At 41.2% G+C, this 144,179-nt stretch overlaps 4 protein-coding genes, 2 long non-coding RNA genes and 2 pseudogenes across 6 annotated transcripts; 2 read left to right on the forward strand and 6 right to left on the reverse strand.

The window, feature by feature from the left end:
* Positions 1–24,956: 24,956 nt before the first annotated feature.
* LOC143414639 (XK-related protein 8-like) lies at positions 24,957–31,164 on the forward strand. Its single transcript, XM_076879427.1, has 2 exons — positions 24,957–25,107; positions 29,769–31,164. The coding sequence occupies exons 1-2, from the start codon at positions 24,972–24,974 to the stop codon at positions 30,434–30,436; spliced, it is 804 nt and encodes a 267-aa protein (XP_076735542.1). The 5' UTR covers positions 24,957–24,971; the 3' UTR covers positions 30,437–31,164.
* A 1,862-nt stretch (positions 31,165–33,026) lies between these two features.
* On the reverse strand, positions 33,027–37,794 carry LOC143414689 (interferon-induced very large GTPase 1-like). Its single transcript, XM_076879519.1, has one exon. It carries the CDS (start codon positions 37,792–37,794, stop codon positions 33,091–33,093), a length of 4,704 nt encoding a protein of 1,567 aa, XP_076735634.1. The 3' UTR covers positions 33,027–33,090.
* A 3,482-nt stretch (positions 37,795–41,276) lies between these two features.
* On the forward strand, positions 41,277–44,704 carry LOC143414781 (phytanoyl-CoA dioxygenase, peroxisomal pseudogene; annotated as a pseudogene).
* Positions 44,705–51,746: 7,042 nt separating this feature from the next.
* On the reverse strand, positions 51,747–70,250 carry LOC143414782 (protein phosphatase EYA3-like). Its single transcript, XM_076879614.1, has 11 exons — positions 70,227–70,250; positions 69,780–69,891; positions 69,381–69,518; positions 69,116–69,201; positions 68,374–68,551; positions 56,897–57,042; positions 53,814–53,897; positions 53,618–53,712; positions 52,862–52,974; positions 52,653–52,753; positions 51,747–52,058 (listed from the first exon to the last, which is right to left on the reverse strand). The coding sequence occupies exons 1-11, from the start codon at positions 70,248–70,250 to the stop codon at positions 51,978–51,980; spliced, it is 1,158 nt and encodes a 385-aa protein (XP_076735729.1). The 3' UTR covers positions 51,747–51,977.
* Positions 70,251–74,113: 3,863 nt separating this feature from the next.
* LOC106675838 (interferon-induced very large GTPase 1-like) lies at positions 74,114–78,576 on the reverse strand (annotated as a pseudogene).
* A 1,296-nt stretch (positions 78,577–79,872) lies between these two features.
* On the reverse strand, positions 79,873–97,361 carry LOC143414553 (interferon-induced very large GTPase 1-like). Its single transcript, XM_076879203.1, has 5 exons — positions 97,331–97,361; positions 96,785–96,878; positions 94,356–94,496; positions 94,149–94,183; positions 79,873–84,690 (listed from the first exon to the last, which is right to left on the reverse strand). Exons 3-5 carry the CDS (start codon positions 94,429–94,431, stop codon positions 79,954–79,956), a joined length of 4,848 nt encoding a protein of 1,615 aa, XP_076735318.1. The 5' UTR covers positions 94,432–94,496; positions 96,785–96,878; positions 97,331–97,361; the 3' UTR covers positions 79,873–79,953.
* Positions 97,362–97,542: 181 nt separating this feature from the next.
* On the reverse strand, positions 97,543–100,595 carry LOC143414580 (uncharacterized). Its single transcript, XR_013095216.1, has 3 exons — positions 100,559–100,595; positions 100,013–100,106; positions 97,543–97,678 (listed from the first exon to the last, which is right to left on the reverse strand). It is a non-coding gene; the product is annotated as an uncharacterized LOC143414580 (long non-coding RNA).
* A 175-nt stretch (positions 100,596–100,770) lies between these two features.
* LOC143414579 (uncharacterized) lies at positions 100,771–107,997 on the reverse strand. Its single transcript, XR_013095215.1, has 3 exons — positions 107,961–107,997; positions 107,415–107,508; positions 100,771–100,906 (listed from the first exon to the last, which is right to left on the reverse strand). It is a non-coding gene; the product is annotated as an uncharacterized LOC143414579 (long non-coding RNA).
* Positions 107,998–144,179: the final 36,182 nt, after the last annotated feature.

Raw genomic sequence — 144,179 nt, forward strand, 5'->3', positions numbered from 1 at the left:
GCAGAAAGATGCTGAAAACACACCAAACCTCAGTCAGAGAAACACCTGAGATGATCCATCCAAAATATGAGGTTATTCATTAATATACCGCTGCATGGTTTGGATAACTCGTGATGAAAAACTCCTGATCCTCAGCTTTATGTACCCGTTCAAATCTTTGTTAATCTCAGAGTGATTCTTTTCTGACCCGATTAGATGTTTCATGTCTGGCAAACTGTGAGCCGATCGGCTATTTGGCACAGTATTGCCAAAATCAGGCCCTCCACACTATTTGCACGCTCTCTCTGTCTCCAAGGCAGGGTCGTATCTCCTTGTCAGTAGTTCTGGCAACACACATGAGAGGAACACAGCTTGTGCTTTTGGCAAAGTCTCCCACAGAAGTTGTTGATCTCGTAGGACACGCTGCACAACGAACTTTCGTCCACACCACAAGTTCACAGCAACTAATGTAAAATACAAACATGTGGAGCTGAATCTGGTGGTAATATGAGTGTGAGTTTTTCAACACTAATGAGCTGTCCAGACAGAAGTGCTTGTCTTCTGTTTTTTATTTTATTTCTAGTATACCTTTACCACTGCAGGTACATGTTAATCCCATCTGGGGATTGATCCAAGGTGTGGCTCAGATGGCCACACCACTAATCCACAAGAGCCAAGGTCTTGATGGCTCTGGGTCATAAGTTCACTATAGTGCTGTTATGCTGTTTCCTCCATGTTTTCACCCCAGAGAACAGTTGAGACATTTAACTTGGTTTTGTTGTTCTGCATTATGCAAATAAGGTAATTTTTGTTCATTTTGTTGTTACGTTACCTTCACGTTACTCTGCAAAATGATCTGAAACACCCGGTCTCATAATTACCATTTAACTTTAGAAACCCACAGGCTAGCTCCACACACCAACACATCCCTATCCTAACGAGGACATACGTGAGCTTTTTCTTAGTATTTAGGTATGCACAGAAAGCCAACAGCACTAATCAAAGATGAAAACCAGCACAAAGAGACTTTAAAGCGATCGTCACAATGATTCTACTGTAGAAACTTGAACAGGTAGAAAACAAGGCTGCAGCCTGACTTCACTGCAAATGACAGCTAGCCTTATCATCACTCTGGGTTCTTGGCTAGCTTGGTTTTAGCGTGCTGTCTGTGCAGGTGCTTGCGAAGAGCCAACCTTGTGTTAAGAGTGTGATGCAGTGCTTTCTATCCTGGAGCAGTCTCCACTGTGCCATCACACTCTGATCCTTTTGTGCAATAAAAATGAAAGTAATGTCCATATCCCACTGTTCCCTCCTTCGACACACAAACCGAAATCAGCGAGAGTGCAAGAACCGATGAGCGGGACTGATAGGCAGGCAGAGTAACAATTCCAAAGAACTGGACTACTGGGAAGCGGTTCTTGATTCCCATAGTTGCTGTACTGTGATGGATTCAAAGTAAAGAACAGTGTGTATGACTGCTGCACAGTGGCTGTGTCAGGGGTTGCTGTGTAAAAGTGGAGAAGAGGGGACCCAAACGCAGGACTCACGGTGGAGATTAAGGGTGTTTTATTGTAGTGGACGAATAAGGTGAGTAGGAGATGGCTGGCTGGCTGGCTGGCTGGCTGGCTGGCTAAACTGAACACACGGCAATAACAACATCAATGACCAGACGCTGAATAGAGAGAAACAGAGGGTTTAAATACAGGCTGGATGATGAGTAATTAGAGACTGGTGAGTGAACAGCTGAACTTAATCTGAGCAAAGACACATGGATGTAACTGGAACACAGGCAATGAGAATGAGTGGGAAATAAACTGAACATGGAAAAACCGAAAACACTGGGTCAGCGACCCAGGAACCCTGACAGGCTGTGGTTTCATGATCAGAAGTGGGTTACACAAAGGGTAGCAGAGATCACATGGAATATGAATTTTAGCTGATGATACATTTTGAACGAAAATAGCTGGCGCCTTGAGGCAACTGTTCTTGTGATTTGGCACTATATAAATAATTGAATTGAATAGAAACATCTGTCAAAGATATACGTTTTACTTTTGTACTTTGAGTACATTTCAGAGCCTTTTGTATGTATGCAACTTTTGTATGTCTATCTGAGTTATCTAGGGCTTTAGGAAATTGACTTTTGTTTTTTTTCCCTGTTCCTTGTTATGCTGAAATAAAACCGTTTATGCAAAATACAAACCTGATTATCAAGTGTCTCAGTTTCCTTCTTACTGTAGAGTTTCTCTTGCACAGGAGATCATATCTGACAGGTTAGACTTCTTGTTAGGAATGTCTAGGATTCCTGACAAGACAGACTGGAACAGAGGATTCATCAACTCTACACCACACTGCATTTTAATGTATGTTTACCCATTCTTTGTGCTTTGTTTTTGCAATTTTCCTAACAAAATATAAAGAAGCCAAGGCAGACTTGAGACTTTTCCACAGTATACAGCATGTCTGCATGTCTAGTAATTTAAAAGCTTTAAGGCCTTCAGGGAATTGACTGTTGTTTTGTTCCTTGTTCCTGCAGAAATGAAAAAAAAAAAGATGCCAATGAACCTGATCATGAGGTGTCACAGTTTCCTTCTCTCTGAAGAGTTTCTGTTACATAGGCGTAAAGTTGCTGCATGATCACAACCTACACATGGACCAGTAGACAGAATGTTAGCAGAATGTGCATGTGGCTTTGGTTAATTTTGTCATAGTAGCTATCATGGTCTCTTGGTCATCCAACTCATCTTTTCGTGTCTCTCTTCTCTGTCAGTGAGTGTATATATGTTTATGTGTTATGTTGTGCTTGTGTGTTTCAGAAGATGCACACATAATCATGACCTATAGCGCCCTGCATGGTGTAGCTCCAACTTACATCAGTGATCTTCCTCTTCCTTATCGCCCCAGCAGGTCCCTGAGGTCTTGTAACCAGGGCTTGCTGGTTATCCAGCATACAAGATTAAAAACAAAAGGTGACAGAGCGTTTGTATCAGTAGCTCCCAGACTCTGGAACTTGCTCCCTTTGAGTTTGAGATTTGTGGACTCAGTCATTTCTTTTAAAAAGCAGTTAAAAACGTATCTGTTTAAACTTGCTTTTGGTTGATTTAGTTTGTTTGAAGTTGTATGTCCGTTTCTGCTTCTGCGAAGCACTTTGTGAATTTTTATCTTGAAAGGCGCTATATAAATAAAATTTTACTTTACTTTTACATCTGAAGCACAGGAGTAAATATGCAGCTGCATGCAATTGTGCTGATTTTGCCCAGGGTACACAACGCTGCAGTTTTCCTACAGTCAATGCCACATCCTGGCATCACCTGTGGTATTCAAGCTTGGCACTCTTGTTTATTGGTATTTTGCTGCTTAAATTCACTTTGATGTCCTTTGTCCAAAAACCAGATGCCATGAGGAGGGTCGTGGTGATAAGATTTATGTGGAGACACTCCTTCGTACAGCTCTGCTATCACTCGGACATAAATGAAGACAGAAAACTAAACAGCAGTGACGTTTGTAGGGTTACAGAAGTTGGTCTTGTCGGCATATAATGGTGTGCCAGCTACAGAGCTATGGTTAGGATAATATAAACACATTAGCACAGTGAAGTTGGGAAATTGACTTTTGTTTTTCTTCTCTGTTTATGCAAAATACGAACCTGATCATCAGGTGTCTCAGTTTCCTTCTTGCTGTAGAGTTTCTCTTGCACAGGAGATCATATCTGACAGGTTAGACTTCTTGTTAGGAATGTCTAGGACTCCTGACAAGACAGACTGGAACAGAGGATTCATCAACTCTACACCACACTGGTAACTCTGTCAAGCAAATGCAGGTAATATGTCACTTAAACATACTTGTATGTGAATTTCTGGTGGTGTTATTACTGCACTTTCTTTTTATTAATGTCTCTATTATTGTGCTTGTATTTCTCTGACAGTTGCCAGAAAATGATTCCAGGAAATAAAAAATGTTAAATGAATGAATGAGTTGAGTGTCTTATTCAATTAATCTCATAATTTCCTCACCAAGGAGGTTGAATTTTTGGTACTGTTAACATGTGTGTCATTCTGTCTGAAAACATGACAGCTAGAAAGGTTTTGAATAAATTCTGATAACAAAAAAAGCTCTGTGGGGATGTGGAGTGGGGTCATGTTAACAATCCATTCAAATCTGTTTTACTTCCACCACAGTCTTCAAGATCAAGTTAATTTGTCAAAATATTGATCAAAAAAGCCTTCCATCTTAAAAACTATGATTCTTACTAGTGTGGTGTGTATTGTCGACATATAAAAAGTATTCATTTCAATTTTTGATTCAGTTTCATTTATATAGGACCAAATCACACAAGGACCGCAAGGTGCTTAAAGTACAATACAAAGATTTAAAATATCTTGTCACATTTGACCTCTGACTTCTCCTTCAAGTTCAGTATTCCCTTTAAGTCTGGCGTCATCAGCCATTTCCAGGTCCAAACTCCTCTTCAGTTTCCAAAGTCAAACAAACACTGCGGCATCATTGAGAATTAAAAACTGTATAAATTCTTTCTCAATAAAATGATCAGTGTGGCTGCTCTGCCACGTGTAGCAATTACGTTTAACATCCAGGCAACCATGAAAACTGGATTTATGGAGATTCACAGAGTTAGAAATTAGCAAGGAGTTAGTTGGCTAGTTTCCATCTAAAGATGATATACCATGTTCTGACTGAGGGGTTTCTGAAAAATTAAGACATACAACTCTGCTATCACTGGGACATAAATGAAGGCAGAAAACTAAACAGCAATGACGTTTGTAGGGTTACTGAATTTGGTCTTGTCGGCATATAATGGTGTGCCAGCTACAGAGCTATAATTAGGATAATATAAACACATTAGCACAGTGAAGTTGGAGGATGAACGCTAAGTGTTTTCCCCTTGATAAAAGTGAAATGGACTAATTCTTATTTGGCGCTTTTCTGCTCTCCCGGAGTACTCAAAGCGCTGTATACATCATGCCTCATTCACCCATTCACACAGGCACTTCTAAACTCAAGTGCAACTAATAAGCATTCACACGCCGATGAACACATCTGAGGGCAACTTGGGGTTAGTATCTTGCCCAAAGATATTTTGCATGAAGACTGGGGAAGCCAGGAATTGAACCACCAACCTTCCAAACTTGATCTGCTCTACCACCTGAGCCACATCCACCCCACTGGGAACACGAGGGCTCCCAGTGGTTAGGAACAAATGCAATCTCATGGCAGCAGAAAGATGCTGAAAACACACCAAACCTCAGTCAGAGAAACACCTGAGATGATCCATCCAAAATATGAGGTTATTCATTAATATACCGCTGCATGGTTTGGATAACTCGTGATGAAAAACTCCTGATCCTCAGCTTTATGTACCCGTTCAAATCTTTGTTAATCTCAGAGTGATTCTTTTCTGACCCGATTAGATATTTCATGTCTGGCAAACTGTGAGCCGATCGGCTATTTGGCACAGTATTGCCAAAATCAGGCCCTCCACACTATTTGCACGCTCTCTCTGTCTCCAAGGCAGGGTCGTATCTCTTCAGGGCTCGCAAAATCGCTAGCCCGACGTCCCGGGGCTAGCGATTTTTCCAGTCGGGCTACTAAAATCTTACTCAGCCCTGCCCGTCGGGCTATCATAGGAAGGAAAATATATGTCTATGCTTTTGCATTCTTTCGCCAATGTAGCTGAGTAATTATGTCATTGGCATCGATGAGCCACTGTCAATATGTGACATATTGAAATCGCGTTTGAATTTGCGCTTGTTTTTTGCTTTCACTTTCATTTTGTGATTGCGCGAAAGGTGTGTAGAGAGCAGCAGCACTGATTGGTGAGTGACGATTAATTGCGCACCAATTCCTCTGACATCGTCTTATCACTCATTAGCTTACTAGTCAAACATGACAAGTGAAATCTCTCGCAGCAAGCTTAAACATGTGAGAGGTTGAGTGCGCAAAGAATCGCTGACCGTTATGTAAGTGCGTGTGTAAAAGCAGCAGGATTTACGCTGGTATTTTAGTTCTGCTCAGCCAAATAAGACACGTCAGGGTGAAAAAGGGGCAGCCAAAGAAAAGCTTACCACAAAACGGAAAAGTTATGACAAATCAGACTGAGGCAAAAAGAAAGCGCAGCTTTTTTGGTTTCATGGACAAAAGAATTTCTGTGGCTGGAATATGCAAGCTAAATAACATGATGTTCTGCCAGGTGTGTTGTGAGTTTCATTTGATTTCTGAGTCGACAAGCGCCTTTGTTACTGGGACTAGTAATTTTATGAAAGACCCCATTAGAACCCATGAGAAATGCAAGAAATGCATTATTGCCCAGTCTGCAGTATCTTTCCCAGAACAAACAGCAATTGCAAAAAACATACTAAAAATAGACCAAGCACAACAAGAACTCCTGAAAAAGGTGTTTAGAACAGCGTGCTATATTGCAAAGAGTGAACTACCATTGGCAAAATTTAGCAGTCTTTGCAAACTTCAAAAAGCAAATGGCCTTGGTTCCACTTACTTCTTACCCGTGACTTCAGTGGAAATTTCAGATTCAGGATCTGACACAGACTGATTCATGTTCTACACAGTTCTTACAAGTTAATAGAAATTTCTGTTCCATTTGAACCAAGTATTTGAGTTGATGATTGTAATTTTTATACAGTTGTTGTGATTTTTATTTTAACAATTTTTTTGATTAATTTTTGTTTCCATTACAATATTATATTGTAATGGAAACAAAACATTAAAAAACATTGCTTTTTTTTTTAATTCGGGCTACTTAAATTTATTTTGGGCTACCAAAAACTGAAGAATGCCTTCCAGAAGGGCTACCAGAGATTTTGAAATTTTGCGAGCCTTGCTCTTTGTCAGTAGTTCTGGCAACACACATGAGAGGAACACAGCTTGTGCTTTTGGCAAAGTCTCCCACAGAAATTGTTGATCTCGTAGGACACGCTGCACAATGAACTTTCGTCCACACCACAAGGTCACAGCAACTAATGTAAAATACAAACATGTGGAGCTGAATCTGGTAGTAATATGAGTGTGAGTTTTTCAACACTAATGAGCTGTCCAGACAGAAGTGCTTGTCTTCTGTTTTTTATTTTATTTCTAGTATACCTTTACCACTGCAGGTACATGTTAATCCCATCTGGGGATTGATCCAAGGTGTGGCTCAGATGGCCACACCACTAATCCACAAGAGCCGAGGTCTTGATGGCTCTGGGTCATAAGTTCACTATAGTGCTGTTATGCTGTTTCCTCCATGTTTTCACCCCAGAGAACAGTTGAGACATTTAACTTGGTTTTGTTGTTCTGCATTATGCAAATAAGGTAATTTTTGTTCATTTTGTTGTTACGTTACCTTCACGTTACTCTGCAAAATGATCTGAAACACCCGGTCTCATAATTACCATTTAACTTTAGAAACCCACAGGCTACAGCTCCACACACCAACACATCCCTATCCTAACGAGGACATACGTGAGCTTTTTCTTAGTATTTAGGTATGCACAGAAAGCCAACAGCACTAATCAAAGATGAAAACCAGCACAAAGAGACTTTAAAGCGATCGTCACAATGATTCTACTGTAGAAACTTGAACAGGTAGAAAACAAGGCTGCAGCCTGACTTCACTGCAAATGACAGCTAGCCTTATCATCACTCTGGGTTCTTGGCTAGCTTGGTTTTAGCGTGCTGTCTGTGCAGGTGCTTGCGAAGAGCCAACCTTGTGTTAAGAGTGTGATGCAGTGCTTTCTATCCTGGAGCAGTCTCCACTGTGCCATCACACTCTGATCCTTTTGTGCAATAAAAATGAAAGTAATGTCCATATCCCACTGTTCCCTCCTTCGACACACAAACCGAAATCAGCGAGAGTGCAAGAACCGATGAGCGGGACTGATAGGCAGGCAGAGTAACAATTCCAAAGAACTGGACTACTGGCGGTTCTTGATTCCCATAGTTGCTGTACTGTGATGGATTCAAAGTAAAGAACAGTGTGTATGACTGCTGCACAGTGGCTGTGTCAGGGGTTGCTGTGTAAAAGTGGAGAAGAGGGGACCCAAACGCAGGACTCACGGTGGAGATTAAGGGTGTTTTATTGTAGTGGACGAATAAGGTGAGTAGGAGATGGCTGGCTGGCTGGCTGGCTGGCTGGCTGGCTAAACTGGACACACGGCAATAACAACATCAATGACCAGACGCTGAATAGAGAGAAACGGAGGGTTTAAATACAGGCTGGATGATGAGTAATTAGAGACTGGTGAGTGAACAGCTGAACTTAATCTGAGCAAAGACACATGGATGTAACTGGAACACAGGCAATGAGAATGAGTGGGAAATAAACTGAACATGGAAAAACCGAAAACACTGGGTCAGCGACCCAGAAACCCTGACAGGCTGTGGTTTCATGATCAGAAGTGGGTTACACAAAGGGTAGCAGAGATCACATGGAATATGAATTTTAGCTGATGATACATTTTGAACGAAAATAGCTGGCGCCTTGAGGCAACTGTTCTTGTGATTTGGCACTATATAAATAATTGAATTGAATAGAAACATCTGTCAAAGATATACGTTTTACTTTTGTACTTTGAGTACATTTCAGAGCCTTTTGTATGTATGCAACTTTTGTATGTCTATCTGAGTTATCTAGGGCTTTAGGAAATTGACTTTTGTTTTTCTTCCCTGTTCCTTGTTCCTTGTTATGCTGAAATAAAACCGTTTATGCAAAATACAAACCTGATTATCAAGTGTCTCAGTTTCCTTCTTACTGTAGAGTTTCTCTTGCACAGGAGATCATATCTGACAGGTTAGACTTCTTGTTAGGAATGTCTAGGATTCCTGACAAGACAGACTGGAACAGAGGATTCATCAACTCTACACCACACTGCATTTTAATGTATGTTTACCCATTCTTTGTGCTTTGTTTTTGCAATTTTCCTAACAAAATATAAAGAAGCCAAGGCAGACTTGAGACTTTTCCACAGTATACAGCATGTCTGCATGTCTAGTAATTTAAAAGCTTTAAGGCCTTCAGGGAATTGACTGTTGTTTTGTTCCTTGTTCCTGCAGAAATGAAAAAAAAAAAGATGCCAATGAACCTGATCATGAGGTGTCACAGTTTCCTTCTCTCTGAAGAGTTTCTGTTACATAGGCGTAAAGTTGCTGCATGATCACAACCTACACATGGACCAGTAGACAGAATGTTAGCAGAATGTGCATGTGGCTTTGGTTAATTTTGTCATAGTAGCTATCATGGTGTCTTGGTCATCCAACTCATCTTTTCGTGTCTCTCTTCTCTGTCAGTGAGTGTATATATGTTTATGTGTTATGTTGTGCTTGTGTGTTTCAGAAGATGCACACATAATCATGACCTATAGCGCCCTGCATGGTGTAGCTCCAACTTACATCAGTGATCTTCCTCTTCCTTATCGCCCCAGCAGGTCCCTGAGGTCTTGTAACCAGGGCTTGCTGGTTATCCAGCATACAAGATTAAAAACAAAAGGTGACAGAGCGTTTGTATCAGTGGCTCCCAGACTCTGGAACTTGCTCCCTTTGAGTTTGAGATTTGTGGACTCAGTCATTTCTTTTAAAAAGCAGTTAAAAACGTATCTGTTTAAACTTGCTTTTGGTTGATTTAGTTTGTTTGAAGTTGTATGTCCGTTTCTGCTTCTGCGAAGCACTTTGTGAATTTTTATCTTGAAAGGCGCTATATAAATAAAATTTTACTTTACTTTTACGTCTGAAGCACAGGAGTAAATATGCAGCTGCATGCAATTGTGCTGATTTTGCCCAGGGTACACAGCGCTGCAGTTTTCCTACAGTCAATGCCACATCCTGGCATCACCTGTGGTATTCAAGCTTGGCACTCTTGTTTATTGGTATTTTGCTGCTTAAATTCACTTTGATGTCCTTTGTCCAAAAACCAGATCCCATGAGGAGGGTCGTGGTGATAAGATTTATGTGGAGACACTCCTTCGTACAGCTCTGCAGTCACTCGGACATAAATGAAGACAGAAAACTAAACAGCAGTGACGTTTGTAGGGTTACAGAAGTTGGTCTTGTCGGCATATAATGGTGTGCCAGCTACAGAGCTATGGTTAGGATAATATAAACACATTAGCACAGTGAAGTTGGGAAATTGACTTTTGTTTTTCTTCTCTGTTTATGCAAAATACGAACCTGATCATCAGGTGTCTCAGTTTCCTTCTTGCTGTAGAGTTTCTCTTGCACAGGAGATCATATCTGACAGGTTAGACTTCTTGTTAGGAATGTCTAGGACTCCTGACAAGACAGACTGGAACAGAGGATTCATCAACTCTACACCACACTGGTAACTCTGTCAAGCAAATGCAGGTAATATGTCACTTAAACATACTTGTATGTGAATTTCTGGTGGTGTTATTACTGCACTTTCTTTTTATTAATGTCTCTATTATTGTGCTTGTATTTCTCTGACAGTTGCCAGAAAATGATTCCAGGAAATAAAAAATGTTAAATGAATGAATGAGTTGAGTGTCTTATTCAATTAATCTCATAATTTCCTCACCAAGGAGGTTGAATTTTTGGTACTGTTAACATGTGTGTCATTCTGTCTGAAAACATGACAGCTAGAAAGGTTTTGAATAAATTCTGATAACAAAAAAAGCTCTGTAGGGATGTGGAGTGGGGTCATGTTAACAATCCATTCAAATCTGTTTTACTTCCACCACAGTCTTCAAGATCAAGTTAATTTGTCAAAATATTGATCAAAAAAGCCTTCCATCTTAAAAACTATGATTCTTACTAGTGTGGTGTGTATTGTCGACATATAAAAAGTATTCATTTCAATTTTTGATTCAGTTTCATTTATATAGGACCAAATCACACAAGGACCGCAAGGTGCTTAAAGTACAATACAAAGATTTAAAATATCTTGTCACATTTGACCTCTGACTTCTCCTTCAAGTTCAGTATTCCCTTTAAGTCTGGCGTCATCAGCCATTTCCAGGTCCAAACTCCTCTTCAGTTTCCAAAGTCAAACAAACACTGTGGCATCATTGAGAATTAAAAACTGTATAAATTCTTTCTCAATAAAATGATCAGTGTGGCTGCTCTGCCACATGTAGCAATTACGTTTAACATCCAGGCAACCATGAAAACTGGATTTATGGAGATTCACAGAGTTAGAAATTAGCAAGGAGTTAGTTGGCTAGTTTCCATCTAAAGATGATATACCATGTTCTGACTGAGGGGTTTCTGAAAAATTAAGACATACAACTCTGCTATCACTGGGACATAAATGAAGGCAGAAAACTAAACAGCAATGACGTTTGTAGGGTTACTGAATTTGGTCTTGTCGGCATATAATGGTGTGCCAGCTACAGAGCTATAATTAGGATAATATAAACACATTAGCACAGTGAAGTTGGAGGATGAACGCTAAGTGTTTTCCCCTTGATAAAAGTGAAATGGACTAATTCTTATTTGGCGCTTTTCTGCTCTCCCGGAGTACTCAAAGCGCTGTATACATCATGCCTCATTCACCCATTCACACAGGCACTTCTAAACTCAAGTGCAACTAATAAGCATTCACACGCCGATGAACACATCTGAGGGCAACTTGGGGTTAGTATCTTGCCCAAAGATATTTTGCATGAAGACTGGGGCAGCCAGGAATTGAACCACCAACCCTCCAATCTTGATCTGCTCTACCACCTGAGCCACATCCACCCCACTGGGAACATGAGGGCTCCCAGCGGTTAGGAACAAATGCAATCTCATGGCAGCAGAAAGATGCTGAAAACACACCAAACCTCAGTCAGAGAAACACCTGAGATGATCCATCCAAAATATGAGGTTATTCATTAATATACCGCTGCATGGTTTGGATAACTCGTGATGAAAAACTCCTGATCCTCAGCTTTATGTACCCGTTCAAATCTTTGTTAATCTCAGAGTGATTCTTTTCTGACCCGATTAGATATTTCATGTCTGGCAAACTGTGAGCCGATCGGCTATTTGGCACAGTATTGCCAAAATCAGGCCCTCCACACTATTTGCACGCTCTCTCTGTCTCCAAGGCAGGGTCGTATCTCTTTGTCAGTAGTTCTGGCAACACACATGAGAGGAACACAGCTTGTGCTTTTGGCAAAGTCTCCCACAGAAGTTGTTGATCTCGTAGGACACGCTGCACAATGAACTTTCGTCCACACCACAAGGTCACAGCAACTAATGTAAAATACAAACATGTGGAGCTGAATCTGGTAGTAATATGAGTGTGAGTTTTTCAACACTAATGAGCTGTCCAGACAGAAGTGCTTGTCTTCTGTTTTTTTTTTAAATTTCTAGTATACCTTTACCACTGCAGGTACATGTTAATCCCATCTGGGGATTGATCCAAGGTGTGGCTCAGATGGCCACACCACTAATCCACAAGAGCCGAGGTCTTGATGGCTCTGGGTCATAAGTTCACTATAGTGCTGTTATGCTGTTTCCTCCATGTTTTCACCCCAGAGAACAGTTGAGACATTTAACTTGGTTTTGTTGTTCTGCATTATGCAAATAAGGTAATTTTTGTTCATTTTGTTGTTACGTTACCTTCACGTTACTCTGCAAAATGATCTGAAACACCCGGTCTCATAATTACCATTTAACTTTAGAAACCCACAGGCTACAGCTCCACACACCAACACATCCCTATCCTAACGAGGACATACGTGAGCTTTTTCTTAGTATTTAGGTATGCACAGAAAGCCAACAGCACTAATCAAAGATGAAAACCAGCACAAAGAGACTTTAAAGAGATCGTCACAATGATTCTACTGTAGAAACTTGAACAGGTAGAAAACAAGGCTGCAGCCTGACTTCACTGCAAATGACAGCTAGCCTTATCATCACTCTGGGTTCTTGGCTAGCTTGGTTTTAGCGTGCTGTCTGTGCAGGTGCTTGTGAAGAGCCAACCTTGTGTTAAGAGTGTGATGCAGTGCTTTCTATCCTGGAGCAGTCTCCACTGTGCCATCACACTCTGATCCTTTTGTGCAATAAAAATGAAAGTAATGTCCATATCCCACTGTTCCCTCCTTCGACACACAAACCGAAATCAGCGAGAGTGCAAGAACCGATGAGCGGGACTGATAGGCAGGCAGAGTAACAATTCCAAAGAACTGGACTACTGGCGGTTCTTGATTCCCATAGTTGCTGTACTGTGATGGATTCAAAGTAAAGAACAGTGTGTATGACTGCTGCACAGTGGCTGTGTCAGGGGTTGCTGTGTAAAAGTGGAGAAGAGGGGACCCAAACGCAGGACTCACGGTGGAGATTAAGGGTGTTTTATTGTAGTGGACGAATAAGGTGAGTAGGAGATGGCTGGCTGGCTGGCTGGCTGGCTAAACTGGACACACGGCAATAACAACATCAATGACCAGACGCTGAATAGAGAGAAACGGAGGGTTTAAATACAGGCTGGATGATGAGTAATTAGAGACTGGTGAGTGAACAGCTGAACTTAATCTGAGCAAAGACACATGGATGTAACTGGAACACAGGCAATGAGAATGAGTGGGAAATAAACTGAACATGGAAAAACCGAAAACACTGGGTCAGCGACCCAGGAACCCTGACAGGCTGTGGTTTCATGATCAGAAGTGGGTTACACAAAGGGTAGCAGAGATCACATGGAATATGAATTTTAGCTGATGATACATTTTGAACGAAAATAGCTGGCGCCTTGAGGCAACTGTTCTTGTGATTTGGCACTATATAAATAATTGAATTGAATAGAAACATCTGTCAAAGATATACGTTTTACTTTTGTACTTTGAGTACATTTCAGAGCCTTTTGTATGTATGCAACTTTTGTATGTCTATCTGAGTTATCTAGGGCTTTAGGAAATTGACTTTTGTTTTTCTTCCCTGTTCCTTGTTCCTTGTTATGCTGAAATAAAACCGTTTATGCAAAATACAAACCTGATTATCAAGAGTCTCAGTTTCCTTCTTACTGTAGAGTTTCTCTTGCACAGGAGATCATATCTGACAGGTTAGACTTCTTGTTAGGAATGTCTAGGATTCCTGACAAGACAGACTGGAACAGAGGATTCATCAACTCTACACCACACTGCATTTTAATGTATGTTTACCCATTCTTTGTGCTTTGTTTTTGCAATTTTCCTAACAAAATATAAAGAAGCCAAGGCAGACTTGAGACTTTTCCACAGTATACAGCATGTCTGCATGTCTAGTAATTTAAAAGCTTTAAGGCCTTCAGGGAATTGACTGTTGTTTTGTTCCTTGTTCCTGCAGAAATGAAAAAAAAAAAGATGCCAATGAACCTGATCATGAGGTGTCACAGTTTCCTTCTCTCTGAAGAGTTTCTGTTACATAGGCGTAAAGTTGCTGCATGATCACAACCTACACATGGACCAGTAGACAGAATGTTAGCAGAATGTGCATGTGGCTTTGGTTAATTTTGTCATAGTAGCTATCATGGTGTCTTGGTCATCCAACTCATCTTTTCGTGTCTCTCTTCTCTGTCAGTGAGTGTATATATGTTTATGTGTTATGTTGTGCTTGTGTGTTTCAGAAGAAGCACACATAATCATGACCTATAGCGCCCTGCATGGTGTAGCTCCAACTTACATCAGTGATCTTCCTCTTCCTTATCGCCCCAGCAGGTCCCTGAGGTCTTGTAACCAGGGCTTGCTGGTTATCCAGCATACAAGATTAAAAACAAAAGGTGACAGAGCGTTTGTATCAGTAGCTCCCAGACTCTGGAACTTGCTCCCTTTGAGTTTGAGATTTGTGGACTCAGTCATTTCTTTTAAAAAGCAGTTAAAAACGTATCTGTTTAAACTTGCTTTTGGTTGATTTAGTTTGTTTGAAGTTGTATGTCCGTTTCTGCTTCTGCGAAGCACTTTGTGAATTTTTATCTTGAAAGGCGCTATATAAATAAAATTTTACTTTACTTTTACGTCTGAAGCACAGGAGTAAATATGCAGCTGCATGCAATTGTGCTGATTTTGCCCAGGGTACACAACGCTGCAGTTTTCCTACAGTCAATGCCACATCCTGGCATCACCTGTGGTATTCAAGCTTGGCACTCTTGTTTATTGGTATTTTGCTGCTTAAATTCACTTTGATGTCCTTTGTCCAAAAACCAGATCCCATGAGGAGGGTCGTGGTGATAAGATTTATGTGGAGACACTCCTTCGTACAGCTCTGCAGTCACTCGGACATAAATGAAGACAGAAAACTAAACAGCAGTGACGTTTGTAGGGTTACAGAAGTTGGTCTTGTCGGCATATAATGGTGTGCCAGCTACAGAGCTATGGTTAGGATAATATAAACACATTAGCACAGTGAAGTTGGGAAATTGACTTTTGTTTTTCTTCTCTGTTTATGCAAAATACGAACCTGATCATCAGGTGTCTCAGTTTCCTTCTTGCTGTAGAGTTTCTCTTGCACAGGAGATCATATCTGACAGGTTAGACTTCTTGTTAGGAATGTCTAGGACTCCTGACAAGACAGACTGGAACAGAGGATTCATCAACTCTACACCACACTGGTAACTCTGTCAAGCAAATGCAGGTAATATGTCACTTAAACATACTTGTATGTGAATTTCTGGTGGTGTTATTACTGCACTTTCTTTTTATTAATGTCTCTATTATTGTGCTTGTATTTCTCTGACAGTTGCCAGAAAATGATTCCAGGAAATAAAAAATGTTAAATGAATGAATGAGTTGAGTGTCTTATTCAATTAATCTCATAATTTCCTCACCAAGGAGGTTGAATTTTTGGTACTGTTAACATGTGTGTCATTCTGTCTGAAAACATGACAGCTAGAAAGGTTTTGAATAAATTCTGATAACAAAAAAAGCTCTGTAGGGATGTGGAGTGGGGTCATGTTAACAATCCATTCAAATCTGTTTTACTTCCACCACAGTCTTCAAGATCAAGTTAATTTGTCAAAATATTGATCAAAAAAGCCTTCCATCTTAAAAACTATGATTCTTACTAGTGTGGTGTGTATTGTCGACATATAAAAAGTATTCATTTCAATTTTTGATTCAATTTCATTTATATAGGACCAAATCACACAAGGACCGCAAGGTGCTTAAAGTACAATACAAAGATTTAAAATATCTTGTCACATTTGACCTCTGACTTCTCCTTCAAGTTCAGTATTCCCTTTAAGTCTGGCGTCATCAGCCATTTCCAGGTCCAAACTCCTCTTCAGTTTCCAAAGTCAAACAAACACTGTGGCATCATTGAGAATTAAAAACTGTATAAATTCTTTCTCAATAAAATGATCAGTGTGGCTGCTCTGCCACGTGTAGCAATTACGTTTAACATCCAGGCAACCATGAAAACTGGATTTATGGAGATTCACAGAGTTAGAAATTAGCAAGGAGTTAGTTGGCTAGTTTCCATCTAAAGATGATATACCATGTTCTGACTGAGGGGTTTCTGAAAAATTAAGACATACAACTCTGCTATCACTGGGACATAAATGAAGGCAGAAAACTAAACAGCAATGACGTTTGTAGGGTTACTGAATTTGGTCTTGTCGGCATATAATGGTGTGCCAGCTACAGAGCTATAATTAGGATAATATAAACACATTAGCACAGTGAAGTTGGAGGATGAACGCTAAGTGTTTTCCCCTTGATAAAAGTGAAATGGACTAATTCTTATTTGGCGCTTTTCTGCTCTCCCGGAGTACTCAAAGCGCTGTATACATCATGCCTCATTCACCCATTCACACAGGCACTTCTAAACTCAAGTGCAACTAATAAGCATTCACACGCCGATGAACACATCTGAGGGCAACTTGGGGTTAGTATCTTGCCCAAAGATATTTTGCATGAAGACTGGGGAAGCCAGGAATTGAACCACCAACCTTCCAAACTTGATCTGCTCTATAGAAGTCCAGACGCTTTTCTTTCCAAGCTCCTTAGACTACAATGACCTGGATGACTGAGAACCTTCACAGACATGATTTCTTAATGACATCAAAAGAAAATTGGGGAGTACTGGCAACACCTCAGGATTTTCCAGAAACCATCTGACTTGGAGGAAAGAGATGTCCCATATGGAAAAGATATATGTAAATCTTATAAAGTTTGTATCTGTCTTGTGTGAAACTTGTATGAAAAGCATACAAGAGTGAAAACAGATATAAGATCCCTTGAAAAATTATATAAATGAAACTTGTATGTTTTGGATACTTCCAAAAACAATATATGAAAGTAATGAGAAAGTGGCCACTTTCATGAGTAAATCAAAGCCTTATATGATTCACTATATGAAGTAGGCCACATCTTATGCAAGTATTTTATAAGTTTTTTCTATTTCTTTTCCATATGGGGTGGTTGGGCCACTGACCAGCACCACAATAGTTTCCTACAAATCTGCAGGAAACCAGTGCATTTCTGCTGCTGCTGTCAATTGGTCTTGTTGTTGAAAAATGCACTTTTATTCTTGCAAACTGAAAGAGGTTAGTATGGAAAAGATGAAAACTGATCAAGCTGTTTGCAGCTGGCTCCAAAACACCATGGTGCACTGCAGCAGAGAGAAAGTTGGAACAGAAAATTATCTAAAACTGTGTGTTGGATAAATTGATTGTCATTAATTAAATGACTTATGTGTAAAGAATAAAAATTAAAAGCAAGTGCCAATAAACTGTTAACACATGACCTATTGAACCCTATGAGACCAGACTGTCTCATGTTGTAACCTTTTAAACTCACAGAGTCCTGCAAGATAGAGGAACTGAAACCGCGACCGCACCTGCCAGTTCCTGTCATCTCACCAGAAAGACATGTTCATAGTTAGAGGAAGTCACGTACTGCTTGAAAAAGATACTGTATAACCAATCAAGCGTTTGCCTTATATGGGATTTTGAAGCTCTGGAAACTTATGTGACCCACTTTGCTTACAATTAAAGAGTGAGGCGGACGCAGACGAGTTGGAGTTTTTTGAGTGGACGTGTGAGAGCAACACTCAGCCAATGCGCTCCCCTTGCAAGTGAAACTATTCTGGTGTCTGTGTGGTTGCTTTCAGTAACAGTTTCTGCATTAAGCAGCAGGGTTGACTTAAACCCAACACTGTGTACATCACAGCAACACTACCCCAAACAGGAAATTATAGAAATATTTTTTCCTTCTCCTCACCTGCCACTGCAGTCTTATCACAGTCCTCCATCTCAGCGACTTCTTATCTTTACAGAAAATCTGTGAATCATACATGCAGGTAGTCTGTTATATAAAATAAATAAAAAAAGGTTTGTATTTCTGTCTGCACCAGACAGAGAAATAAGTGCACATCTTGTCACTGATGTTGAAATTTGCTGAGATTTGAGGGCCGTAAAAACCTTATGATTCACATAATTTTCATCCTCTTCAGCCTAAAGTGCTTCATCTCAAAGATTCTGACTCTGAAAAATGTTACACTGATTTACACTGACCCTTCTCCCATCCAATGCATCTACATACTTTTACATGCACAGATTTTACAAGTTATTCTCTCTCTTTTGTGATGATGAAAAGTTTGCAACAATAATGTTCTATTTAATATATGGGTTACTTACTTCTGGTTTGTGCATTCTTCTTTATGGAATTATCTGCACTCACTGCAGATGAAGAACTTTCCTCTGATGCAGAATCAAATGTCAGTGACACAGGAGTATCCTCACCCAGTGTACAGGCGCCTTTCGAAAATACAATCATACAACCTATTAAAAAGTTATGTACATGGTTACAGCTGATGTAGTTCAGCCTTCATTTAGAATTACGCTATTGCTGTCATATAGAATGTTTTCAATTTTTGTTCAGTAATTTATTCAGTTCTGTTATGTGTTTAGACATGTGTTATACAGTACGTTTAATGTCCTTCCATTTTGCCTCAAACTTAGAGTTACACCAGCACACTAGAGGTCTGATCTGGGCTGCCAGATAGTAATCCTCAAAGCACGGTAGAGCCATGCCCCCCCCACTCACCAGGCAGCTGCATTGTTGCATATTTCACTCTCAGCCTTTTATTTCCGGATATGAATCTTGAGCAATGCATCCCACTCCCTAAATTGTTTTGCTGGAACCTCAACTGGAAGTGCTGCAAACAAATATAGCAGCTTTGGGAGGATATTTATCTTTATCGCTCTAACTCTGCTGCCCAGATCGAGGAGGAGCAGACCCCACCTCTCCAGATCTTCATATATCTTCCTGTTCACCCGATTATAATTAACTTCATATAACAATGCAGGGTCTTTTGTCAGCAAGTTTTGAGATCCCAATGTTAATCTCTTCTGCTGATATTTCTCTGATGAGTTTTTTATTCTGCTGCTTACCTATAAATGGTAGATCTAGGCTGGATAAGAAATTCTGAATCTTATGCTCATCTGCTTTATCCGGTTGTGTGTATAGCTCAGCGTAATATTCTTCAAATGCTCTCTGAATTTCTTTGAGTTTATTAGTTATCTTATTTGTTTTTAAATTTCGAACTTTATGAATAGTGTTCTCCTGTTGTTGCCTCCTGAGTCTCCATGATAATAGCCTAGCCGCTATGGGTCCTGCCTCATACCACCGTTGTCTATTATATTTTTTAAAAATTTCAATTTCCTCACTTAAAATTTTGTGGATCTCCTGTTTACTGGCCTCATCTGCTCCAATACCTGGGGGCACCTTGTAACGGTGTGAAGTTGTTCCAATTTTTCCAAATTTTCCTGCAAATCTGACAGCCTTTTTGCTCTCACCTTCTTTAGGACTGCACATTTTGCAATAATTTTACCCCTAAGGTATCCCATAAAATTGTAGGATTAACTGTTCCATTGTCATTGAGTTCTAAATATGTTTTTAACTCCTGTCCCATTTCTCTTTTAAACGAGTCATTATTTAACAGACCTGTGTTAAGCCTCCATAAGGTGTTTTTGTGGCTAGCTTTAAACCCAATCTTCATAGTTAGTCCCGAATAATCAGATAAATCTCTCTGTCCTATTATACAATCCTTCACTCTGTGGAGATCTTTACTAAAAGTAAAGAAATAATCAATCCTCAAGTACATATCATGTCTCGCTGGATAAAATGTAAATTTGCGTTCATGTTTGTGTAAATATCTCCATATATCTATAAGCCCCAACTCAGATAACATTGTTTTTACTTGTTTCTCTAATTTAGTTCCCCTCCGGTCTCGGCTAGTTGTATCCCATTTTGGATGGAGAAGTAAATTAAAATCTCCTGCACATATACATGTACCAACACTTTCTGCGGCAATAAGACTGAATATCTCCTTAAAGAACCGTACTACTACCAGGGGGTGCATATATATTACACAGCGTGACGTCTTCCTGTTCCATTTTCCCTTTCACCAACACAAATCTTCCCTCTTTATCTTTATGTTCTCCAGTAAACTCAAAACCAACCTTGTTCGGTATCAGAATGGCCACTCCTCTTTTTTTGCCAGATCTATGTGAGGCATAATAGATATTTTTGAATCCCATTCTCTTCCACTTCTCATGTTCTTCCTTTGATAGATGCATTTCTTGTAGAAATGCAATATCATTTTTTTCCCTTTTTAGCTTTGAAACTATCTTACTCCTCTTAATGGGATTCTTTATACCATTTACATTCAAAGACAATACCTTATAATACCGCATATGTTCTATGCATTTCCAACTTATTTTCCTGCACCAACATAACAATACTCCCAGCCCTCAGAACACATAATAAACACACATGAACAAAGACAGAACTTGTCTTAACCAAATAAACCAGGTCTTCCATAAGAGAGGTTTTTTTTCTCTCCTCTCAGTCTGGGGGAAATGCCACAGTGTGGGGCCCCTCTCGTTTCCTATTTTAAAAGAAAAAGGGAAACTAAAAAACAAAAACAAAAAACATGTGAGACACCTGCATCGGACCCTCACCACTCCATGATCAAAGGGGGATCGACGTGCCATATTCCATCACAGCCAGGGGAGGAGGCCATCCAACCATATACCCCCCTGTATTGATCAGCAGCCCGGTGCACCTGTTGTTCCGTTGGTCTTATGTTCATCTTAACAGCGAAACGGGGCGGGTGGGGCACAGGTGTTACTCCTCCGTACCGACGTCCTCCGTGCGCTGGAAAACCTTCAGCTTTTCCCGTGCACTCCCACGTAGATCAGCTGTATCCCCGGCGCACCGCGGCCCAACCACGCTCGTCGGTAACATACTGCTGATCATCTCCACCGTAATGCCTTTGGGCTTTCTTGTGGCCACCGGTCCCACCGTCTTCTAAGATCCGCTGCAGCTTCCTCCACGTTATTGTATAGGACCATTCCCAAGTCAAAATGAACCCGCATTTAGCAAGCAGGGTCTGGAACCGGATGGCGTTTTCTTTAAGTACTTTTTTAACTGGGCCTTACTCTTTTCTCTTCATTTGTATGTTTTCGGCATAGTCATGATCAAAGAAAATCCGTTTCTCCTTTATATATCCAGGCTTCTTCCATGCAGCGCATAGGATTTGTTCTTTAATATTGAACTTTAAGAAGCGCACCACCGTTGATCGAGGGGGCGCCCCCGGCGGCGGCTGCACTCCCAGCGCCCGGTGAGCTCTCTCTATCCCTAGGTTCTTCTCGCTGCCCAAGTCCACACCGTCCCCCAACTCCGATATCATCATGCTTTCCACATACCTTAGCATGGAGGTGCCTTCTATGTTCTCAGGGATGCCATATATCCGTATGTTATTACGGCGTGAGTGCCCCTCCAAATCCGTAACCTTCTCTTGGAGCTGCCTCTGGTTATCCAGCAGCTGAACAATGGCATCCCTCACTCCAATGTCCCATTTCTCCTTCCCTACCATGTTTCTTTCCATTTCTTCCAGACGTTTCCCCACCTCCTCGATCCTGCTTGTGGCGGCGGTAACCTGTTGATTTATCTCGTGGGTTAACTCGCTCATTTGGGCTTTCATGTCCTCTTTCAAACTTGTTCTCACGAGCGATAGCTCCTTCTTCATCTCTGCCTTAAGGTCTTGCATGCCCTCCGCCACTACTTCACTCACCACTTGTCTGAGGGGGCCTATGTTGCGGCCTCTGTCGCCATCTTCTCACCCTCTTGCTCGGAGCGTGTTTCATATGTCTTACTCTCAAGTCGCGTTTCTAAGCTTCGGCCTGGGGCTCGTCCCTTCTTATTTTTTATCTCCGCTCATTATTCTTGAAGGGAAAGTCGCTTTTAATGAATTATATTCTTGAATTGCGGATTATTTTAGCTATCGATGCAGGAGCTCCTGTTTATGCTGCTACTCTCGCCACCAAAACACCGGAAGTCCAAATCATAAAATTCTTAAATCCATCAAGTCTCTCTGTGCCTGGGTCCAAAACATGACATCACTGTTTTGTACATTTTAACACAATTTAAACCCCACATTTGTGAAAGAAAATCAAAACACTTTTTTGAAAAGTCTGTAACAAAACCATCAAATCTGATAAAGGTTATTTAAATAGTGCAAAAGAAGAATGGATTAGAATAAAAAATAAATACTACAACTTTGCCTATGGTACAATGTGTACAATGATTATACAACGATTTTTTCTTTTATTTTAACCTATGTGACTTTTCATTTTAGTAACAGATTGGAATTTTGTGTTGTAACATTTATGAGTTTCATGCTTTCATAGTGGTACTTGGGAGAGCTTGACATTTTCTCATGTGGTACACAGTGTAAAAAGTTTGAGAAACACTGATAAGGTAAGTGTATGTGTGTTTTTGGAAAACATTTGAAGCTGCTGTACAGAATCTTTGAAACAAGCTAGTGTAACCCCTCTCAGTCTCTATCTCCAGTGCTGTATGAGTAAAACTCTCTGGACTCGAGATGGGTAGAGCTCAGGTGTGGTTTATTCCCCTTTTGTGGGTCTCTGCAACAACATGGGACATGAATAATCATGGGTTTCCAGCAACAGGATTCCGCCCAAACACAGCAAAAGCTTCGTTGCTACAACGGGAAAAACAAATGATCGTATAGGGAACTCTTAATTTTCTCAAAATAAATAAAAACCAAAAATTTATTGGAAAATAAAATGGCAACAAAACTTATTACGGGAAAAAGAAGAAAAATATTACTGTATAGTGGTTTAGGTAAAAAAAAAAAAAAAAAAAAAAGGAAAATTAATTTACTTAAATGCGCATTCATATTCATGTGAAAATAAATAAACGTCCAGACCAAAACCAAAATTTCCTTTCATGTACAATGGTAAATGGAACAATGCTGCCATCTACTGGACAAAACTTAATAAGCAGTATTTCTTAAACAGAATTAACCTGCAGCTCAACCAAATACATGTTTTAAAATACACATACCTGCAACAACATGGGACATGAATAACCATGGGTTTCCAGCAACAGAATTCCGCCCAAACTATCAAGAGAAGTTTCAAATTATTAGACACGACAGTCTCCTCTAGCTGTTAGCCATTAGCTCAGCGTGTTCTTTTTTCTACCGTCTAACCTAGGGGTCAGCAACCTTTAACACCCAAAGAGCCATTTGGACCCGGTTTCCACGCAAAAGAAAACACTGGGAGCCACAAATACATTTTGACATCTAAAATGAAGATAACACTGTATATATTGTTTTTTACCTTTATGCTTTGTGTGAACAACTAAGGTGTGTTGCTTATGAAATCCATGAAGTGCTACAGAGAAAATTACATTTTATTTATGTAATTAACACATTTTGAACTCTTAAAGAAATATAACAAAAGGAAAGACACCCAGCTGAACTAAAATGATCCATGTAGCAAACAAAAACTGTTATATTGCCTTTGGGCTTTTGGAGCCTTGACCTAACTTTTAAAAATAATTGGAAAAAAGCACTATGCTGCTAAAAAAATGAAAAATAGATATTTGCAAAACTCACAAACTCATATTTACATCAGGGACAATAGTTACCATAGCCGGTTCAATGCATTCGTAACAATCTCTGCTGTAATCAAAAGTCCAGATCGTTCCTTACTGTTTATTTTTCTCTCATCAATTATAATGTGTTAATGTTGATTTGTTCTTTTACAGATTTAAGTTGTATTCATGTCTCGGTGGACATACTACAGTTGATTATATGTATGCATGTGTGTCTTTAAGATGGGTGGATATTAGCTCATATCATGAGTAGATCAGTCTCTAAGAGGTGTTTTTTAAACGCTGGCTGGCTGTTTCAGTTTCAGTTTTAGTTTATGACGTAGCTGCTTTAGAAGCAGGCCATCGAGGCAGCATGCCGGGCTCCGAGGATGAGATTAAGTGCTGCACTCGGTACTTTCTCTTCACCTGTGTGGACTTGTTGCTGTTCCTGCTTGATATAGGGCTGGATATATGGGCTGCTGTGTCCCTCTACAAGCAGGAGGCCTACGTGTACTTCAGCCTCCTGCTGCTGTTTCTCTTGGGCTCGTCCATGTTGGTTCAGGTGTACAGCTGGCTGTGGTACCGTTACGATGATTTCAAAATGAAGACAAAGATTGAGAAGAAGCCGAGCCAGTGCCAGCTCAAGCTGCTGCATGTTTTCCAGCTGGGGATCTTCTTCAGGTTGTTTCATGATGATATTTGTGCATTCATAGAGCCCCAGGCACCATCTTTACATTTCCTCACATGTTCCTAGAAATATTTGATTTATAGGAAATAAAATTAAATGAACTTGTTTATTTGGCAGCTGCACCCACTACACTACAGGTGTAGTAACATTAAATTATTTACAAATTATTCTGTTTAATTTCCTCTTGATTTTAGGTTTCTGTTTATAGACCCATGAGTCATGGATCCATTTTCTTTTCAGTATATAAGCTAGTCACATCAATCACTCACTTAGTTGTTTACTACTTATGTTCTGTAGATCTTTCTTTTCTTTATTATAATTGGGTAAAGCCTGTTTTATTCGGACGTTTGTTGCTATTTTTTGGTTGGAGATATTTTCAGTTCAGCGTGTCTGGTGGGAGGATTTGATGTAACTGGTTTTTCTGGTTCACAGGTATGCAGGAGTCATGGAGAAGTTTGTGCAAAGCTTACATGGAAAGTGTGGCCGAGTTTCTGAGACAGGATCTCTACATTTTGCGCTTCATAGAGACGTTTTCAGAGAGCGCCCCGCAGCTTGCTCTCATGCTCACCATCATTCTGGACAAATGTCGGCTGGATCCTGTTACAGGTATAGTTTGTTACTCAGCTTTTGATCACGTATACTTGGATCACTCAGGTGTAGCTTTTTGTTGAAAGTAGAATTACGAATAAAACCACATTCAAAGGTTTCTCATCTGTTTATAACCTGAATTCCAAAAGGGTTGGGACGCTGTGTAAATTGTAAATAAAAACAGAATCCAGTGATCTGCAAATTAATAAACACTTATTTTATTTACAACAGAACATAGAAAATATATCAGTCTATCATCAAGCTCGAGTTTGATGGCAGCAGCATGTGTCAAAAAAATAGGAACAGGGTCAAATTTTCCACTATGTAGTTTGCCCTCTTCTTTTAACAACAGACTGTAAATGTCTGGGAACTGAGGCGATGAGCTGCTGGACATTTGGGAGAGGAACACTGTCCCATTCTTGCCTGATGTAAGATTGTAGCTGATCAACAGTTCTGAGTCGTATTTTTTGTTTCATGATGCTGCAAATGTTTTCAGTTGGTGAGAGATTGTGACTGAAGGCAGACCAGGTCACCCAGACTTTATCGTGAAGCCTTTATAATACACGCAGTATGCAGTTCAGCCTTGTCTTGCTGTGTTGTTCAGTTTGTTTCTAAGGCTCTCTCTACATAAAGGTCTGTATGGGAGCACGTGTTGTTCTAGAAACTTTCAGCATTGATGGTGCCTTTCCAGATGTGCAAACTGCCAATTCAACAGGTGGTTCAATAGGCAGCCACCATTTGGTGAGAGATGAGATGATGAGATAGCCTTTATTTGTCAGTTGCAGTTGCCCACAACCGAGATGACGGACCTTGCCGACCGTACATACAATACACAAATATCACCTTGGGGAGACAGGTCAGGCTAGGTAGCAAAAGGAAAAACAGCGAACTGTGTAACACAAAAGGGTAATCCAGGAGAAAAAGAATGCCTTGAAAAAAATTAGTATGTTGCATGTACTGAATTAGGGATGGGTATTGATAAGATTTTCACGATTCCGATTCCATTTTCGATTCTGTTTAACGATTTGATTCTTTATCGATTCTCTTATCGATTCTTTTTTTTTTTTAAAAAGGAGAACACTAAGGTCGATTAGCTTAGAACTTTGTTTTATATCTTCTCTTTGAACAAGACATAAATTTAGGAGCAGCATGGCCTTACAAACCCAACAGTGAGATCTTAAGAGATCCACAGCCTACGGCTCTTCAATGGGGTGTCACGGGGTCCCCAGGAAAAAAAATTGTAAATGTAAAATAATAAAATAAATATTCTTCTGTAGCAATAACAAAGTATAACATAAATTATTCAGTAGCAATTACACAAGAATATCCAGTAATGTCCCTGCCTACAATTAAACACATTCACTTACTGAAAATTGGGGGCATCTGCTGTGGCAAATGGGTGCAAGGCCTTTTACCACAAACTTAGTCACTGCTCGGTGACATTCGTCTATCCTGGCCTGAAAGGAGACGCTACCAGTAGACTGCAGCGAGAACTGCCAGCACTCTGTCTGTCTCTCTCATCACGGTCACCTAAATGCACAGTAATGGCAGGTTTTGTAATAAGGCTGATCGCGCCATCATAATATGCACTGTTAGTTGATTATTTACCTGCCGCATTAACGGGAGAGGACGTGCAAACGTTACCGCTGCTGCGGGGTTGAGATTCACGAGTCCGGAGCGGAATTAAAAACACGACATTCATTTAAGGTTATCACGTGTTTTGTGAGCAAATGCTTTTGCATATTCCTCCCTTAAATGAAATATCTACTTGCAAGTATTGCAAGTTGCCCTGTTGTCATCCGTTCTCGTAAAGTATGACCAAACTTTTTAGCGTTTGAGCCGCCATGTTTCCTGCCAGGTAAATGACGCTCCGCAACGTGGTGACGTCATTCGGGGCGACTGGAATCAATAAGGGAATCGTTTGCAAAAATGGCAAACAATTCCAAGGAATTGAAACACTGGGAACCGGTTCTCAACAAGGACCGGTTTTCGATACCCATCCCTATACTTAATTCAATAGTGCACATTGGTTGCACACAATTGTTTTGCTTTGGCAGAAACTTAAACAACTTAGTTAAATCAACACAACTTATTCATATTCAATAAGCCTGCTCATTTTGTGTTGATAAAACATGATGAAACATGTTTAGATGAAGTAAGTTGAGCCTTGTAATCTGGAACTGCTCAATGACTTTTACCCCAATACTACTTGGTCACTTCATATTACATAATGTTCAACAAAGTCTAGAGTCCGGTTTACATAAAAATTAAATGGACTTACAACTAGGGGTGGGTTTTTATAATCGATTCATCGATTAAAATCGATTCTGGCTTGGATAACGTAAAATCGATTCATTAAAATCCTGAATCGATTTTTTAATATAAATTTATTTTTCTCGAAACGCCGGAATCTCAGGTGAAAGATCACAAAATTTCAACAACCACCAAACATTTAAAACAGTAAATGAGAGCAGGAACACGGATTCTGCATGTAAACACAAAGCGCGGACCCGCCGACGGATCAGAATCAGTGAGATGTCGCCTTTCTCACCCGATGCCACGGACACGGTCGGGGCTGAAAGCCGACAGCTCACTGATTCCAATGTTTCGGCGGGTCTGCGCTTTGTGTTTACGCCCTTTTTGCGCTGATCATAAAGCTGTTAGTTTTATCTCTCTCCAAACAATATTGACCGAGCCAGCAGCAAAAGAAGATCCAAACTAAGCTTCACATAAACATCGTCATGAATTCACTCTGACTTTTGCTGTTTTGCTTCCACCACAATAAAATCACACTTCATGCACAGCTCTCTCTCTCTCTCACTCTCTCTCTCTCTCTCTCTCTCTCTCTCTCTCTCTCTGTACTTCAAGAACAGTTTCCCGTCTAAAAGTCTGTTTTCTTCATTATTCGCTTGCTTGTTACGCACAAGTCTACTGTTGTTTACAGGCTGTCGGCCAATGTTTGTTTCCTTTTACTTACTTCAGAAAAGAAAACCTAATTTCTGCCTTCAATACTGAACAAATTTAAACTTTTTAAAATTATGCAAAACGCTCAGCCGTGTCTCTAATAAAACCTCTGTAACTTCAGAGGTAATGTTCATATGCTGATTAATGGTTTTCTTTTGTTTTTGATCTACTGCAGAATATTTTTATAAAATCCAGACCAGGAAAATCACCTTCTTGTTTTTCTGTGTTTTATCTTCAGCTACTTTGACACAAAGGCATCTGCTGTGATGCTCACAGTCTGGAAAGTGTCAGCTTCCTTTTTATAGATACAAAAATATGTAAATGTACTGATCTGAATTATAATATTTCTGAGGCAAAATTTCCCAGATTTAAATCGAATTGAATCGAATCGTGGATTGAATAGATTCGGGACCTTGTGAATCGGAATGAATTGATTCTAGAAATCAGTGATGATACCCAGCCCTACTTACAACAACTATCCAATCCTTATCCGGGTTCTGGGGGGCTGGGGCATAACCCCAAAGTGACAGGTTAAGAGGCAGGGTACACCCTGGACAGCTCACCAGTCTATCACATAGAGACCAACAACCATTTACACTCACATTCAGGAGCAATTTGGAATCACCAATTAACCTAACTCTAATTGTGCTACTGTTAGGGGAGGAAACCAGAACACCCAGTGGATTGTGGATTTGAACCACAAAGCGATGGCATACACGTGGTGTGTGTGTAGCTGTCTGCCTCTTATAACTCCAGTGGTTTTCCTGCAGTTTTTGAAAACTCATGTGATCTTGTTAATTTCATGAGTCCAGAAACTAACCACTCTTACTAGATTGTAACAGGTCATCTCAACAGGAACAAATTAAGTTGCTGAATTTCATACAGATCCTACATGATTTAATTACTTTCACCATAGAAACATGAAATTATTTTCTTCAAATTACAAGTTAGACTTTTTTAATGTAACAACCACCCAATTTACTTTTTTCGGTATACCAAAAAAAAGTAGAGGTGGCTGCTCGACTTGACTGAGATGGATGCCTTCCTCAAACCACGATCCAAAGCGTGAACTGAAATCCTGTGCAGAGTTGCAGGATTTAACATATTAGCTATACTTCACTCAAACATGATATGAACAATTTAATCTAGCCTCTCTGCATATCATGTCGTTGCTACACTATATAGTTACACTTAACTTTAAAGCATGAGGCACTTGTGCTAAATACATGCAAGCTGCTTATGTAAATCCAAGAGCTGGCCAATCCCTTTTTTCCAGTGTAGATGATGAGGAACACTGAGGAACATTTTTCTGAAATTGTTCACTTACTTGTCCAGCCTTCTTTTGCCTCCATGAGACGTGTTGCTGCCATCAAATTCAAAATTGCTTCAATTTTTGTGTGAAATCTGGTCATAAAATTTTGGAAAGTGAAATTGCAGCAGACAGTTAAAAGCATCTTTGCTGGAGCTCACACAGAGATGTGAATAGAAGAGAAATAATTATACTAACCTATTATAATTGGTTGATGGGAAAATGTTAAATGCCAAATGATCGCTGTTTCTGTGAAAACAAACATCATACAGTCGAAATAATAAAATACTGAATGACAAAAAATGTTTGAAAATATTTGGGGTTGCTTTTTGAACTCGTAAATTACTTGGATCTTCTAACAAAGAATCAACGTTTGTTCTAACTCTGCCCCTCGCTCTCTCCTCAGTGTTGAAGGCCATCGGCTCGACTTTGTCCATCGCCTCCTTTTTGACCACCTACGATCACTCAATGCGCACCTTCCTGCCAGAGAAGGAAAAACACCACATGATCTCATTAGTTTTCTACTTCATCTGGAACCTGGTTCTCATCTCTTCTCGCATCGCTGCTCTCACTCTTTTCGCCTCCGTGCTGCCCTGCTTCATCTTCACCCACTTCATCTGCTCTTGGCTGGTTTTATTCTTCTTCGCTTGGCGATCCAAGACCAACTTCATGGATGACCCTCGTGGAGAATGGCTTTACAGAACCACTGTTGGCCTCATTTGGTATTTTAACTGGTTTAGTGTGGCCAAGGGGATGAGGATCAGGTCCGTGCTCTATCACGCGTATATCCTTATTGATATTTGCATCCTCTGTGGTTTGTGGTGCTGGAAGATGAGCACACATCCTCCTGATTTTGTGACACACCCTTTAACCACAGCTGCCTGTGTTGTTGCAGTTTACGTCCTTGGTCTGTTATTTAAAGTTATTTATTATACGTTCTTCCATCCAAACCTTGATAAAGATAAGCTGAAAGGGGCCACCATCACAGAGGAGCAACCTGAAGATGAAGAGCGTCCCCTTAAGGCCACTGACAATAAAAGAATGAGGAAGCTGGCCGAGAACTTCTTCTGCTGACCTGCATCATTTGACATCCACAGGATGTGGAGATTAGAAAGAGACTGAGTCATGTAGGTCACAAGGCTGTGTAGGACTGAGGACTCTGACCTGCTGATTAACCACAGATACAATATCTTATGATGTTACTCAGGTTTATCTGCGGATAAATTTACAGAAAACACTTTTCTCTGTATTAACTTGTGCTTTCCTCTAATGAAGCATTTAAAATGCCTCACTTGTTACATGCTTGTATGAAATAGTGATGGGTTGACAAAGAGATGAGTTTGCTAATGCTAATGAATGGGTCTGCCTTCCTGAAAAATATGACAGTATTTAACCAGTATAAAAATCATGTTTACAAAAATTTTTAAATGGTCATTTTAAAGCTAGAACGTTGAATGGCCTTTCAACATTTGTGTGTGTGCTTTTTAAATTCCCATTTCTATACCATTTTGTGAGCATCTTTTTCTTACGCAATAGTTGTGATGTAGGAGGTGTGAAATAGGTATAAAGGTATTAACGAGGTATCGACAACGAAGCAGCAAAAATACAGAAAGCGAAAAAAAAAATAGAAACATAGAAAGATTAATAAAACCATTTTGATTGCAGGTGTTAACATGTAATTTAACACATATTAACTATGTAACCTTATACTGTATTTGAGGGTTGAAGTTGTCTGTGTGTGAATGTGCACACGTGCATGTGTGTGCAAATGCATAAATATACAAAGAACTCAGAAAATCTCAGATATTTCTGTTGCTTAGTGTGGAAAAAGGAAAAAACCAATTAAGTAAACATGATCAGCTCATACTATATCATCCATATGCTGGTCTCATGTGTTTGTTTTCCCTTTTAATTCTCTCATTTCCCTTAATTTTCCTCCTTTTTGTGTTTACATTATATATTAATGTGTCAGTACTGTGTTTCTATAAAAGAAGCAAAATGTGCACAGGTTTTAGTTTGTGGATGTTTGGGATCAGGGCAGAAGTTTCAGAGGGTCAAGATAAGAAGGTCACAGAGGAATCACCGACCTTCCAGTGACCTGCCTGAAGCATATTAAAGGGTCCAGCCGGTGCTGTGCAGGCTGCTCCTGGGATTTGTACACAGTTAAACTGCTTATTCACATTTCACAATGTGATGTAACAAAGCAAGTACTTTGACATTTTTACTGCAACCATATTTGAGTATTTTCCAGCCGGCCATTTGTGCTGTTGCAGCTGTATGGTGAGCCAGAGTTGTGCAAGCTCATAGTGATTTTGAACACATTCTGTTAAGGTTAAACAGTGAGTTTAAAGCGCATCTCTCTGGCTTCTAGTTGGAGATCAGGTCCTGTGAGACACTCACAGAGGGAGTTTTTTAGTTAACTGTTTCAGTTAACGCAGCTCCAATATGAATTACCAGTGACAGCCACTAAAACCCCCATTAACACAAACTTACAGCAAGCACATGATAAATCCATTGTAGTCTGTAAAAACTGAGACGGCCTTGTATCAGCACAACCACTGCTACCAATTTCACACTTAAATTGAAGAGTACTGCGCCATCTAGTGGTAAGTACTCTGTAATTTATGGTACAGGTACAGCCTGAGAGAATGCCTGAGTTTGTGAGCCTGAGCTCAGGCCTAATGCACTGACTTAACTTATTTACAAACAACTCTCCTCACACATTTGCTGATCCACCGCGGCAGAAGTGTAGCAAAAGTTACACATGAAAACAAAGTAACTGAAACTTATTTGCAAATTTACAAATCTGATCACACAAACAGCCAGTTGACTTAGTTTGACAGACAGCTGTCAGGTTTGTTTCATCTGTTTTTTATCAGTTGTTGATGAATTTGTTGCTGCTCCATGTCAGTGCAATTTATGAAATATAAGGTTAGCAGATTTTGACAATTAGATGGACTATTCTGCATTCAATGTTGTACACAATGAAAAAAAAAAGCAATTCAAATGAGATGAAGCATAAACTATTTTATTATTTAAGACATAGAAAACAAAAAGTTGTTCAAACTGTTGACACATGTCTTTTTTCACTTGACTAAACACGCAAAACATTTGCAAATGCAAACAAATAATAAAAAAAATCATTCCAGTGCTGAGACAAAAAAAAAGAGATGAGATGAAATAAAAGTCGAGTTAAACAAAATTCAGTGTGGATATAACAGGTTTAGATGAAATTAGCATAAGACAGTCAAACAGATCTCAAATCATATATTTGTGAGAATAAACTTTAACTTAACATTGAATCTAAATCTAAATTACAAAAGACGATGTTTTTGTTGTGGTTTCAGATGCAATGTTTGAACTTAATGATCAAAGAGTGTTAACACTTGTTTGACAGCAGTTTTTAGATTTAGTTTCCTTACATTTTTTGACTATTTGATAAACAAAAAAAAAAACTTTGTTATAAACAGGTGAATGATATCCCAATTAACAAAATTAGGTTAACATGTATTTAACTGGAAAACACCCTGAAAGCCTAGATGGACGAAACATTGAGAATGTGACTTTTGTATTTTTTGTGAATTAACTTATAGTCACTCATAACATCTTCATGTTAATAATTTATAGAATTTCCTTTTTCTCACTCAGACCGTCACAGCTGGATTCATGGGTTGTTAGGTGAAAACAAGTATCATCATTTTCAGCAGATTTGCAGTTTCTTTGGCTCATTAAAACATTTCATCCAGACTTTTAATGGCTTCATCTTTAGATAAATATTTCCATTGATCTGGAATAGCTCCTCTGCCCATGAAGTTTTTCCCATAGTGCTCTTCCAGTTGCGTTTGAAATTGACAAACAAACCATTTCCAATATGCCAGGTTAGACCCATCAGGGGTGATGCTCCAGGTATCATACGGTGGACCAGCAGTTTTGTACTGTTTGTAGGGAATGGCTTTCTGTGAATCAGAGCTAGGATAAAAACATCCTTCACTTGCAACATTTGTTGTGCAGAAAATGATGCTGAGCTCTATTGTATCTCTATAGTGCCATCCTTTTATCCCATCAGGTCGATGAAAAGGAGTCCTGTGGTCATCAGGACTGTGATCTTTCATGGTGTTGGTACAAACAGCTGCACAGAATGGACAGTTTACCCAGCAGCAGTTACAAAGCTGATCTATGAGGATTTCTTCAGGCTTCTGCCTGGATTCCTTCAGCTTATACAGTGACAGGCTGCTCATCTGCTCAGTGATGGATATAAATCCTTTTTCTATCTCTTCCTTGAGAAAGTGAAAATGTTTTATGTCACTGAAGTTTTCAGAACAAATGTTGTCAAATGTCAGCACATCCTTTAGAACATTAGAAAAATCATTCAGCCACATGTCTGTGTCTCCTCTCTGATTTTGGACCTTTTGTGTTGCAGTAAATAAAGCCTGAGTCACACTTGTTTTGATGCCATCAACATTTTTCTTGAGTATATTCACAGCTTCATCTTTGTGACTCATGTAGATGTATTTCTGTACTTCTGCTTTAATGAAAGCTTCTGTTTGTTTCCTTGGATTTCTGATGTATGTGATGAAATCAACAAAGTTTTCTTTCTCAATGAGTGACTTCAACACATGTTTGTCCAATTCCAGTTTATTCCCACTGAATGCTGGGAAATTACACCTCATCCTTCCAGCGAGATCAATGGCAGTCTTGTTACAGACAGCCTCAACAGTGGAAACTTTCAGCTTCTCACAGATTAGTTCTCCAAGCACAACAGCAGATGAGTTTTCTTTACAAAAGCTTCTAAAAACGGTATAATATTGTGTTTTTTTACTTTCTAAGTAAGCCTTGGCATCATTGTTCTTTACAAATTTTTCCAGGGACTCTAGAAGCCAACTCTTTGCTCTGTGGAACACAAACAGTAAGAGATCAACACTAAACTCCTTCCTCAAAGGGTATTTCTTCTCTGACAGAAATTTCTGCAATTCTAATGTTACATGATTGGCTACTTCACGCAAATAAGTTGTTGAGTAGCCTCTTGTAACTACAGGTTTGCTTCTGATTGCATCAAGTGAGTCTTTTTCAGCTTTGTCAATGAACGATCTGATCTGTTGTTGTTCTTCATGGGAGAAACCACTTGAAATAAGCTTTTTTACAAAACGACTCATCCGATTACTACTTGTCATCATATAAACTGAATAATCACCAACGTCTGATATTTTCTTGTATTTTCCACTTGTTTTACATTCATTTATAAGAGCTGGCTCAAAACCAAGTTCTTGAAGGATCGTTAACTGATCTTTTTCCAAGTTAATTTCTTCAACAGGTTTTATATCTGCTGTTAATTCAGTAACCCAGCTGCTCCAAACAGAGCTGAACTGTCGTTGAAGCTCCTTTTCATCTTTGGCCTTATCCTTCAGCTGCTGAGTGAGCTCTTTGCTCTTCTGTAGCAGTTTGTTCTCAAACTCTGATTTCTTATCATCCATCATTTTACAACCTTTCTTCTGCTGGATAATGCCATCCAGTTTTATTTTTACTCTGTTTGCATGTTCATCACGAAATTCTTTAATTTTGATTTCAAACCGTCCTTTCCACTGAGCCAAGATCTCTTTCTCCTTGTCATCCTCAAAGTACTTTATCATTTCTTTTCTGACTTCTTCATATGTTTTACTTGTTTCTTGAAAAAGATGAGATTGTTCAACCTCATGAAGTTTTCCATTTTCAATTCTGTTATGAAGTTGGCTTTCAATGGTCAACATGTTTTCCCTCAGGGTCCAGGTCCAGCTACCATACTGGACTTCCAGTTTTCTGTACACTGCAATTTCAAGTGTGTTTTTAAAACTGAAAACAAAACTTTCATTCAGCAGTGCAGTACACAGGTCCTGGATGTTTGTTTTGAACTGTGAGAGAGTGATCCCAGCAGACTTTGAAGCTTTAGAGAGGATGGTGTTCTTCACTTCCTGGATGCTCTCACTGTAACCTGGATTTGGAGGAGCCATGGGTGGACTGCCCTCCCACAGCTGGGCACAGTATTTCACATCTTTCTGAACATCAAATTCAATGACATCACTGAAGCACTCTGCATCATAAACTTCCTCTTCAGCTGCTAGTTTGGCCATCTGGTCCAGTTTTTCCTGCAGACGTCTCTTTCCATCCATGTTTTTCTCTGCTGCTGCAACATCTGTGACATTCTGGTGAACAAACACACAACTGGGAGAAAGTTTAACTTCCTTCATCCTCATGAAAGCCTGAACAACAATCTGCAGGATGTCTTGCATATCAGAAGGATTCTCTCCAAAGATGTTGATCAGTGTCAGGTTTCCCAGACCAACAACAAGTGTTGCCAGTTCATTGTCATGATGAAGAATGCTACCTCCAAACTCAAGAGCACGCAGTCCTTCAGTGTCCACCACTAGAACATAGTCAAACTTCAAGTCTTTCTTCATCTCCTCTGATACTTTGAGCAGCTGCATGAAGGCACCTTTGGTGCACCTGCCAGCACTCACTGCAAACTGCAGCCCAAACATGGTGTTCAGCATTGTTGATTTTCCACTGCTTTGTACGCCCAAAACTGACAACACAAAAACTTTCTTGTCTCCCAGTTTCTTGATGACTTCTTCTAAAAGACTGGAGATCCATGTTAGAGGCACATGACCTGCATCACCATCCATCAGCTCCATCGAGTGTCCTGATATCATCAGCTGTGCAGCCAGCTCAGGGTATTTAGACCAGTCAGTGTTTCTGCTCTCTCTTTGTGTTGTTTTATGGGCTTCATAGATCTGTCCCATTTCTCTGAAGATGTGCTCCAAACCAAAAGTTGCAGACTGAAGTTTTTTTGATATGTTTTCAAGTTCAGTTTTTTTTCTTAATAACAGATCTGATTTGTCCCATTTGTTCTTCAAAGCCAAGACCTCAGACCACTTTTCATCATAGCTTTTGAGAATTGAAGAAACATAATCTGTGCAGAGGGCATCTATGAAGATCTGAATCCATTTTAGGAAATACTCTCCCTCTGTTTCTGGCAATGATGAGAGACTTCCAGTGAACAACTGCATCAGTTTACTGCAGGAAGCAGCACATTGTTTCTGACGTATTTCCATCAGTTTATCTTCCTTGTCACTTTTCTCCATTTCAATGTCTCCTCTGAGATGAAACAGTTCTCGGTGTATTTTGCTCCACTGATGCCACAGTTGGCCTTGACAAGTGAGAAATTCATCTTTGATCTTTGAGACATCCATGTTATCCTTTTTAAGCAGATTGATTATTTCCATAGCAGCAAATTTCCCTCTTTGACAGGCTGAGTCAGTTTCATCCACTCTGATTCCAGAGAGCTCAGCCATGGTTTCAAGCTGGAAGGATGGTTTCAAGATGGGACCATCAAGAGAAGACAAAACTTCTCTGATGATCCTTTTCAAGTGTTCAGATACATCTGAGTGGTTTCTGTCTTTGAGGCCCATTATATACTTTCCATTTTTTGTCTTAACAGCATCACAGCTGCCATCAACAGTGAGACAAATGAGAGGCTTATGAGACTTAAAAACACAAGATATGAGTGATTGAATTTCTTCATTGCTTTGCAGAGATTCCACAAGAAAAATATTAATGGAGGATTTTTCAATAAGTATGTCACGCTGTTTTTCAGTCAATAGAGCATCACCATGGAGATTACAAAAGGCAATGCAGTCATTGAAGGCATCATTGGGTTTTCCAGCAGGGCAGTACCAGGCAATCTCTGCCACACCATCCATCAGATAGCGAGACTTGGTGCTTCCTGGGCAGTTTCTGTGGAAGAAGGTGTTGTGACAGTTGTTGATCAAAGTGTTCATCAGCTGAGATTTAGACACTGACAAAGAACCCAGACGGAAAAATGACACCAAGGGTGTTTCAGCTTTGTAGACTGGAACAGTCTTCATGGTGACGATCTTTGAATCACACTGAGTTACCTTCCAGGTTTTTGTTATTTCTCTGAAAGTCCACAGAGGAAACTGAATCTCCATTGTAACTGGGTCAGGAACAAGCAAAGGTAAGGCATACTGACACTGAGAGAGCTTTGTAATCATCATCTCTTTCAGGAAGCTGTCTGAGCAGTGAAATACTGCCATCTGAACGTCCATTGGATGCACAGAAGTCTGCTCTTTCTTATGTGTGTCCACACTGCTGCTCACAAAAACATCCCAGTCACTGGAGGAGGCTTTGAACGACTCCTTGATCTGACAGCTTGATCTTACAGAAATATATCTGGCCCTGTAGTCTAACATTATCAGCCTATGGAGAAAAGTGTGAACTAGATCTTTCTCAGATTCTACATGGTGCTGTTTCACAGGTGGACCTATTTGAGGAAAATCTGCTGGTGACAACTTTTGTTGAATTTTGCCTTGAAGATGAAGTCTGTTAAGCAATGTCTCGGTTTCTATTTGCCATGACTTGTTCTGGCTGTCTTCTTCCATCACTGGCTGTGATGGCTGTGATGGCTGTTAAGCAAATAACACACATCATGCATCATTCAGAAATTACAGTGTCAAAGAATGAGACTATTCTTAAATATTCTCTAAGCTCTTGTGACAAATATTTGGGCTCTCCCACCTTCTCTGTGTTTCCACTCATGTTCTCATATGAGATACCTGCAAAATAAAAATGAATCAGAAAGTGACATATACATGGCTGGATTAAATCAACAGTATGATAAAATTAAAATCATTAATGCAACATCGAAACTGAACTATCGTTTAAGTAGTAACTGCTGCTGTTCCATAGGTGTAAATGCCCACATCTTTCTGAAATTATATTTAGTGCTTATTACTTCTGTTGCTGTGTGATACTGCAGGCATGTATAAAAGTTAAAGATTGAATGTAACAGCCTGCTCTGTGGAAGAAACTGGGCATCACTAGGCTATTTAGGTTTCTGCAAAACATCTGGTCACTTTCTGCAATGCCTGAACTTTCACTGTGAAATTCAGATGTTAATCTATGACCATTTTTGTTTGTTGTTAATATCACTATTTTTTACAAATATGCCAGTATTTTTTGTGATATAATACAGGAGGGGCTTAAGAGGTGAAAACAGATGTGAACGTTAATGTTTTGATGCTGGAGAGCTGTATGTGCACACAACTAACTACAGATAATGGTCAAGCCAACCTGTCCAAGTTCAAACTAAGTTTCAGGATTTACTGGGATTTTCCATCCAACACAGCCATCTCTAGGGTTTACACAGAGTGGTTACCGGATAGAAAATGTTGAGTGAATAGCAGTTCTATCTGAGAAAATGCTTTGTTAATGCTAGAAGATAAATGAGAATGACTAGACTGCATCGAGCAGAAGGCAACAGTAAATAAAATAACCACTTGTTCCAATAAAAGTATGCAAAAAGAGCATCTGTGCGTGCACAATATAGGCTTACTACAACTGGCCAATAGAAGAAAATTATTGATTGGTCTGATGAGTCTCAATTTGTGCTGTGACATTTTTGGAGGAGGAGGATGATGATCCAGCCATACACACATCACACAAACATCACATTGGGGAGACAGGTCAGAACAGGTAGCGTAAAGACAAACAATTAAATGTACAACACAATAGGGTCAAGGAGGAGAAAAAAAGAGAACTCTACGCAGACTGAGCTTCTGATAGGAGATCAGTATGAGACCAGAAAACAAAAACTCAAAAGCACATGAATCTTCACACCGTAACACCATGAAAACACATGACAAGCAACAGGGGTGGGGGAGAAGGGTTAGAGTAAGCCAATGTAGCTTGGGGTCGCAGCATCTCTGCTCGGGTCCAGCTGACCCAATGTCTGCATCGGATGGGGGGCAAACTTCAGAGGCATTTGAAATGGGGGAGGGGAGTGAGTCTGCGTCTGTGTCAGTGTACATGAGTGTATGTGTGTGTGTGTGTGTGTGTGTGTGTGTGTGTGTGTGTGTGTATCCTGTGTTCAGCTTTAAGAGAGACTGTCCTTTCACCTGATTAAGCAAAAGTCAACAGTCCTTCAGCTAATACAGGTGTCCTTGGAGGATAGGGTCAGAGAGACCAAACACAGGGACAGGGACAAGAATTTGTTGTTCCAGAGCCGCATGAGTGAGGGAGATGATTGTTTGGGTTAATGCGAACAACTGCACAAAGAGTGTTAACAACCTAAAAGCATGGATTCATTATACCCAGAACTACCAGTTCAGGCTAGTAATAGTAGTAATGGTGTGGGGGACGTTTTCCTTACAAACTTTGGGCCAACTGAACATAGTAACTGAACGTAGTTTAAATGACACAGACTACTTGAGTGTTTGTTACTGACCATAGCCATCCCATTATAACCACACAGTTTTCTGATGGCTGCTTCCAGCAGCATAACTATGCTATGTCACAAATATCATCTCAAACTGATTTCTTGAATATGAAAAAGAGTTCACTGTGCTCAAATGACCTCCACAATTGCCAGATCTCAACCCAGTAGAGCCTCTTTGGGACTTGATGGTGATTGTCTCATTAGCAATGACAGCAACTATGTGATGCTTTCATGTCAATATGGACTCAAATCTCCAAATGGTAAATGGCCTGTATTTGTATAGCGCTTTACTAGTCCCTAAGGACCCCAAAGCACTTTACACATCTAGTCATCCACCCATTGGTGATGGCAAGCTACATTGTAGCCACGGCGCACTGACAGAGGTGAGGCTGCCAGACACTGGCGCCACCAGGCCCTCTGACCACCACCAGTAGGGGGCAATGGGTGAAGTGTCTTGCCCAAGGACACAACGACCGAGACTGTCTAAGCCGGGGCTTGAACCAGCAACCTTCTGATTACAAGGTGAACTCCCAACTCTTGAGCCACATTTGCCCCATCTCCATCTCCAAGAAATGTTTCCAGCACTATGTTGAATTCATGTCATAAATAATTAAGGCAGTTCTAAAGGCAAAAGCAGTCCAACCCAACACTAGCAAGGTGTACCTAATAAAGTGGTTAGTGAGTGTATGTGAAAAAAGACTTTTCACTACACAGCTTGTCCACTCAAAGCAAGTAGGCTCCTGGCTTGAACGTCCTGGTTGGCTGGGAGATTTCTGTGTCAAAACAGATTTTGAACATACTTTTCAAGCTGTTCTGGGATTCCTTCCTGTGCCAGCCAGCCTGCCTAGTGATGCCCAGTTTCTTCCACAGAGCAGATACTGGTTAAATTAAACCAGGTAATTTATTATGCTTGTCAACACTGGCTGTCTGCAATTGTTTACACTCACTAGTTGGCGGCAAACGATGTGTTGCATGTTGTAGTTTCAATGCTACTACATGCCAGGTAGTAGGCATCCCAATTCCAATAACCAACCAACCAACCATTCTGTTTTCTGCCATGCAATATTTCTGAAGCCACAAAAAAAAGACCAACACTTTGAGATCTCCTAGAACACATAAAATGTGGCTTGGGCTGTCTGTATGCCAAAACATACTTGGAAAGCATGCTGAACCCCAAATTGGTCCTGATGTAGAAATCAGTAAGTGACGATAATGCATGGAATGAAATGAAGGGCTGTTTAAATGGGTTACCACTCCATGAAGTGTAAAGCGCTTTGAGTGCTCAATAAAACAATAAGAGCTTTATAAATACTAGTACTCCAGGTTTGTTCCCATGTTTAAAGAATGGATTAATATTTATCAGTAAAACAGTGTAGAGTAGTGGAAAACTGAATATAATATAAGTTTTAAAAAAAAAGCTACTTAAATTAAACTAACAAAAATAAAGTTTAAAAAAAGTGTGTGTGGACAGTGGGATGGCGTTGGCATGCATGGCTGCCAGTAGCACTGGGACACTAGTGTTTATTGATAATGTGACACATGACAGAAGCAGCCAAATAAATTGTGGATGAGGTGTTCAGAGACAAACTGTCTGCTCAAATCCAACTAAATGCAGTCAAATTGATTGGACAGTGTTTCATAATACAGATGGACAATGACCCAAAACAACCCAGGAGTTTATTAAAGCAAATAAGTGGAATATTCTTGAATGGCCAAGTCAGTCACCTGATCTTAACCAAACTGAGCATGCATTTCACTTGTTGAAGAATAAACGTCAACAAGTGAAATGCATGCTGTTTGCTACAAACAAACAACAACTGAAAGCTGCAGCAGTAAAGGCCTGGCAGAGCATCAAAAAGGAAGAAAGATAGCATTTAGTCATGTCCATGAATTCAAGACTTCAGGCTGTCATTGTCAGCAAACAGTTTTCAACCTAGTATTAGACATGAAAATTTAATTTTCAGTTATTTAATTTGTCCAATTACTTTTGAGACCTCCAAATGAAGGGATTGTGTTAAAAACACTTTAGTTTCTCCCATTTTTATGTAATCTTTATGTTGAACCCACTAAATTAAAGCAAGAAGTCTGCACATCAACTGAGTTGTTTCTTTTAAAATTCATTGTGTTAATGTGGAAACTAGAAAACGGTTGTCTCTGTCCAAATATTTATGGACCTAACTGTATTTTCTTTCATCTTTAGAATCATATTTATTCTTAATGTTTTCATCTGTAAGTTAGAGTTAGGGTTTAGATCAAACCAAAAGCAGATCCCATGTCTCTCCTTTGAATTGTTTTATTGTGTTTCTCCACCTTGTATGCACCTTGTGGGAAAATGGTAAGAATTTTTTTTAAAGGCATGCATGCATTAACTTCTCCCACTGTCTCAAACTAAGGAGGAAATAAAAGACCAAGAAATCATGAGAACTTCCTTAGAGATGACTTTTTGTTAAATTAAGCTACATTAACAGAGATGAATGGAAATCTGGCTTAAATCAGGTGGCACCATAAGTGTAATGAAACAAACTGTAAGAGTGGAGCGAAAAGAGTATCATGTTATCACTGAGACCAAGCAGCTGGGAAATTTGGCTCAAAGGGTGACCGCAAAAAGGAATTGTAGCCCGAAATAGAAGTCTCGATGCACCACCAACAAAAATAATTTTCTCTATTCTGCAACACAAAAAGCAAGGGGGGGGATACTTACTCAAGACTCTATTCTTAGAAATGTGGATTCAGAGACATCAGGGACCAAAAATGTTTGTATTCCAGGGACCAGAGCAGGCGACACTGAAAGAAATTTGAAACTGCTGACCAAAGTTAAACAAAATTCATATTGAATTAGTATGTGACTTTACTAAAAAAATAAAAAAAAAATAATAATAATAATAATAATAAAAAATGCAGGACTCTGGAGTTTTCTCTGGTCCCCTCCACAATTGGGCCTTGACAGACATGTGTATGTGTATGTACTGAAAACACAATGAGGAATCTTGGAGTCATTTTCAACTCATTCATCATAATGAGAGGAGAGTTTTCTCTCAATCTACTGCATGATTAAAGGACATTTCTGCTTAAATTCAATAAGCTCAATGCAACATGACAACAGCATATCAAAAATTCATTAAAAATCATCCTTGATAGTTGACATCAAAATCTCAATGGATTGATTGTTTTGTTCACCTACTCTACATGCCTGTATAATTTCATCTGAAGCCGCTCAGATAAATAAAATTAAACAAGTATAATATTCATTATATTTAAAGAGTTAGATAACAGTTATCCTCAAATTCAGCAAAGTTAATGGAACATGATGACGCCATATTAAAAATTGTTAAAGTAGAATCAGAAAAAAAATAAATTGAATGTTAAATGTATTAAAAATCATCCTTGATAGTTGATATGGAATTCGCAACAAACATGTCGGCCGACAGTTAAGTGGAGAGAGAGAGGGGGCGGGGAGCATGCAGCAAAGGGACACAGATCAGACTCGAAACCAGGCCAGTGCTTTTTAACAAAACGAAAGTAAATACAACATGAAAAAAATCAATAGATATCGGAAATCTTAGAATAGTTTGAGATGAAACTCGGCACAGATTTAGAGTAGGCGAGTCGAAGGAGGAATCTGAAGGAGAAGAACTACCGGAAAAGAGCGCAAAAAATATGTAAGCGTCGTTCAAATGGATCACTTGAACGCGATTTTTCACGGCATGAAGCCATAGTGCTACTCTCTGATCGTCACTCCTCTTTAAGCCTGTAACAGCTCTTGTACGGGCCTTTTACGATCGTACAGTGACAAGCACTGTTTTAGAGGCAAACAAGAAAAAAATAATATTCAACATACATACCTATCTCTTGTTCCTGGTTTGTGCAGCTCGGTTTAGTTTCGATTTCTAAGGGAAGTTGTCAGCGGAGATAAAAGAAAGTTCCTGTCAACCTATAAAACAATGGGGGGAGGGGGGATTACATTAGGAAGACGATGCATGTATACAGTGGCTTGCAAAAGTTAAACTTTTCCACATTTTGTCACATTACAGCCACAAACAGGAATCAATTTTATTGGAATTCCACGTGAAAGACCAACACAAAGTGGTGTACACGTGAAAAGTGGTGTACGCGTGAGAAGTGGAACGAAAATCATACATGATTCCAAACATTTTTTACAAATTAATAAATGAAAAGTGGGGTGTGCGTAATTATTCAGCCTCCTTTGGTTTCACCACACGCACTCTGGTTTTCCTTCATGCACACGTCCTATAATTTATAATCTCTTTCTGCTATTTGCACATTTTTACTGTAAATTTCCAAGTTAAATCTGTAAATTTTGTAATAACCTGTAAATTGTAAATACTGTAAAACCACTGTCATGTAATGGTCAGGCATTGCACAGCTACAAGCATTTCACTTCATGTCATACTGTGTATGGTTGTGTGTGTGACAAATAAAATTTGAATTTGAATTTGAAATCAGAAAGCTGTCTCTGAACTGCAGGACTTGCAGGAGGATCATGACTTCTTCCGGTACGGCTCTTTACCAGCAATCCCTAACTACGGTATGTACTTAGGGATTGCTGGTAAATTGAGTGTTTCACTGGACAGAATATCATGGCTATGCACACGACGCTGATCAACAAACCTCCTGATGCAAGTAAGAAGACGTCCTGTCATCCATTTCATCAGGATCTGAATTACTTCCTCTTTTGACCATGTGATGGGATTGTATGGACAGCTATGGAGACAGTGAACAGGCAGAATAGCTGCCCGGTCGTCCTGCCAGGATCACACAATGACATGCTGCAGGAACATGACTATCCTGAGTTGGAGGGCTGAGTGAACAAGATGTACCATGGAGTCCGAGACTATGACCCACAGTATCCCAGGAATGGAATAGGGTGACACAGTCTTCTTCCACCCACTGCTCATCCACGGCCCTGATATGAACCAGACACTGGGCTTCTCCTGGCCATGGTCATCTCCTGTTAGTATGCCAGCAGTAATTGCTATTATATTGATGTGAAAGGAAACACACAGGAAAACAGAGAAAGAGGTGAAGGAGATTGTAGCGAGGAAGTATGCTGTTAGTGATGAAGTCACTTTCAAAGACACACGGGCCATTCTGGTTTGTTTGGTGCAGGGATATGAAGATACTCTTACAGGGTGATGAATCTGAGCTGAAACTTCACCACATCTGCAGCGGCTAAATGAGAAGCAACAGGCTTGCAACACTGTAACAAAGTGTTGGGGGTTTTTCTGCTGAGTGCTGTGCAAGGGTTGAAAAACACTGTTATCTAATTTTTTTCCAAACACTGTCATTAATTTTCTTTCACCAAAATGCACTGGATTAGTCTGTGTATAATTCTGACATTTAACAGTGTTTTACAGCACAGAGATCCACTTAAAATCCATCTGTAAAAGTTGTTTAGCAAAGCAGAGAAAAAAGAAGACACTAATTACACAAATGGGCAAATTTCTGTAATAGATTTTTACAAGTTGATACATCCTCTATCTGCTGGTGGTACATACCGTGCAGGGGCCATGTTGGTTTCTCCTCTTCATTTTCTTTCTTGGGTTTCTGCTGCCTGTGGTATTCACTGAGGACACGGTCGGTTAGTGCCATCTTCCTGATGTATTCATGGATGTTTGTTATCTTATCCTGTACTATGGTACTCACACTCACAAGTCCCTGGCCTCTTTCATTAGACTTAGCGTACAGTCTTGTGGTGAAACCCTCCATGAATGGTCAGGAGCTTTCTTGTCTTGATGTTAGTGGCTTCTATCTCCTCCTTTGGTCAGCTTATTACCCCAGCAGGCTACCTGATCACATGCAGGGCGTAGGTGTTGATAGCCCGGATCTTGTTCTTACCGTTCAGCTGACTCCTTGGGACTTGCCTGACTATCTGCAGGTACTTGGTGGTCGCAGCTTTGCTAGTGGCCACTTCATGGTTCCCATTTGCCTGTGGGATTCCCAGGCACCTGTAGCTGTCCTTGATGTCTGCAATGTTGCCTTCTGGTAGTTCAATCCCCTCAGTTCTGACTATCTTCCCTCTCTTTGTTACCATCCATTTCTCCAGGCGGAATGTCCTTGCTCTATATCCTGGTGGTGTGGATCAGTGAATCGATGTCTCGTTCACTCTTGGCATACAGCTTCATGTCATCCATGTACAGGAGGTGGCTGACAACTGCTCCATTCGGTAGTCGGTATCCATAGCCAGTCTTGTTAATGATCTCACCGAGGGGGTTCAGGCCTATGCAGAACAGCAGTGGGGACAGAGCATCTCCTTGGTAGATCCCTCAATTGATGGTGACCTGTGTTATTGGCTTGAAGTTGGCCTCTAGTGTTGTACGCCACATCTCCATTGAGGTCCTGGCCTCCTGGCACTGCCTGGATTGGTTCTTGTAATCAATCCAGGCAGTGCACAGGTTGGTCATTCTTGCTTTGCAGTCTCGGGCGACTGCTCTGTCTACCAGTAGCTGGTGTTTCGCTCCTCTGGTATTCCTGCCAATTCCTTTCTGTGCTCTGCTCATATATTGAGCCATGAGCCTGTTCATCTTACACACTATGATGCCTGACAGGAGCGTCCTTGTGGTACTGAGGCAGGTTATTGGCCAGTAGTTGGATGGGACTGGTCCCACTGGTCCACACTAATAAATATGAACCCACACCAAATCTATGCCATCCCAGAAATAATGTACTGTCAAACAATACTTGAGAGTATTTATATAGTATTGCATTTAAGCCAATGTTTTTTTTTAAAAGTGTATTTTAGTATGGCATAATCAACAGATTACTCTATTACTAAAATAATCGAGAGCTGCAGCCCTAGTTGTTAGTCTGACTGGTCTCCTTGACCTTTGCTCAGGCTTGGATAAAAATAATGTCTTTCTTCAAATTAACAAACTACACTGCTTCTGATGGATCTGTGACCAGAGGTTTACAAGGGTTGTGTAGGTTTTGGAAAGACTTGGCTATAAAGTCTGAAATAGTAATAGACACTTTGCAGTAAGCTGAGGAAGTCAGTCAGTCAGTCAGTCTGTCTGTCTGTCTTCTTGTCCAGCTAATCAGTCTTTGTCGTGGCTGCTCGGCAATTTCTTATCCAACCACTATTAGCAATATTAATCCCTCTCTGTGAGAGGACTGCTGCTTGCTGAATCAGTGTGGTTGTTTACACCTGAGTTTACTGAGTGTCTCGGCAAGCTGCTGCCTGATTGTTATAGTGTATTTTCATTTTTTACTGATTGTTGTACTGTAGAGGCTGGGGAGAAACAATATTTCAGTTCAGTCTGTGTATTTCTGTAAATACCATGCGAAATGACAATAAACCTTCTTGAATCTTGAATTATGTACTAGCACACCATGTAGCTGAATTGTTTCTCTGTAAGAACGTCACGCACATATCTGTTTCCAAGATAATGATGGAAGTAGTGTATAAATGAAACTCATGGGCACTTGCACAGATGTTCACTGTGTATACTATTGCTTCCTGTGTGTCTCACTTCATAAGGGAACTTTTCTAACAAATAGATACTGGCATATAGGATTGTTTGGAATCCATGTTTGGAAGATAGAAAACTGTTATTTCATCTCTTTCTTTAGCCTTGATCGTTGCAATTGCATATTTTGGATTGTGTGGTTTCTGTATTATTTATTCATACGCAACAAACTCTAAAAAGATGGAAACTGTGACACCTGATAATCAAGTTCATTGGCAATTTTTTTTTCATTTCTGCAGGAACAGGAAACAAAAACAACAGTCAATTTCCTTAAGTCCTGAACCCTTTTAAATAAATGTTGTCACTCAGCCCGGGTATTTGTACTCCACCCCATTAACATCCTGTCCCAGGATAGACACGACCTCTTCTTTCTTAAGTAATAAGTAGTAAGTTTAGACCTCGATTGAACGCGAGTAACAAACAGATTCAAGTAACTATTTGAAAGAGTGTTTCCCATTCATGCTACAGTTGTTAAGTTTATTTTATTTAGTTTTATTTTGTTAAGTTGAAGTCTGTTGATGGTGGCAGCAGCGTAAGCAACATATTCCAGATATTTTAATTTTCCTCAGGAGCATTTTGCAGTTTCAGGACCAGGTTACATATATCCAGTTGTACCTTGGGGTCTTTTCCCAACTGGGTGTCCCCTGAAAACCTCAAAGAGGAGGGGCTTTGGATATAGGATGAAGAGAAGGGCAAGGAGGGTGGAAGAGATGAAGCAAAAGAATGATGGGTAACCAAAGTAAGTGAAGAGAAGGATGGAGGAAAGATAAAAGGGAAGTGGGGTGGAGTGGAGGGGTGAAGGGAGGATGAATGAAAATAAGTAATGTGTAGAGAGAAGAGGGGTGGAGGTAATACTTGTTATTTATCATGAAATTACAAGGGAACCTGGCCATGAAACTGATCTTCAGTCAATGATTCAACTTGTAAAAGTGAACCTGAAGTTCTGAAAATCTGCACTTCAATCAGTAGATGTTGCTGGAATGAAAATCCACTGTGTTGGTGTAAAGAAGCAAAACTAGAAAAACTGCATCTTTGTCCGAAGAATTATGGCACAAACTGTAGTATGTATTTTAAATTTCAGGTAAGCATTTCTTGGGCCTGTGTGGACAGAAGTGAGCAATGGCTGGTACAGCAATATTAATCTTGTAATAGAGAAACCAAAAAGACTACTTCCTATTCTCATTAGAAAGCCGACTACACCGGAATCTAACTTTAAGGTTATATTTAATCTAAATATGTTATTTCTACTACTACAATCTACTGTCCTCTGGTCTATATTTGCAGATACATTTCTTTTTAATTTTCCCCCATTTTGAATGAAATAAAACACACAAACTTAAGTCTGAAACCTTTAAAATGTATTTACATTATATTGTCTTACACAGGAAAACCTTACAGGGCTGTTGGGAGGAAATAGTGATTACTGTCATTAAATAATTAGCATTGATTATTATGATAGTGTTGAGTTTCAGGCTCTCTATGTGACCGCAAACAGCCTCACATGTCTGAAAATGAGATGAAATATATATAAAATAAACAGCTTTTGAATAACAGCAATATTTGGCATTAAAAAAAAAGAAAATCTAAGATTATAGTCCCTTAAACATTTCATGGTCATTATGTACGGCCACGATAATATACTTCAAAACAGGCGTGACATGCAGACAAAGTAAAGAAATAAACATTCAATAAGCTGAAGAGATGCAAAGGTCTCAGTTTTCTGTTTGAGGACTGCTCGTTCTCCCTTGGATTCACTAAGGTAGTAACTGAACGACAGAACGAGCACGCTTTGTTACAGCTGCTTTCACCTTCTGGCCTGCCATAAAAAATAAAAACACCAAACATCGGGGATTGTGATTGTCTAAGCGATGCTAAATGTTTCACAGCAAAAGAAAAAAAAGTCTCCTCATCAAAAGGAGAAAAACATCTGAACGCCGAACTTTAAATTTCTTTAAACACTGAGCCGCAGTGCATGTGGAGTTTTCTACCAGACCTTTCAGTTGCAGTGCAGACAGAACAATCAAGTCAAAAAAGTCAAACTCGGTAACAAAAGAAAATCTCGACAGTACTTAAAAAGTATTGAGATAAAAATAAAGTAAAATAACACTTTGGATAATAACAATGCAGAGATACGTGTATCAAACATAAAAAGATATTTCCCTTTGAGATCAAGCAGACAGATGATGGTTAAAGGCACAATATAAATATGCACACGGGACACAAACAAAACGACACACAAATACACATTCTTAACGGTCAAGCTGCATGTGTGTGAAAATCTTCTTCAGGCTCAGTTATTGTTCAGTCTTAATCTCATTCAGACTGGGGAAGGTCCATCCCTCTGCGCTCCTCGCCGTCTACATAACAAAACAAACCCCTCGAAATACAGTTAATGAGCAAAGCAGAAGTTTATTGCACTGTCATCCTTTATTTTTGATTCCCTCCTATATGATTTAGAAAGACTTTGGGTTGTTGTGAGGCTGAGTGACGATAACTCAAAGTAACTGAGGAGGTGTGTAAAGCCATTTCTCGTTTACTTCTTTTTTCTTCCCCTTTATTATAATAATATCTGGGTCTTAGACTGCCTTCTGTACCACTTTCTGACATTCACAGACAAAATTAAGACTGCATCTAATTATTAATCATCTTCCTAATTAGTAATTTGATGCACATCATATCTACGACTCCAATAAGACCAACAGAGCCTCAAAAAGCCAAAAGTATTCGGCTGCAAGTTTTCTGGTACTTTGAAAAACAATGAAAAAATACTTTTATGAAAAAAAAACAGAAAGAAAGAAAATCAACAAACAACAATGACGATGAAAGAAAAACCACACTCCAGAATATTTTATGCTTTCATCTGAAAGTCAGCAAGTTTCCCAGATTATAAGAATAACTCACTGTGATGATCTCTGAAGAACAAAGTTTCATGATCGAGGACTTTGATTAATCCATGTGTGAGAACCTCAGCCATCAAGTTTACACATGAACCCTGGACTATGTCCTCCCTGCACACCAGGAAGTAATCTGCTTCAGATGTGTTCTCATTTGTGGGAATATGTTCGGTTTAAGTTTGCGTGCAGAAAGCAGAGCGAACAAAGCTCCTCCGTTCTCGTGTATTTGTTTTAGAGAGGCGCAGGTTATTGACCCCAATGGACCGAATCAGACAAGGAAACGTCAAAAACATTTCAGGGCTACGGCACATGTATGAAAGCGTCTGGTTTAGTCTCATGTGTCCCTGCTGGGTCGTCTCAGTAATCCAGCCATGGATGCTCATATTTTCCTACTCAAACACTCTGAAAACATACTTGGGTTACTTGGGTCATCGAAGAAATAAAAATGATACATGATCTTCAGCTGTGTAACATTTCTCTAAAACCACAGATGGGCTCAGTTTTTCTTTAAATAGGAGGAAAGTGAAAAGAAGACTTCTACTTTGTGATTAGCTTATGAGCAAAAAATAAACTCCCATTAATCGGGTGTTCACTTGTACTAGAACAATTTTTAAAAGACCAAACCAGCACACTTTAACCAGGCATCAACAGATCCATATCACAGTGAAATGAATATGAATCACGGTTTCGTTCTGGTTACAGATTTGTCACTCCACCTCTCTTCTGGGAATTCAAGGACACTTGGGACTGCGCTCTGAGGAGCCCAAAGGACACAAAGAGTGTTGATTATCATTGGCATAGGGTGGAAAAATGTTTTCAAGTCCAAATATATTCAAAACATCACCACAAGAGGAAAAAGGATAACTACACCAACGTCAGATATTTAAGTCTCACGTGGATGTAGTTCTACGTATGTAGTCCAGCCCTGGAGTGTAATTGGAGGCTATTATAATATTTATTCTTTATCATTTATTAAACTTTTATTACTTATTTTTGCAGTATTCTGTTAAGTCACATATTTGTTTTCTTGCCTTATAAAACATCAAATGAAGCCACGAGTCTGAAAACCACACAATGGGGGAAAAATAATAATAATAAAATTGTGATCCTTCTGCCCAGTCATCCATGAAACTGATGATGCTCTGTACATGTTTTCCCCACACTTATTACCACTTCCTGCAGTTTGCGGCTCTTATCCTTAGCACATGCTCGGTGACCACGGATCACACACAGTGGAGAGGTCAGAACTGATGGTGCTGACTGATGGTGTGGTTTGGTCTTGTCGTGACAGTCAGAGATTAATGGCCCCTGCCGCCCTCCATCACTGAGTACCTTTTGTTTAATAACGGTCTGGCTACATGAGAGGCAACACATAAAAGTGGGATTAATTGATACTTGATGACTATCAGGAACATAATGAAAAACAAAGGCAAAATGATGCTTTCAAGTCACCCCGGAAAGAGATTTTTCAAAATAAAAAGCTATGACAATCTCCACAGACAAAGCCACCAACAAACAACGTCTCCTTAGCCGTTTAAACTCAGTGACAGTTGAGGGATGGTGTTCGCTGCAGGACTTTTGGATGTTTATGTGAAAACAAAAGTCAAAAACCGTGAAGAAGCTGGATAATAGAAGTCATCCCTTCCGTGTCCAAATCAGTGCCAGTTTCAGTCGCCGTGAGCTTAGCTGCCGTAGAGGAGGCGGTGCTGGGCGAGAGGAACCTTACTTCTGATGACTGACGCGTCCAGTTTGTTTCTCGCAGGCGGCTCTGACCCAAAGTCCGCCTCAAAGCGTTCACCAACACACAGCCAGTTGCAAGTCGTCGGACAGCGAGAGCAGATTTCTAACAGGTGAGTGTGGATTGTTGGGCTTGTGGAGAATCTTTCCACACACACAGTTTCACTCCACAAGTCACCAGTACGACGACAACATTTTTCCCTTTGAGTGCACAACATTCAACAGCATCCTCGTTACAAGAAGTCCAGTTCCAGCGCTTGGTGAAGGGACACGAGGTCGCCGTGACTGGAGATCCGCCAGAAAGGCATGTTGTGCTGCAGAGGGAAGGAGACAAACAATTAGGCACAAGAAAGCAGAGTGTGTAATTGTAAAGAGCACAGCCTGACAAAGTGTTTTGTCCACGTGAGACATTATGTTTGTGGGTCTCTCGTCTACATATGGCAACTTTATTTAGTTTAATTGTAGAGAAATCGGGGTTCGGGGTTTGGGGGGGGGGGGGGGGGGGGGGGGGGGGGGGCACTACACTTTTAAGCCAGACCGCTCCAACAGATTGTGCAAACATCCAAAGGAGTATTTAATGCTTGACTAATTAAACATCTCTTAAAACCACTTTACTGCAGAGTGTTTTCATGCAAGAAAATCCCTGCTTTTATAAACACTTCTTAAAAATACATAGAAAAAAACCCAAAAAACAACTTCCTGGCTCTTATTTTGAAAGTTCACTCGTTGTCAACCAGCTTCACCTGTCCTTTTCATCTTATATGTTTTTTCCTGACAGGTTAACTTTGTGCATTAAAATAGGTAAAAAAAAAAATCATAAAATGCTGCAGATCATCCAATTTGAAATGAAATAGTTTAAGAAAAAAAAAAAAAAAAAAAAAAAAAAAAAGGCAAAAATTGAGTTTTACCTGTTTTGCTGAAAATTCCTCATCTCGGCCGTCACCGATCACCACATAAGTCACTTTTTTCCCAAAGCGAGAGACGATCCTCTCAAAGCAGCTCTCTTTTCCTACATTACAGGAAACCACAGGGAAAAGGAAAATAAAGAATCACATAAAGATATAAACAGATCTTTTTTTATTTTATTTGACACAGAGTAATCGGGTTGCATACGTACCTATTTTTGTGGCACTGTAGATGTTTTCGATGGGGAAGACGTCTCCCAGGCCGTAGAGCAGCACTTTGGCCAGAGCTGGAACCAGCTGAGTCGTGGTGACCTGGTGGCCTGGCCTGGAACACCAAAAAACCCCCGAAGCAGACGTCTATGCTTAGCCTTTGAGCCTCTTCACTGCAAGCTCTAAACTCCGTTAGGAGCAACACAGAAATGCACGCCTTTTACAAAATGTTTACAATGATCCACCTACTGTGGCTCAAACTGCAAAGTCTGAGTGCAGCTCACCTCCTTAACAGTTTGCTGTTTATTTTTGGCTAGAGGGATTATTAGTCTTAGAGGGATTATTTTCCTAGTTTTGTTAGGAACCAATTAAATATGAAACTAAAACATGTATGACAAGTAATTGTGGGGCTTTTTGAACACCTTCAACCTGTTAAAACGGAAGGAGGTGGAACCACAAAAAACACTCACCAGTTACCTGATTATTATTCACATGTATAATAAGATGCCTTTTGATTGGTTGTAAGTTTAGAAGTGCTCATGTCAGGAAACAGCGCCGCATTTGTTTGATTAATGCAGTTCAACCGGTTTTTGACAGTCAGCCTATTGTCTATCTGCCTTCTTCTGTCTGACATACAACTCAGTGAGTTTGTAAAAAATTAAATTAAATTAAATCTGGAATTCTGGTTTGTACCAGCTGCTGTGAACAAGCAAAAGCTGCTCATCTCTCATATTCACTCCAGTCTAAACAAACATCACTGTACCTCGAGGTCATTGAAGAAAAGATGGGTGTCTGCCAGCTCAAAGATCAGCTCCTCCATCTGCAAGCCCAAGTTCAACACAGTCGCCGGGTCCTGAACAAAATAAAACAGACCCACAATAAGCATGTTACACAATTCAATAGGTCTAATTTTTGCATTGTAAGCTCAAAGGATTCATCTTTGGAAAAACCAACCTTGCCAAACTTCTGAGCATAAGAGCCGGTGAGCAAAGAGTGGAATATAATGATGGTTTCATCCAGATCCCATAAAAAAATGCGCTGAAACACACTCCATGTTGGACTGCACTCCATATTACAGTGAACATTTTCCTGCTCCTCTAACTTTCCCATTATATTTCAAAAAGCATGAAAAAAAAAAAAAAACATAAACATAACTTGGGTTTGGACTCAGAGGCGGAGCCAGACATTTGAAACACCCGGGGCTTAGCCCAAAAGGGTAGTATGCATGTGGGATTTTTTTGGGGGGGAGGGGGGGGGTAGAAATGACTGAAAGATTAATTGGCTCTGTTTTGAGTTTTGTTCAAAAAAGAATGACTTCATATAGGGAAAAATATATATCACATGTGCAGGACACCTTAAACTAGTTTTTTAATTAAGCAGCGAGGCAGAACAAGGTCAGGGCTGTATCAAGACACAGGGACTAAACCCCAATTCAACCAGACCCAGAACTGATCCAGAATTAAAACAGGACTACAACAGTTCAAAATCAGGACTACTTGGGACTTAACCAAGACAGAACCAGAATCAGAACTAGATGATAGTAGCACTAAAAATCATCATAGACCTGCACTACACTTATTTTTTAATTCTACCAAAGTACACTATTTAGACTGAGAAAAGTTTATATAATTATTTAGCCTTGTTGTGCAAACAAGCCTGCATAACTTAATAAATGTAGAATTTGAAAAATAACAAACCTAAAAAGAAACACTAGGTACGAGATATGTCTGTGAAGGTTCTCAGTCATCCAGGTCATCGTAGTCAAAGGGTGAACCCGAAACTCTGGCTGACTGGGACCCACACCCAGTTTGGGTACCTTTGACTAGGTACGAGATACATGAGTACCTATGATACGGTGATACTTTTGGCAAACGACCATTTGACTAACATGTGTGTCTCACCTGCTCTTGTTCATCTCTGTTCTGTCCTCATTCTCCTCTCTCTCCCTCTCTGTTCCTCTCTCTCTCTTTGTGCTGACAATCATCAAATATACAGGGGAAACCAGATATTTACAAACTCTTCAGATCAAAACACAAACACTTTTTTAATTGTAACATCAAATCAGACTAAATGTTTATTTTTTTTTAGATTGATAAATATAAAAAACATATTTGTTAACTTTAAGAGTAAAGAGAGAAACTATCTGTATTTCTTAATTGCAAATGGCACCAAATTGTATTCAAAATTGAGCCACACTTATGGAGCTCCACAATTCTTTTCCTGGTGTTTTGGTTGACATCTCTTGATTTTCCCATGTCAAAGAAACAGGCTCTGTGTTTTTCCTTATATGCATCCACAGCTGTGCCACCAGTTTACTCACATGGACTCTACTAACCTATCAGAAGCTTCTTCAGCTCAGAATGGAATCGTCTGGAGTTTCTTATTAATTAACAATAAACTTAGTGTACACGTACTCCTAAATTTGATGAAAGTGATAAAAAACAGAAAGCTCTGTCTCTCTTTATTCTGACATTTAACTAATTCAAAATATATTTCAATATTTATCTAAAACAAAAGTTTACTCTAAATTGATGTTGTACAGTAAAAATTTTTATGTTTTCTCCCTAAAGTGTATGTAAATATCTGGTTACAAATGTGAATATCCTGCTGTGTACTGAAATCCCTCTTGGGCTACGTCCACACGTACACGGGTATTTTTGAAAACTGAGATTTTCTGTTTTCGTTTTAAAAAATAATCCCGTCCACACGTAAAGGCAGAAATGAAGGAAAACGCTGCTAGGAACATGCCAAAGCAGCAGGTGGCGCTATATTCCTAACCGTGTAGAAATGTTGGCCAATCAGAAGTCTAGAAGCCTCGGCGGGAAAAAGTAAACAAAGCTGGGGCATAGAAGCAGAACCGAGTGGTATGTGTGGAGGGACAGTAACTGTGTGTGTATATGTAAGCATTTAAACACTGCAGAGAGTACAATTAACAGTATTGTAGAAATTCATTTCACCGAAACAATAACATGGCGCACACTGTGACGTCAAAAAAGGCGCACATCTTTGACGCTGCGTTTTCTCCGTTTTTCTCATCCACACGTAAATGCAAAAACGGAGTTTTAGAAAATATCCACCCTGCCCGGAGTTTCTAAAAATCTCCGTTTTCAGTGACCAAAAACGCCGTTTACGTGTGGACGAAAGTAGAAAAATCTGCGTTTTCAAAAATACCCGGGTACGTGTGGACATAGCCTTGTTTTGCATAGAAATATACTGAACAACATACAAAGCATAATATATAAAATAACATTTACCTGAGTTTTTTCTTTGAAAGAACCCTCTAATGCCCATTCTTATATTTCAGTACATAACTGAAACCGATTTAGTCGGGGAGGGTAAGAACTGAAAATATGAAATAAACACACGTAAGCTAAGACTCTAAAAAAATAGCATTTGTTCGGCTTTTCATTTCGCCATTTGTTGATTCACTTGAAGAGCAAGTAACGTAATATCGGTCAAGTGATCAGTTTGATATCAATCTTTCGTGATGCACCGTCATATTTACATTATTTGTACGGTACGAATGATTTGCTTTGGTACCTGGTCAAACTTAAGCTCTCCTTAGTATGGCTGGCTCCGTTTCTCCAACAGCGCACTCACAGGCGGCAGCTGCCCCGCCCCCTCGCTCAGTCGCTTAGTGCCTGAGCTCGGATCATACCAATATCAGGGGGGATTCACGCACAGTCGTAAATTCCCACAGTGTGCACTATGTGCTTCGAATATTGTGTGTACTTTTTGTTTTATACAGTTGTCAGCCAGGCATCTAACTATGAAAAAATTACACTCCAAAAGACCCCGGGCTTCTGACAAAACAACCCGGGCTTAAGCCCAGTAAGCCACCCCCACGCTCTGCCCCTGTTTGGACTTGACATAGAAATAGTTCAGTTCCTGTAATAGTTAATTAATATATCTATCATTGTAAGGATTTCACAAATGTCAAAACAAACTTACTGCTATTAATTATATCCAGTACTGTTTAATAAGCAAATCAAATGGTTACCTCCAGGTCACTCTCAGCAGGTGGAGAGTTATCAGACTTCTTGCAGGAACTCGGTGGGCAGGAACTCGGTGGTACCCACCGAGTTCTTGCGGCCGACCTCGTCCTGATCTCGAGCTCCAGCGGGCACTGCCACAGCTGTAGGAAGAGCCGCACAAACAGGCAGGTTTTCTGGTGGGGACGCATCTAAAACGAGACCAAGAACATGAGCGTGGCAGCCAGCATAAAAAACAACCTTTTAATAAGAGAGCAGCCAAAAGAAGATTCTCATTTTAGTTATTTAGATTTTCCACTTAAATTCTTTTTGAATTCCACAGCACATTATGGGATTAAAAAGGAGAATTGGCTGCAGACTTTTTCACTTGTTTACTGAGGTGCAGATCCAGAATATTAGCTGCTTTCTTCTAGGGCTGCTCAATTAATCGAATTTTAATCACGATTACGATCTGGGCTTTCAACGATCATTAAAAATGACTGAGCCGATTATTAGCCCCTCCCTCGTGCTTTACTCTCGCGCTGCTCCGTGTGGCAAATCGAGCGCACCTCTCTATGGCAAGCCATTAGTGCCAAAATTCGCCACTTTCCTAACCCGTTTGGTTAAGAAATGGCGTAAAAAACGCCGTTTAATTATTCAAAACGCCGAAAAAACCGGTGTTCTGTTCCGACAAACGCCACTTTTTCCGCCACTCGGATGGCGCCCTGAACGCACCATCTGAGTGACGTAAAAAGCGGCGTTCAAAGACAGACGGAAACGCAGTTTTTTACGCTACTCGGCACAAAACGCCGTTTTTATGCATCTTTGAACGGCGTTTTTTACGGCGTTCTTTGCCAGCTGTAACAGCGTTTAAAACGGCGTTTTATTGAAATTATGCAGGGCACTCCCCATGGTTCCCTCATCCAATTACTTTCAACTCATTTCACCCAATCAAAGAAGAGGAAGTGCAGACCACACTAATGCATCACCGATTCACCTTGGTGCTAAGTGATTGCCTATTCAGTACCAGTGCTTGTCACAGTATTCACTTGTATTATAATCCCACTATGCATTTTGATGTGTTTAAGGCATGATCGAGCAAACAAACGACAGAATACTTTTTTCTGAAACCTTAACTGTGTTACCTGTTATGGTAGCTAACAGGTAATGAGCAGAGCTAGCTCTGCTCATTTCTGAGCTTCTTTCTTATTTTCCTCTTTACTTCTCTTAACCTTTAACTTATGTCTTAGCAATCAGATCCTGCCATCTTGCATTACTGCTTCGTGCTAGTTATGTTGACTTTTCTCTTCTTTTGTCTCCACTTTTTTCCACCCGTGTTTGGACACTCGGCGCATGGCTCCTTTGTTTACATTAGAGATCAGCTGTTAGCGCTGCGCCCTGCAGCTGCGCTACCGGCAGACAGACCCTACATCCCCAGTGAGGGAAGAGACTGGGGTGATGTCTCCCGAGGACACCTCACACACCATCTCTCCTTCCTGTAATCACTTTAAATGTGAGATCGCTCCCTGATATGATTGAGGAGCTAATGACGCTAACCCGGTCACAGTGGCAGTATCCCGGTACTCCCTCTGTGAGTAGGCTGCCCGGCTTCCAGCTGCTGCGGGCACGGCGGTCAAGTGAGCCGAGAGACAGCGGTGAGAGGAAAGGAGGGGGGCTGGCAGTGTTTGTTAAAGACGGTTGTGGTATCTCTGGGCACATCGCTGTGAAAGAACAACTCTGCAACACAGACATTGCGCTATTAGCCGTTAGCATCCGTGGAGGTAGCCTGTGACTCTCTGTGGTCCGCAGACTGCAAACGCAATCTCCGAGAGCTCGTCTTCTAATATCAGGGGACTTTAATCATGTCTCGCTGGACTCCACACTGCCCACCTTCACCCAGTATGTGACCTGCCCCACCGTAGGCAATAAAACATTGTACTTAATGTATGCCAATGAAAAAGTGGCATACAGTTCATCACCTCCCCCTGCCCAGGGAAGATCCGATCGTAACCGAGTGCGTCTTGTCCCTGTGTGCAGCCCTTACTGTGCAGGGAGCCACTAATCACCCACGCAGTGCAGAGATGGTCCGCGGAGGGCATATAAATAAATAATAAAAGCAAGTAAATGACAGTATGCTCTTTTTTTCTTTTTGAAACAAGTGGAGACATTAACTTTGATCAAAATTCTTTCCCCTCGCCATCTCCCTCCTAAGTGGTTGAACTGTCACACTGCTAGACTGCAACTGCACTCTTTGGTATTAACTTCTGTAATCCTGTAATTTCTGTGTAAAATAATTAGATTGTGTATTATATTGTTAGTTTATACACCTGTGTGCATGTGTATTTATGTATGTCCATACACATAGATGGATTGTGTTTTACTTTTTTGTGCTTGAGAGACGCCGTCAAATGGAACCTAATTCCTTGTACCGGTATGTGTTTGCGCATATACTTTGCCAATAAATGCGATTCTGATTATGAGATATTTCCCTCTGTATGGCACACACGAGTAAATTAAGTAGAAAAAATGTCATGTGTATAGCCTTTTTTAAAATTGTTTTTGGAAACCACAAGAAGAGAAATATGTGGCATTCCCTTATGTCATTTTACATCTTCACTGTCAGTAGACAATTGTGAACATATTTTGATCTGGCTTTTTTCCCTTAACTCAATAGACCTGGCACACATTCTACAAAGACAATTCTCTTCCTCTGCTTCAAGCTCTTTGCTTTAAGCAGCTAAAGGGGAGTTAATTTTCTTCTTCCAACTTAGTGCATTGAAGGTATCTTGAAGTTAGTCACTTCAAATCTCACCTTTTCCCCTTATTTTTCAGAGATTACAAGTTCATGTGTGACATTTATTTAAACCACCCTGTAGCTAAAAGTAAAAACAAACACTGTAGAAGCACTTGTGGCTGTGTCCTTTGTGCACACACATTAGGGAAAATGAAAAACATTAATTTTTAGAGTGTTTGATCTATAAACATGTACCACTGTGTAATCCCGTTTTTGGATGAACTGAGGCTTAAAAATATAGGCTAGAAAGCGACTGTACATTTCAGCGATTTTGGTTCCTTATCAGCAGAGTCAGACAGCATGAATATGATGAGGCTTGTAGAGATGACAGTAGGCAAGCAGAAAAGTTTCCTGAGGTTGGGCTGAATGAACCTAGAACACAGGGAGAAACCTAAACAAGCAGAAGGAACTTTAGCTAAATATATTGTCACGTACAGCCAAATGACTGTAATAAAGTAGGTAAGCCGTGACCATAGAAAAAGCAAAGCAATCACTGGATTGACTGTCCAAATTGCTACACACTTTTTAAGCATCGTTCACCAACAAACTGAGTCTAACAAATCATTTTCTTTACTTTGGTAATTACAGTTATTGCCTTATGTATAAAATATAATTTTAATACCAGTGTTCATTATCTTGACGTTATTTTTTTACAAAAAACACTAGCTTTACAGCCATCATCTCTTACATAATTCTACCACAATACTACCAAATTCTACCACATTTACATAATTGATTTTTAACCAGGTTATAGTCAAAGGCCAGGTGTCAATCTCAGAGTTAACGCCGGAGCTTAAAGTCAGTTTGTTAAAACTGCTTTGTTCTCGAAAGCAGTAAAATTAATTCGTAACTTTTAATTCTGAGTTGAGATGGATTCTTCAGTTCTTGGTTTGAGAACAGATGAGGGTAAATTCATTTAACCATTTACCTTGACTTAAGCACATAATTGTACTACATAGCCCTCGTCAATTCAACCCAATACCAGTATTTGACAGTAACAGGTAAGCCTCAAATTTAATTTTTAAATAGACAAGACACCATGAGAACTGACATTACAATATTTTATTTTACAAAAGTCAGTGTCTTTTAGTTCAAAGTTTGTCTGGCATCTCTTGTACATCTTGAAAATAAATAAATAAATAAAAGAAAAACACACTCTATGCAGTGTACTATAATTGAACATACAGTGGGGCAAAAAAGTATTTAGTCAGCCACTGATTGTGCAAGTTCCCCCACCTAAAATGATGACAGAGGTCAGTAATTTGCACCAGAGGTACACGTCAACTGTGAGAGACAGAATGTGAAAAAAAAATCCATGAATCCACATGGTAGGATTTGTAAAGAATTTATTCGTAAATCAGGGTGGCAAATAAGTATTTGGTCAATAACAAAAATACAACTCAATACTTTGTAACATAACCTTTGTTGGCAATAACAGAGGTCAAACGTTTACTATAGGTCTTTACCAGGTTTGCACACACAGTAGCTGGTATTTTGGCCCATTCCTCCATGCAGATCTTCTCGAGAGCAGTGATGTTTTGGGGCTGTCGCCGAGCAACACGGACTTTCAACTCCCGCCACAGATTTTCTATGGGGTTGAGGTCTGGAGACTGGCTAGGCCACTCCAGGACTTTCAAATGCTTCTTACGGAGCCACTCCTTTGTTGCCCGGGCGGTGTGTTTTGGATCATTGTCATGTTGGAAGACCCAGCCGCGTTTCATCTTCAAAGTTCTCACTGATGGAAGGAGGTTTTGGCTCAAAATCTCACGATACATGGCCCCATTCATTCTGTCCTTAACACGGATCAGTCGTCCTGTCCCCTTGGCAGAAAAACAGCCCCATATAGCATGATGTTTCCACCCCCATGCTTCACAGTAGGTATGGTGTTCTTGGGATGCAACTCAGTATTCTTCGTCCTCCAAACACGACGAGTTGAGTTTATACCAAAAAGTTCTACTTTGGTTTCATCTGACCACATGACATTCTCCCAATCCTCTGCTGTGTCATCCATGTGCTCTCTGGCAAACTTCAGACGGGCCTGGACATGCACTGGCTTCAGCAGCGGAACACGTCTGGCACTGCGGGATTTGATTCCCTGCCGTTGTAGTGTGTTACTGATGGTGACCTTTGTTACTTTGGTCCCAGCTCTCTGCAGGTCATTCACCAGGTCCCCCTGTGTGGTTCTGGGATCTTTGCTCACCGTTCTCATGATCATTTTGACCCCACGGGATGAGATCTTGTGTGGAGCCCCAGATCGTGGGAGATTATCAGTGGTCTTGTATGTCTTCCATTTTCTGATGATTGCTCCCACAGTTGATTTTTTCACACCAAGCTGCTTGCCTATTGTAGATTCACTCTTCCCAGTCTGGTGCAGGTCTACAATACTTTTCCTGGTGTCCTTCGAGAGCTCTTTGGTCTTGGCCATGGCAGAGTTTGGAGTCTGACTGTTTGAGGCTGTGGACAGGTGTCTTTTATACAGATGATGAGTTCAAACAGGTGCCATTCATACAGGTAACGAGTGGGGGACAGAAAAGCGTCTTACAGAAGACGTTACAGGTCTGTGAGAGCCAGAGATTTTCCATGTTTGAGGTGACCAAATACTTATTTGCCACCCTGATTTACGGATAAATTCTTTACAAATCCTACCATGTGAATTCATGGATTTTTTTTTCACATTCTGTCTCTCACAGTTGACGTGTACCTCTGGTGCAAATTACTGACCTCTGTCATCATTTTAGGTGGGGGAACTTGCACAATCGGTGGCTGACTAAATACTTTTTTGCCCCACTGTAAACAACAATCTTTCAAAAGAATATTTCTAGATGAATTGTCATTTGAACTATTTCCTGGAAACTTTCTGAATACCACTTATTTTGCATGGCTTGATGCATGCATACCCCAGTTGTCTTAACTGGACTATAAATATAACTATATACACAATGAACAGTCATTTGTAAAAAGACTTTTAAAATGTAAAATCTTTAAGAAGCCTGAGTGCCAGGAGCAATCCCCTTTAAGAACACTTACAATAACAACTTCATCCCAGAAGCCCACAGGTTTTAACCACAGCTTCCCAGCATCAGTTCATGTATGCAGCTACACCTTTCCAAATCCCAGGGATCCTTTTAATGCATCGTTCATAAGATCTTTGAATTGATCTTCATCTGCAACACCTCTTGGGAGATACAGGGATAAGCTGCACGTTGATGTGTATGGGATGCGCCGCATCCCTGACTCCTGATCGTAAAAGTCTATGTTGCAGGACTGTGGGAACCCCAGTGGTGGAAGTAAGTCAGCCCCAGTTATAAAGACCAGGAGCTCTTCAAACGTGTGGTCCACCTCTTGCTCTGTTAAAATACATACAAGTGTTAAATAAGGTGCAATGTGTAGATTTATAATCAGTTACACTGACTGCATAGTAGAGCAGTTGCGTTAATGACTATTTTGGAGTCAAAAACAGGTTGTTAGGCAAAACCATTATTGCAAAGCATTGTATTAAAAAAAAAAAAAATTACTCAAAGCAATCCTGCCCTCCTAAGACAGTAAATTAATTTTGGTCCTCCGAGTCAAACCTATATGTCAAGGACTGTTTATGCAATGTGTATTTTTTTTAATGTTATTCATTCTGTCCTTGCAAGAGTACATTGGCTTTCTAGTGATGTCACATTTGCGTGGGTGTTGTCATTGCACCACTCGATTACCCTAGGACACTAATATACAGGAGGTTTCGTTATAGTCAATGGAATACCTGAAGGTTCTTCTAGTTAGGCAGTGCATCTAATTAACAAATGACCTTTGCCTCAAAGGGAGACAGAATAACACAATTTGAAACCTGTCTTAAACACTGCAAAAATACTGGGGGCGATCGTGGCTCAAGAGTTGGGAGTTCGTCTTGTATTCGGAAGGTTGCCGGTTTGAGCCCCGGCTCGGACAGTCTCGGTCATTGTGTTCTTGGGCACGACACTTTGCCTACTGGTGGTGGTCAGAGGGCCCGGTGGCGCCAGTGTCCGGCAGCCTCGCCTCTGTCAGTGTGACCCAGGGTGGCTGTGGCTACAATGTAGCTGCCATCACCAGTGTGTGAATGTGTGTGTGAATGGGTGGATGACTGCTTTAGTAAAGCGCTATACAAATACAGGCCATTTACTTAATTCTCAGATGTGCTAATACAATTGAATCATAAATTTTACCATATTTTAAATACAAGTATGTAATATAACTATTTAATATTTTAGTGTTAGGAGAAGTTTTCGGTCATGTAATAAAATTAATGTTTTACCAGAAATCACAATGAAAATCAAATTACATCCTATCAGTCTAAACAAGCAAGATCTGGTAGAGATGACAGAGGATAAAAGAAATAATCTTCCAAAAATATTTGTTGTAGGTGGTTTCCTTTCAAATACCTCACCTAAAAGGTAAAATAATCAAAAACTTCCTCATATGCTCTAAGAAGGGGTGGATTTTGCAAAGTTCTAAGGTTTTATTGCACCCAAGTGTTGTTTCAATTTAGTTGTCTGTATTTTGTATTGTGGACACTGCATGAAATGCCTGAAGCAATTCAAACAGAAATAAGACATGTGTTGTATTCTATGTACTCACCCTGAATGGCCATAAGCCACCATTCCCACTGAAAGATGGTGGCTTCCTCATCTTCACGTCTGTTACTTCCAGCTGGACTCCATCCAATGCATTAATGCATGTTGAAAGGGCAAAAATATTCCCGAGATACTGTTAACATTATTAAATTTGAAGGCTATCATACAGTGGTATTACTTTAAACTGAGTAAAACGGTATTTTGATAAAAGTTAAGGTCTCCGTTTGTTTCAGAAAGAGCATACTGTCATTTACTTGCTTTTATTATTTATTTATATGCCCTCCGCGGACCATCTCTGCACTGCGTGGGTGATTAGTGGCTCCCTGCACAGTAAGGGCTGCACACAGGGACAAGACGCACTCGGTTACGATCGGATCTTCCCTGGGCAGGGGGAGGTGATGAACTGTATGCCACTTTTTCATTGGCATACATTAAGTACAATGTTTTATTGCCTACGGTGGGGCAGGTCACATACTGGGTGAAGGTGGGCAGTGTGGAGTCCAGCGAGACATGATTGAAGTCCCCTGATATTAGAAGACGAGCTCTCGGAGATTGCGTTTGCAGTCTGCGGACCACAGAGAGTCACAGGCTACCTCCACGGATGCTAACGGCTAATAGCGCAATGTCTGTGTTGCAGAGTTGTTCTTTCACAGCGATGTGCCCAGAGATACCACAACCGTCTTTAACAAACACTGCCAGCCCCCCTCCTTTCCTCTCACCGCTGTCTCTCGTCTTGTCCGCCCGCAGCAGCTGGAAGCCGGGCAGCCTACTCACAGATGGAGTACCGGGCAGTGCCGGGATACTGCCACTGTGACCGGGTTAGCGTCATTAGCTCCTCAATCATATCAGGGAGCGATCTCACATTTAAAGTGATTACAGGAAGGAGAGATGGTGTGTGAGGTGTCCTCGGGAGACATCACCCCCATCTCTTCCCTCACTGTGGATGTAGGGTCTGTCTGCCGGTAGCGCAGCTGCAGGGCGCAGCGCTAACAGCTGATCCCTAATGTAAACAAAGGAGCCATGCGCCGAGTGTCCAAACACGGGTGGAAAAAAGTGGAGACCAAAGAAGAGAAAAGTCAACATAACTAGCACGAAGCGGTAATGCAAGATGGCAGGATCTGATTGCTAAGACATAAGTTAAAGGTTAAGAGAAGTAAAGAGGAAAATAAGAAAGAAGCTCAGAAATGAGCAGAGCTAGCTCTGCTCATTACCTGTTAGCTGCCATAACAGGTAACACAGTTAAGGTTTCAGAAAAAGTATTCTGTCGTTTGTTTGCTCGATCATGCCTTAAACACATCAAAATGCATAGTGGGATTATAATACAAGTGAATACTGTGACAAGCACTGGTACTGAATAGGCAATCACTTAGCACCAAGGTGAATCGGTGATGCATTAGTGTGGTCTGCACTTCCTCTTCTTTGATTGGGTGAAATGAGTTGAAAGTAATTGGATGAGGGAACCATGGGGAGTGCCCTGCATAATTTCAATAAAACGCCGTTTTAAACGCCGTTACAGCTGGCAGAGAACGCCGTAAAAAACGCCGTTCAAAGATGCATAAAAACGGCGTTTTGTGCCGAGTAGTGTAAAAAACGGCGTTTCCGTCTGTCTTTGAACGCCGCTTTTTACGTCACTCGGATGGTGCGTTCAGGGCAGCGTTTGTCGGAACATAACGCCGTTTTTTTCGGCGTTTTGAATAATTAAACGGCGTTTTTTACGCCATTTCTTAACCAAACGGGTTAGGAAAGTGGCGAATTTTGGCACTAATGGCTTGCCATACCTCTCTGCATTTCGAACACGTGTCACAACAATTAAGAGCAGCGGTCCCCAACCTTTTTTGCGCCACGGACCGGTTTATGCCCGACAATATTTTCATGGACCGGCCTTTAAGGTGTCGCGGATAAATACAACAAAATAAAACTAGTACCGGTACCGAAAAAAAGAAAATGTATTCATAACACACGTGGAAAGACCAAGGAAAACCGAGTAAACTATAAAAACGATAACAAAATAACGCTGAAAACCGATAAAAACCCTGAAAACTATACTTTTCACACCTGAGCCTCAACTCTCGCGGCCCGGTACCAAACGACTCACGGACTGGTACCGGTCTAAGGCCCGGGGTTGGGGACCGTTGATTAAGAGGACCCGAGGGAAGCTCGGAAAGCTAAGCAGAAGTTATTTGGAGAGGAGAGTGACTGCCGTTGGTTGAAAAGAGAGGTAAAAAAAAACTTCAGTGGTGTGGAAACATTATGGGTTCGCGGAGTCAGACGTGGATCAAGTAGACATAGTGTGTAAACTTTGCTACAGTGTCGTAGCTGCACCACAGAGCAACACTGCAAAGTTCACTAAACATAGATGTTTACATTTTTCATTTATTTTTTATATTGCAAACATTTGCACTGTTATCAGTATTTGCACACTATTTTATATTATTTTTTGACAATCTTTAAAGTCATTCAATACATTGTTATTGTTAAATAAATATCGTCAAATAATCGAGATCTCAATTTCAGTGAAAATAATCATGATTATCATTTTTGCCATAATCGAGCAGCCCTACTTTCTTCACACTTCAGTGTAACCTGGTCTAAAGCTGACAGTTTAATGTCTGATCCAACTACTTTAGATCTTAAATTTCTCATCTGCATCTCTGAAATGTCTGAAAGAAAACAGAAAACAAAAAACAGAACAGTTCTTTTATAAATTCCTCCAGGATGTAGAACAAATTGCATCTTGAAAATGAAATTTTAGCCAAGTGCACAGGAGAACTGATAAAAAATAAATAAAATAAAAAGTACACTATACTTCATCCTAACTGTTTAACTAGTTTGTTAAATATTTCTACACAATAACACAAGCACCTTAACAGTGTGTGCAGTATTCATTTAGTTATTTTTCAGGTTTTTATTTATGTAAAGTTAACTTAGAGAAAGACAGTACCATGAGACGTTTTGGTTTAAGTATTCTTACTGTGCTTTTTCCTGCTTTAAATGTAGGTATTGAGAGTGGAGAGATATTTTGCTGCTATTGTTAATAATCATCATCATTACCATTGCATTAATAATATAATTTACAGTATTGATATTGCATTCAGATGTTTAAACATTTTGGTACCCAATTAGCCTTTATTACAGGTGCAGTTATAACCACTTTAAACTGTTGAGTTGAATCTATAATCTTAAATGTTCTGAATGCTTGTTATAATCTTAAGTGTGTATGTGCTGATTTTGTTGATTCTGAGTACACTCTGTACAGAGTCAGAGTGACAGGAAACTGCAGGCTTGCAGAGCGTTTGCAGAAATGAAACCGAAAGCAGAATCTAACTGCAGGTTATTCTGAGGAGCTGGTTAGACGAGGCTATGTGAATAACTAGGGTATTCAAATTGTCTGTTATACTTTTGTATTCTTTTATTAAGCTTTTAGTAGAGGTTCTTGATTAAAACATTTATTCAGTAGATTACATATACATAGTTTCAGTTCGGTTATGACATATATGAGAGTGGCTTTTGTCTCTCTGTCTGGTAAAAGGTCAGAAGTGCAACGGGTGAATTGAGAGAGCATGTAAGGTCGACACATACACACACACACACACACACACACACATACACACACACACACACACACACACACACACACACACATTCGTTAGACTCATTTATAGGTGAGAGGTTAGTCATGTTTGTCTCTGGAAAAGAGGAACAGTTTCTTGTTGTCTCTGCAAGAAAGAGGAACAGTGTCTGGCAGGATGTGGGGCTCGCGTTCCAGACGAGACAGAGATAATGTTCTTTTAAACTGTGTTAAAAGTCATTGTGTTTTTGATCTGACCTATGTATGAAATGTATCGGTGACGTATGAAGGGGCGTCATTAGTTCAAACCCTGATGGTATAAATATCTGTTTATGCTTTGATTAAGTCGGAGATCAGTTCCTGTCTGCGAACAGGCACTGGTCTTCCCACACGTGTATTCATTAAAATCAATTGCTTGACCAAGATCTTCTGGACCTGGTTGTTTGTACTCTCCTTCCTCAATATTTGAACCTTAACAACAGCTATTTACCATGTGTTGTAGAACAAAGTGCTGACAGTTATTTAAGGTAAAGAAACCAAAGGCAGAAAAAAGGTAAAAGGCAAAAGATAATGAAAAGCCAAAAACCTCTAGGAGGCAGTCCAGCTGAGGCGGCCTCCTCTGATTTCACTGCTGAATATCCAGCAACACCTGCACCGCCACTGTGGTCATCACTGTTAGGTAGCCCAGCAGGCACGTAGCTGGGAGGAAGAGTGTAGTACTGAGAGAACTGACTCTGTCCCAGAGAGTTATAGCTGCTAAAATGCTGGAGAGAAGTGAAACAACATACAAACGTGATCAGCAGAATGATGGGAAAGGACTCCACGCAGGGCTGAGTAACAATACGCGGGAACAATCTCATCTTTTCAAGAAGTTCTAATATCACTGAACATAACACAAACTCAGGTTCTGTGTCAGACAGTAAGATGAACCCTCTGTGATCAAAACTTGATCCCAAAAGCATCCACTTCCTGTGGATTTCTGCCCTCACTCAAAGACAAAAATACAGAAGTTTGAGCTGAACTTTTGCTCACATTACAAATGCTTTTAATATCCTTTTATAGATCACTACGTCTAGCATTCTAATCTCCAACCACAGCACACAATAAACATGTTGAGCACACACATACAAGACTTCTGCATTCCTTGCTTGAGATTTGCACCATATTAACACTTTGCTCGCATACATTCATAGCTTGAAAGGAATTTTTTCCTTTGAATTTTTGGTCATTTTAAAGGCAGTTTTACACTCCGGTGCACCAACCGCTCTTAAAAACACACACAAAGATAATTTTATTCTTCATCTTACTGGAGAATCACTGATTCTCACCTGATGGGCCACCGCCGAGGCGGTTGTAGTCGCAGCTGTAGCTGAAGGGATGTTGGAATACACACTGGATGTTGTGAAGCTTGAGCCTAGAGAAAGAAACATTCGCATTAAAAGAGATGCAAAGTCTAAAATATAAAAATAAAAATACTTCTACATGATGTTATAATGGCAAGAGAGGAAATCAGAGCTGTGCCGCTGCAGGTTCTCCTTTACTGTGTTCTTCAGGTATTTGCAGACAGTGAGACAGAGTGAGATGGCAGCTTGCCTTGGCTGGGGTATGAGTAGTGCAGCTGGCCTGGCTGGGTTGAGGTATATGTGGAGCTGAAACTGAGAAACCCAGGCTGGCCACCAGAGGGCGCATCAGGCAGCCCTGTCTCTGTTTTTATGCCTGGCCACATAGCACCTGAAGATGAAAGAGAGCAATGGAAGCTGAAGATGAAGAGGCAGCAGGGGAGAAAGTGGGTCACTGAAGATGCAGCAAAGTTAGTAAACTGGGTACTCCCGTCAAGATTTGTGTTTTTGTGTAAAAGCAGGGTTTAAAAGCAGACTGGTTCAGTGCCAAAGCACAGTGAGGCTTTAAAAGCAAAGTCATGAAGTGTGATGCTTGGATTCTAGAGAGCAGACTGTCCTTAAAAAGGGTCGTCCTAAAAGAGCAGGCACTAACCAAAAGGTGGGAGACCGTAGGTCTGGCCTGTCTGGGGGAAGGATAAGAGCTGGGAGATTTCGCTTTCTGTATCATCGTACCGCTGCAGGGCTTTCTCTTGACGCACCTGAAGCTGAAGCATGGCAAAGGTTGCATTGAGAGTGGTGAAGAAGAAGGAGAATTGTAATTGATTTTCCTGTAAAAAAGTCTGTTTCTTTTTTACTACAGATGAGTACACAGTGGACTGGGCCAGAGGAGGAAAAAACAGAAAATAAAGATAAAGACTGACTGAAACTGTCTCCTAAAATCCAGCTTTGCTTTGGCTAAGATAGAAAATGTGAACAGAAAATGAGATTCTATCTTAACTATTTGCATGAACTTTAAACCACATCTATGTTATCATACACAAAAACAACAGTTACAGGAAATCAGTAAAGTTACTATGCAAATTACTTCATGCAGACTCACCGGCAGCTCCTGCGAGTCATCCATCTCTGGAGCGGAGCGGCCCGAGATGTCTGCACACTCAGCCTACTCTCTGTACCTGGAGAGCCTGGCGGGACCCTGCTTCACACCACCACAGAAGCAAAGAAAAACAGGCACAGAGTCAATGGTGGGAGCACAGTCTTATATAGTACCCCATATGTGACTTATATAGTACCCCATACAGTGGGGCAAAAAAGTATTTAGTCAGCCACAGATTGTGCAAGTTCCCCCACCTAAAATGATGACAGAGGTCAGTAATATGCACCAGAGGTACACTTCAACTGTGAGAGACAGAATGTGAAAAAAAAATCCATGAATTCACATGGTAGGATTTGTAAAAAATTTATTCGTAAATTAGGGTGGAAAATAAGTATTTGGTCACCTCAAACAAGGAAAATCTCTGGCTCTCACAGACCTGTAACGTCTTCTGTAAGAAGCTTTTCTGTCCCCCACTCGTTACCTGTATGAATGGCACCTGTTTGAACTCATCATCTGTATAAAAGACACCTGTCCACAGCCTCAAACACTCAGACTCCAAACGCCGCCATGGCCAAGACCAAAGAGCTTTCGAAGGACACCAGGAAAAGTATTGTAGACCTGCACCAGACTGGGAAGAGTGAATCTACAATAGGCAAGCAGCTTGGTGTGAAAAAATCAACTGTGGGAGCAATCATCAGAAAATGGAAGACATACAAGACCACTGATAATCTCCCTCGATCTGGGGCTCCACGCAAGATCTCATCCCGTGGGGTCAAAATGATCATGAGAACGGTGAGCAAAGATCCCAGAACCACACGGGGGGACCTGGTGAATGACCTGCAGAGAGCTGGGACCAAAGTAACAAAGGTCACCATCAGTAACACACTACGACGGCAGGGAATCAAATCCCGCAGTGCCAGACGTGTTCCGCTGCTGAAGCCAGTGCATGTCCAGGCCCGTCTGAAGTTTGCCAGAGAGCACATGGATGATACAGCAGAGGATTGGGAGAATGTCATGTGGTCAGATGAAACCAAAGTAGAACTTTTTGGTATAAACTCAACTCATCATGTTTGGAGGAAGAAGAATACTGAGTTGCATCCCAAGAACACCATACCTACTGTGAAGCATGGGGGTGGAAACATCATGCTATGGGGCTGTTTTTCTGCCAAGGGGACAGGACGACTGATCCGTGTTAAGGACAGAATGAATGGGGCCATGTATCGTGAGATTTTGAGCCAAAACCTCCTTCCATCAGTGAGAACTTTGAAGATGAAACGAGGCTGGGTCTTCCAACATGACAATGATCCAAAACACACCGCCCGGGCAACAAAGGAGTGGCTCCGTAAGAAGCATTTGAAAGTCCTGGAGTGGCCTAGCCAGTCTCCAGACCTCAACCCCATAGAAAATCTGTGGCGGGAGTTGAAAGTCCGTGTTGCTCGGCGACAGCCCCAAAACATCACTGCTCTCGAGAAGATCTGCATGGAGGAATGGGCCAAAATACCAGCTACTGTGTGTGCAAACCTGGTAAAGACCTATAGTAAACGTTTGACCTCTGTTATTGCCAACAAAGGTTATGTTACAAAGTATTGAGTTGTATTTTTGTTATTGACCAAATACTTATTTTCCACCCTGATTTACGAATAAATTCTTTACAAATCCTACCATGTGGATTCATGGATTTTTTTTTTTCACATTCTGTCTCTCACAGTTGACGTGTACCTCTGGTGCAAATTACTGACCTCTGTCATCATTTTAAGTGAGGGAACTTGCACAATCGGTGGCTGACTAAATACTTTTTTGCCCCACTGTATGTGACTCCCCCCTCCCCTTGAAAAAACAAATCCCTCTCCTACTTGCTTCCTGTGGAATTACAGTTGTCTCTTTAGATGCAGATAAAGTACTCGACTGGGTAAACTGGATATTTTTATTAGCAGTTTTTTCTTCATAAATTTAATGACAATACAGCTTGATGTTACTTTTCAAAGCTTCAACCTACAGAAGGGCACCAGACAGGGCTGACTACTTTTCCCCACACTTTTTGTCATTTTCATTGAATCACTAACAGCAGTAATCTGACAAAATGTAGACATTAAAGAAATTCAAACTGAAAATACAGACCATAAGATGAGTTCCAGTTAAGCATCATAACTGCTTTAAAAGCCTTAGCATAAACATCTCTCTGACAGCCTGATGGAAATTCTTTAAAAAATAACTAAGTCTTCACTGATCCAGCGTAAACTAACATCTATTTGAATATTTGTCAGAAAAAGAAAATACAAAATTTGTAATCATGGCATGAGAAAGGGTTAAAGAACATCTTATACAAGACAGAAACTTTATTTTGTTTCAAGAACTAGAATCAGCCACAGTAAATTTCTTGAATATCAGCAACTGAAATCCATCATGCAGGATCCAATCATCTGAATCTACAAATACCTACTTGGTAAAATTATTTTAAAATATCTGTGCCCCCAAATTGTTATCAAAAATGTATAAGTTATTATTTAAAATTGATTCCTACCGCTGCCTGCTGGACACTGCTGCCCCTCCCTGGGATGTGGGTACTTTTTGGCTCTGAGGTGCATGGCTGGATGTTCTGGTGTGGTCGTTGACCTGCTCTATTGGGGGTGTTAGTTCAGGATGGCTTGGACCTGTTCAGGAGGGCCTCTGCCTGGTGCTGGGTAGTTTTTAGGGACCTGGGGCCCAGGTGCCCAGTTGTCAGCTCGTGATAGGCTAACTGGCCTCTGCTTCTTGGCAACTCTCACACTTGCTAATGGATTGGAGGTTTAGTTTCAACAACTTTTGGTGCTCAACAAAATATAGTCAACTGACTAATATGAATACACCAAATGGGTTTTCCATCAATTGAATTTTTTCTTCCCTAATGGCACAAGCATGTATTAAGATGACAGGGCCAAGATTTTGACACAGTTTTTGTGTTTGTTGTTGACCTGCGATTGGTTCTCTTCTTTGAAAATTTAGAATGACTTATGTTTTAGTTTTATATTTCTTGTTGTTCATGTGTTTTGTTATTCTCTCACTCTCCCCAGTAATGTCACCCGCCTTCTAGGAGCACAACCACTACTACAAGTGTCACACTTGCATTGTTGAGTACTCCCCCACCTAGTGGTAAGTATTTATGGTACAGGTACAGCCTGAGAGAATGCCTGAACGTGTTAGCCCTGAGTTCAGGGCTAATGCTTGCTTACAGACAACTCTCCACAAACATTTGTTGATCCGCCATGGCAGAAGTGTAGCAAAAGTGAAATGAAGGTAACTGAAACTTATTTACAAATCTGACCACACAAACAGCAAGTTGGCTTAGTTTGGCAGAGAGCTGTCAAATCTGTTTCACCCGTCATTCATCAGTTGCTGAATTTGTGGCCGCTCCATATCAGTGCAATTTATGAAATATAAGATTATGCATTCAGTGTTGTACACAATGAAAACATTCACAATGCGAAGCACAAACTATTTTAATATTAAAGACACAGACAACAAAAAGTTGCATGCATAGGCAAGCTTGCTCATGTGCATTTAGAACATTGAGATGGTTAACTCGTTCTACAGCAGTTTTTTTTAATTTCGTTTCCTTCCATTTTTGACTATTTGATAAACAAAAAATGGTTGTTATGAACAGGTAAACGATATCCCAAATAATAAAATCAGGTTAAAAATGTGTTTATCTGGACAAACTTTGAAAGCCTAGATGGAAGCAACATTGAGAATGTGACTTGTGTTTTTCCTCTTTGTATTATCTTGTGAGTTAACTTAAAGTCACTCATATCATCATCTTTGTGTTAATAGTTTTCTCACTCAGACAAAATCAGACTGTCACAGCGGGATTAACAAGTTATTGGGTGAAAGCAGGTAATCAAGACTTTCAGCAGATTTGCAGTTTCTTTGACTCATTAATACATTTCATCCAGACTTTTAATGGCTTCTTCTTTAGATATTTTTTTCCATTGATCTGGAATTGCTCCACTGCCCTGGAAGTTTTTCCCATGGTGCTTTTCCAGTTGTGTTTTAAATTGACATACAAACCACTTCCAGAATGCCAGATCAGACCCATCAAGGGTAATTTTCCAGGTATCATATGGCGGACCTGCAGTTTTGTATTGTTTGTGGGGAATGGCTTTCTCAGAATCATATTCAGGGTAAAAACTGCCATCACTTTCAACTTTTGTTGTGCAGAAGGTGACGCTGAGTTCTACTGTATCTTTATAGCGCCATCCTTCTATCCCAGAGGGTCGATGAAAAGGAGTGCTGTGGTCATTAGGATTGTGATCTTTCTTGGTGTTGGTACAAACAGCTGCACAGAATGGACACTCTAGTTACACAGCTGATCTATGAGGATTTCTTCAGGCTTCTTCCTGGATTCATTCAGCGTAACCAGGGAGAGGCTATACATGTCCTTAATGATGGGTATAAATCCTTTTTCTATCTCTTCCTTGAGGAAATCAAATTTTTTTATGTCAGTGAAGTTTACAGAAGGAATGTTGTCAAATGTCAGCTTATCCTTTAGGACATTACAAAATTCATTCAGCCACATGTCTGTGTTCCCTCTCTGATTTTGGACCTTTTGTGTTGCAGTAAATAAAGCCTGAGTCACATTTGTTTTGATGTCATCAACAATTTTCTTGAGTATACAGTGGGGCAAAAAAGTATTTAGTCAGCCACCGATTGTGCAAGTTCCCCCACTTAAAATGATGACAGAGGTCAGTAATTTGCACCAGAGGTACACTTCAACTGTGAGAGACAGAATGTGAAAAAAAAAAATCCATGAATCCACATGGTAGGATTTGTAAAGAATTTATTCGTAAATCAGGGTGGAAAATAAGTATTTGGTCAATAACAAAAATACAACTCAATACTTTGTAACATAACCTTTGTTGGCAATAACAGAGGTCAAACGTTTACTATAGGTCTTTACCAGGTTTGCACACACAGTAGCTGGTATTTTGGCCCATTCCTCCATGCAGATCTTCTCGAGAGCAGTGATGTTTTGGGGCTGTCGCCGAGCAACACGGACTTTCAACTCCCGCCACAGATTTTCTATGGGGTTGAGGTCTGGAGACTGGCTAGGCCACTCCAGGACTTTCAAATGCTTCTTACGGAGCCACTCCTTTGTTGCCCGGGCGGTGTGTTTTGGATCATTGTCATGTTGGAAGACCCAGCCTCGTTTCATCTTCAAAGTTCTCACTGATGGAAGGAGGTTTTGGCTCAAAATCTCACGATACATGGCCCCATTCATTCTGTCCTTAACACGGATCAGTCGTCCTGTCCCCTTGGCAGAAAAACAGCCCCATAGCATGATGTTTCCACCCCCATGCTTCACAGTAGGTATGGTGTTCTTGGGATGCAACTCAGTATTCTTCTTCCTCCAAACATGATGAGTTGAGTTTATACCAAAAAGTTCTACTTTGGTTTCATCTGACCACATGACATTCTCCCAATCCTCTGCTGTATCATCCATGTGCTCTCTGGCAAACTTCAGACGGGCCTGGACATGCACTGGCTTCAGCAGCGGAACACGTCTGGCACTGCGGGATTTGATTCCCTGCCGTTGTAGTGTGTTACTGATGGTGACCTTTGTTACTTTGGTCCCAGCTCTCTGCAGGTCATTCACCAGGTCCCCCCATGTGGTTCTGGGATCTTTGCTCACCGTTCTCATGATCATTGTGACCCCACGGGATGAGATCTTGCGTGGAGCCCCAGATCGAGGGAGATTATCAGTGGTCTTGTATGTCTTCCATTTTCTGATGATTGCTCCCACAGTTGATTTTTTCACACCAAGCTGCTTGCCTATTGTAGATTCACTCTTCCCAGTCTGGTGCAGGTCTACAATACTTTTCCTGGTGTCCTTCGAAAGCTCTTTGGTCTTGGCCATGGTGGCGTTTGGAGTCTGAGTGTTTGAGGCTGTGGACAGGTGTCTTTTATACAGATGATGAGTTCAAACAGGTGCCATTCATACAGGTAACGAGTGGGGGACAGAAAAGCTTCTTACAGAAGACGTCTGTGAGAGCCAGAGATTTTCCTTGTTTGAGGTGACCAAATACTTATTTTCCACCCTAATTTACGAATAAATTCTTTATAAATCCTACCATGTGAATTCATGGATTTTTTTTTCACATTCTGTCTCTCACAGTTGAAGTGTACCTCTGGTGCAAATTACTGACCTCTGTCATCATTTTAAGTGGGGGAACTTGCACAATCGGTGGCTGACTAAATACTTTTTTGCCCCACTGTATTCACAGCTTCATCTTTGTGACACATGTAGATGTATTTCTGCACTTCTGCTTTAATGAAAGCTTCTGTTTGTTTCCTTGGATTTGTGATGTACGTGATGAAGTCTTCAAAGTTTTCTTCCTCAGCGAGTGACCTCAGCATATGCTGTTCCAAGTTCAGTCTGTTCCCATTGAATGCTGGGAAATTACACCTCATCCTTCCAGCGAGATCAATGGAAGTCATGTTACAGACAGCCTCAACAGTGGAGACTTTCAGTTTCTCACAGATCAGTTCTCCAAGTACAACAGCAGAGTTTCCTATAAAAAAAGCTTCCAAAAGCTGTGTAATACTGTGTTTTCTTGCTTTCCAAATAAGTGATTGGATCATTATTCATTTTAAATTTCTTGTGTGACTGTAGAAGCCAACTCTCTGCCTTGTAGAACACGTAGAGCAAGAGATCAACTTTAAACTCCTTGTTTAAAGTGCATTTCCTCAGTGACAGAAACTTCTGAACTTTTTTTCTCACATGATTGGCCATTTCATGCAAATATGTTTGCGTGTAGCCTCTTGCAACTACAGGTTTGTTTTTGATTGCACCAAGTGACTCTTCTTCAGCTTGGACAATGAGCGATCTGATCTGTTGTTGTTCTTCATGGGAGAAAGCACCACGTGAAAAAAGTTTTTTTGCAAGTGTCCAGATAACCACCTGCCTTCTTATAACCTGAATGTTCACCAATGTCTGATAATTTCTTGTATCTGCCTTTTTTTTTTTGCATTCATTTATAAGAGTTGGCTCAAAACCAAGTTCTTGAAGGATTATAAACTGATCATTTTTCAAGTTAATTTCTTCAACAGGTTTTGTATCTGCTGTTAATTCAGTAACCCAGCCGCTCCAAACAGAGCTGAACTGTCTTTGAAGCTCTTCTTTATCTTTGGCCTTATCCTTCAGCTCCTGAGCGAGCTCTTTGCTCTTCTGTAGCAGTTTGTCCTCAAAATCTGATTTCCTCTCATCCAGCTTTTTACAGGCTTTCTTCTGCTGGATAATGCCATCCAGTTTTCTTTTCACCATTTCACTTGATTATTAAGAAATTCCTCAATGTCTATTTCAAATCGTCCTCTCCACTGAGTCAAGATCTCTCTGTCTTTGTCATCCTCAAAGTACTTTGTCATTTCTTTTCTGACTTCATCATATGTTTTGCTTGTTTCTTTAAGATAAAACTCTTCAACGTCATCCATTTTCAATTCTCTTATGAAGTTGGTTTTCAATGGCCAACGTGTTGCTCCTCAGGGTCCAGGTCCAGCTCCCATACTGGACTTCCAGTTTTCTGTACACTGCAATTTCCAGTGTGTTTTTAAAACTGAAAACAAAACTTTCATTCAGCAGTGCAGTCCACAGGTCCTGGATGTTTCTTTTGAACTGTGAGAGAGTGATCCCAGCAGACTTTGAAGCTTTAGAGAGGATGGTGTTCTTCACTTCCTGGATGCTCTCACTGTAACCTGGATTTGGAGGAGCCATGGGTGGACTGCCCTCCCACAGCTGGGCACAGTATTTCTCATCTTTCCGAACATCAAATTCAATGACATCTCTGAAGCATTCTGCATCACAAACTTCCTCTTCAGCTGCTAGTTTGGCCATCTGGTCCAGTTTTTCCTGCAGGCGTCTCTTTCCATCCATGTTTTTCTCTGCTGCTGCAACATCTGTGACATTCTGGTGAACAAACACACAACTGGGAGAAAGTTTAACTTTCTTCATCCTCATGAAAGCCTGAACAACAATCTGCAGAATGTCTTGCATCTCAGATAGATTCTCTCCAAAGATGTTGATCAGTGTCAGGTTTCCCAGACCAACAACAAGTGTTGCCAGTTCATTGTCATGATGAAGAGTGTTGTTACCTTCTAACTCAAGAGCTGACAACACAAAAACTCTCTGGTCCCCCAGTTTCTTGATGACTTCTTCTAAAAGACTGGAGGTCCATGTTAAAGGCACATGACCTGCATCACTATCCATCAGCTCCATCGGGTGTCCTGATATCATCAGCTGTGCAGCCAGCTCAGGGTATTTAGACCAGTCAGTGTTTCTGCTCACTCTTTGTGTTGTTTTATGGGCTTCATAGATCTGTCCCATTTCTCTGAAGATGTGCTCCAAACCAAAACTTGCAGACTGAAATTTCTTTGATATGTCTTCAAGCTCAACTTGTTTGGCAGAGAGCGGTCAAGTTTGTTTCATCGGTTTTTTATCAGTTGTTGATTAATTTGTTGCTGCTCCATATCAGTGCCATTTATGAAATATAAGGTTAGCAGATGTTGACAATTAGATGGACTATTCTGCATTCAATGTTGTACACAATGAAAAAAAAATCAAGCAATTCAAATGAGATGAAGCATAATCTATTTTATTATTTAAGACATAGAAAACAAAGAGGTGTTCAAACTGATTACAGTTGTCTTTTTTCACTTGACTAAACACGCTAAACATTTGCAAATTCAGTGTAGATATAACAGGTTTAAATGAAATTAGCATAAGACAGTCAAACAGATCTCAAATCATACATCTATGAGAATAAACTTTAATTTAAACATTGAATCTACAGAGCGTTCTCACTCCCGAGGCGTAACATGTCGACGTTTTGTCAGGTCCCGCGGCGTTCCTAAGGAACGCGAAAGGAGACCTTCGGCGTTCTTATGGTACGCGGCGGGTTATGGCTGGAATCCAGGGCAATGACGCTCCCGCGGTAATAGACGTTCCAGCCCTGTATTCCAGCCCTAAACCTAACCTTATCCCTAGCCCTGACCATAACCTTATTCCTGACCTTAACCAGGACTTTAATGATGGTAAATAGCGTGTTTCTAAGCGATTTGAAGAAAAAGAGCGAACATGTGTAGATTCAGTCCAGAAGGTTCTCATATTTCCTCTTTTTTCCGAGGTCGTCATTTAGGAACGTGGTGGGTAGCCGAAAACGTAATATGGTGACGATTTGTCACCTAGCGTAAAATGTTACGCTTTGGGAGTGAGAACGGGTTGGAATCTACAATCAAATTGAAAATTTCACAACTTAATTACAAAAGACGAGGTTTTTGTTGTGGTTTCAGATGCAATGTTTGAAATTAATGATCAAAGAGTGTTAACACTTGTTTGACAGCAGTTTTTAGATTTAGTTTCCTTACATTTTTTGACTATTTGATAAACAAAAAAATCTTTGTTATAAACAGGTAAATGATATGCTAATTAACAAAATTAGGTTAAAAATGTATTTATCTGGAAAACACTCTGAAAGCCTAGATGGACGAAACATTGAGAATGTGACTTTTGTTTTTCACTTTGTATTTTTTCTGAATTCACTTACAGTCACTCATAACATCATCTTCATGTAAAAAAATTATAGAATTTCCTTTTCCTCACTCAAAAAAACAAAACACAAAATCAGACTGTCACAGCTGGATTCATGAGTTATTAGGTGAAAACAAGTATCATCATTTTCAGCAGATTTGCAGTTTCTTTGGCTCATTTAAACATTTCATCCAGACTTTTAATGGCTTCTTCTTTAGATATTTTTTTCCATTGATCTGGAATCGCTCCACTGCCCTGGAACTTTTTCCCATAGTGATTTTCCAGTTGTGTTTTAAATTGACAAACAAACCATTTCCAATATGCCAGGTTAGACCCATCAGGGGTGATGCTCCAGGTATCATATGGCGGACCAGCAGTTTTGTACTGTTTGTGGGGAATGGCTTCCTCTGAATCAGACCTAAGGTAAAAAGTTTCTTCACTTGTAACAAGTGTTGTGCAGAAAATGACGCTGAGGACTTTAGTTTGTCTATAGTAAGCTCCTTTTATCCCATCAGGTCGATGAAAAGGAGTTTGATGGTCATCAGGTTTGTGATCTTCAATGGTGTTGGTACAAACAGCTGCACAGAATGGACACTTTACCCAGCAGCAGCTACAAAGCTGATCAATGAGGATTTCTTCAGGCTTCTGCCTGGATTCCTTAAGCTTATACAGTGACAGGCTGCTCATCTTCTCAGTGATGGATGTCAATCCTTTTTCTATCTCTTCCTTGAGAAAGTGAAAATCTTTTATGTCAGTGAAGTTTTCAGAACAAATGTTGTCAAATGTCAGTACATCCTTTAGGACATTAGAAAATTCCTTCAGCCACATATCTGTGTCTCCTCTCTGATTTTGGACCTTTTGTGTTGCAGTAAATAAAGCCTGACTCACAGTTTTTTTGATGTCATCAACATTTTTCTTGAGTATATTCACAGCTTCATCTTTGTGACTCGTGTAGATGTATTTTTGTACTTCTGCTTTAATGAAAGCTTTTGTTTGTTTCCTTGGATTTCTGATGTATGTGATGAAATCATCAAAGTCTTTTTTCTCAGCAAGTGACTTCAACATATGTTTCTCCAAGTTCAGTCTGTTCCCACTGAATGCTGGGAAATTACACCTCATCCTTCCAGTGAGATCAATGGCAGTCTTGTTACAGACAGCCTCAACAGTGGAAGCTTTCAACTTTTCACAGATCAGTTCTCCAAGCACAACAGCAGATGAGTTTTCTTTACAAAAGCTTCTAAAGACTCTGTAATACTGTGTTTGCTTGCTTTCTAAATAGGCCTTTGCATCATTGTTCTTTACAAATTTTTTCTGGGATTCTAAAAGCCAACTCTCTGCCCTGTAGAACACACGAAGCAAGAGATCAACACTAAACTCTTTCCTCAAGTTGTATTTCCTTTCTGACATAAATTTCTGCACTTCTTCTGTTACATGATTGGCCCCTTGAATCAAGTAAGTTGATGTGTAGCCTCTTGTGGCTACAGGTTTGCTTTGGATTGCATCAATTGACTCTTTTTCAGCTTGGTCAATGAGCGACCTGATCTCTTGTTGTTCTTCATGGGAGAAACCACTTGAAATATGTTTTTGAAAAAAACTAATCAGCACATTACTACTTGTCATCACATAAACTGAATAATCACCAACCTCTGACATTTTCCTGTATCTGCCACTTCTTTTACATTCATCTATTAGAGCTGGCTCAAAACCAAGTTCTTGAAGGATCGTTAACTGATCTTTTTTCAAGTTGATGTCTTCAACAGGTTTTTTATCTGCTGTTAATTCAGTAACCCAGCCGCTCCAAACAGAGCTGAACTGTCGTTGAAGCTCTTCTTCATCTTTGGCCTTATCCTTCAGCTCCTGAGCGAGCTCTTTGCTCTTCTGTAGCAGTTTGTTCTCAAACTCTGATTTCTTGTCATCCATCATTTTACAACCTTTCTTCTGCTGGATAATGCCATCCAGTTTTATTTTTACTCTGTTCACCTGTTCATCATGAAATTCTTTCATTTTGATGTCAAATCGTCCTCTCCACTGAGTCAAGATCTCTCTGTCTTTGTCATCCTCAAAGTACTTTGTCATTTCTTTTCTGACTTCTTCATATGTTTTGCTTGTTTGTTGAATAAGATAACTAGACTCAACCTCATCAAGTTTTCCATTTTCAATTCTGTTATGAAGTTGGTTTTCAATGGTCAACATGTTTTCCCTCAGGGTCCAGGTCCAGCTCCCATACTGGACTTCCAGTTTTCTGTACACTGCAATTTCCAGTGTGTTTTTAAAACTGAAAACAAAACTTTCATTCAGCAGTGCAGTCCACAGGTCCTGGATGTTTGCTTTGAACTGTGAGAGAGTGATCCCAGCAGACTTTGAAGCTTTAGAGAGGATGGTGTTCTTCACTTCCTGGATGCTCTCACTGTAACCTGGATTTGGAGGAGCCATGGGTGGACTGCCCTCCCACAGCTGGGCACAGTATTTCACATCTTTCTGAACATCAAATTCAATGACATCACTGAAGCACTCTGCATTAAAAATTTCCTCTTTGGCTGCTAGTTTGGCCATCTGGTCCAGTTTTTCCTGCAGGCGTCTCTTTCCATCCATGTTTTTCTCTGCTGCTGCAACATCTGTGACATTCTGGTGAACAAACACACAACTGGGAGAAAGTTTAACTTTCTTCATCCTCATGAAAGCCTGAACAACAATCTGCAGAATGTCTTGCATCTCAGACGGATTCTCTCCAAAGATGTTGATCAGTGTCAGGTTTCCCAGACCAACAACAAGTGTTGCCAGTTCATTGTCATGATGAAGAGTGTTGTTACCTTCTAACTCAAGAGCACGCAGTCCTTCAGTGTCCACCACTAGAACATAGTCAAACTTCAAGTCTTTCTTCATCTCCTCTGATACTTTGAGCAGCTGCATGAAGGCACCTTTGGTGCACCTGCCAGCACTCACTGCAAACTGCAGCCCAAACATGGTGTTCAGCATTGTTGATTTTCCACTGCTTTGTAGCCCCAAAATTGACAACACAAAAACTTTCTTGTCCCCCAGTTTCTTGATGACTTCTTCTAAAAGACTGGAGATCCATGTTAAAGGCACATGACCTGCATCACCATCCATCAGCTCCATCGGGTGTCCTGATATCATCAGCTGTGCAGCCAGCTCAGGGTATTTAGACCAGTCAGTGTGTCTGCTCTCTCTTTGTGTTGTTTTATGGGCTTCATAGATCTGTCCCATTTCTCTGAAGATGTGCTCCAAACCGAAAGTTACAGACTGAAGTTTTTTGGATATGTCTTCAAGTTCAGTTTGTTTTTTTAATAACAGATCTGCTTCATCCCGTTTGTTCTTCAAAGCCAAAACCTCAGACCACTTTTCATCATAACTTTTGAAAATTAAAGAAAGATCATCCGTGGAGAGGGCATCTATGAAGATCTGAGTCCATTTTAGGAAATACACTCTGTCTGTTGATTCTTCTCTCATTGATGAGAGACTTCCAATGAACAACTCCATCAGTTTACTGCAGGACGCTTTACATTGTTTTTTACGTATGTTCATCAGTGTTTCTTCCTTTTTACTTTTCTCTATTTGAATGTCTCCTCTGAGATGAAACTGTTCTCTGTGTATTTTGCTCCACTGATGCCACAGTTGGCCTTGACAAGGGAAAAATTCATCTTTGATCTTTGAGACATCCATGTTATCCATGTTATCCTTTGTAAGCAGATTGATTATTTTCATAGCAGCAGATTTCCCTCTTTGACAGGCTGGGTCAGTTTCATCCACTTTGATTCCAGAGAGCTCAGCCATGGTTTCAAGCTGGAAAGATGGTTTCAAGCTGGAACCATCAAGAGAAGACAACACTTCTCTGATGATCTTCTTCAGGTGTTCAGATACATCTGAGTGGTTTTTGTCTTTGAGGCCCATTATGTAATTTCCCTGTTTTGTCTTAAAAGCATCACGACTGTCATCAACAGTTAAACAGATGAGAGGCTTCTTAGCCTTCAAATGAGTCAAAATAATTGATCTTTCTTCATTGCTTTGAAGAGATGCCACAAGAAAAATATTGATGGAGGATTTTTCAATCAGTATGTCACGCTGTTTTTCAATAAACAGAGCATCACCATGGAGATTACAAAAGGCAATGCACTCAATGAAGTCATCAGGTTTTCCAGCAGGGCAGTACCAGGCAATCTCTGCCACACCATCCATCAGATAGCGAGACTTGGTGCTTCCTTTACAGTTTCTGTGGAAGAAGGTGTCGTGACGGTCGTTGATCAAAGTGTTCATCAGCTGAGATTTAGACACTGACAAAGAACCCAGACGGAAAAATGACACCAACGGTGTTTCAGCTTTGTAGACTGGAAAACTCTTCATGGTGATGATCGCTGAGTCATCTTTGATTTGAGTTTCCTTCCAGGTTTTTGTTATTTCTCTGAAAGTCCACAAAGGACACTGAATCTCCTTTGTGACTGGGTCAGGAACAAGTAAAGGTAAGGCATACTGACACCGAGAGAGCTTTGTAATCATCATCTGTTTCAGGACGCTGTCTGAGAAGTGAAATACTGCCATCTGAACGTCCATTGGATGCACACGAGCATTCTCTTTCTTCTCTTTCTCATTTGTACCTTTGTTTGTCAAGAAATCCTCCAGATCACTGTCATCTACCTCAGTGTTGTCAGACACTGTGGGCTTTATATTGGTCACCTCAGCACTGTCTGGTTTTACAGGAATATATCTGGCCCTGTAGTCCAACATTATCAGCCTATGGAGAAAGGTGTGGGCTAGATCTTTCTCAGATGTTACATGGTCCACCTTTTTCCCAGGTGGACGTATCAGAAGAAAATCTGCTGATGACAGCTTCTGTTGAACTTTGTCTTGAAGGTGAAGTCTGTCAAGCAGTGCCCCAGTTTCTGTTTGACTTGGCTTCTATAAATAACAAAGAAAGAGGTTTTTATTTAGCTTATCAGTTTAACACCAATGTTATATATAACAACAGGGTGGTATTTTAGTGAGAAGACAGTAAACTATTTTAGAAACTGTTTTAGAATGGATTTAACTGGCATTTATATACTATAACACATGCTTCAACTGCATGAAGACCTATACTGATTTTCCAATAATCAGTTAATCAACTAATGTGTGATCACAAACCTAAAATAAGTTTTGCTGGCAAGGGTCAGAGGAAACCACTCATTTAAGCTGTTATTATAATTAAGTTAAATGAGGGGTTACTAATCTTCTGCATTCCTGCTCCTTATTTTCAGACTTTTGTAAGAGTGTGTGAAGGAAATCTTATTAACCCTCACACTCACTGTTAACTGATTGTTCATGCCCAATTTAAAATAACCAATAAACCTATCATCATGTATGTCTTTGGTTTGTGGGAGGAACAAATAGCTTTTATGACAGTGTCAAGGTCCCCCTTGACCACTGCCACCACTTTTTCTGATTTTCTTGTTTTTTTTCTCTTTTCACTCTCTTTTTCACCTAATCCAACAGACTTGTGGAATGATGATGGAAAGATATCAGGCATCTGATAGAAAAAACGGCATTTTCAAAAAATACCTGCGTACATATGGACATAGCGTCAGTATCTGAATTAGATAAAGCCCAACAGCATCTCCTGAACAATAAAGCTCCACATTCAGATGGTTTTCCAGCAGAGGTTTACAAAGTATTTTGGCCTATATTAGTGCCTACTTTTTCAGAATAGTAACTTAAATTCAGAGTGATTGTCATGGCCTGGGTCTAGGGACCCAGGGCTCATGTATTTTTGTGTATGTATATGTTTATTTTTTCTGTGTGGTGTTTTGGTTTTCTCTCCTTTTTTCTCCTGGGGTCCGTTCTTCGTACCTCGCTAAGTAAGTTAGCTGGATTTGATTGTTGACGATTTCGCGTGATCTCAGATCGTTCGGTTCTCCGAAGCTCATCCGGGACTTGCTGTCATAGCAACAGATCCGTAAGCGTAAACCTGCTTGGGAGCAGGTTTACTTTATGTAAACAGGATTAGATCGCGGCCACTCAGGTATGTCCGCTTCATTTATACGAAAGCAACAGCGATATTTTTCCACTGTTTTTCCATAAATAAATATTATCAATATAACTAAAGATAATGCAGTATTTGATTCTTTTATTGATTTCATACAGATACATACAGGTCATTTCCTAAAAAAAGGGAAATGTACTATTAATCATTCTATTTCATGTATTTGATTATTTCAGATGTAATTCATATTTTAGAGTAGTAATAGTAAATTACTTCGTGTAATCAAGATGAGCGACCACGGCTATAAAAGCGAAGGTGGATTTGGGAAGTCTGTCGCAGCCATGTCCTGTCCGTATACGCGAGCCACCCATTGCGGAAGGTGCAAGATTGATAAGGAGAGTTTTCAGAATTCAGCGTATATTGCAGGATACACAGGATCCTTTAGCTCAGCGACAGTGTGCTCATAGAGAGATATCGATTTTCCCGTGAGGGTATTATTTACTTAACCAACTTGTTGACGAGGGGGTGCAGGACCACCACCTGTCTTTTTTTGCTCTGCCCTTTTCTTGGTTGCTGTTATAAACAAACAGATTATTTCAGGGTCTCTTTTCAAGAGACGAAAAGCAATATAAGTGATAAATATTACCATTCTGTAGAATATTCTTATATTTCACTTTTACTTGTTCCCATGTTCTAGTGGGTCCTGCTGTGGCTCTAATGTGAAAGATGATATAATGTAATATAATATGATATAATATGATATAATGTAATATAATATGATATAATATGATATAATGTAATATAATAAATTTACCCTACTGCCTACTGGTGTTGGCCAGAGGGGCCGATGGCAGCCTCGCTTCTGTCAGTCTGCCCCAGGTATGGTGTACATTTTAGGACATTGTCAGGTCTCAAGAAAAAAGTTGTCAGGCATCAGACAAAAAATTGTCAGGTCTCAGTTCTCAAAAAAAAAGTTGTCAGGTATCAGACAAAAAATTGTCAGGTCTCAGTTCTCAAAACTTTTTTTTTTGAGTTTCAGTTTCAGTTTCAGTTCAGAGTTCTTGCTCTGCTGCTGGAAAATACTGAGCGCGCTCCTTCGACATTTTCGCCAACCAATCAAAGGGTTGCCGATCAATGTTTCTACTATCGATGTGTAGCCCCTGTTAAGCCACCCAGTGATCTCACATTACTTCATCCAGCTATACTAATCGTCAACAACAGGTGTGTTCGGAGAACCGGAATAGCAAGCTCAAAGTTGGTGCGATGATTTGATCTTGGATGTGTCATTTGATCTTGGATGTAGTAAGCGAGGTACGAAGAACGGACCCCTGGGGCCTGTTCTTCGTACGTCGCTTACTACATCCAAGATCAAATGACACATCCAAGATCAAATCATCGCGCTAACTCTGAGCTCGCTATTCCGGTTCCCCGAACACACCTGTTGTTGACGATTAGTATAGCTGGATGAAGTAATGTGAGATCACTGGGTGGCCCAACAGGGGCTACGCATCGATAGTAGAAACATTGATCGGCAACCCTTTGATTGGTCGGCGAAAATGTCGAAGGGGCGCGCTCGGTATTTTTCGGCAGCAGAGCAAGAACTCTTGAGTGAGGGATTTTAGGAGTTTCAGAGTCTAATTAAAACGCAAGGGAACACTGCAAAGGCTGCAAAAGCAAGGAGAGAGGGCTGGCAGAAAGTTGCTGACAAATTAAACTCGTAAGTAATTTAATAATAACAATAATAATGGAGTGGATCTATATAGCGCTCTTCAAGGCACCCAAAGCGTTTTACAATGCCACTATTCAGTCACTCTCACATTCACACACTGGTAGCTGTCACAGCTGCCCTGGGACAGAAGCCAGGCTGCCATATCGCGCCATCGGCCCCTCTGGCCAACACCAGTAGGTGGTAGGGTAGATTTATCATATCACACTATATTATCCAATATTATATTACATTATATTATATTACATTATGTTATATTATATCCCCTTTCACATTAGAGCCACAACAGGACCCACTAGAACATGGGAACAAGTAAAAGTGAAATATAAGAATATTCTATAGAATGGTAATATTGATCACTTATATTGCTTTTCGTCTCTTGGACAGAGACCCTGAAATAATCTGTTTGTTTGTTTATAACAGCAACCAAGAAAAGGGGCAGCGCAAAAAAAGACAGGTGGTGGTCCTGCACCCCCTCGTCAACAAGTTGGTTAAGTGAATAATACCCTCACGGGAAAATCGATATCTCTCTATGAGCACACTGTCGCGCTGAGCTAAAGGATCCTGTCTATCCCGCAATATACGCTGGATTCTGAGGACTCTCCTTATCAATCTTGCACCTTCCGCAATGGGTGGCTCGCGTATACGGACAGGACATGGCTGCAACAGGCTTCCCAAATCCACCTTCGCTTTTATAGCCGTGGTCTCCCATCTTGATTACACGAAGTAAATTGCAATTACTACTCTGAAATCTGAATTACATCTGTAATAATCACATACATGTAATAGAATGTTAATAGTACATTTCCCTTTTTTAGGAAATGACCTGTATGTATCTGTGTGACATCAATAAAAGGATCAAGTGCTGCATTATCTTTAGTTACATTGATGTTATTTATTTATGGTACAACAGTGGTAAAATATCGCTGTTGCTTTCGTATACATGAAGCGGAAATACCTGAGTGGCCGCGATCTAATCCTGTTTACATAAAGTAAACCTGCTCCCAAGCAGGTTTACGCTTACGGCTCTGTTGCTATGACAGCAAGTCCCGGATGGGCTTCGAAGAACCGAACGATCCAGGATCACGCGAAATCGTCAACAGTCAAATCCGGCTAACTTACTTAGCGAGGTACGAAGAACGGGCCCCTGGTCTCTCCGTGTGAGCTTCCGGATGTTTTGGTTCACTGAGGAGACTGCGAACCCGGAAGTGTTTCTGCACTAGAGACAGCCACACCTGCTGCTCGTCCTCCTCTGCCAGCTGCAGCAGATTACGCTCGTCAAGGGAGCGGTATTTAAGACTGCAGTTGAGCTGAGGCTGACGCTGGATCCTTGAGTCAGAACTTGTCAGTACAGCCGTGGACTTTTGTATAAACCTTTGAGATAGTAGATTTCCTGCTAACCTGAATGTGTTTGTGTTACCAGGAATCTGGAGCGGAGTGTGTTTTGAAGTCACAGTGTGGGAATAAGAGTTTTTGGAGTCGCCACTTTTCACCTTTCACGGACATCTGCACTGTGTGGGATTCAGGGAGAATCGCCACGGGACCACAGCGACCACAATAATAGGATTATTATTTGTTTGCCTTGAGTTTAGTCTAGTTTATGTTTCACCTAGGGTTGGCTGTGTTAGTGTCATGTTGTCAAGCCTGTGTTTTCATGTCTCAGTGTTTCCTTTTTTCCTGTTTTATTTTGAAAATCTTGTGTTTCTTTATTCAATGTGTTTAGTTTTACTCTTCCCCGTGTCTTCGTTATGTTCATTTGTGTCAGCTGTTTCTGTGAGAGTGATAACTTTGTCATTTGTACTTAGAAACATATAATCATTTATGCTTAGAGATATATAATCGTTTGTATATTGATAAAAGGTCTCATCCTTATTTAGGTCTGCTAAGGTTCTGTGTGCACTCTGTGCACCATGAGATGGGAGGATGTTCACTCCCTTCTGGTGTGTTCTGGCATACCTCATACGAATGTTAATCATGAGCAAAAAAACAAAAACAAAAACAAAAAAAAAATACACCAGACAAATATACAAAATGTACAGAGGCAAAAAAAAACTTGTTTCACTGTGTTCATCAGTGGAAAAAAAATTAAAAACACTCAAGGAATGCATCAGAAGAACAACTGAGGAGATTATTTTCAAGCTTTTCAAACTTATTTTTCATTTAGAAGAACACCAGTATAATTTTATAAAAACAATCAAAGTTTATTAAAACCCACTTGTTGGAGAAAAAAAAGGTAATGACATAGTTTTAGAAAACAGACTCTTAGACCAAATGGTATCCATTGTTTTTGTTGTCTTCACTTGCCACTTTTGTTAACCAGGGTGTACCCCACCTCTCACCCTGTAACAGCCGGGATATGCTCCAACCCCCCCCCACCCAACACTGCTAAGGATACACGGAAGAGGATAGATGGATGAATTTGTTTTTGGGGATATACAAAGATGTAACTTTAGAGAGGGCAGATAGTTATCTTGACTCTTTTCTGAGGCACTACCCTATCAAATTAGCCTCTTTTCACAAAAATAGCATGCATATATGGTGTAACACATTACAGTTGCAGAGATTATAAATGTTGTTGTTATAGTAATTTTACAATGCATGTTGAAGGGATATTACTGCCCTCTATTGGTGTGTCTGTGCATTACACTCAATAACAAGGATTTCGTTAAAACATCAGGTTATGGGCCCAGACATCACTAAAGGACGCTACTAACACGTTTTTTGGGAGTCATAAACAGCGTTGTGGGATTCACAATGGAAGATAGACTGTTTATTGACAAGCTGAGCAGACCGGAGAATTGGGCAACGTGGAAATTTCAACTGGAGCACCGGTTGAAGGCAAAAGGACTGTGGGGTGTGGTACAGGAGATGGAGCAGTTAGCTGCGGATGCTAATGCCCAAGCACGAGCTGAATTTGAACGGAAGAAGGAAAAGGCATTTTCAGTGCTGGTACTGAATGTAAGAACACTCCAATGTACTTGATAACAAACTGTAAGACCCCCCAAAGAAGCATGGGAGATGCTAAAAGCACAGTTTGAAAGAGATACTGTTGCTAACAAGTTATTTCTGAAGAAGAAGTACTTTCGGTGTGAAATGAAGGAAGGAGAACATCTCAATGATCATGTAAAAAGAATGAAGGAACTTACTGATCAGCTAGGGGCAATAGGTTCTGTAATTGAAGAGGAAGATCAAATTGTCACCCTTCTAGGTGGTTTGCTATGCAACTGTTGTTACTGCTTTGGAGACAAAGATGGACAGTCTGACACTACACTTTTTTCAACAAGCCTTGATAAATGAGGAACAAAAGCGAGTGCTTACTGATAACACCACTGTGTCCAGTAGTGTATCAGCTATGTCATCTCAGATGCATAGAAATGAACAGAGTGGATCAAAAACAGTGAGAGCAAACAGCTCCGACTCATGGAGATGCTACAAATGTGGGAAAGAAGGACCTATCAAGCGTGATTTTCCTAGCATTAAAAAGAAATATAAAGCCCACAAGGCTAAAAGCGTGGTGTATAAGGACAAAGAGGACTCATATGAGGGAGCTTTTGTTGTAAATGAGTCATGTAAAAGTGATGCACAGCAAGAAGAATGGTTGATTGATTCAGGAGCGTCAAAACACATGACATGGAATAAAGAAGCACTAAAAAACTACCAAGAGTTTTCAGAACCACAAACAGTGAAACTTGGTGATGGCAGAGTAGTTGAGGCTTTAGGTCTGGGCAACATAACAATGAAAATGTCATTCAGACTTAGTGATGGAAAAGATGCCACAATGTATGATGTGCTGTATGTTCCCAAATTAACCTTTTCTCAGTGGGAGCTGCTGCCAAGAAGGGAAACACAGTGAAGTTCAAAAGGACTCATTGCTACATAAGAGGAAAGAATGGAGCTCTCCATGGAATGGGAACACAAAGATCTGACGGATTGTATCAGCTGGATATCGAGGGAAACTGCACAACTTGTCATGGAGCATCGAGTGCATCAGTTCCGACAAGTATGTGACATCAGCGCCTAGGTCACACTACAAATCTAAAAAACTCAAAAACTTGGTAAAAGGAGTTAGCTTTACAAAAGAAGAGGAGGACATTTCTTGTGAATCTTTTGTTGAAGGCAAATTATCAAGAAAGCCTTACAAATCAGTGGGAGAAATATGATCAAAACACAAGTTGCAATTATTGCATAGTGACGTTTGTGGTCCTTTTCAAACTGAGTCACTAGGAGGAAAAAAGTACTTTGTAACTTTCATTGATGACTACTCCAGATGTTGTAAAGTGTATTTCATAAGAGAAAAAACGGAAGTCCTGAGCAAGTTCAAAGAGTTTGAAAGAACCTTCTCAAATGAATGTGGACAGGGAATAATAAGACTCAGAACTGACAATGGTGGGGAATACACATTTAAAGAGTTTCAAGAATATTTGAAAGCTCAAGGCGTCCACCATGAAATGACTGTACCACATACACCGCAGCAAAATGGTGTTGCAGAGAGAGAAAAAAAGAACTAGTGGAATCAGCTAGAGGTATGCTGTCACATGCAAAGTTGCCAAACATATACTGGGCAGAAGCTGTTGCTACTGCAGCTTACATACAGAATAGGCTCCCAACATCTGCTTTAAAGAACGAAACACCCTATCAGAGATGATATGGAAAAGAAACAGACATTAGCCATATGAAAGTATTTGGATGTGTTGCTTATGCTCATGTTCCAGACACAGAGAGAAAGAAGCTGGACAAAAAGGCAGTGAAAGTTGCTTTCCTGGGATATGCAACCAATGCAAAAGGCTACCGACTGTGGGATGAGGAAAAAAGAAAAATACTGATTCGACGAGATGTGGTCTTTAATGAAACAGATTTTAAATGCAAACAAAGTTAAAATGATCTCTGTTTGGGGAATGAGGTGACACTACACACGGATGAAAGACAAACAAGTACTGAGGAGACTGTCGCCAGTGAGGCTGCAAAAGGAGATCAGCGGATCAGAAGACCTCCAAAGAGATATGGATTTGAGGAGTTTGCTGACATAGTTACAGTTGACCATTATGCACACATCTGTTGTGTCACAGAACCAAATACACTGGAAGAGGCTATGTCAAGTCCAAATGCAAAGGAGTGGAAAGAAGCAGCTGATTTGGAATATGAGTCACTGCTGGAAAATGGCTCATGGGATTTAGTGGATCTACCAAAGGATCGCAAAGCAGTTGGATCAAAATGGGTCTTTAAAGTTAAGCATCACAGTGATGGACAAGTGGAAAGATACAAGTGCAGACTTGTTGCCAAAGGCTATTCACAGATTTATGGTGCAGACTATGATGAAACATTCTCTCCAGTTGTACGATTTGGTTCAATTCATACATTGTTATCATTTGCTGTGCAAAACAATCTAAATGTGCATCAAATGGATGTTGTGACTGCATTCTTGAATGGACACCTGGAAGAGGATATCTACATGGAGCAGCCAGAGGGTTACATCAAACCTGGGCAGGAGGTGCAGTCAGTTGGCTTAGTAAGAAACAAGCAACAGCTGCACTTTCAACTGCAGAGGCTGAATATATTGCTTTGAACCAAGCTGCACAAGAAGGAATTTGGTTAAGACGACTACTAACTGAGCTTGGAATAGAGACCACAGCAAAAGTGATCCTGGAGGACAATCAAGGAGCAATTGCAATCGCAAAAAATCCAGTTGATCATGCAAGAAGCACATAGACATTTGTTACCACTACATTTGTGAATGTGTGCAAAATGGACAAATCCAGCTGAAGTATTGCTGTACAGAAAATATGAAAGCTGACATCTTAACCAAACCACTGCCTAGACAAAAGATTGAGTATCTCAGAGAAAAGATTGGACTGTGTTCAGTTTAAAAAGGGTTATCATATGATTAACATCCCTATATTATGCTTATGTTAAGATGTCAAGCATATAACTGTAATGCAGAATAATAGTTTTGTCTAAGATGACAACAGTACATTTTTTTGTGTGAGTTCAAAACAAAAGAGAAAATGTTTTATTTTCTAGTAACACTGTGATATAGGTGCATATTTTTTTTGGAAAGAAATAAGCAATGACAGTCAAGTAAGTGAACTCCATGGTAAAATTAAGTGGAAGTGTTGTAATAGTAATTTTACAATGTATGTTGAAGGGATATTACTGCCATCTGTTGGTGTGTCTGTGCATTACACTCAATAAAAAGGATTTCATTAAAAAGATCAAATGTTCCATTATATGTTTAAGTCATGGATTTTCATAGAAAAGCATGACTTTATTTAATGCAGTATACATTTTTCCAATGAGCTTTTAGCAGAAAATATTTACTCAGTCATTTTATACTTCATTAAATAAAACTGATATCTTTGCTTTGATGGCTGAGAGCATGCTGGGAAATATATTTACTGTATTTCATGACGTTGCTATATTTAATTTGTGAAAAAATGTGCTTGTACCTGTTGACTGTAACTATGCAAAACTGTGTTTATTAGGAACCGTCTTACATGCTACATTAAAAAGGCTAAGTCTGTTTTGGCATTGTGGTGGTCACCGTGAAGAAAATGATGTGACGTTATAGGTTCAACTTAAATGTATCTGTTCCCCAGACCTTTGACTGTTGTTGTCCATAATGATGACCAAAAGTGCTGTATGACAAAAGTGAAATTGCAAAGATTTCATCTTTACCTCTCTTTTAGCTGTACTCTCCTGTGGCTTATGTCCTGCAGGGAAATGTAATTAAAAGCAGATTATCAGGATGAGACAGAAAAGAAGTGTTCAAGTTCTTCAGTTTCTTGTTTTATTTAAAAAAGTCTAGTCTTCACAGATATTTATCCTATCCAGTAAAAGTAAAAAAGAATGAGAATTATGTTTGTATTCACACAGACATCTCACCTTCTTTGGTTTCTGTTGGAATAGTCTGAGTTGTTAGACTTGTGTTAGTTTCAGTATCAGCTTCATCTTTGACCATGTTCCTGCTGCTGTCACTGGTGACCTCTTTGCTTTCAACAGTCTGTCCAGTTGATGAGTCGGAGCCTACGTTTATCACACATTACATTGAATAGCTGTTCAAAATCTTTCATAAAAGGTTAAATTATGACTGAAAACATTGTACAGTAAAAATTAGTTTCTGTGAAACTTTGAAGAAAATGGAAAACTTGGGATGTTCTAAAACTTTTCACTGGTAGTGTATATATATATATATATATATGTGTGTGTGTGTGTGTGTGTGTGTGTGTGTATTAAAACAATTGACGTAAAGAAATATGAAATATTTTTTAAAATTTTTATTAAAAAAATTATTTGATATGAAGGCAATAGGCAGAGTGTTACAGGCAAAGCCCTGAAGAATGTAGCCTCATGGGCAGTGTAGTCTGTGCTGCAGGGAGAATGGACTGCCATACCCTTTATGTGTCTGTGAACGCGAGGGAGGAAGAAAAAGGAGAGTCAAAATGTACGAGCTGTCACCCACCAGAAACGGGAGATGGAAGCATGTGAATACAATAATAACCACTGCAGCCAAAAAGAATGCCTGACAAGTCCAGTTGTAATTAAGCTATTAAGACTTGACTGTACACTGTGTTTGTGTTTTCCTCCGAAACAATAAGTTACGTTGGAGCAGCCTTTCAATGCCTGTCTCTGTCTCTCGCCAGCGACGTTGACCCAGACAAAAAAGTAAAGCTGGTTTTCGGCCCGACACAGGCCCCAAGGTTTTTCCCAGAGGTCCCTTTACTACCGTTCGAAGCCGTTGAACTGTTTTATATACACGCAGAATAGTTTTCTATACGAGATCGCTGCAAAAAGTGCAGCCTTACAACCCTATCACCCTACTGTTACTCATTTTATATTAAGATTTAAAAATCTAGTTGGTATTGCTATGGCGAGTAACCTTCAGTAATAGTAATAAATCACACAGCAATAGTACATTTAAGTAGTTGTAAAAAGCATGATAATGCATTAAGTTATCCAAAGTGTTCAGAATATGTTGCTCTCATTGAGTACTGTAACGGAATACGTTACAAAATACGTTTTGGGGCATGTATTCTGTAGTCTGTAGTGGAATACATTTTAAAGGTAACCTTCCCAACACTGCCTATCGCGCTGCCACGGGGATGGGAAATTCACAGAGAAACCCCCAGATGCCCCCACTGACATGACTGCTGCGGCAACGGGCAAACCTCCACCCGCCCCACTCCTGCTAAACAGGTGACAATAGATTTAAGAGCGACAGGACTTAGTGCTGCTGAATCTTTGATTATTTAAATATATTTTTTTGCTGTATTTTACTTGCATCTATTTGAAATAGTGAATGTAATCACAAAAAACATATTTTGTTTTATATGCTGGAATATGCAGAAAATAAGTTTAAATGTTAAACACATTTTTTTCAAGTCAAAGAGAGTTGCATATAATGTTATTTTTTCTCAATGAAATGTGCATAAAACAAAACAATTTTTAAAAAGAGACTTTTCCATTTGATTTAATTTTATATGATGGATTATGCAGAAAAAATAGAATTGGGCTGAAAGGTCTATTTATTACGTTGCTGATTGTGTATCATGTTTTTAAAAAGTAACTCAGAAATAAAGTAAATAATTACTTTTGAAAATAAGTCATAGTAATGGAATTACTTTCTTACAGAAGTAATCAGTAATTGATGCCTTATTACTTTTTTCAAGTAACTTGATCAACGCTGGCAGTGAGCTGTTTGTGTCTGGAGTGAGATCCTGTGGAATTGTTTGGTTCTCTAGAAAACCCTGATTTGAGGAGACTGGGATCATCACAATTGTTCTTCTTTTTTGTTGCAATATTATCACAAGTGAGGGTTCGATAAAGTTTTGTGAAGGTGTTGAGTCTTTCCCACCAATTGCATCGCCAAAACGTAAATCACCCAAAACACTGTTCAACAGCTCATTTGGAAGTACTGACTGTCATATGCAGCAGGGTCATATGTTTAGACCCAACACTGACATCCTGACATCTGCTGGTCATCTGCTTTTCTTTGGTCACGTGATATTCTGAAGAACCATACTGGCCTCGACACAGGCTGCATTTGGATATGCCCCTTTGCTCAACAAAGGCCTCTGGGCTTCAGTGTTAGACATAGCATCACTACCACCACAAGTTCGACTTCAGACTGTAATTGTCATGCAACTGCTGCTGTACCTGGTGAGCGCTTTACTTTCTAGTCTCTCTAGTTTAGGGAGCCTCCCTTCATCCCATATTAGATTGAATAGTTAGTATTTTAGTATTGAGATTTTAGAGAAGATTTTAATTTTAAAACCTGATACTCTACAACAACAATTTTCATTAAAAAAAATGACCTTTCTCACTGGTTCCAGTTGCTGGTAGAGGCTTGATGTCAGGTTCTCCATCCCTTTTCTCTGAATGATCAGGATCTTTATTCCTTGAGCCACTCTAGAAAGAACAAGTGATTTATCTGACCTTATTATTTCATTTGTGATTAAGGTTTCAAATAATAAAGTATAAGATAAATCTTAAACACTCAAGATCAGCGACCAACAGTGGTACAATAATTCAGTAAAAAAATGCATAAAAAAGAATGAGGGAAAACAATATGTGCTGTTCTTCAACTGCAACAATGTTAAACCTGTTTTCAAGCATAGATGCATTACCTTAGAACTTCAAATGGTTCCCAATAAACTGTGTTTATTAGGAACCGTCTTACATGCTACATTAAAAAGGCTAAGTCTGTTTTGGCATTGTGGTGGTCACCGTGAAGAAAATGATGTGACGTTATAGGTTCAACTTAAATGTATCTGTTCCCCAGACCTTTGACTGTTGTTGTCCATAATGATGACCAAAAGTGCTGTATGACAAAAGTGAAATTGCAAAGATTTCATCTTTACCTCTCTTTTAGCTGTACTCTCCTGCGGCTTATGTCCTGCAGGGAAATGTAATTAAAAGCAGATTATCAGGATGAGACAGAAAAGAAGTGTTCAAGTTCTTCAGTTTCTTGTTTTATTTAAAAAAGTCTAGTCTTCACAGATATTTATCCTATCCAGTAAAAGTAAAAAAGAATGAGAATTATGTTTGTATTCACACAGACATCTCACCTTCTTTGGTTTCTGTTGGAATAGTCTGAGTTGTTAGACTTGTGTTAGTTTCAGTATCAGCTTCATCTTTGACCATGTTCCTGCTGCTGTCACTGGTGACCTCTTTGCTTTCAACAGTCTGTCCAGTTGATGAGTCGGAGCCTACGTTTATCACACATTACATTGAATAGCTGTTCAAAATCTTTCATAAAAGGTTAGACTATGACTGAAAACATTGTACAGTAAAAATTAGTTTCTGTGAAACTTTGAAGAAAATGGAAAAATTGGGGTGTTCTAAAACTTTTCACTGGTAGTGTGTATATATATATATATATATATATATATATATATATATATATATGTATATATATATATATATATATATATGTGTGTGTGTGTGTGTGTGTGTGTGTATTAAAACAATTGACGTAAAGAAATATGAAATATTTTTTTAAATTTTTATTAAAAAAATTATTCGATATGAAGGCAATAGGCAGACTGTTACAGGCAAAGCCTTGAGGAATGTAGCCTCATGGGCAGTGTAGTCTGTGCTGCAGGGAGAATGGACTGCCATACCCTTTATGTGTCTGTGAACGCGAGGGAGGAAGAAAAAGGAGAGTCAAAATGTACGAGCTGTCACCCACCAGAAACGGGAGATGGAAGCATGTGAATACAATAATAACCACTGCAGCCAAAAAGAATGCCTGACAAGTCCAGTTGTAATTAAGCTATTAAGACTTGACTGTACACTGTGTTTGTGTTTTCCTCCGAAACAATAAGTTACGTTGGAGCAGCCTTTCAATGCCTGTCTCTGTCTCTCGCCAGCGACGTTGACCCAGACAAAAAAGTAAAGCTGGTTTTCGGCCCGACACAGGCCCCAAGGTTTTTCCCAGAGGTCCCTTTACTACCGTTCGAAGCCGTTGAACTGTTTTATATACACGCAGAATAGTTTTCTATACGAGATCGCTGCAAAAAGTGCAGCCTTACAACCCTATCACCCTACTGTTACTCATTTTATATTAAGATTTAAAAATCTAGTTGGTATTGCTATGGCGAGTAACCTTCAGTAATAGTAATAAATCACACAGCAATAGTACATTTAAGTAGTTGTAAAAAGCATGATAATGCATTAAGTTATCCAAAGTGTTCAGAATATGTTGCTCTCATTGAGTACTGTAACGGAATACGTTACAAAATACGTTTTGGGGCATGTATTCTGTAGTCTGTAGTGGAATACATTTTAAAGGTAACCTTCCCAACACTGCCTATCGTGCTGCCACGGGGATGGGAAATTCACAGAGAAACCCCCAGATGCCCCCACTGACATGACTGCTGCGGCAACGGGCAAACCTCCACCCGCCCCACTCCTGCTAAACAGGTGACAATAGATTTAAGAGCGACAGGACTTAGTGCTGCTGAATCGTTGATTATTTAAATATATTTTTTTGCTGTATTTTACTTGCATCTATTTGAAATAGTGAATGTAATCACAAAAAACATATTTTGTTTTATATGCTGGAATATGCAGAAAATAAGTTTAAATGTTAAACACATTTTTTTCAAGTCAAAGAGAGTTGCATATAATGTTATTTTTTCTCAATGAAATGTGCATAAAACAAAACAATTTTTAAAAAGAGACTTTTCCATTTGATTTAATTTTATATGATGGATTATGCAGAAAAAATAGAATTGGGCTGAAAGGTCTATTTATTACGTTGCTGATTGTGTATCATGTTTTTAAAAAGTAACTCAGAAATAAAGTAAATAATTACTTTTGAAAATAAGTCATAGTAATGGAATTACTTTCTTACAGAAGTAATCAGTAATTGATGCCTTATTACTTTTTTCAAGTAACTTGATCAACGCTGGCAGTGAGCTGTTTGTGTCTGGAGTGAGATCCTGTGGAATTGTTTGGTTCTCTAGAAAACCCTGATTTGAGGAGACTGGGATCATCACAATTGTTCTTCTTTTTTGTTGCAATATTATCACAAGTGAGGGTTCGATAAAGTTTTGTGAAGGTGTTGAGTCTTTCCCACCAATTGCATCGCCAAAACGTAAATCACCCAAAACACTGTTCAACAGCTCATTTGGAAGTACTGACTGTCATATGCAGCAGGGTCATATGTTTAGACCCAACACTGACATCCTGACATCTGCTGGTCATCTGCTTTTCTTTGGTCACGTGATATTCTGAAGAACCATACTGGCCTCGACACAGGCTGCATTTGGATATGCCCCTTTGCTCAACAAAGGCCTCTGGGCTTCAGTGTTAGACATAGCATCACTACCACCACAAGTTCGACTTCAGACTGTAATTGTCATGCAACTGCTGCTGTACCTGGTGAGCGCTTTACTTTCTAGTCTCTCTAGTTTAGGGAGCCTCCCTTCATCCCATATTAGATTGAATAGTTAGTATTTTAGTATTGAGATTTTAGAGAAGATTTTAATTTTAAAACCTGATACTCTACAACAACAATTTTCATTAAAAAAAATGACCTTTCTCACTGGTTCCAGTTGCTGGTAGAGGCTTGATGTCAGGTTCTCCATCCCTTTTCTCTGAATGATCAGGATCTTTATTCCTTGAGCCACTCTAGAAAGAACAAGTGATTTATCTGACCTTATTATTTCATTTGTGATTAAGGTTTCAAATAATAAAGTATAAGATAAATCTTAAACACTCAAGATCAGCGACCAACAGTGGTACAATAATTCAGTAAAAAAATGCATAAAAAAGAATGAGGGAAAACAATATGTGCTGTTCTTCAACTGCAACAATGTTAAACCTGTTTTCAAGCATAGATGCATTACCTTAGAACTTCAAATGGTTCCCAATAAACTGTGTTTATTAGGAACCGTCTTACATGCTACATTAAAAAGGCTAAGTCTGTTTTGGCATTGTGGTGGTCACCGTGAAGAAAATGATGTGACGTTATAGGTTCAACTTAAATGTATCTGTTCCCCAGACCTTTGACTGTTGTTGTCCATAATGATGACCAAAAGTGCTGTATGACAAAAGTGAAATTGCAAAGATTTCATCTTTACCTCTCTTTTAGCTGTACTCTCCTGCGGCTTATGTCCTGCAGGGAAATGTAATTAAAAGCAGATTATCAGGATGAGACAGAAAAGAAGTGTTCAAGTTCTTCAGTTTCTTGTTTTATTTAAAAAAGTCTAGTCTTCACAGATATTTATCCTATCCAGTAAAAGTAAAAAAGAATGAGAATTATGTTTGTATTCACACAGACATCTCACCTTCTTTGGTTTCTGTTGGAATAGTCTGAGTTGTTAGACTTGTGTTAGTTTCAGTATCAGCTTCATCTTTGACCATGTTCCTGCTGCTGTCACTGGTGACCTCTTTGCTTTCAACAGTCTGTCCAGTTGATGAGTCGGAGCCTACGTTTATCACACATTACATTGAATAGCTGTTCAAAATCTTTCATAAAAGGTTAGACTATGACTGAAAACATTGTACAGTAAAAATTAGTTTCTGTGAAACTTTGAAGAAAATGGAAAAATTGGGGTGTTCTAAAACTTTTCACTGGTAGTGTGTATATATATATATATGTATATATATATATATATATATATATGTATATATATATATATATATATATATGTGTGTGTGTGTGTCTGACTAGATGGAAATCTTTACCCATATCACTCATGGGAAGGGTCGCCACTATAAAAATGATGATCTTGCCAAAAATAAATTACTTATTTTTGATGATCCCTAACAAACCATCACAAGATTGGTTCAGATCTCTGGATTCATATATTTCCAAATTCCTTTGGAAAGATAAACCCCCGCGTATTAGCTTAAAAACGCTACAAAGAACCAAGGATAGAGGAGGATTAGATCTGCCTAATTTTCACCAATACTTCTTAGCCAACAGGCTTCAGTTCATCTCAGAATGGTTAAAACATACCTTCTTAGTTGAGCCCTGGCTAGATGTTGAACAGGCACTATGCAAGGATCTAGAGATTTCAGACCTACCATTTATTAGCTCAAACATCAAAAGACATGAATGCTTTAAAAGTATCAACATCAGCTTTTCTCTAACAGCATGGTGGGAGTTTCTAAAAATAACGGAGTCTTCATTAATCCCATGCAAACGTACACCTATCTGGAATAACCCTGACATATTACAAAACAATAATATGATTAATTTCCCAGAATGGAGTTGTAAAGGAATTAAATACTTAGAACATATATTAGAGGGAACAGAATTTATTCCATTTGACAGACTAGTTGAACAATATGGGATCAACAAGACAAGGTTTTTAGAATATCAACAAATTAAATCCATAGTAAAAAAGAAATTTAACCTCAGTCAAGTTGAATTACAAACACCACTAAGTGCGGCACATTTTCTTACTCTTAAATCCCCCAAATTATTATCTAAAATATACAGAACACTTTCTAAATTAGATGAATCAATATCCCTTCCTACTGCAAAGTGGGAAGCAGATTTATCAGTCAACCTAGACCAAAACTTCTGGTCTCAGATTTGCTTAAAAACCTTTAAATTAATTAAAAATCCCAGTCTGCAATTAATACAATACAAAATACTACATAGAGTGCACTATACAGGTCATCGGATGTTCAAGATGGGCTTTACATCTTCCAACAACTGCTCACACTGTCAAGGCAATACACCAGACAATTACATCCACGCTCTTTGGTTCTGTCCACCAGTGCAAAAGTTTTGGCGCGAGATATGTGAAGACTTATCAAAGTGTCTGAAATGTAACATTCCAACTTCCCCCTTAGTGTGTCTACTGGGCAGCTTAGATAATGTCACTTCAGAAAAGAATATAGCCCATATGATCTTCACTGCCCTATGCATAGCCAAGAAAACAGTCCTCATGAACTGGAAAAATAAAAATAATCTTAATTCTAACCAATATAGAAATTATCTATTAGATTACATTAGTCTTGACACAGCCTCTGCCACCACATTAGATCAATTGCTCTGGGCCCCTTTTATCAGCTCCATCACCTAGTGGGGGTGGGGGGTCATAGTTTGGTCCCGCCTTCACTGTTGTGATTGGTGAGGGGGTAGGGACAGGCTTAGGGCGTCGGGGGGTTCCCCGGAGGCATCTTCCTTGGGGGGCTCAACCCGGGGTAGCGGTCACGTCCGGTTGGGGGCTCTGTTGGCTCTCAGGTGACTGTTTCCTCGCGGCTGCGTGCAGCGGGGCTAGGGGAGGGTCTGTGCTGACGGACGTGGGTTACTGACCTGGCAACCTGGCTGCCCCTGGGTGGGTCCGGGATGGGCGTGAGGTTCTGGGGGCGCTCCGTCTCTGGGCTGGGGCCCGGGCTGGGCCTCGGGGGCTTGGGTCCTGGTTGGTGTGTTGCCGGGGTTGTGGGCGGGTGGGTGCATGGGGGCCCGGCCCTGGAGCAGGGTGCCGCCGGTGCGTCGAGCCGCCTGGGGGGCTCTTCAACTGGTGGGGGGGATGGTCACATCTTGCAGGAGCTTTCTTCTCTTCAGGAACTCTCTGCAGGAGGGGGAGATACAGGAGAGGTGGAGGAAGATCTCAGCCTGGGCGTTTACCGTCTTATGTAGTCTGGAAGATGAGTGGATGGTGGGGTGGGTGCAGTTTCCTCTGTGGTGGGGTTGGGTGGACTGTCCAGGGCTCTGTGGAGCCGGGGGGCGCTACTGCACTGGGCCCCGGTCTGATGGGCCTGGGCCCCCTTTCCCTGGCGGGTCGCGAAGGGTGGGAGTGCCTACTGGGGTCAGCGGGGGAGCTGGCCCCAGGGAGGGGTTACCTGCCCCTCCCTTCCTTCCCTCCCCATCTCCAGCTGCCTCCCTCTTCCCGCTCCTCCACAACCACCCACACATGCAGGGCCTTGGAGTAGGGGTATGTCACCAGGGTGCAGAGGAGGCTACCCCCCCCCCCCCCCCCTCTGTCCCCTTCTGGCTGCCTCTGCCTCAATTTTATCCCACAACTTAGACATTCACATTATTCACACTCTCATTACACATACATATAGGATCTTGGGGGTGGGCACAATCACGGAGTCCAAATTACCATCAGGGTGTATACCTCACCCCTGACGTCGTTGCCCACCTCTCAATTTTAAATACACTTAGTCATTGAGGGCTAGCAGGAGGGACTATGCGCTTACCTGCTGCTCCTTGGCAGGTAGCTCCATGCCCTCCTGGGTTTTAATTGCACCTTAGAACACATATGCATCAACACTACAATGAGCGGGTGGAGGGAGGTTTGGAGTCTTCTCCCACCCCCATTCTCTGCGGCCTGCTGGAGCGGGAGGGCTAGTAGGAGGAGTTGGCCGTCCGACTGCGGTCTGGGGTGTGGGGCCTCCCTGCTGCTGCGGAGTCGGGGTGGTCTGCCTCTCCCCACCGCAGGGAAAAGGGTAACACCACCTGGGTCTGGGTGCAGTTCCCCCCTCCAGGGGCAAGGGTACCTAGACCCGGTTTGTAGAGTACGCTTGGGGAGTGTGATTGTGTGTACAGCGTCTCTTTATGTCTGTCTCCACGTTGGTTGAGTGTGGAGTGAGTGCATATGAGAGCATGAGGGTGGGAATGGATGTTTGTGTCTGTGTGTGCCTGTATGTCTGTGTCTATATGTCAGGTTGGGTATCAGACGCCACCTCTCTGGGGACACCTCAGGCCCTCCAAGGTTTGGAGGCCTATCTCCACCCATCACCACTTCCCCTGCCGGTGGCGGACTCCCTCAGGTGTCGGTGTGTTGGTGGTTCTTTGTGTCTGGGGGTGGGCGTCCGGGTACACACCGGCTCACTCCTTGGCGGCCGCTTGTCGGGGCCTGGGGCCTGGGGCTCGCTCGGGCCCCTTTGGAGGTGGGGTGCCCCCGGCCTCTCGGCCTGGGGCTCGGTCACTCAGGTGCAGCTGGGGGCCGGCGGAGCTCACGGGCGCGTCACTGCAACTCCCCCTGACTTCTGCTCCGCGGCCTCTGGGCGAGCCCTCATCTGGGACTCTCCTCAGCTCTTTCTGGAACAGTGGCGCGGCTGCCCCTCTGTTGGTCTTCCATGGTCTCTTGTGTTCTGGGGGCCTCTGGATGTCTGGAGTTTTGATCTCCTCCATACCCGCTTCACACCCTGGAGGACGGGGCTGTGGCCCCCCCACACTCCCTAGCAGATCATTACATGGAGAAACCTTTGGAATGCAAGCATGCTGATCCACACAGGTATGCACACATGGGTATTCACAGACGCGGACTAAAGCTTTCTTGGCTGCTGCCTCAAAGCACACTGTGCGCTGTCTATCTTGCGTGCTGCACAATATCGTTTATTATTTAGTAACTATTGATATCTATGACTAGCTAGTTTATTGTGATGGTGCTTTGTTTTCTCTATTATTATGTTGCTCTTTGTTGTTTGCTGTCTCCTCTGTTTGTTTTTTTTTGTTTGTTTTTTTTTTTTTTTCTCCATACAGGTGACCCAGGAGTTGTTTTTTTTTTTTTTTTCTTTTTTTTTTCTCTCTCTTCCCCCCCCTTCTCACCGTCTCTTCTCCCCTTTGGTTTTCTTTCTTTCTCTCCCCTCTTTCTCTCATTCATTCCCCCTGTCCTATTTATTAAAAAAAAAAAAAAAAAATGACAAAGGATGAACTGAAGCTCTGCCATCACGTAATGTTGCATACTGCTGTTTCTGATGTCATTTAAAAAAAAAAAAAAAAAAAAAAAGAAAACATTGTACAGTAAAAATTAGTTTCTGTGAAACTTTGAAGAAAATGGAAAAATTGGGGTGTTCTAAAACTTTTCACTGGTAGTGTGTATATATATATATATATATATATATATATATATATGTGTGTGTGTGTGTGTGTGTGTGTGTGTGTGTATTAAAACAATTGACGTAAAGAAATATGAAATATTTTTTAAAATTTTTATTAAAAAAATTATTCGATATGAAGGCAATAGGCAGAGTGTTACAGGCAAAGCCCTGAAGAATGTAGCCTCATGGGCAGTGTAGTCTGTGCTGCAGGGAGAATGGACTGCCATACCCTTTATGTGTCTGTGAACGCGAGGGAGGAAGAAAAAGGAGAGTCAAAATGTACGAGCTGTCACCCACCAGAAACGGGAGATGGAAGCATGTGAATATAATAATAACCACTGCAGCCAAAAAGAATGCCTGACAAGTCCAGTTGTAATTAAGCTATTAAGACTTGACTGTACACTGTGTTTGTGTTTTCCTCCGAAACAATAAGTTACGTTGGAGCAGCCTTTCAATGCCTGTCTCTGTCTCTCGCCAGCGACGTTGACCCAGACAAAAACGTAAAGCTGGTTTTCGGCCCGACACAGGCCCCAAGGTTTTTCCCAGAGGTCCCTTTACTACCGTTCGAAGCCGTTGAACTGTTTTATATACACGCAGAATAGTTTTCTATACGAGATCGCTGCAAAAAGTGCAGCCTTACAACCCTATCACCCTACTGTTACTCATTTTATATTAAGATTTAAAAATCTAGTTGGTATTGCTATGGCGAGTAACCTTCAGTAATAGTAATAAATCACACAGCAATAGTACATTTAAGTAGTTGTAAAAAGCATGATAATGCATTAAGTTATCCAAAGTGTTCAGAATATGTTGCTCTCATTGAGTACTGTAACGGAATACGTTACAAAATACGTTTTGGGGCATGTATTCTGTAGTCTGTAGTGGAATACATTTTAAAGGTAACCTTCCCAACACTGCCTATCGTGCTGCCACGGGGATGGGAAATTCACAGAGAAACCCCCGGATGCCCCCACTGACATGACTGCTGCGGCAACGGGCAAACCTCCACCCGCCCCACTCCTGCTAAACAGGTGACAATAGATTTAAGAGCGACAGGACTTAGTGCTGCTGAATCGTTGATTATTTAAATATATTTTTTTGCTGTATTTTACTTGCATCTATTTGAAATAGTGAATGTAATCACAAAAAACATATTTTGTTTTATATGCTGGAATATGCAGAAAATAAGTTTAAATGTTAAACACATTTTTTTCAAGTCAAAGAGAGTTGCATATAATGTTATTTTTGCTTAATGAAATGTGCATAAAACAAAAAAATTTTAAAAAGAGACTTTTCCATTTGATTTAATTTTATATGATGGATTATGCAGAAAAAATAGAATTGGGCTGAAAGGTCTATTTATTACGTTGCTGATTGTGTATCATGTTTTTAAAAAGTAACTCAGAAATAAAGTAAATAATTACTTTTGAAAATAAGTCATAGTAATGGAATTACTTTCTTACAGAAGTAATCAGTAATTGATGCCTTATTACTTTTTTCAAGTAACTTGATCAACGCTGGCAGTGAGCTGTTTGTGTCTGGAGTGAGATCCTGTGGAATTGTTTGGTTCTCTAGAAAACCCTGATTTGAGGAGACTGGGATCATCACAATTGTTCTTCTTTTTTGTTGCAATATTATCACAAGTGAGGGTTCGATAAAGTTTTGTGAAGGTGTTGAGTCTTTCCCACCAATTGCATCGCCAAAACGTAAATCACCCAAAACACTGTTCAACAGCTCATTTGGAAGTACTGACTGTCATATGCAGCAGGGTCATATGTTTAGACCCAACACTGACATCCTGACATCTGCTGGTCATCTGCTTTTCTTTGGTCACGTGATATTCTGAAGAACCATACTGGCCTCGACACAGGCTGCATTTGGATATGCCCCTTTGCTCAACAAAGGCCTCTGGGCTTCAGTGTTAGACATAGCATCACTACCACCACAAGTTCGACTTCAGACTGTAATTGTCATGCAACTGCTGCTGTACCTGGTGAGCGCTTTACTTTCTAGTCTCTCTAGTTTAGGGAGCCTCCCTTCATCCCATATTAGATTGAATAGTTAGTATTTTAGTATTGAGATTTTAGAGAAGATTTTAATTTTAAAACCTGATACTCTACAACAACAATTTTCATTAAAAAAAATGACCTTTCTCACTGGTTCCAGTTGCTGGTAGAGGCTTGATGTCAGGTTCTCCATCCCTTTTCTCTGAATGATCAGGATCTTTATTCCTTGAGCCACTCTAGAAAGAACAAGTGATTTATCTGACCTTATTATTTCATTTGTGATTAAGGTTTCAAATAATAAAGTATAAGATAAATCTTAAACACTCAAGATCAGCGACCAACAGTGGTACAATAATTCAGTAAAAAAATGCATAAAAAAGAATGAGGGAAAACAATATGTGCTGTTCTTCAACTGCAACAATGTTAAACCTGTTTTCAAGCATAGATGCATTACCTTAGAACTTCAAATGGTTCCCAATAAACTGTGTTTATTAGGAACCGTCTTACATGCTACATTAAAAAGGCTAAGTCTGTTTTGGCATTGTGGTGGTCACCGTGAAGAAAATGATGTGACGTTATAGGTTCAACTTAAATGTATCTGTTCCCCAGACCTTTGACTGTTGTTGTCCATAATGATGACCAAAAGTGCTGTATGACAAAAGTGAAATTGCAAAGATTTCATCTTTACCTCTCTTTTAGCTGTACTCTCCTGCGGCTTATGTCCTGCAGGGAAATGTAATTAAAAGCAGATTATCAGGATGAGACAGAAAAGAAGTGTTCAAGTTCTTCAGTTTCTTGTTTTATTTAAAAAAGTCTAGTCTTCACAGATAGTTATCCTATCCATTAAAAGTAAAAAAGAATGAGAATTATGTTTGTATTCACAAAGACATCTCACCTTCTTTGGTTTCTGTTGGAATAGTCTGAGTTGTTAGACTTGTGTTAGTTTCAGTATCAGCTTCATCTTTGACCATGTTCCTGCTGCTGTCACTGGTGACCTCTTTGCTTTCAACAGTCTGTCCAGTTGATGAGTCGGAGCCTACGTTTATCACACATTACATTGAATAGCTGTTCAAAATCTTTTATAAAAGGTTAAATTATGACTGAAAACATTGTACAGCAAAAATTTGTTTCTGTGAAACTTTTCATTAAAAATGTACCTTTCTCACTGTTTGGTGATGGTTCTAAAAAAGTGACTCCAGGCTGTCCTTCTGCTGTTGTGATGTCATGATGCTCTTTTGATGCTTTAGCATCAACAGGTTTCTTCACTGGAGAAATCTGACAAAGTACATAACTTTACTGTATATAGCATTTGGCATGTCAAATTATAAATATTAATACTTAAATGTTCATGTTAAAGATTAGAGGATGTTTATACTGGTAATTGTCTTGTTTTATCCACCAGGCTATCCACAATATTCTATACAGTTGAACTGAACATGACAATCATGATGATGCCCACCATTTTCATCCAAGCAGCGTACAACAGATTCCAGAAGTACAGAAGAAAAATTACCTTGGACAAATAAAAGAAAACTTTGATCATTCATAACATATTTGTTGTCGTGATTACTAAAGGTAGTATGAATGATCAGCAGAAAATAAAGGGGTGTACACCGCACAGGGCTGGTCACTAGTCAAAATTATACCATCTTATAATTAGTTATGGGATTTCCGGCTTTTTCGGCTCCGAACCGGCTCTTCAGGTTGTTTTGTTGCTTTAATTAATTTATTATTAACAATAATATAAAATTATGCACAAAAGGAATTATTAATGTAAAAAAAAAGTGGTTTTATTTATATATGTTTATATATAAATATATGCTGTGGCCCCTAGAGACAAAACACGCAAAAACTCCAAAACACATTTCTAGCATGAACTGAATTTCCAAAACAGAGCTACCTAGATCACTTAAATTACACAAATTAAGTGTTACACAATTACATAAGCATATGTGTATTGTTTGTGTATTTATACACAAGTACTCATATATATTCAAATAATTAAAAAAAAAAGTTTATTTACATGTTATTATCACACACTAAATCCGGTCGTTGGTACTTGCTGGCTTGTGATAGCCACTAGGTAACAAAAGCTCAACACTGCACCTAGCATCCTGGAGCACTTCTGGAGTTTTTATGTGCTTCAGAGTTTTTACGTGTTTTGGAGTTTGTACGAGGTTCGGAGTTTGTATGTGCTTCAGGGTTCGTACGTGTTTTGAAGTTTGAATGTGCTTTGTCTGTAGGGGCCACCGTAAATATACTTTTATTTATGCACTCCACATAAAATGTAATAAATAAATCCTATAATTCAAAAGCCAACTATTCACATTTCAACTTTTAACTATTTAAATTTTCAGCTTTTTCCTTTTACAAATTTAATGTGAAACAACACAAAACACTGCAAACCACAACACAATTAAATATAAATTAAAATATGAAAACAAAAAGAACATGCATATTCTCTGTCATATGGGCCTGCATGAATAAACTTTCTGAATCCTTTATCATCTGCAACTGAAAATAGTTGTGGATGATTACTACACCTTTCTAATGTGACGTTGTTGTCCCTGGCTCTCTTTCTCTGTCTCTCCCTCCCGCTCTGTTCCTGTGCTACTAAGTGTAACTTCCGCCCCTCCCCCCTCATCCCAGCTTAAAGCACAAGGCTCGCATGCGGAGTGAAGCGGGGAAAAAAAATGTGCGAGAGAGAGGGTGAGAGAGAGAAAGAAAAAAAACCCACGGCTCGCGATAAGGAGCCGGCTCACGTCGTTCACGTCAAAGATCCGGCTCTAAGAGCCATTTCGTTCGCGACCGACACATCACTACTTATAATGCTTTAATGTGTATATAAAAGCCTGTCATATATCAGCATTATACTTGCTCTTACTGGTAGTCTTGCCTTGTACATTAGGTTAAGAAAAATTTAACTCAGGACACACCCACTTTGCATCAGCAGCGATTATTTTGCCCATTGATGCTTGTAGTTGCTGACTGTCATTGACTTTCTATGGTCCCACATTGCTACAAATTGTTTCCTGTGTGGATGCAGCTTTAAGTGTAGACTGTGGTGATAGTATGGAATACCTATCATTGTGTTAGTATAAGGGTTGAAATTAAATTATATGAGTATTTATATTAAACACAAAGTATTTTATACTATTGACAATTTTAGGGTTATTTTATAAGACCCTAAAACTGATAGCTTCATACGTGTTCATTATGCATGAAGGATATATTTGTAAAATAAGGATTTGGTTTGTTATTTCCCCAATAACCAAAACGTAAGAATACAGCAATTTTTATGTGGAATCATTTGTTCTACAAAACGTCTGCCACTAGGTTGTGATGCTGAGCAAGTAAGGAACCTATTTCAGCAGAAAGAACAGAAATGTTTGTCCAGTGCATTTGTATTCATTAGAAGAAAAAACATGCTATATGAATTTAAGCCACCAAGTGCTTTATTCTCGTATACTTTATATTATCCCACTTTATAACCTAAGCTAGAATTGTAGTAGTAGTTTGTTTTTCACATGCTTTCATTTGTTAAGTTTTGCTGCGTGTTTGCTTTTTTTATTCACACACTGAATAAATTTATGACAACAACTAATAAGGATGTGAAGATTTAATCTTTACCACTGTTTTAGCTACAATCCTCTTCAAGTCACGTCCTGTAGGGTAAAATTAAAGTCAGTAACAGTGTTTTATCACAGTTTGCTAAAATTAAAGATGAATTAAAACTGAAATCGCTTGTAGGTGTAAAAATGTTACCCCTCTTACTGGTCACTGGCTCAATTTCAGATTCTCCTCCCCCTGATGTGCTTGGTTCACTTTTCACTGGTTGGTCAGCTTGTTCATGTCTTAGTTCACTCTGAAAAAAAAGTATTTATATGACCTCTTTAACCTGTTGAAGTCTATAGCTGCAATAAAGTTATATTTTTAGTTAACTCTTTTTAGTTAGTTTCTCTAATTAACTCTAACGGATTAATCCACTGCAATAATTACATTTTGTATTATTCAATTTTTAAAAAAATATATCTTAAAAAAAATATTAATATAGTTAAACAGTTAACATCCCTAAGTGACATGGCCAGGGCAGGGTTAGTTATTTTTTGCCTTTTTTCCCTTTTTAATCTCAGTGTCTGAGTTTCAGTTGTCTCTACCTTTGAGTAGGATAAGGATAAGGATAAGCTTTATTTGTCAGTTGCAGTTGCCTGCAGCTGAAAATATGACCCAGTTGACCATACAGACAATACATACAATATACAGGCTTACATTGGGGAGACAGGTCAGGCTAGGCAGTGTTGAGATTTAAATATATATTTTAAGGCTTATTTGCTGATTATATTGTTTTATGTATAAAAAAGGGCCAGCTTTGAGACTAGGTCACAGGCTGACAGGAAACTGCATGTTTTTTGTAGAGTATGAGCAACAGACAGAGTGAAACTAAGTTCAGACAGGTTGCCCTGGCAACAGACCTCAGAAAGGGGAAGTTATTGCAAGCTGAACAGGAAGTTTTAGTGCACAGGCATATTAATAAATCAGACACAGAAAAGAGGAACTGAGTAGAAGGAGTTTGTTTGTAATGAAACTGTGTGTGTCACGTGTGACGTCTGAAGTACCGAAATAACACTATGTAAGACACATGTTGAGCTAAAAATGTTAGAGTTTCTGCAACTGGCTTTTGGGGCTGTGCAGGGCTCTCTCTTCCGGAAGATGATTGAATAAAAAGAAATATAAATGTCGGGCAACACTGTGTGGAGAGAATGAAAAGAGAACCCAAATGCAGGACTCGTGGGTTAGTGGGGAATAGAGACAACGTTTATTATAAGGAAAGGGTGAACAGAAACAGATTAGCTGACTGACTGAATGGCTGGCCAAACTGAACTGAAGCACACATGCTGAGTAGACAATGAAAAGCCAGTGAACAGGGGAAAACTGAGGACTACTAATACACTGACTGAAGATGAAAAACAAGAAACATGAAAACTGAACAGTGACAAAGTCCAAAACTGAAAATGCTAAGTCAAAGACCCAGGAACCCTGACAACCTTCTCCAAATGTGAAATGGCAATCAACCAATGGCAATTAATTAAACATTTCTGTCAGCTCAACAAACATAAGCAAATACACAAACTGTTTTATTTCAGTTTGTGCACAGTGTTGCTAGCTAAAGGTCCAGCTGCTGTATTTCACAAGGAGAGAAAATAAGAGAGCTAACTTCACTCAGAAATCGAGAAAGATGTAGGAAGACAGAGAGGAGAGGAACAAGAGAGGTTAGATTTAAAGGTAAGGACCTCTCCGTGAAGCTTGATGAACTGAAAATTTAAAGCTTAGCATATAATTTAATTTTAATCACGTATTGGAGATTCCTGCAAAACAAAATAAACTATACTGTCTTTTTCAAATCTTGCATAAAAATACTCAGTAATTTGTATGGGATAAAGAGGATAGCTTGTTGTACTGTGGTGAATTTATTATAAAGCACTGCGTTGGACTGGCACATAGTGCCTGTGGTGCTTATGGCCAGTGTTGGTTTACATAAACTGTAGTAAACTAATTTACATTTAAGATGATGTACTAATATTTAGCATTATTATATTAATATAGCACAAAGTTCAGTTACCTTTGTACAAAAATGGTTAGTAAAATTGTCCTTCAAGGTACTACTTTTTACTTTCTTACTTAACTGAAAAAAGAGGGGTTTTTTTTCTTTTTTTTTTCTTTTTATGTTTTATATTTCTTTTATCAGTGGCTTAAAACAAAGGCTCAGCTACATTTTATGACCAGTTCAAATGGCACATGTTTAAAAAAAAATTGTTTGTTTGTTTGTTTGTTTTTAGAAAACAAAAGCACAATGGAGATAAAATCAAATCAACAACATGCAATGCTGGATTGTGAGATTTTCTATATAATTGTGAGATTTTCTATATAATTTTGGCATTTTGAATTTGTTGTATTTTTCAAACATGCTGGCAAGAGAAGAGAGCCTGCCTAGAAAACAGTGCACACTGTAAACAACAAGTGTTTTTTGCATGTAAAAATGAGAAATTTCACAGTTGTATGATGACTGATTATAATTGGAAAGTTTTACCGTAGTTGAAGTTTGACTTTCATCCAACGCATCTACTGGAAAAAAAAAAAAAAAAACTGTTTGCACAGCATCAACTTTTGATTTACTAGTCATTATGGACATTTTAGTTGGTCACTTCAGCTGACCTTTGTCATCTTTCAATGATTTGATTTTAGGCTCTCCTCCTCCTCCTTCTGCTGCTGTTGTGTTGTGATGGTCTTCCATACCATCAGCTTTTCACTTTATAAGCAGTCTGTGTAAAAAAAAATGCATTCAGTCTATCAAAGACTGAAATAAGAGCAAATTTTTATGAGCATCAGAAAGTACAATATTTTTTAAATATATTTTTATTTAATGAATTAAAAGAAATCCTGTCTAAAATAACTGATACTGTAAGGTGCATTAAACTACATCTATTTAAGAAGACAATATGATATTTTTTTAAATAAATATATATTTTTCAGACAAAAAAATACCAAATTAGAGTGGAAGGTAATGGGAGTGGTAACATTACACCCTCCCCATCAACAAAACTCACCTTTGCTTAGTGTTTTCTGAGCGCTGCCTGGTTTGTGTAGATGCTGCAGCCTTCTTATGAATCCTACCAGAACCTGTTCTTTACATATAGAGAGATCGGTGACATCAGATGCTAAAGGTCTGCCCCTCACAAACCTCTCCCAATTCCTCTCAGCAAATAGGATATGACATGAGAGGTATAACGACCTTTGGATTGCTTTATGCACACGTATGCACAACGTGTAATATCGAAAGCAAAAGTGAAAGAATAATTCAGTTTCATTTACATGTGCCATGACGTGCTTGGGGTGGTGGTGGTTATAAGTGGAGTAGAAGCACTCATTGTATTATGGGAGAAACCATGTGACTTAGAAGAAAGCTGTTGGCCTGACTGACAGTGTTGGGGAGTAATGGAATACATTTAACGCCGTTACGTATTTAAAATACAAAATATGAGTAACTGTATTCCGTTACAGTTACAGTTCAAAAAGGTGGTATTTAGAATACAGTTACTTTGTTGAAATAAATGGATTACACGGTGGTATTTTCCTGTTTCATATTGGTCAGGTTTGTTTGGTTTTTGTTTGACAGCTATGTTCTGTTTTTCCAGGCGGCAGCGTTACGGTTGCAATGGTTACAGGGTGACACACGCTCTCTCTGCGACTGTGTGTTTCCTGGGTGAGAGAGCGCCTTTTTGTTGTTGTGCTAAGCTAATAGGCAGAATGCTACAGGCATAGCCCTAAAGAATGTAGCCTCATGGGCAGTGTAGTCCGTGCTGCAGGGAGAATGGACTGCCATACACGTTATGTTTCTGTGAGCACGAGGAGGGAGAAAAAGGAGAGTAGAAAAGTACGACTTGTCATCGAGCAGAAACGGGAGCTGGAAGCATGTAATTATAATAATAACCACTTCAGCCAAGAAGAGTGCCTGATGAGCCCAGTTGTAAGTAAGCTATTAAGACTCGACTGTACAACGTGTTCATGTTTTCTTCCAAAACAATAAATTCCATTGGAGCAGCCTTTCAACGCCTCTCTCTGTCTCTCGCTAGGAAACTTGACCCAGACAACAAAGTAAAGCTATTTTTCGGCTACGAGCTGACAGGGACCCCGATGTATTAGCCAGAGGTCCCTTTACTACGGTTCGGAGCCGCGGACCTTCAGTAATAGTAATAAGTCACATTCATGTAGTTGTAAACAGCATGATAATATATTAAGTAATCCAAAGTATTCAGAATACGTTACTCTCATTGAGTAACATAACGGAATACGTTACAAAATACATTTTGGGGCATGCATTCTGTAATCTGTAGTGGAATACATTTTAAAAGTAACCTTCCCAACACTGCTGACTGATAACATTATTCAACATCCCCAATCTTTGCTTATTCAAGTACTCATTTTAGCTACTATCTGGAATGAGAGTTTTTATCTTGGCTTTGTTAGTGTCCCCAGTAATAACAAAAACACTGATTAAACAATGAAACAGTACTGACTTCTTGACTTGCTAGTTTAATCTTAAAAGTGTCATCATCCTGGGTCTTTCACCTAGTTTTTTGAGTTTGCTTAGACTTTTTTTAATTTCTGGAGGATTATTGAGATGTTAATGTTCAGGGGGGTTTTTTTGCAATGAGAACTGATCTGAACGCATGGTGATGCCGAACACATTTTGCTTTTGCAAGGACAGCTATAAAGAATCTCTATATTCCTCTTCTCAAGGTGTGCTGTGTGGCTGACAGGAACACTGGACTCAAAACACAAAGGAATGACCTAAATGAGGCAGTTTTATTGCTTTACAAAACAAAAAAACAAACAAAAAACGAATACTACAAACAAGAAAGCAACATCTAAACTGGGAACTAGACACATGAAACTGAGAACTAGGAAACTGGAGCTGGGAGCAAACTAGGAAAAGGGGAAACAAGGAGCACAGGGAAATGCACAGCAATATGGGACGACACAACAACAAGCAGAGGAAGACTAAGGACTAAATACACAGAGGATAGGGAGGGAATGGGAAACAGGAGGGAAACACAGCTGGAACTAATCATACATAATGGGACAGGGAGGAAGCAAAACTGAACACAGGACAACAAACTATCAAAATAAAACAGGAAACATGAGACATGTGCTAAGATGCAGACTTGATACTGGGACTGGGGAAGAAACAGCTAACACACAAAACGTACGCAGAAGATAAATGAACATGAAGGGTGATTTGGCATAAAATGTGGAACACAGGGGAGCCACAGTAAGAGAAACCTAGAAACTAGAAACTATTAATATCCTCCTGAGACCCAGCAGTTCATTTTTGTGCACTGTAGTACACATTTAGTTTTTGCTTGTATCTCTCATACTCTACATGCCACTCTGCTAAGTCCTGTTGTTTCTTAGAGAGGACAAGTGTACCTTTAAAATGATGTCACATGTGTGGGGGTGTGGCCTTGCCAACTATCCTTTTCCCTCCTTTTCAAAATGGCTGGCATCCCTACAAGCACATTTTATGGAAGAAGGAAAGGTAAGCATGATATTTACATTTAAAGTGTTTTTGCAACTTATATTTTGATAAATTTTCAAAAATAAACATCTAGTAAGTAATTTGAGGAAGTTTTCAGAACTAAGCTTATTTAATTTCACAGAGCAAATGACTAATTTATTAATGTGTACTCCAGTGCACGTCAGGACTTTGTACTTATTTTTATTTCACATTTTTCTAGTAGACAGCTCTTTGACAGAGGCAGAGAGAATTCTTAACAGAATCATTGAGGGAGATTCAGACATAGATCTTTCAGAAGATGAGAGTCATGTGAGCCAGACAGGAGAGGGTGAGAACCCAGATGAGGGACCAGACGAAGATGACCAAGATGCAGGGCCAGATGTAATGGAGAAAGACACAGGGCCAGCTGAAATCTGCCGTCGTCCTATCTGGTCCAAAACCAACATGTAGTAGAATCTGGAATTTTTGATTTTGAGTACAAAAGTACCAGTAACATACAGAAATGTTTTACAGTAAATTAATTTAACTTGTAAAAATAGTGTAAAAGTGTTTTAAGTGAACTATATCGGATATTTGAGTATAAATAATTTTTCTGACTTTTGTTTTGCTAAGTAATTTTTCTTTATCTTAGGTTCATGCCTGTGTTGGAAGAATGCAGAATTCGAGATGATGGCACACTAATGACACGTAATGATTGGAGCCCACAGCGGTATTTCCAGCAGTACATTGATAAAAAACTAATTCAGGACTTGTCCTTCTTCACCAACCAGCGTATGGTACGGGATTCAGGGTGTAGTTTAAACACAACACCAGAGGAGATCAATACCTTTTTAGGAATCTCTGTGTACATGGCATGCCTTGGATATCCGAGAATTAGAATGTACTGGGCTGCCAAAACAAGAGTCGCAATTATAGCTGATTCCATGACACGTGATCGTTTCTACAAGATCAGGTCCTCGCTGAAAGTGGTTGACGATCTCAGTGTGCCAGAAAGCGAAAAGAAAAAGGATCCCCTGTGGAAAGTCAGACCAGTTCTAAAGAGGGTCCTCCAAGGTTGCCTCAATCTGCCCAGGCCAACAAAGGTCTGTATTGATGAACAGATCGTTCCATTCACTGGCCGTTGTCCAGTTCGTCAGTTTGTACCTGGGAAGCCAAATCCAACAGGATTAAAAGTGTTTGTTCTTGCAAGTCCAGGTGGTTTAGTGCTTGATTTTGAAACCTACATGGGAAAGAACACCTTCACTCAAGTCCAACAGATGGGAATAAGTGGAAATGCAGTCCTGCGTTTAACAGAGACACTTCCTAGAGGATCACTAGTCTACTTTGACCGGTATTTTACCACCATCAGTCTTCTGGATGCTCTTAAAGAAAGGGGCCTTCTAGGTACAGGAACAATTCAAAAGAATCGAATCCCAAAAGAGTGCCACTTCACTGCTGACAACATCCTGAGCTCAAAACCAAGAGGTTCGTCAGAAATGATTGTACGGAGACCTGATGAAATAGCAGTCACCAAGTGGATGGACAACAAGCCTGTTGTCATGGCATCAACTGCTCATGGAATTGAGCCCCAGGATACCTGTTCCAGATGGTCAAAGAAAGAACAGAGACAAATCCAAGTCCCAAGACCTGCAGTGGTTGCAGAATATAATATCAACATGGGAGGGGTTGACCTATGTGATCGCATGCTCAGCTTCTACAGAATATCTAGCCGGACCAAGAAGTGGACTGTTCGCACCATACTTCATTTCATTGATCTGGCCATCACCAACTCATGGCTTCAATATCGACAAGACAGCGAGGCCATGCAACAAGCTGAAAAGAATACACAGTACCTGGAGTTCAAGCTCCTCTTGGCTGAAGAACTGATAAACAAGGGACAAACATGGGAACAAGACCTAAATAATACCAGTGATGAAGAGTTCTCTCCAGAAATCAAGAAAAGGAAGCCCCAACCAGATGAGAGTGTAAGAAAATATGGTGCACTCCACTTGCCTGAAATGGTTAACAGCCCAAGGCCTTTCAGGTGCAGAATGCTTGGGTGCAACAGTAAAACATATGTGAGATGTGTGAAGTGCCAAATGTTCCTCTGTGTATCCAAAAAATCACAGTGCTTTCTTAGATATCATAAATGAATGGACGTTTGTGAAATAAAAATAAAAAAAACCCAGTGCAATCAGTTGTTCCTAGACGAATGGCCTACAGCCAGTGAAATGTCAGTGACTTCTAAGTTGACCCATGATCTACTGTTTTGTGATGTTTTTATGTAAATATGTTTTAAAATCCTGCTTACAGAGATTTCAGTGCAGCATTTAAGTTTTTTTAATCAGCTCTTGAATTTTGTTAGTTTCACATTCGTGATCAATGAACTCCCCTTGTGCACTGGAGTGCACATGTTGTAAAATTTAAATAAAATCTGTTAAAAACAAAATTGTTTTTGCAATGTGTTTTTTACCAAGCCAATACTTGATTTATATTAAAAAAATCAAAATCAAAATACTTTTTTTTTCCTGGGTCTCAGGAGGATATAACACAAGCAGAAAATAACTAAACTTTGAATCTTGTTTAAGTAATATTCTAACTCGTCCAAGTACATGAGCCCAGGACTCAGAACAAAAATTTAAAAAGAGTTCAAAACAGAGAAAAAAAGAGTTCTGGAGGCTGTGCAGGTGGAAAGTGGCTGCGACAAAACAGTTCTGGAGGCTGACTGGGAGGCCAGCGACAAAAACAAAGCAGACCCGGAGGCCGACCACGAAGCTCCTCGGCCCGTAGGTCCAGAGGCAAACAACAGCAGCATAGGTGGGACCCTTCAGGATACAGATGAGGGAGTGAGGTGGAAACCCTCAGCTGGCTTGGATGGTGGCTGGTGCCAACGTGGCTTGGAAGATGGTGTTGTTGGTGTTGGTGTTGCTTGGTTGATGGCCGGCGCTGATGTTGTTGAGGCTTGGTAGATGGCCAGTGTCGGTGTTGGTGAGGCTTGGTTGATGGGTGGGGTGGCTTGGCTTTAGGCTGACATTGATGGAGACCCTCTAGCAGAGCAGAACCACTGGATTGGGTGGAGACGAAGCTCAAAAAGTCAAACGAACGAAGCAACGACCTTTGGTGGAGATGAAGCTGGACCAGACAGCGCAATGACCTTTAGCAGAGACAAAGCAGGACCAGATGGCTTGGAAACCTCTGGCAGACCAGAACCAGATGGTGCAAAGACCTATGGTGCAGCAGAAACAGGACCAGTTAGTGTGAAAACCTCTGTCATAAGGGAGGATGACACATTGCAGCTCACACTGCTGCAGCAGCTAACGGCTCTCCGTCTCAGTAGCCCCTTTTTTTGTTTAACTTGTACGTTGTTCTTGTTTGTTTGTGCCCTTCCTGATGAACATTTATTCATCCTGCTGCCTCAGCAGAACAGCAAACATTATCAACGACAGCTCCCACCCTGGTTTTGACCTGTTCAACCTTCTTCCCTCAGGGAAGCGCCACTGCTGCATCAGCACAAAAACTGACAGACTCAAGAATAGTTTCTTCCCAAAAGCCGTAACCACCGTGAACTCACACATGCACTGACAGCACAGTTCCACCCCCAAATCCAAGGACTTCCCTCTATATACAGAGTACACAACTACCATCAGCACAGTGCAATATTTAATTTACGTGAAATAATGTGTTTGTTGGGCAGCTTAGATAATGTCACTTCAGAAAAGAATATAGTCCATATGGTTTTCACTGCCCTATGCATAGCCAAGAAAACAGTCCTCATGAACTGGAAAAATAAAAATAATCTTAATTCTAACCAATATAGAAATTATCTATTAGATTACATTAGTCTTGATACAGCCTCTGCCACCACATCAGATCAATTGCTCTGGGCTCCTTTGATCAGCTCCATCACCTAGTGGGGGTGGGGGGTCATAGTTTGGTCCCGCCTTCACTGTTGTGATTGGTGTGGGGGTAGGGACAGGCTTAGGGCGTCGGGGGGTTCCCCGGAGGCATCTTCCTTGGGGGGCTCAACCCGGGGTAGCGGTCATGTCCGGTTAGGGGCTCTGTTGGCTCTCAGGTGACTGTTTCCTCGCAGCTGCGTGCAGCGGGGCTAGGGGAGGGTCTGTGCTGACGGACGTGGGTTACTGACCTGGTAGCCTGGCTGCCCCTGGGTGGGTCCGGGATGGGCGTGAGGTTCTGGGGGCGCTCCGTCTCTGGGCTGGGACCCGGACCGGGCCTCGGGGGCTTGGGTCCTGGTTGGTGTGTTGCCGGGGTTGTGGGCGGGTGGGTGCATGGGGGCCCAGCCCTGGAGCAGGGTGCCGCCGGTGCGTCGAGCCACCTGGGGGGCTCTTCAACTGGTGGGGGAGATTGTCACATCTTGCAGGAGCTTTCCTCTCCTCAGGAGCTGCCTCTGCAGGAGGGGGAGATACAGGAGAGGTGGAGGAAGATCTCAGCCTGGGTGTTTATTGTCTTATGTAGTCTGGAAGATGAGTGGATGGTGGGGTGGGTGCAGTTTTCTCTGTGGTGGGGTTGGGTGGACTGTCCCGGGCTCTGTGGGGCCGGGCGGCGCTGCTGCACTGGGCCCGGTCTGGATGGGCCTGGGCCCCCTTTCCCTGGCGGGTCGCGGAGTATGGGGGTGCCTACTGGGGTCAGCGGGGGAGCTGGCCCCAGGGAGGGGTCACTTGCCCCTCCCTTCCTTCCCTCCCCATCTCCAGCTGCCTCCCTCTTCCCGCTCCACCACAACCACCCACACATGCAGGGCCTTGGAGTAGGGGTATGTCACCAGGGTGCAGAGGAGGCTACCCCCCCTCTGTCCCCTTCTGGCTGCCTCTGCCTCAATTTTATCCCACAACTTAGACATTCACATTACTCACACTCTCATTACACATACATATAGGATCTTGGGGGTGGGCACGATACACGGAGTCCAAAGTACCATCAGGGTGTACACCCCACCCCTGGCATCGTTGCCCACCTCTCAATTTTAAATACACGTAGACATTGAGGGCTAGCAGGAGGGACCATGCGCTTACCTGCTGCTCTCTGGCAGGTAGCTCCAAGCCCTCCTGGGTTTTAAATGCACCTTAGAACACACATGCATCAACATTACAATGAGCGGGTGGAGGGAGGTTCGGAGTCTTCTCTCACCCCCGTTCTCTGCGACCTGCTGGAGCAGGGGGGCTAGGACTAGGAGGAGGAGTTGGCCGTCCGACTGCGGTCTGGAGTGTGGAGCCTTCCTGCTGCTGCGGAGTCGGGGCGGTCTGCCTCCCCCCACCGCAGGGAAAAGGGAAACACCACCTGGGTCTGGGTGCAGTTCCCCCTCCAGGGGCGGGGGCACCTAGACCCGGTTTGTAGGGTACGCTTGGGGAGTGTGATCGTGTGTACAACGTCTCTTTATGTCTGTCTCCACGTTGGTTGAGTGTGGAGTAAGTGCATATGAGAGCATGAGGGTGGGAATGGATGTTTGTATCTGTGTGTGCCTGTATGTCTGTGTCTATATGTCAGGTTGGGTGTCAGGCGCCACCTCTCTGGGGACATCTCAGGCCCTCCAAGGTTTGGAGGCCTATCTCCCCCTACCACCACTTCCCCTGCCAGTGGCGGACCCCCTCAGACATCGGTGCGTTGGTGGTTCTTTGTGTCCGGGGATGGGCGTCCGGGTACACACCGGCTCACTCCTTGGCGGCCGCTTATCGGGGCCTGGAGCCTGGGGCTCGCTCGGGCCACTTCGGAGGTGGGGTGCCCCCGGCCTCTCGGCCTGGGGCTCGGTCACTCAGGCGCAGCTGGCTGCCGGCGGAGCTCACGGGCGCGTCACTGCAACTCCCCCTGGCTTCTGCTCCGCGGCTGCTGAGTGAGCCCTCATCTGGGACTCTCCTCAGCTCTTTCCGGGACAGTGGCGCAGCTGCCCCTCTGTTGGTCTTCCTTGGTCTCTTGTGTTCTGGGGGCCTCTGGATGTCTGGAGTTTTGATCTCCTCCACACCTGCTTCACGCCCTGGAGGACGGGGCTGTGGCCCCCCCACACCCTCTAGCAGATTATTACATGAAGGAACCTTTTAAAAAAACAAAAAACAAGCGCGTCCATGCTCACAGGTGTACACACGGGTGATCACACCCACAAACTACACCCTTTTTGGCTCCTACCTCAAAGCACACTGTGTTCTGTTGATCTTATGTGCTGCACAATAATGTTTAACATTTAGTATTTACTGTCATATTCCCATATATCATTGTGATGTTGTTTATTCTATTACTCTTGTTCTCTTCTGCTTGCTTTCTTTTTTCTTTCTCAGCAGGTGATCCAGGTGATTGATATATGCATTTTTTTTTTCTCTGCCCGTTCTGTTGGTTTTTGTCTTTTGCCCTTCTCCCCCGTCCCTCTTCTCAGCTGTTTCTCTTTCCCTCTTTCTTTCTCCCCTTCTTTCCCCCAGTCAAGTCTGTCCCGTATTCAGTAAGTGAAAATAAAATAAACAATAAAAGGTGAATCAAATGGACCATTACGGCAAGGCTGGGATGGTCAGTTTGGTAAAGTAAATCCGTTGGGCATCTTTCTTTGCCTTTAGACAACAATTCTGATGGCAAAAGAGCCAAACGGGACAGGCAAAAAAAAAAAAAAAAAAAAAAAAAAATTTACGTGAAATAACCCACACTGTCAATATATAGCACTATTTATTTTTTTCTGATTTGTATATTTGTACAATTGATATTTTTGAATACTGTTCATATGTATTATAGTGCTGCAGAACTGCAGCTCATCCCCTTTTCTTTTCCCACATGTCTGCACCGAGTAGAAGATGCTACTTATTGTACACGTGTATAGTGACATTAACAGGAATTCTAAACAGATGCTGCAAAGACCTCTGGCGAAGCAGAACCAGCCGGTGCAGAGTCTTCTGGAGGTGACAGAGCTAGGTGGAGCTGCACAGTGTGCACAGCCTGCTCACGTTGCTTCTCAGGCATGGGGAGTCCATGACTATCTGTGGAAGTTTTATTACTGTATTTATTTACAATATTAGGAATCTTAAAATTATTGCGCTTACCAACAAACTTTGAGTTTGCAATGTTTGTAGTCATATGAGATTTAAAATCTTTGATCTTTGATTGCTTCAGTAAGATCTAGACCCTATATTAGGAAGTAAGCTCAACATACCCAGGGTATCTTCCTGGGTCTAGTAGCTACAATTCCCACAGTATAAAAGAGACTTATCAGCAGATTAGAGTTCAGTATCAGTCTATTAGTTTATTTTTATAAAATTTAGAATTATGTTGTAAAATTAAACTTTACATTTTAATCTTTAAAAAGTTAATTAGTTTTTTAGTTGTATTGTTTTACACATGTGTTGCAGAGCTGTAATTGTCAAATGAATTAAAATCTAATTGAATAACATTGTTTTGGATATATTCAAAACCTTTTATGACGAAAAGTGACCACGTCCAGTGTGAACATAATCAATATCACTCCAGTTTTGACCCAGAGTGGCAGAGCAGGTCAGAAACTAACCAGAAGGTCGGTGGTTCGATCCCAGGCTGCTCCAGGCTGCATGCCAAATATCCTTAGGCAAGATACTAACCCCATGTTTGCCTACTGGCGGTGGTCAGAGGGCCCGGTGGCACCAGTGTCCGGCAGCCTCGCCTCTGTCAGTGCGCCCCAGGGCAGCTGTGGCTACAATGTAGCTTGCCACCAGTCACCAGTGTGTGAATGGGTGGATGACTGAATGTAGTGTAAAGCGCTTTGGGGTCCTTAGGGACTAAGTAAAGCGCTATACAGCAGGCCATTTACCATTTGATTTTACTTTTGGATTTGATTTTACAGCCAAATTATAAAGTGAGAGGTACAATGACACTGTGGATCGCTGCATGCATGCGACTTTCAAAGTGAAAGAATAATGATTTAGTTTAATTTACATAGTGCTATTTCACAATAAGAATGACATTGAGGCATTGTATATTGGAAGGTAACCCTAGTTAACTCTACAATGTTAGAGAGAGTACCCCAAAATTCAGATGAGCCCCTGTGAGCAACACTTGGTGACAGCGGGAAGGAAAAGTTCCCTTTAAATATGAAAGGACCAGATGGTCCAGGCTCAGGGAGGGGCGACCACCTGGTAGGGGTGATGGTGGGGAAAGAATATGGGAGAGGGGATCAAATTTAATTGAATGCAGCACTGTTGTGTAAAAATTTCGGTTGTGAAATAACTGGAGTGAAGAAGGAGTATTAATTGTATAATAGGAGAACCCATGTCACTTAGATGTCTGTGAAGATTCTCAGTCATCCAGGTCATCGTACTCTAAGGAGCTTGGAAAGAAAAGCGTCTGGACTTCTTTAAGTTGTTTGAAGACGTTTCACCTGTCATCTGAGAAGCTTTTTCAGTTCTAGGGTTAAATGGTGGAGAGTCACCAACTGTTTGCCATCTATAATCCAGTATTGAGATCCCTTCCCAAACGCCTTAACGCCCACTCACATCCTGGGCCATCTGAACTCAGGAAATCCTGAAATCCTGTTGTAAAACCTAGCCCCACCCTATGCTATTATGGTCTTCTCATAACAATGATAAGAATATTAAACTGGCCCAATATGGCATGTTAGTTAATACAGAGACACACATGTTAATATGACCTCTGGTCTCCCACTCAGAGACACAGGTCTCCAAGTGTCCAGCATTCAGACAGCTACCAGATAAATTGAGAAAATCTGCTCACACAGATATGTTGAGCCAAGTACTGTCAATAAGGCCTCTACAATGTTCTGAAGACAGTTAAACTTATCAGGTAGTGATGTCCAGCAGGTGAAAATGCAAGCTCCATGAACACGCACAGCTGTGGATTCCTGCTGCGTTCGTAGTTCTGCAAACTTTGACCCCCACAGAGTCGAGCTTTTCAGTTCAATCAGCTGCATTTCGATGTCCTCTGTGTCCAGCCAGTTAATGCGAGGCAAATCCCGCTGCTCATTAAAGCTTTCTGGTTTGATACGAAAAGAAAACATTGGTCCATACACCTGAAAGTCCCGAAAACGCATTGTGAATTCTGTCTCAAGTCTACAGATGTATCCGTGTGTTTCCGCGGTGCTGATGCTGCACTGAGCAGGTAGCACCTGAAGCATTTGAAGTGTCAGAATGTGGAAATTTCAGCATCACTTGAAAAAACTGGCAGCTAGCAACGTCCCTCTCACCGGTAGGTCAGAGTTATTTTTAGCCAATTACAAGTTGAATCTGGTAGTTGGGGTTGTTAGCTAAGATACCGTCATTAAGAAGCAGCACAACTAATGTGTCTATGTGAGCTAATTTTTGCACTGCTGGCCCGGCCATTTATTTTTTAATGCAGCTTCTCAGATTAATTCACTGTGTGTCAAGGGCTGGACTGGGACAAAAAAAATCGGGACAACAACAGCTGATCAAGCTTAAACATGCTTCTGTTGTTTAGCGCAACATCCACTGGTTTCTTCTTTCTGGAGCAAAGTAGGTGATAAACAAGTGAGACGGGACTTGCGTCAGAAAAGCCTCACAGCTGATCAATTAGCAGCTTCATGATTGAAGTAGCAACAGGAGAGGGAGGGGAGAGAATGAGAGAAGAAGAGGCAGCTGACAGGGTGAAAAAGCAGAATAACTCCAGCTTTGTGTCTTTTTTTCATGCTATCTGAAGTATGGGACAAACTGTGTTCCTTTTCAGCTCAATACGAAACGCGTAATATTTTCTCTAAATACGGGACGATTCCGTTTTTACAGGATGGTTGGCAACTCTACTAACTAACCTTATGAAAAAAATAAAGTTCACTATCAGTAACGTCATAGCACCCACCCAGCTGTATTCTAAACTCTGTCATGCTAGCTAGTACGCAGTACGAGTTATTGTAACTGAATGTAAAAAGTCAACACAACAAAAATAAACTACATCTAAACTTGGTTTATATCTGACCCAGATAGACTGCATGTCACGGTCCTGGGTCAGTGACCCAGTGTTTTGAGTTTCTTGTGCCTCTGAGTTTTTTGTATTATGTTCTTAGTTCTCTTTGTTGTCCCAGCTTATTCTTTAGTGTAGTGTCTTAGTTTGGTTTTCTTGTATTCTGTTTAGTTCTGAGTATTTAGTAGCTGCCCTCTGTGTTTCTTAGTTGCTCTGTCTCCCTAGTCTAGTTTGCATCTGTGCTAATTCCTGTTTTACTTTGAAGGTCTGTGTCTCATGTGAGTGTATCCTACTTTGCTCCCTTGTCTCGTCAGTTCTGATTTCTCCCAGCTGTGCTCTCCTTCTGTGTCTCATTCCCCTCGTTACTTCCCATTGTATTTAAACCCTGTGTTCCTCTGAGTCAGTGTCGTGTCGTCCCTCATGCTGTGTGTTTCTACCCGTAGCTCCCTGTGTGTTTTGTTAGAGTCTTCCCAGTTTAGATTTTGTAGAGTTTTTGTGTTCAGCAATAAAAGCTGCCATTTTGAGTTCAATCCTGTCTCCAGTGAGTTTGCGTTTGGGTCCAATTCCTGCCGGCACACAGCCGAAACATGACAGAGCGACGCGACCATTACATGGACCCAGCAAACCGCTCTCAGCTGCGTGAGCGTCAGGATGCTGCCTTTGCTGAGCTAGAGGAGGAGCTCTGCTTGAGGCCGTGGCGCACTCCTGACTACGGGTGGATTTTCCGAGGAACTCGGCTGGCTCTCGGCGCTCTCCTGCCGCTTCACCTGCACCCAAGCCGCGGCCGCTTCAGGTGGGAATTCTCCGCGTCTCTTCAATTGCCCACGCTCCAGCCTCGGCGTCGCCGTTCTGCACGCCGGAGGCTCAGCTATTTTCTCCGCCCGCTTCCCCTTCCCATAGGAAGCGGCACACACGCCGCAATAAGATGGACAATGTTAAGCAACTACCGGTGGTGAGTTACACTGATTATCCTTCTCCCGCTTCTCTGGACATTAAAAACAATAGACTCACTCCTGATCCTGTCAATGTGTCCCTGATGGACGACGACATAGACTGGGAGAACTTTTTCTGCTCTGCTCCCTCTGAGCTGGGAAATGACAATAGTGTTTTTCAAACCGTGAACCCTATCAGTACAAAACCTGGAAAAACTGTGAAACATTGTGGGAAAGAGGCAGAGTTTATTTTTGATACGTCTGTTTTTGTGGACCCGGTGGAGATTCCTTTTGAGCCTGCCCAAGCAAAGACTGTTTTTTCTGAGCCTAATTCTTCATCTACCTGTGTTTCTCCTCCCAGGGCAGCTCGGGCCCGGCTTTTCTCTACACCCGTTTCAGTCCCTCGGGTGGGGAAAGCTGAGGTCCCGCTGGTCCCTACTCCGGCTCCCAGGCCGGCTGAGGCCCTATCGGTCCCTGCACCCGTACCAGCTCCTCGGATGGGGGCAGCAGCTGCTCAGCCATGGCCGGTGCCTGTTCCAGCCCCGAGGGTGAGGGCAACTGTGACTCAGCTTCCTCCTGCACCCATACCTACTCCTCGGGTGGGAGTGGCTGGCGTCCGGTCTGCCATATCACCAGTGCCGGTCCCTGAGGTGAGGCCAGTGAGTACACAGCCTACCTCTGCACCCGTACCTACTTCTAGGGTGGGAGTGGCTCGTGTCTCGCAGATGCCTGCACCAGTTTCTGTGCACTGTAAGCTCAAGGGTGTCTGACCAGCCATATTCTTCATGTTCAGAAGGCTCAGAAGACTTAGTTCACCTCCTCATCTCCACTGGAGGGTCCGAGGGGCCCGTCCAGCCTCCTGTCTCCGCTGGAGGGTCCGTGGGGCCCGTCCAGCCTCCTGTCTCCGCTGGAGGGTCCGTGGGGCCCGTCCAGCCTCCTGTCTCCGCTGGAGGGTTTGAGGGGCCCGTCCAGCCACCAGCTGCTCCACCAGCAGCCTCATCCACGTTTGCAGAAGCAGTGTGATCCATGCCGCCGCCAGCTGCAGCCTCCGTGTCTTCATCCTCGCCAGCTGCGGCCTCCGTGTCTCCACCCACGCCGTCGCCTGGTCCAGCTCCAGCATCATCAGCTTCAACCTCGTCTGGTCCAGCCTCATCCGAGTCTTCATCCTCGTCTGGTCCAGCCTCATCCGAGTCTTCATCCGAGTCTGCAGCGTCAGCTGCTAAGCTGCCGTCTGGTCCTGCCTCGCCTGGTCCTGTGCCCACCAAGCCTCGGCCAGTACGCTGTAACGTCGGGTTGCGTTTAGTGGTTGAGAGGAGGCGGCAAAACACTTAGCAGGGTAGCCAAAAGAGTACACACTCACGCTGGCGTTGGGAATTCCACAGTGTGTTCTTTAATATACCTTCTCTTCATCAACCATATAAGCCCGGTTGAACGGCTGCAGCTTAACAAACATAGCGCACAGTGTTCGTACAACCCATAACGTTGCAAACAAAGGTGTCTGGAGAGGTAAAACATAAAATCCGTCCCTCCTCATGCACTAGCGTACAAGCACATGTCCACACAATTACAGAGAGAGAGAGAGACCAGTGGCACAAACTGATGACACCATCAACCCTCGACTTGGGTGTCTTAAAGGGACACCACACCATAGTGGCTGTTACAACGCCTGACGCTTGAGAGTCGCCGCCGCCTTCCACGCGGCCGGCCCCCGGTCCCGCTCTGTAGCCGCCGCCGTCCGCATGGTCGGCCCCCTGAACTGGACTGTGTTTGGGCTGTTTTCTTGGACTCCGGTGTTTGCTGTGCACTGCTTTTGTTTTCTTTTTTTTCTTTTTTTTTTTTGCCTGTCCCGTTTGGCTCTTTTGCCATCAGAATTATTGTCTAAAGGCAAAGAAAGATGCCCAACGGATTTACTTTACCAAATTGACCATCCCAGCCTTGCCATAATGGTCTATTTGATTCACCTTTTATTGTTTATTTTATTTTCACTTGCTGAATACGGGACAGACTTGACTGGAGGAAAGAAGGGGAGAAAGAAAGAGGGAAAGAGAAACAGCTGAGAAGAGGGACGGGGGAGAAGGGCAAAAAACAAAAACCAACAGAATGGGCAGAAAAAAAAAAGAAAGAAAAAGAAAATGCATATATCGATCACCTGGATCACCTGTTGAGAAAGAAAAAGGAAAACAAGCAGAAGAGAACAAGAGTAATAGAATAAACAACATCACAATGATATATGGGAATATAACAGTAAATACTAAATATTAAACATTATTGTGCAGCACATAAGATCAACAGAACACAGTGTGCTTTGAGGTAGGAGCCAAAAAGGGTGTAGTTTGTGTGTGTGAGCACCTGTGTGTACACCTGTGAGCATGGACGCGCTTGTTTTTTTAAAAGGTTCCTTCATGTAATGATCTGCTAGAGGGTTTGGGGGGGCCACAGCCCCGTCCCCCAGGGCATGAAGCAGGTATGGAGGAGATCAAAACTCCAGACATCCAGAGGACCTCAGAACACAAGAGACCAAGGAAGACCAACAGAGGGGCAGCCGCGCCACTGTCCCAGAAAGAGCTGAGGAGAGTCCCGGATGAGGGCTCACTCAGCAGCCGCGGAGCAGAAGCCAGGGAGAGTTGCAGTGACGTGCCCGTGAGCTCCGCCGGCAGCCAGCTGTGCCTGAGTGACCGAGCCCCAGGCCGAGAGGCCGGGGGCACCCCACCTCCGAAGTGGCCCGAGCGAGCCCCAGGCTCCAGGCCCCGACAAGCGGCCGCCAAGGAGTGAGCCGGTGTGTACCTGGACGCCCATCCCCAGACACAAAGAACCACCAACACACCGATGTCTGAGGGAGTCCGCCACTGGCAGGGGAAGTGGCGGTGGGGGGAGATAGGCCTCCAAACCCGGAGCGGAAAGCTCCTGCAAGGTGTGACAATCTCCCCCACCAGTTGAAGAGCCCCCCAGGTGGCTCGACGCACCGGCGGCACCCTGCGCCACCCTGCGCCAGGGCTGGGCCCCCATGCACCCACCCGCCCACAACCCCGGCAACACACCGACCAGGACCCAAGCCCCCGAGGCCCGGCCAGGGCCCCAGCCCAGAGACGGAGCGCCCCCAGAACCTCACGCCCATCCCGGACCCACCCAGGGGCAGCCAGGCTACCAGGTCAGTAACCCACGTCCGTCAGCACAGACCCTCCCCTAGCCCCGCTGCACGCAGCCACGAGGAAACAGTCACCCGAGAGCCAACAGAGCCCCTAACCGGACATGACCGCTACCCCGGATTGAGCCCCCCAAGGAAGATGCCTCCGGGGAACCCCCCGACGCCCTAGGCCTGTCCCTACCCCCACACCAATCACAACAGTGAAGGCGGGACCAAACTATGACCCCCCACCCCCACTAGGTGATGGAGCTGATCAAAGGAGCCCAGAGCAATTGATCTGGTGTGGTGGCAGAGGCTGTATCAAGACTAATGTAATCTAATAGATCATTTCTATATTGGTTAGAATTAAGATTATTTTTATTTTTCCAGTTCATGAGGACTGTTTTCTTGGCTATGCATAGGGCAGTGAAAACCATATGGACTATATTCTTTTCTGAAGTGACATTATCTAAGCTGCCCAACAAACACATTAAGGGGGAAGTTGGAATGTTACATTTCAGACACTTTGATAAGTCTTCACATATCTCGTGCCAAAACTTTTGCACTGGTGGACAGAACCAAAGAGCGTGGATATAATTGTCCGGTGAATTGGTTTGGCAGTGTGAGCAGTTGTTGGTAGACGTAAAGCCCATCTTGAACATCCGATGACCTGTATAGTGCACTCTATGTAATATTTTGTATTGAATTAATTGAAGACTGGGATTTCTGATTAGATGAAAGGTTTTTAAGCAAGTCTGAGACCAGAAGTTTTGGTCTAAGTTAACTGATAAATCCGCTTCCCATTTTGCAATAGGAAGTGATATTGATTCATCTGTTTTAGAAAGCATTCTATATATTTTGGATAGTAATTTGGGGGTTTTAAGAGTAAGAAATTGAACCACACTTGGTGGTGTTTGTAGTTCAACTTGACCCGGTTTAAATTTCTTTTTTACTATGGATTTAATTTGTTGATATTCTAAAAATCTTTTCTTGTTGATCCCATATTGTGTAACTAGTCCGTCAAATGAAATAAATTCTGTTCCTTCTAATATATGTTCTAAATATTTGATTCCTTTACCACTCCAATCTGAAAAGTTTATCATATTATTGTTTTGTAATATGTCAGGGTTGTTCCAGATAGGTGTACGTTTGCATGGGATTAATGAAGACTCCGTCAATTTTAGAAACTCCCACCATGCTGTCAGAGAAGAGCTGATGTTGATGCTTTTAAAGCATTCATGTCGTTGGATGTTTGAGCTGATAAATGGTAGGTCTGAGATCTCTAGATTATTGCAAAGTGCTTGTTCTACATCTAGCCAAGGTTCATCTAAGAGGGTATGTTTTAGCCATCCTGAGATAAACTGAAGCCTGTTGGCTAAGAAGTAGTGCTGAAAGTTAGGTAGTTCTAATCCTCCTCTATCCTTGGTCTTTTGTAGTGTTTTTAAGCTTATACGTGGGGGTTTATTTTTCCAAAGGAATTTGGACATACATGAATCTAGAGATCTGAACCAATCTTGTGGCGGTTTAGTTGGGATTATTGAGAATAAATAATTTAATTTTGGTAAGACCATCATTTTTATAGCAGCAACCCTTCCCATGAGTGATATGGGTAGACATTTCCACCTAGCCAGATCATCTTCTACCTTCTTTAAAAGTGGGATATGGTTTAATTTAGTTAGATCTGCAAGCTTGGGAGAAACATTAATACCTAAATATTTTATATTTCCCGATTGCAGTGGTGTAGAAGAGGAATTATGGAGGGAGCAATTAATCGGTAGGACTGTAGATTTGGACCAGTTAATTGAGTAATCTGATATTCTTGCAAAAGAGTTTATCAATTCAATCACCCCAGAGATATTGGTTTGTGAATTTTGGAGAAAGAGTAACACATCATCCGCATAAAGGCTGATTTTATGTTCCACGTTCTTGCATTTTATGCCCTTAATTACTGAATTCTGTCTAATTGCTGCTGCTAGTGGTTCAATAAAAATTGCAAACAGTGAAGGGGAGAGTGGGCATCCCTGCCTGGTGCCCCTCAAGAGACAGAAGCTGGAGGATGTCTGGTCATTTGTTCTGACACAAGCTGTTGGGGAATTATATAATATTTTTAACCAGTTGATGAAAGAGGATCCAAAACCAAATTTGTGTAAAGTTGCAAAAAGAAATTTCCAGTTAACTCTGTCAAATGCTTTTTCTGCGTCTAAAGAGAATATTGTAGTTTCTAGGTTTTTACTGTATGAGTAGTCTATCAAATTAAGTAATCTGCGTGTATTTGTTGATGACTGCTTTTGTTTTCTGCTCCAGCTGTGGCTCCAGAAAACATCAGCTGATACTAGAAATTAATATTAAATAAATTCTAACAACAGCTGATCAAGCTTAAACGTGCTGCTGTTGTTTAGCGCGACATCCGCTGGTTTCCTGTTTCTGGCGCAAAGTGGGCGATAAACAAACAAGAGAGACGATCAGCTGATCATTGATCAGTTTCATGATTGAAGTAGCAATAGAAGAGGCAGCTGTAAAGACAGAATAACTCCAGCTTTGTGTCTTTTTCCATCCTAGCTGAAGTACGGGACAAACTGCGTCTCTTCTCAGCTCAATACGAAACGCGTAATATTTTCTCTGAATGAGGGACCATTCCATTTTTTAAGGAGCTGTTGGCAACTCTACTAACTAACCTTATGAATAAAATAAAGTTTACTATCAGTAACATCATAGCAACAGCTGTATAAACTCGTCATGCTAGCTCACGCAGTATCAGGTATTGTAACTGACTGTAAAAAGTCAGCACAACGAAAATAAACTGCACCTAAACTTGGTTTATATCTGACCCAGATAGACTGCAGGTCATAACTTCTTACCTGAAGTTCAGTTCACCTGACACTCGGACCGGCGGCCGCCTCGGGTCTCTCCTCCTGCCTCACCTTCCCTCATCCACCTGCTGGCCTCTGTGGAAGCTCCGCCATAGCCACCACCAAACAACTGAGTTATTTTTACACATCGGCCAGCATCTGGCCAATCCACCACCTCTCATTGTTCATGCCGTTACAAAAAAAAAAAAAAAAAAAAAAAAAGTCATCAGCCCACCATGCAAACGTCCGATGGCTAGTCCAGCTATGTTAACTTGTTAATCTTTCGCCGAAAAAATGTTTTCTGCGGTGCTGTCTTTCGTGCTTGGCTCTCCTACCTTTGCTAACATGATAACATGCGCATAGTGCAGAAGCCGGTGCTGCATTCACTTACCCTCGGATAGCTGAGATTCACTCTGAAACCATAATCGTACATTTGATATTTCATTAAATTTTATTGTTTTAGCTTCGGGGTGGCACCTGGGGTGGCCAGTCTGGTTGGGGGGGTGGCCTGTGCCCCCCCAGGCCACCCCGCTGGACATGCCATTGAGGAGGACAGGCAGGTGGCAGACGCTGAACGCCAGATCGAAACCTAGACACAAGTAGGCAGATTTAACGCAGCTCCAACAACATATGAATGCAATGCTTTCGCGGGAGTCTAGTTACCACAGAGAGGTGATTAACGGACTGGCGTGGAGCATCCGTCAGCGGCGGGTTAAGTAGCTCTTCTGGAGAGCAGGTGTGCCGGTGATGGCCCAGTCTGGGGGTGTGGCTACCCGCGCATCACACATTCCACACACAGGACCACGTACCATGACAGTAGGTCATAACTTCTTATCTGAAGTTCAGTTCACCTGACACTCGGACCGACAGCCGCCTTTGGGTCTCTCCTCCTCCTCCTGCCTTCCCTTTCCCTCATCCACCTGTTGGCCTCTGTGGAAGCTCCGCCATAGCCACCACCAAACAACTGAGTTATTTTTACACATCGGCCAGCATCTGGCCAATCCGCCACCTTTCATTCTTTATACCGTTACAAAAAAACAAACAAACAAAAAAAACCTCCATTGGCCCACAAAAACAAAAAATCACCAAATGCCAAAGGAAGAAAAATAGGGTCAAAAACCGTACTTGTAACTTGAAACTTGAAACTTGAGTGCAGAGTTTGACACTTATTTTTTGGCTAAGTCCACACACAAATCTTTTTTACGCACACACAAATTCTTTTTACACATACAAATCCTGATTTACAAGTACAAAACTGATTTACAAGTACAAAATATTTATGACCACAATTTGAGCCCATTCAACCTTTTTCCTATTGTTTGAACTCAATCTGTGATTATTTAAATACGTCTCTTGTGCTACGCCAGAATAAACATCAACCTGTGATTACACAGCAGTCTCAGGCTGTGTCCCAATTCAGGGTCTGCACGCTTGAAGTACGCGCACTACGCGTACTACGTACGGTGCATACTATAAGTACGAGAAGTGCGGAAGTGCGAGGCCTGTGAAATGGGACAGTCTAGCCCAGGGGTGGGCAACTCCAGGCCTCGAGGGCCGGTGTCCCTGCAGGTTTTAGATGTGTCCTTGAACCAACACAGCTGATTTAAATGGCTAAATTAGCTCCTGCAGTTCTCCAGAGGCCTGGTAACAAACTAATCATGTAATTCAGGTGTGTTGACCCAAGGTGAGATCTAAAACCTGCAGGACACCGGCCCTCGAGGCCTGGAATTGCCCACCCCTGGTCTAGCCTTTGTCGCGCTGTTCAGGTTGCCTAGCAACCATGATATTAACCGCGAGAAATGTTTCATACAGCATTGTGTGACATAAATGAAGGAGAAAAAATGTTTTGTTTGTCATTCATTTTTGTCATGACATCACTTTGATTAGTTGAGTATCTGAGGCTGAGACCACGGGACTGTAAAACATGATTGTTGGGCCTCATTTCTGTACTGAACAGTCATTTCAAGATTAGTTAGTAAATAACAATTAACTTATGTTATGCTGAGATAAAATTTTCAAAAAAGCTTATGCAAATGAACCTGATTATCAAGTGTCTTAGTTTCCTTCTCATTGTAGAGTTTCACTCACACAGGGAGTCTGACAGGTTGTACTACTTGTCAGGAATGTCTAAAATTCCTGACAAGGCAGACTTGAACAGAGGATTCATTAACTCTACACATACTGTGTTTACATGTATGCTTACACACGTTGTATGTGCATGTTTTTTCAAATTTTCCCAGCAAAATATAAAGAACTAAAGACTGACTTGAGACTTGACTGTTCCACAGTATACAGAATGTCTCAATGTGTAGTATTACATATCAACACTTCACCTGGTTCTTTGATTCCTCATAGGCATCTGGTGGAAGACAACACACTGCTCAGTAGACCATTTTAACACTTTTATTACTTCTGGAAGGGAGATACGTCCTGCATGCACGCTATACCGTGAATCTCAAAATGGTGGCATGGGCTTAACAGTTTTATTACAGGCTGTCCCTAATCTTATACATATATATATATATATAAATTCCCCACTCGTTCCTGTGGGCGGTCAATCCTTCAAGCTCGGGTCCTCTACCAGAGGCCTGGGAGCTTGAGGGTCCTGCGCAGTATCTTAGCTGTTCCTAGGACTGCGCTCTTCTGGACAGAGACCTCCGCTGTTGTTCCTGGGATCTGCTGGAGCCACTCACCTAGCTTGGGAGTCACCGCACCTAGTGCTCCGATTACCACCTGGACCACCGTCACCTTCACCCTCCACATCTTCTCAAGCTCTTCTCTGAGCCCTTGGTATTTCTCGAGCTTCTCGTGTTCCTTCTTCCTGATGTTGCTGTCATTCGGAACCGCTACATCGATCACTACGGCCATCTTCTCATGTTTGTCTACCACCACTATGTCCGGTTGGTTAGCCACCACCATTTTGTCCGTCTGTATCTGGAAGTCCCACAGGATCTTAGCTCGGTCATTCTCCATCACCCTTGGGGGCATCTCCCATTTTGACCCCGGGACTTCCAGGTTATACTCAGGATGTTCCTGTACACTATGCCGGCCACTTGGTTATGGCGTTCCATGTATGCCCTGCCTGCTAGCATCTTGCACCCTGCTGTTATGTGCTGGATTGTCTCTGGAGCATCTTTACACAGCCTGCACCTGGGGTCTTGCCTGGTGTGATAGACCCCAGCCTCAATGGATCTTGTACTCAGTGCTTGTTCCTCAGTGCTTCCGTGCTGTCTTTCAGTCCAGCTTTGTCCAGCCACTGGTAGGATTTCTGGATATCAGCCACCTCCTCTATCTGCCGGTGGTACATACCGTGCAGGGGCCTGTCCTTCCATGATGGTTCCTCGCCTTCCTCCACTTTCTTGGGTTTCTGCTGCCTGAGGTATTCACTGAGCACGCTGTCAGTTGGGGCCATCTTTGTGATGTATTCGTAGATGTTCCTTGTCTCATCCTGGACTGTGGTGCTGACACTCACCAGTCCCCGGCCCCCTTCCCTCTGCTTAGCGTACAGCCTCAGGGTGCTGGACTTGGGGTGAAACCCTCCATGCATGGTAAGGAGCTTTCTTGTCTTTATGTCAGTGGCTTCTATCTCCTCCTTTGGCCAGCCTATTACCACAGCAGGGTACCTGATCACGGGCAGGGCATAGGTGTGATAGCCGGGATCTTATTCTTACAGTTCAGCTGACTCCTCAGGACTTGCCTGACCGTCTGCAGGTACTTAGTGGTTGCAGCTTTCCTAGCGGCCTCTTCATGGTTCCCATTCACCTGCGGGATCCCCAGGTACTTGTAACTGTCCTCTATGTCTGCAATGTTGCCTTCTGGTAGTTTGATCCCCTCCGTTCTGACTACCTTCCCTCTCTTTGTTACCATCCGACTACACTTCTCCAGTCCGAACGACATTCTGATGTCATTGCTGTATATCCTGCTGGTGTAGATCAGTGAATCGATGTCTCGTTCACTCTTGGTATACAGCTTCATGTCATCCATATACAGGAGGTGGCTGACAACTGCTCCATTCCGTAGTCGTTATATGTAGCCGGTCTTGTCAATTATCTCACTGAGGGGGTTAAGGCCTATGCAGAACAACAGTGGGGACAGAGCATCTCCTTGGTAGATCCCGCACTTGATGGTGACTTGTGCTATGGGCTTGAGGTGGGCCTCCAGTGTTGTCCACCACATCTCCATTGAGTTCCTGATGAAGGCTCTCAGGGTCCCATTGATCTTACATAGTTTTTTTTTTTTTTTTTTTTTTTTTTTTTTTTTTTTTTCTTAAATGACATCAGAAACAGCAGTATGCGACATTACGTGATGGCAGAGCTTCAGTTCATCCTTTGTCATTTTTTTTTTTTTTTTTTTTTTTTTTTAATAAATAGGACAGGGGGAATGAATGAGAGAGAGAGGGGGAGAGAAAGAAAGAAAACCCAAGGGGAGAAGAGACGGTGAGAAGGGGGGGGAAGAGAGACAAAAAAAAAAAAAACTCCTGGGTCACCTGTATGGAGAAAAAACAAACAAACAAACAAACAAACAGAGGAGACAGCAAACAACAAAGAGCAACATAATAATAGAGAAAACAAAGCACCATCACAATAAACTAGCTAGTCATAGATATCAGTATTTACTAAGTAATAAACGATATTGTGCAGCACGCAAGATAGACAGCGCACAGTGTGCTTTGAGGCAGCAGCCAAGAAAGCTTTAGTCCGCGTCTGTGAATACCCATGTGTGCATACCTGTGTGGATCAGCATGCTTGCATTCCAAAGGTTTCTCCATGTAATGATCTGCTAGGGAGTGTGGGGGGGCCACAGCCCCATCCTCCAGGGTGTGAAGCGGGTATGGAGGAGATCAAAACTCCAGACATCCAGAGGCCCCCAGAACACAAGAGACCATGGAAGACCAACAGAGGGGCAGCCGCGCCACTGTTCCAGTAAGAGCTGAGGAGAGTCCCAGATGAGGGCTCACTCAGCAGCCGCGGAGCAGAAGCCAGGGGGGGTTGCAGTGACGCGCCCATGAGCTCCGCCGGCCCCCAGCTGCGCCTGAGTGACCGAGCCCTAGGCCGAGAGGCCGGGGGCACCCCACCTCCAAAGGGGCCCGAGCGAGCCCCAGGCCCCAGGCCCCGACAAGCGGCCGCCAAGGAGTGAGCCGGTGTGTACCCGGACGCCCACCCCCAGACACAAAGAACCACCAACACACCGACACCTGAGGGAGTCCGCCACCGGCAGGGGAAGTGGTGGTGGGTGGAGATAGGCCTCCAAACCTTGGAGGGCCTGAGGTGTCCCCAGAGAGGTGGCGTCTGATACCCAACCTGACATATAGACACAGACATACAGGCACACACAGACACAAACATCCATTCCCACCCTCATGCTCTCATATGCACTCACTCCACACTCAACCAACGTGGAGACAGACATAAAGAGACGCTGTACACACAATCACACTCCCCAAGCGTACTCTACAAACCGGGTCTAGGTACCCTTGCCCCTGGAGGGGGGAATTGCACCCAGACCCAGGTGGTGTTACCCTTTTCCCTGCGGTGGGGAGAGGCAGACCACCCCGACTCCGCAGCAGCAGGGAGGCCCCACACCCCAGACCGCAGTCGGACGGCCAACTCCTCCTACTAGCCCCCCCGCTCCAGCAGGCCGCAGAGAATGGGGGTGGGAGAAGACTCCAAACCTCCCTCCACCCGCTCATTGTGGTGTTGATGCATATGTGTTCTAAGGTGCAATTAAAACCCAGGAGGGCATGGAGCTACCTGCCAAGGAGCAGCAGGTAAGCGCATGGTCCCTCCTGCTAGCCCTCAATGACTAAGTGTATTTAAAATTGAGAGGTGGGCAACGACGTCAGGGGTGAGGTATACACCCTGATGGTGATTTGGACTCCGTGATTGTGCCCACCCCCAAGATCCTATATGTATGTGTAATGAGAGTGTGAATAATGTGAATGTCTAAGTTGTGGGATAAAATTGAGGCAGAGGCAGCCAGAAGGGGACAGGGGGGGGGGGTAGCCTCCTCTGCACCCTGGTGACATACCCCCACTCCAAGGCCCTGCATGTGTGGGTGGTTGTGGAGGAGCGGGAAGAGGGAGGCAGCTGGAGATGGGGAGGGAAGGAAGGGAGGGGCAGGTAACCCCTCCCTGGGGCCAGCTCCCCCGCTGACCCCAGTAGGCACTCCCACCCTCCGCGACCCGCCAGGGAAGGGGGGCCCAGGCCCATCAGACCGGGATCTTACATAGTTCTAGGCGTTCCAGGATCCAGGTGTGGGGCATTGAGTCATAGGCCTTCTTGTAATCAATCCAGGCAGTGCACAGGTTGGTCAGTCTGGTCCTGCAGTCTCGGCTGACTGCTTGGTCTGCCAGTAGCTGGTGTTTTGCACCTCTGGTATTCTTGCCCATCCCTTTCTGTGACCCGCTCATGTATTGACCCATGTGCCTGTTCATCTTAGCCGCTATGATGCCTGACAGGAGCTTCCACATGGTGCTGAGGCAGGTTATTGGTTATTGGTCCATGTGTAGGTTGTGATCATGCAGCGACTTTACGCCTATGTAACAGAAACTCTTCAGAGAGAAGGAAACTGTGACACCTCATAGTCAGGTTCACTGGCATCTTTTTTTCATTTCTGCAGGAACAAGGAACAAAAACAACAGTCAATTTCCTGAAGGCCTTAAACCATTTAAATTACTAGACATGCAGACTTGCTGTATACTTTGGAAAAGTCTCAAGTCTGCCTTGGTTTCTTTATATTTTGCTAGGAAAATTGCAAAAACAAAGCACAACAAAATGGGTAAACATACATTAAAATGCAGTGTGGTGTAGAGTTGATGGATCCTCTGTTCTATCTTGTCAGGAATCCTACACATTCCTAACAAGAAGTCTAACCGGTCAGGTATTATCCCCTATGCAAGAGAAACTCTACAGCAAGAGGGAAACTGAGACACTTGATAATCAGGTTCATATTTTGCATAAACTTTTTTATTTCAGCATAACAAGGAACAAGGAACAGGGAAGAAAAACAAAAGTCAATTTCCTAAAACTCAGATAGATCTACAAAATTTGCATATATACAAAAGGCTCTGAAATGTACTCAAAGTACGAAAGTAAAAAGTATATCTTTGACGGATGTTTCTATTCAATTCAATTATTTATATAGTGCCAAATCACAACACAGTTGTATCAGTCAGTCATCCATCTCCTGCTCACCTTATCCGTCCACTACAATAAACACCCTTAATCTCCACCGTGAGTCCTGTGTTTGGGTCCCCTTTTCTCCACTTTCACACAGCAACCCCTGACACAGCCACTGTGCAGCAGTCATACACACTGTTCTTTACTTTGAATCCATCACAGTACAGCAACTATGGGAATCAAGAACCGCTTCCCAGTAGTCCAATTCCTTGGAATCGTTAGTCTGCCTTAGTCTACAGTAGAATCATTGTGACGATCGCTTTAAAGTCTCTTTGTGCTGGTTTTCATCTTTGATCAGTGCTGTTAGCTTTGTGTTCATACCTAAATACTAAGAGAAAGATCACGTTAGGATAGGGATGTGTTGGTGTGTGGAGCTGTAGCCTGTGGGTTTCTAAAGTTAAATGGTAATTATGAGACAGGGTGTTTCAGATCATTTTGCAGAGTAACGTGAAGGTAACGTAACAACAAAATCAACAAAAATTACCTTATGGGCATAATGCAGTACAACAAAACCAAGTTAAATGTCCCAACTGTTCTCTGGGGTGAAAACATGGAGGAAACAGCAAAACAGCACTATAGTGAACTTATGGCCTAGAGCCATCAAGACCTCAGCTCCTGTGGATTAGTGGTGTGGCCATCTGAGCCACACCTTGGATCAAATTCCCAGATGGGATATTACAGTTTTTCTCAAGTGCTAAAACACAAAAGCCAATCCTCTAAACCAAATGACCAGTTGTCTTAACACATTTACTAAATCTACCCATCATTTACCAATATCATAAACACATGTCACATGAAGACACAATTCACAGAACACAATCCTCCGTTGTCATAAATCTAAACACATCTTTCCTTGCTAAAACACAAGTTGCAAAAGAACTCTGCTCATATTCTCTTTTTTTTTTCTGTCCCGTTTGGATCTTTAGCCATCAGAATTGTTGTCTGAAGGCCAAGAAAGATGCCAAGTGGATTTACTTTACCAAGTGGATCATCATGGCCTTGCCATATTGGTCCATTTGATTGACCTTTATTATAATTATTTATTTATTTTATTTTCGTTTTTTAAAGACAGGACAGACATGACTGGGGGATAGGACAGGGAGAAAGAATGAAAGAAAGAGAGGGAGAGAAAGAAAAATAGAGGGGAGAAGAGATGGTGAGAAAGGGGGGAAGAAAAAAAAAGAAAAACAAACAAAACACCTGGATCACCTGTATGGAGATAAAAAACCAGAAGAGAAAACAAACAAAAAAGAGCAACATAATAAAAACAACACCATCACAATAAACTAGTCAATAATAGATACCAGTAGATACTTTTTTAATTTCACCTGTTGAAAATGAAAAAAGAAAACAAGCAGAAGAAAATGAGAGCAATAGAGTAAACAACATCACAGTGGAATGTTACATTTCAGACACTTTGATAAGTCTTCACATATCTCGCGCCAAAACTTCTGAACTGGTGGACTGAACCAAAGAGCGTGGATATAATTGTCCGGTGAATTGGTTTGGCAGTGTGAGCAGTTGTTGGTAGACGTAAAGCCCATCTAAACCGCAGCAATTTCCTAATGTTGGAAACCTGCTCAACATTTGGCAATAAAACCCTTTCTGATTTGTGATTCTGATTCTGATTCTGAACATCCGATGACCTGGGACTGGGATTTCTAATTAGATGAATGCTTTTTAAGCATATCTGAGACCAGAAGTTTTGGTCTAAGTTAACTGATAAATCCGCTTCCCATTTTGCAATAGGAAGTGATATTGATTCATCTGTTTTAGAAAGCATTCTGTATATTTTGGAAAGTAATTTGGGGGTTTTAAGAGTAAGAAATTGAACCACACTTGGTGGTGTTTGTAGTTCAACTTGACCCGGTTTAAATTTCTTTTTTACTATGCATGTAATTTGTTGATATTCTAAAAATCTTTTCTTGTTGATCCCATATTGTGTAACTAGTCTGTCAAATGAAATAAATTCTGTTCCTTCTAATATATGTTCAAAATATTTGATTCCTTTACCACTCCAATCTGAAAAGTTTATCATATTATTGTTTTGTAATATGTCAGGGTTGTTCCAGATAGGTGTACGTTTGCATGGGATTAATGAAGACTCCGTCAATTTTAGAAACTCCCACCATGCTGTCAGAGAAGAGCTGATGTTGACGCTTTTGAAGCATTCATGTTGTTGGATGTTTGAGCTGATAAATGGTAGGTCTGAGATCTCTAGATTATTGCAAAGTGCTTGTTCTACATCTAGCCAAGGTTCATCTAAGAAGGTATGTTTTAGCCATCCTGAGATAAACTGAAGCCTGTTGGCTAAGAAGTAGTGCTGAAAGTTAGGTAGTAGGGCTGGGCCATATTATACCGTTCACGATAATACCGGTATAATGTTAGGCAACGATAGGAAAATGAAATATCGCGATAGAATGGGAGTAAAACGCGCATGCGCAGTGCCTTTGTTTTCATACGCACATGGCCGGTCGTTGAGTGAAACAGATGAACCAGAATTGGTTTGTAAAAATGGTGCAACTTCAGTGATGTGGAACTGGTTTGGTGTTTGTCCGTCAGATACACAACAAAGCACATTTTTTTGCAGAACATGCAAGCGGCCATCGTTATTGTCATATTTGTCGGACTAAGATGCTCTTAAATCTGGGAGTAATCTGGGTCCTAAACTCCGTATTTTTCAGGTCAAACAACACTGCAGCATCACTGAGAGTTAAAAACTGTCTAAATTCTTTCATCTTTAATAAAACGATCAGCATTGCTGCTTTACCAGGTGTAACTATAAAGTTTAACTTCCAGGCATCCATGAAAACAAAAGTTATTACATTTAACGGAGTTAGAAGTTAGCAAGAAGCTAGCGGAAGTTAGCTCGCTAGTTTCGCTAGTTACCTAAGCATGATATAGCATGTTCTGACTGAGAGATTTCTGAAAAAAAAAATCAAACGTACAGCTCTGCTATCACTTCCAACATAAATGAAGACAGGAAACTAAACAGCAGTGACGTTTGTAGGGTTACTGAAGTTGGGCTAGCTGGTATATAATGATGTGCTACGTGATCGCTAGCGACACAGCTATGTTAGCATAACATAAGCAGTGAAGCTGGAGGACGAACACTAACACTTTTCCACTTATAAAAGTTAACGTGAAGGTTCTTCATGGTTAGAGACAAATGCAATCGCATGGCAGGATGCTGTAAACGGACCAAACTTCAGTCAGGAGAACAACTGAGATAATCCATCCACAATACGAGGTTAGTTATTAATATACTGCAACAACATGGGAATAGAGCAGCTGCAGAGAATTCAACATTAATGAATCAATGTTACAGAAGTGGAGGAAGCAAGAAGAATGAGTTTAATAAAGTTTGATTTATCTGACTGCTTTGTTTCGCTTAATGTGCCTTATAATCCTGTGCACCTTATGGTCCGAAAAATGTGTACTGCACACTGCAGTTTAATGTTGCAAAGCACCTCTTTTTAACTTCAGTGGATATTATACATGGTTATGCTCAGGATATGTCAGCCCATTTCTACTGGAAATGCCTTTTGGTTAAACTTTCAGCAAGGAATTTGCATTTGCACTGTTACATTTTTATAAAGCTTTAATGTACATAAAAACCAGCTTCTTGTTTAAGTGAAAATAAATGGAAGGTTGTCTTTTTGCACTAGTAATGTTGTGGAGTTGTATTTTGTCTCGCATCAATTATATCGTCGGTTATATCGTTATCGCAAATTTTCAAATATATATCGTGATAAATATTTTTGGCCATATCGCCCTGCTCTATTAGGTAGTTCTAATCCTCCTCTATCCTTGGTCTTTTGTAGTGTTTTTAAGCTTATACGTGGGGGTTTATTTTTCCAAAGGAATTTGGACATACATGAATC

Source organism: Maylandia zebra, linkage group LG22 (genome assembly GCF_041146795.1).
Source record: "Maylandia zebra isolate NMK-2024a linkage group LG22, Mzebra_GT3a, whole genome shotgun sequence".
NCBI classification, from domain to species: domain Eukaryota; kingdom Metazoa; phylum Chordata; class Actinopteri; order Cichliformes; family Cichlidae; genus Maylandia; species Maylandia zebra.

Coding starts and splice junctions, on each gene's coding strand:
- LOC143414639 (XM_076879427.1), top strand. CDS start 24,972: ATGGAAAGTGTGGCCGAGTTTCTGAGACAGGATCTCTACATTTTGCGC. Junction 25,108..29,768: donor TCGGCTGGATCCTGTTACAG/GTATAGTTTGTT, acceptor CTCTCTCCTCAG/TGTTGAAGGCCATCGGCTCG.
- LOC143414689 (XM_076879519.1), bottom strand. CDS start 37,794: ATGGAAGAAGACAGCCAGAACAAGTCATGGCAAATAGAAACCGAGACA.
- LOC143414782 (XM_076879614.1), bottom strand. CDS start 70,250: ATGGATGACTCGCAGGAGCTGCCG. Junction 69,202..69,380: donor CTACTCATACCCCAGCCAAG/GCAAGCTGCCAT, acceptor TTCTTTCTCTAG/GCTCAAGCTTCACAACATCC. Junction 68,552..69,115: donor CCTCGGCGGTGGCCCATCAG/GTGAGAATCAGT, acceptor ACTTCTCTCCAG/CATTTTAGCAGCTATAACTC.
- LOC143414553 (XM_076879203.1), bottom strand. CDS start 94,431: ATGGTCAAAGATGAAGCTGATACTGAAACTAACACAAGTCTAACAACT. Junction 94,184..94,355: donor TCCAACAGAAACCAAAGAAG/GTGAGATGTCTG, acceptor ATTTCCCTGCAG/GACATAAGCCACAGGAGAGT. Junction 84,691..94,148: donor AGAGTACAGCTAAAAGAGAG/GTAAAGATGAAA, acceptor TGTTATTTATAG/AAGCCAAGTCAAACAGAAAC.